We start from the raw sequence: 102,731 nt of genomic DNA on the forward strand, positions 1-102,731 counted from the left end.
AAAANCATTCTGTATATAGTGTACTTGTGTAACATTTTGTAAATTCATTGCGAAGGAGATTGGCTGCATTTTGAGCTGTTGCTCATTATGTGTATCATAACTTGAAGAATCTAATTAAAAAAAAGAAAGTGGGGGATATGATTCAGTATATTGCGGTTAAAATAAAATGAATATTTATTTGGGGGAAAAGTCCATTTTAAAGAATGTGAAGAGAAACACTTATAGAAAAAAAATGTTTGCATTATATTGCTGATGTGATTCTGTTAGCCTTTCTTCTATGAATAAATCGATTCAATAAATTGCATTCATTGCTTCGCATTTCTTTTGATGGTATAATAGTTTTGACCCCAATTGCCCACCTACCAAGTCACAAGCCGCAGTTTCCAATCTGCCATCAATGACCATGCATGCAAGGTAAATGAGTTTGTATCACTATATAATGCTGACATGAAAAAGGCCGCAAAAAAACCTCGTTGACCATATTAGTGTGGTGATTGTAAGGTGGGTTTCCACTATGCTTTGCAAGGGGGCATTCTCTTGAATTACTGTTAAGTAACATGCTCACAAAGTATCTTGCTCGTCTGGTCAAACCCTTCCTTCCTCTTTACCCTCCCCTTTTTGAAGAGGAATGCCCCTGTATCTATCTCCATAATCGGCCGGTTACAACTTGGAAAGCTTTGTCAGTGGGGGTTTGTGAGTGATTATCTTTACACCATGCGGTGGTCATATACCATGCTCGACCTCTGGTAAATCCCCCTCTCTCCCCAACTAAAATTTCTTTGGTTTCTTTAAACCAGAATTGGTTGTACAGCCAATGCATCCATCTTTATGATTAAATCTTTTGAGAAAAGATACTCGAGGTACGAATAGAGATTTTTAAATTTAGATGAGAGAATTTGTCGCTCTTGCCTCTGGTGTCAGAGTTGTGGGTACAAGCGAAATGTCTGGGCTAGCACTCTGATAAGGTACTGGGGGAGGTATTAGATGCTATAATGAGATCCTATTGACCTGTTCAAGTAGACGTCAATGTTTTCATGATAGTATTCAAAAGGAGAAGGAAGTTTCACCATTGCTCACTTCATGGCTTGAGTATGGGATCTTGCTCTGAACAAATTGGTTTCCACACTTGGTTACAAATGTACTGTCACCACATTTGAAAGCAATTGCGACAGTAATAACAACTTGCATTTATATAGAGCCCTTTATGCTGGGTAATGTTCTGCAGCGCTTGTAAATAGGTTTGGATATGTGGTATGCTAGGCTCTTGTCAAATGCAAGGATGGTTATTAACTGATCACTGTGGTACTCCCTGTACAAAATAAACAAAATGCACTTTTGGATGATTTCAGCAGCCTCCGACTGTTCCCAGCAGAGGGAGGTTTGATGATCCCTAATTAACGAGCAGAATTTTATGCTTTGAAAAGCACTGGGGTCTCATCCCAGTGTAAAGCAGATTTTCTTCCAGGATCATCTGCCACTGAGTATGCAGTTAATGCAAAATGACAACAAACTTGAAACATTCTTGCTTGGTCTGTTGATACTGCATTAATACTGCGTGCAAATGCAGTTACGAATGCTACGATTTAACAGTCAAGTTACAAAGCTCACACTTCAATAAGCAATACCTGGGGCATTCCAAGCGACCTGGTGTTTTATTAGAGTTTATTCCATCTGTACCTCGGTGATACTTAGAGGGCCTTTTTGTGCATCATATTTTCTTGTGCATAATTTAGATTTGCAATACATATTTTATGTCTTTCTAAGTTAATCATCAGAATAATTAGGAAATGAACAAGGGCTTGGAGGAGTTCCTATGGCCCTGATCTGTGAGTTGTGTTTAACCTTGACTTGTAATAAGCCAGGATGCTGCTGCCGTGATGCTCTTTCAGCTGAATAGCTTTGCATCCTCAGGCTGCCCATAACACTCAACATCCTGAGGATATTCTCTGTAAAATGATTTGACGAAAATAACTATGGAAAAATATTACAGCCTTTATTGTTTTTTTGAAAAACTTTTCTGAGAAATTATAGATATTCTGATGTTATAGATATTCTCCACAACAGGAGCTAACACTCAAAACACGATCAATCACTCAATCAATAAATTAGTACAATCACTCCATTTCGCAGTAAATAGTGTGAAGCACTTTGAGATGTTATTTTCCGGGAGTTTTCCGAGAGCTGGAATGGAATCAGATGGATCAAAAGTGGAGGGGAAGAAGGCCTGGAGTAACTGATACAGCAAAAGAGTGTATTTACTGTTAAACTCGCCTCAACAGTAAATCCACTCTGTCTGTCTGTGGTTGTTGTGTGTCTCTATCTGCAGCAGTAAGTCTGCACTCCCCCTCATCATAAGATTTACAAGATTTGGAGTCCTGTAGCTCAGTGGTTAGAGCACTCGCTTTGCAAGCGAGAGACCTGAGTTCAATTCCAGGCAGAGGGCGAAACCTCGGGCAAGTTTCCTTACTCCACACAGAGCCCTAATAATAATCCCTCCAAAACCAAAACCAATAATAAATTGGTCGTTTTCAATCTGCAACTGTTTGTGGGACATTGCTGTGCGCAATTGGCTGCCGCGTTCGCCCACAAATATACAGTCAATTCACCTTACAGTGTGTTCTGTGAAGCGCTTTGGGACGTCCTCACGATGTGAAAAGCGCTGTATCAAATGCGAGGATTATTATTATTATTACATGGGGCCAACGGTAATCTTCTCACTTCCAGTGCTTCCTTGTCAAAGGCTGACCTTATGCTCTCTCTGTTCCCGCAGCCTTTCCTGTGGGCGATGCACAGCAAAGGCTTCCAACAGTGTTGCCAGCCTGGTACTAGAGGCAGACAATGAGCGGAGGTCTTACTTTCCCTTGAGGTCAAGTCCTTCAGGCCTTCTCAGTCTTCCAGTGAGCTTCTATCACTGTCAGGTGTCAGGCCATGTATCTGCTTCTCTTCAGATGTTCCTCAGATTATCTCGGATTCAGGCGGAGAAATTCCTTCAAGTTACTTCCTAGGATTTTTTCTCTCTGTCCCTCAAGAGATTGAGGATTTAATGCAGTCTATATAATTAGGTACGTGTAGAAGATGTGTGGAAATGTACTGGACAGGAAAAGACAATTGCCACTGCCCCAATATTGTAAAAATAAAACCAACGCTGCTAACTAACTCTTCGTGCACGCTTGAATCATCCTTTGTCAAATAGCCATCTAAAGGAAAGGACATCTTTCTGCTCATTCTACCCTGACTATGTGTGTGTGTTTATATAATAACGATAATAATCCTCTTTTAGACGTCTCCAAGCGCTTCACAGAACACACTGTAAAGTGAATTGACTATATTTATATCACTCGCCTGCTTAATGTGATGCTGTGTAATTTGGAAGGGAGGTGTGTGTGTGGGGTGGGGGGAGATGACATGAAACATTCTTATTTTAAATTATGTTTTCCTCAAGTGGGGACCCCCGGCTCGGGTCTCATCCTCCTTTTTGAAGTCGGTTGTTGCTCTCCCATCCACTGAGCCGGCTCAGATGAATCAAGCCCAGGCTTTTCCTGCTCTGTTATGGGTGCATTTACCCCCTGAGCCATTGGGTGGAGCCATGTATCACTTTAATCGATCGGGAAACGCATTTCATCTGTGTGCGGTGTGTAAAAAGGCGGTCGATAATAACCTGCGTGGAAAACTTCAAAGAGCTTTCTCCGCGGAATGTGTCAAAATTCTTCAACTTGATTGATAGAGCAATCTTGCGGCCCGTGTATTTGTAGAGACTAAACGCTGGCTTGACGAGCACGCTTTATTTCTTCCTTTTTTTTAAAAAAAAACAACCTCTTTAAATATTAATTCAGTGCCTGACTGAGGGTACAAACCCACGCGAAGTGTAAACCAAGACTTGTTTCCTGATACGCCACAATTGCAATTGTTGACCCTGATGTAATGGGATCCATCATTCACCTTATACACAGAGAAGCCACACTCTCTGTTTACTGCCCAACTGGCGTATCTCCAATGTTTTAAGGTATGTTCCACCTCTTTTTTTTCTCTTCTTCCATGCCTTTCTTTTACTTTTTCTCTCTCACTCTGTCATACCCCCCCCCCTCCCCCACACCCCTCCACCACCACCCATCCTTCCCTGACAGCTTCTTTCACATTATTCATTTGTGAGCCTTGATGGTGAGTGTTGCTTGGGCTATTTGATCATAGAGAGGAGGAGGGAGGGACTGATAGACACACACATGCATATTTCAGTAGCATATCTCTGGATAAGAATCAGCACCGGAAACCTTGTTTGATTTCCCCTTTCTTATTTCAGGTCCACTGAGGTCAACTGTAGCCAGAACACCCGTCCATCCGACCCCTCCACCCAGCCACTAAGATCAGCTAATTCTTTTAAAATTGAATTAGATGGATAATAAGAATAATCCTTGCATTTGATGTAGCAGCTTATCATGTCGTTGAGACATCTTCACAGAACAAACTGTAAAGTGGTTTTTGTGGGTGAATGCAGAAGCCATTTGTGCACAGCAAGTGTCCCACAGACGGTTGTGGTTTGAATGATCAATTTTTTGGGGGGAGGAATTATCCCCAGAAAGCGATCTGCCAATCAACTAACAACCAGGTTCCTACTTCCTTCTAGTTAAACAGATATGTGGAGTAAGGAAACTTGCCCAACATTTCGCCCTTCCAGGAATCAAACCCAGGTCCTCTCACTTGCAAGGCAAGCGCCTCTAACCACTAAGCTACGGGACTCCAGGGGAAGAGTGGGTGTGGAAACTGACTAATCCGAATCATTCACATCATGTGCACATTTCCCCCAGGAATCGAAACCCGATGCTTGTGAATATTAAAAGGTGTGCGAAACGACAGGAGAGCTGAGAGAGGATTAGCAGAAGTAACTAATGTGGAGAAAAAGACCAGTGCAAGCTTGATGGCTTGAATCAGCTCTTTCAGTGAGTAATGTCATAATCCCTCAAGGAAAATAATAATAATTTGATCACTTCAATCCACAACTGTTTGTGGGACACTGCTGTGCTGTGCAATTGGCTGCCGCATTTCACCCACAAATATACAGTCTATTCACTTTACATATATTCTGTGAAGCACTCTGAGACGTCTAGAAGACATGAAAAGTTCTATATCAAATGGGAGGATTATTATTCTATTTATAATGTTGTGCGATTCAATGGACTCTCTATTGTCAGCTGTAATCGATGGATGCAAAGACTTCCCGAATGTGAACACATTCCCACAACCCACACTAGTCATCCTGTGACCTTGCTGAGCAAGATCACCAATGAAAACGAGATTGAGAGTGGTTTTATGCTCTGAGCCCACACTCACTGAACAGCCATGGGTTAGTTTCCCGATTTTTTTTTTTTTTTTAAAATAGCCTTGTTGTGGGGGAGGTTAGAAGAATTTTTTTCACAAAGGATTATTAGAACAATGAAGTAACTATTGAGGCTGAGGGCATAATAGCGTGTAAAAGTGAATTGGATAAATGTTTGAAATGAGACCGTATAATCAGGGTATTTGTATCGGAAGGGAGAGCACCAGTGGGGGAAACAACAACTTTTTTTTAATAATTGTCCTTGTAATCCTTGCATTTGATAGAGCGCCTTATCATGTCGTTGAGAAGTCTCAAAATGTTCCACATGATCTAACTATAAGTGTAGTGACTGTGCATTTTGTGCCACTGACAATGCACTCTCCAGTACTGCACCGGAGTGTCAGCCTAGATTAAAAATGTAGCCGGGGGGGCACCAATGTCCTGTACTGCTAAGATGCGCGGATAACCTTATGTTATATTTTGTACTGTTATTATTATAATGCACTGTAGTATTTGTCATAAATGAAGACTACAATTTCCATCTTGCATTGCAATAATTATGCTGGTGCAGCAATCCCAAGCGAACAGCTCGTCCTTTAGCCGTGATTGTAGAACTATACAGCACAGAAGGAGGCCAGTCGGCCCATCGTGTCTGTGCCAGCTGATTCAAACCTTTTCCTTCTATAATATATAATAAGAATCTTTGCACTCGATATAGCACCTTATCATGTCGCTGAGACGCCTCAAAGTGCTTCGCCTGATACACTGTAAAGCGTAGCGACTGTGCGTTTCGTGGGCCAAAGGCAGCAGCCCATTGCGCCCAGCGGCGTCCCCACGGCCGGTCCTGGATTGAGTGACCGTACGTGGGAAGGTGTCGCACTGGGGAAGACTTCGCCTCATCCACCCATTACGGCTGACAGTGGAGAGTCATCGAATCGTACGACGTTATACACAGAATAACGGCGACCCTCGCATTTGGCATAAGCGCTTTTCCCCGTCTTCCAGACATCTCAGAGGGGATAGCAATGGTGGTGCAGCGGATTGCTGGAGACTAGAAACCCACCGAAATGACGGGGCTGTGAAACTGACTGGTAATAAAGCCCTGTGTGTGTGGGGGTGTGTGTGTGGGTGTGGGTGGGTGTGTGTGTGAGGGTGGGGGTGTGTGTGTGGGTGGGGGTGTGTGTGTGGGTGGGTGGGTGTATATGTGTATGTGTGTGTATGTATGTAGAGGGGCGCGGTGACTTCTGGGAGTTGTAGTTCCCAGGGCGCCGCCCGCCGGGGGCCGAGACCGGGCGCGGGACTACAGCTCCCAGAGTGCTGCGCGAGAGCCGGGCATGCGCAGTCGGGTGGCCCCGCCCCTCCACTCCCTTTAAATCGCCCCAATGTGACAGCAACGGGATCTGAGTGTCAGAGAGAGAGAGGGGAGGAAGGAAGGAAGGAGGGAAGGAAGAAGGAAGGGAGAGAGAGAGAGACAGAGAGGGAAGGAAGGAGGGAGAGGGAGAGAGAGAGAGAGAGGAAAGCAGCAGCCAGAAGGCTCACTGCGGCTCCTTGGGCTTCACTTTTTTTTTCTCTCTATATATATATATAATACATAAATATATTATATATTATATATATATATATTTTAAAAAACACATTGTTTTAATTCTCCCCCCAAAAAAATGCAATGTGGACTTAAGAGAAAATCACACTTAACACCTGGATTTCTCTGTGTGTGAGTGAGTGAGTGTGTGAGTGAGTGTTTTTATTTGAAACCCTACATTTATATATATATATATATATATATATATATATTTGGAAGGGCGGGGGGTGGGGGAGGGGGGTGGTGTGTGTCGAAGGAGGAGGAGGTGCTGGTGGAGGTGGTGGTGGTGGTGGAGGTGGTGTTGGAAGAGGTTCGCTCTCTCGGGGGAGGTGGGGTTGGGGGTGTGTGGGGGGAGAGAGAGAGAGAGAGAGAGAGAGAGAAAAAAGGTGATTAAAGATGGGGAACCGTGGGATGGAGGAGCTGATCCCTCTGGTCAATCGGATGCAGGACGCTTTCGCTCAGATCGGACAGAATGCCGACCTGGACCTTCCTCAGATCGGGGTGGTCGGGGGGCAGAGCGCCGGCAAGAGCTCGGTCCTGGAGAATTTCGTGGGCAAGTAAGTCAGTGGATATATATCTGTGTATATATATGTGTGTGTGTGTGTGTGTGTATTTGTTTATTTTTATTTATATAGCAATATATATATATACACATATAAAAAACACAGACGATGGAGACCGTTTGCGGCTCAGTTTCAGCGCATGAAACGCGACGCGCTTTTCGGCGTTTGTTTTTCTCTGAAGGTTTCGGTGCAGTTGTCTCGTTGCAGCAGATACATAAGGTGAGGGGTTTATTTTTTTTTATTTTTTTACGGTCCGTGTCTGTGTCTCTCTCTCTCTCTCTCTCTGCTGTGTGTGTGTGTCTGTGTGTTGTGTATATATAGTAAAAATCAAATCTATTTTTTTATTGATTTTAAAAGAAAAGACAATAGACTGACGGCGGCACTGATGGGATCATTGGCAAACACAATGGGGAAGGGGAGTGTGTGTGTGGGGGGGGGGGGGGGGGGTGGGGGTGGGGGTGGAGGGGGTTGGGGGGGGTTGGGGGTGTGTGCAATGCCATATCCTTCGAAAGCATTAAAAAAAAGCTTTAAAGCGTTTCTGTCAATTTCCTGTTTTGCTCCATATTCGATGGGGTGACGTTCATTTGCTGATGTGACATATCATTCTGACCTTCTCTTTGCGCAACAGTCCCTCGGCGAGATCTGTGTGTGTGTGTGTGTGTGTGTGTGTATATATATATTTGTAATAACATTAATGCAGTTTCTATGCATTAAAAAAAAACAGCTGTTTTGGGCGTAAAGCGAATCCTAATTCCGCGCCTGAAACCGATGTCATTCATTCCTCCAAAACAAACCACAGAGTATTTGCAAATTCTTAGATTGCGTCCATGTACTTGTGTGTGACTGTGACCTTGGGGGCTTCACCCGGTGGTGCGGAAATAGCTGCAGGAAACTGCATTAGCATCGGACAGATCATCTCATTTTGTGTGTGTTTTTCTAATATATATATATATCTGTATATCTATATCTAAGCTGCGATGCCGTTAACGCATCAATAATATTGTATACACGTTTCAGCGCAGTCGACTGCCAATTGGAATGACAGCATCGTTACCTTTATATATATTTATATACGTGTGTGTGTGTGTATACACACACATATAAACAGGGGGGGGGTGGGGGGGGGGGGGGTTGGAAAAGCTTCGAGAAATCAGACAATGTTTGTAGATTTGAATTCCGGCGCATTGCATTGCATTGCATTTGAGTGCTTATGCATTCGGATCCACTCCCAGTCCTAACATCGTGTGCAATGAGATTACGAGGTACAGTAGTTCCGTTGCGTTATTATTTTTTTTCCCCCCTTCTCTCTCTCTCCAATTTGCATTCATTTTGAATTGCATCTGCCAGTAAAACTGATTCGATCGATGCACGTTTGCCAATCGTGGATGGGGAGTGTGTGTGTGTGTGTGTGGGGGAGGATTTGGGTGGAGAATACGAATGATTCCTCCCCCCACCTCTAGGGGGGGGGGGGGGGGGGGGAAATATTAATAATACATAAGCTACAACCAAATATCGTCACCTTGGTAACAGCACATGACACTGAACGCTCTTTACATGAGCTGACGTTGTCTTTCCATTGCAGATTTTGCCCGTGTGAGATGCGACGACCTATTTACGCAACGATTCAGTTATATACCATTAATTTACGATTTTTTTTTTAAAAAAAGCAAAAGAAAATGCACGCAACGCACACGCACACACACACACACGCACACACATACACACACCCAAAAAAAGAATATGCAATGGAAAGCTTGGTGGGAGATTAAAGTGCGTCGCCTCAACACTCATCCACATTGGTTGCTCCCTGTTGATCCTCTTTACGTACCTGGGCGGTGATGGCAGTGCCAGTGATGGTTGCCACCGTCATGTACCACCTGCGGAATGGACCCAACCCCTGGCGATTGAGGCACATTTCCTGAGCATGAAATCTCCCCCCACTGGTCAAGGGCAAAGCTCCCGGGGGGGGGATGGCGAGGAAGGGCAGGTTTGCTGGTGCTCTGGTCGCTCTGATCTGCGCCATCCATTTAAGAGGATTTTCCCTTTTATCTCTTCGCTTGCAACAGCGACGCCCACCCACCCTGGATGCTATAAATATGCCTTTCCAAGTCAGTTGTGCAGTCAGTTTGCAGAAGACATTTGTTTTGACGTGTGTGCATACCCTGGATCCGGCTTAGAAACCTGCCCGAGTGTCTGTGCGACAAGCCAACAGCAGCCAAAGTCTTTCCTCCTATGTTTACTGCCTATTTTTCCAAAGGATCTTTTTTTTTCTTCTCTCTCTCTCTCTCTCTCTCTCTCGTCCCCACATTTAAACTCCCATCTGTGAAATGTAAAGGGATGGCGTTGCTTTCCCAGAGTAACAGCAACGGGATGGCCTTTCCAGGTACACAGAGTGGGTTTGTTGCAAGGAGAGTGATGGACATAAGGACATCATAGTTTCTCAGGAATGGAGGCTGGTGCAGTAAATCAAACAGCTCACCTGGGTGGAGAATCGAGTGGGTCTGACTGCATTAAAGAGGGAGAGGAGGTTCAGCCTGACCCTGTTAGTGAAAATCATTTGAGTTGTCTATCTGTCAGGAGCAGCACCTACAGCTGTGATTGGCTTCTGCTTATGTTGACCACTGTTTACATATCTGTAATCCCAGACCCTGTCATCCCAGTGTCTTTGCGCCTCTGTTGGCTGAGTAAGATTCGCAGATCACTTACTGGCTGTAATGATCCCTTAAAATAAAATGCGGTCACTCAATCCACGACTGTTTGTGGGACGCTGCTCTGCAGTATTGGCTGTCACAAAATATGCAGTCAATCCACTTTACAGTATTTTCTGTCAAATTCTTTTGAGACGTCTCAATGATGTGATACGGCGCTATACCAAATACACGTATAATTATTATTATAAGATTACATCCTAGAGCAATCTTGTTACTGTTGGCAGATTATATGGCTATAAAATCAATTGAAACATTAGTGGAATACCCTTGAACCTAACAGTGGGCTGAGTGAATCCAGACAAATTGAATACCATAGGAATTAGTGTAAACAGTGAGAAATCAATAAAATAATAATCCTTGCATTTGATTTACCACGTTATTGAGACTGTCAATGCGCTTCACAGGATACACTGTAAAGTGGATTAACTGAATTTTGTGATCACTATGTTCCTTCCCTCATCTTTGAGCTCTCGTTTTGCAGATCAAAATACATTCGCTTGATATTCTGGTGTCTAACCTTCTGGAAGGATGAGGTTGGATGGGCCGAAGAGCCTTTTTCATCCAAACATCCTGTGATCTTGTAGGATGATAGAGAACGGGGAGAAAAGTAAGACAACGTTAAATGCTCAGAGAGATGTTTATTGAAGGCAGCGAGAGAAGGGGTTTGAGAAAGGGTTCCTAAGAGTGGGGGGGGGCGCACAGTGACTGAATGTTCAGCTGCTGATGGTGGGGTGGTTGGAGTGAACATTTCCTACATATATTTGCTTCCTCACAGAGATGAGATTGGGAAGAGTCCATGACATTGGAAGTGATGTGTGGGTTGCACTTCAGTGCTTGCGTTCAGTTGGCTGCTGAAGCCTGATGATTTGACAGCCTAAAAAAAATCCATCACCAAGTTGGCCCATCTTTAGACTGGGAGGCGGACCAGCATCAATCTATGAGCACTGCGGCAAGGAAACCCCACCAGCTAAGCACAAGATCATTAACTGACTGTCTCTGCTGTCTTGTGTATTGATGAGTCTGACCAGAACGATGTGAGGAACCCTAACGCATCAGTTAATCAGAAAAAAGGCACAGCTGACATACCCGCAGCCTGTAGGGTAAACCAAGTTCTTTTACTGCTAGCAAACCCACCGACAAGAAAAGGGGATTTGCCTTTCATGCTTCGCTAACACAAGCTGCCATTTCAGTTCATTGCCAAACCAGTGAAAAGGCTGTTGTTGATAATATCGAGAGGAAATGAGCAAACCACCATGATTCAATGCTTCCCCTGGAATGTGAAAATATTAAAAAAATTGTGGTCACTCAGTCCATGACTTTGTGGGACACTGCTGTGCAAAACTGGCTGCCACATTTCGCTCAACAAATACAGTCAATCCACTTAACAATATATTCTGTGAAGCACTTTGAGACGCCTCAATGACTCAAGTAATTGGAGTTGAGGTGCAGATCAGCCACGATCTTATAGAATGGCGGAATAGGCTCGAGGGCCTGAATGGCCTCCTCCTGTTCCTATGTTCCAAACCAATCTAATGAGAGTTCTACAAGAGGATGTTTTCGGTTTGTCTGGGTGGAGGGCACATTCTTTTCTGAAGGGAATAGAGTGTGCACTCCAAACCAAGCAAACCTGATCACAGAGAATTTCGGCACAGGTTGGTAAGAACCAACGCTCGGGGACACCAGAGGGTTCATTGGAGTAGCGCTGGACAAGTTGTTTTTGCTGTTGGTGTAGTTGCCAATTTGAAGACATCTAGCAGCTCTCGTCTTAACTCTCTCTGTTCAAGCAACAAAATCCAGTTTTATCTGTGTATAAATGCAAGGAATTGGGACACTCTCATTCTCATTATTTCCTTCCGTGACAGTGGGTACAATGCAGACAGTGCTGTATTATTCTGGAAGAATTACAATATGTTTTGATGATTGTCAGGCCGAATCCTGAGATATTACATTCCCTTATTAAACACATAATACATTTTGAATGAGTGCAGCATGTTTTTCCAAAGCTAAAAATATTTGTTCCATGTGTCGAATAACATCTTTTTCCACCCACTAAATTCAGTTTTGTGTAGAACTAACTCATGGTTAGTGCCATAACTACTATTTTTTTTGAACCTATGAGTGCTTGTCAGTAAAGATTAACCTGTTGTAATAAACAGATCCAAATGAAATTAATTCAGAATTATTCAGGCCATTTTGAGATTATTGCATTTTTTAAATCCTCATTAATATTCAATTTAAACCTGTTCTTAACTGGGATTGGAAATGGGAGGCTCTTTTGCAAACTGAGGAAGAAACAAAATAGAGTTCTTCCAATCTCATTGCAGCCTTTATCAGACAGATGTGTCTTCAAATGGTCATTAAGAGAGACAGTGCATTCACTGGAGTATTAAGGAAACACACTTGCAGTAATGACTGAAGAAATATTGGATGTTATGCTAGATGATTCACTGCTGAATATTTTGTTTGATCAGTGACTGAATAACATAATTTAGTTGGAGGTCTTGAAAAAAATTTCTTCACCAAGTTCTACGATTACCATTGCTGTATTTTAGGATTTCTTTTCAATTACCATCCTTTTGACTTTGAGGTAGAAAGCTTTATGCTGAATGAAATAAGGAGAAGTAGGGATATGAAAGGTAGTTCCGACTCTCTAGCTCACTGTTTATTTAAGGATCTAAACTCCTCACATTGCTTAGCGCTCGCTGTCTAAGTTCAGAAGGCTAACAGGATGCTGAACTTTTATTACAAGAGGTGAGGATTATAAAATCAAGATGCTGCTTCAGTTGTAGTGAGCATCTTTCAGAGGTCTAAACTTCCGTCTGATGTGGGGCCAGAGTAAGATGACTTCACCTGCTTTCTGTGCCATTCAAGAACCTTCTCCTGGCGTGCTATCTAACACAAACTTGGCTTACCTAACATGTCTGCCATTTCTGTGTGTATATGTGTGTGCGCGCGCATGTGTCTCCTGTATGCCCAGATACATTGCTGTAACACACAGGAAGCGTTCCACACTTTTGTATGATGTATTTGCTCCCCTTTTGAATCTCTTCGGTGTGTTGCGGGATATTCTCTTATGTGTATGTGTTTTGATGTGAATTGCATTGAATTGGAATCAGCCTTTGTTTCGGGCTGATTTCTGCCTGTATGATTCTTTTGAGAATTGCACTGATCTTAAGCTGGAGTTCAGTGGCTCAGCTGTCTGCTACAGTCGGATAAGGTTTGGCATGGTTGAGAACTGAACTCTGATGACCTGAAGCAGTTCAGTTCAGATTAGTTTACTGATTATCTAAACCTGGGCCAATTACGAGACTTGGGACTCTATGAAGGGCATATTTAGAACCGGCATCAGGAAGTATTTCTTTACACAGAGCTGGAATGGGTTACCAGAAAAGGTGGTTGAGGTCAGGACACTGAACTAATTTAAGAGGCAGCTTGGTGCTATAATAGGAAGAAATTGGGGCAGGCATTCTGGGAGGAAGAGATCAAATGGGCCAAAGAGTTGTATTCAACTGAGCCACCCTTGCACCATTCATTTTCTTCTCCCTCAACGAAAATCAAAGTATTTTCTTCCACAGGTTAGATATTGTTTTCCATGCTGGCTCTTGCTACATGCACTGTGTGTCTGTATGTGTGTGTGTGTGTGTGGTGTGTGTGTATGTTGGGGGTGGGAGAAAAGTAATGATAATGATCCTTGCATTTGATATCGCACCTTTCTTGTTGGGAGGGTGTCTCAAAGCACTTCACAGAATATGACAGACAACTTGCGTGCACCAGTGTCCCACAAACAGCCATGAAGTGAGTAACCAATTTTACAAAAAGAGAGGGCAAAATATTGCCATTTTCTGGAAAATATGCACTTTGCTTCCATATGGTGTCATTGAGTTCTGCTCTGCTCAGAATTGGGTCTGGCTATACAAGTGTCATTTTGTTGTTGTTGATGGTCATTAGGGAATACCTGTGTAAGCATTAGAGTAGGCCGCGATTCAAAGTGGAGTCTCCCATTTGAGGCTCCAGACCATTTGTGTCCAGCTACACAAACAGCGTTCCACCGCCTCTAAATATTTTGCCAATTTTCTCTCCTGCTCGTAAAGGCACCAACTCGTGCTGTGATTGCTATTTACCTTATACTGTATGAACCCGGCTTCTTAAACCCTATTTATTTATTTATGTTATATGAAAATCAGGTGAGAAGCGGCTGAGAAACCTTGAACGGTGTGGCTGAGGGAGGGTGCGCTTAAGCTTAAGATGACAAAAAAAGGAGGAAGTGAAATTGTTGTTCTGGCGAGGCCACTCGGGAGCCCTGTCACTCCGAGGCTCCAATGTCCTTCATTTGCTTGTACTGCAGTCATGTTGTGCATGTCGCAGCCTTACCACAATATACCTTGTCCTGATCCTTCCTCCCCTCCCCAACAAGCTGCACTGCGAGCTGATTAAGTAACAGGCTTAGGTAGAATCCAAACTGGGCCAGCTGTCCAAGCCACAGCCCGGCTGCTATCCTGGGGCAGGCCATCTGCTTCTCGACCAGCCTCTGAAATGGGGATGCTTTGCTTGCGCTTCAGAAATGTGCAAGACAGACGCAATAGGGCATGTCATGTCCACAGCTCAAATGTACTGCACTTGCAGAGTCGAGTGTCGATTCAAATCTATTGCGTGCAGGATTTGTAACATTCCTTCCTTTTGGTTTACCGCCTACAGCATCGGAACGTCAAGAAGCATTTCACAGGTACTTGCTGTCAAGTGGCTGTGTACCTATAGGCAAATGCGGCAGCCACTATACGTATCACAAGGTCCCACAAACACTGATCAATTTATCCGGAGGTTCATTGGCCAGAATGCCTGGAGGAAATCTCTTCTCTATCTGACTGCTGTCAGGAGATCTGTAACGTTTATCTGAAGAGGCAGACGGGCCTTTGTTTAACGCATCAACCAATTGGCAGGCAACTCTGACAATACAGCGCTCATTCAGCACAGTACCGGAGAGTCTGGCCTTGAAGCTGACCTGTGGGGCTTCAACCCACATCCTTCTAACCCAGAATCGAGAGCGCTACCGTTTGAGCCATTTATTTCATATACATTTAATCAGTTGTTGTTTAACTTTTAAAATCAAATAACACAGCTTCTTCGATAGTGACCGTGTGTGTTTTGAGGTGTATATGCGTATATACATTTATAATTGTGACTGCGCTACTGGTTATCTTTACCTTCCCCACCGTCTCTGGCTCTGAAACCCAGCCAGCAGTGTGAAATGCTTTGAGATGTCCTCCCGATGTAAAAAGCGCACTATAAATGTAAATTGTATTGCATATCGTATTGATTTGAAGAAGGTCATATTCAAACGCTGAAGTACAATAAAAGGGGATAATTGTACTTCAGAGTAAATGGACTGTATCCACACAACTTCATTCCCTGTTTTCTCCGGAATACTGCATGTGAATGTGGTGTCTTATCTGCTTCCCCAGCTGGTCTATTATAGACACTACAGATGGGGGATTGGAAGAGAAAGAGACCCTGGATTAACCTTAAATAACTTTGGATCATCTGAGGCTCAGTGGAGAGGATGTGTGAGGGAGGGAAGGAAGGAGTTCCAGTTTAAGGTTGTTCATTTTGCTCTCTCGGGTGTCTGATACATGTGGAAATTCATCACCACGTTTAAGGCTAACCAAACCAAGAGTTCCACATATGTATAATAATAAAAATAATAATCTTTGCATTTGATATAGCGCTTTTCACGTCTTCTAGATGTCTCAAAGCGCTTCACAGAATATACTGTAAAGTGAATTGACTGTATATTTGTGGGCAAACGCGGCAGCCAATTGCGCACAGCAGCGTCCCACAGACAGTCGTGGATTAAAAATGACCAATTTATTATTGTTTTGGTTTTGGAGGGATTATTATTAGGCTCTGTGTGGAGTAAGGAAACTTGCCCAAGGTTTCGCCCTCTGCCTGGAATTGAACTCAGGTCTCTCGCTTGCAAAGCGAGTGCTCTAACCACTGAGCTACAGGACTCCATATCACCTGCACATGAAAACATCCCTGTATCTGGAATGGAATGCACCCTCTCTCTCTTTCTGGAGGGATTCACCTTGCTTACCTCATCCCAAAGAGTATGAGGCACAGGTTGGCCAGAGATAAGACTCGGGGACCTCGGAGTCTGTATTGAGGTAACTGGTGGAGTTTAATCACCTAAAACTGGATTGCTTACCATTGAGTTCCTGGAGGTCCCATCTTTCCCTGTGGGTTGGAGGTTACAGTTGGTTTGCAGCCTGGTAGGGACTTGGGGAGTCAGTCTGGTGGAAGAAATTAGGTTTGAGAAAGAAGGAGTTATAGTGATGGAATGAGCGATGCCTAGGAACAGGCTCGCACAGGGCACATTGTAGAGTCAGACCAGGGTGGGGGGAGGAAAAGAAAGGAACAGGAGGCAGAAGTATATCCTTTAATCCCCCTGAACATCATCTAAATCCATGAAAACGTCAAATAAACACCCACACACACCTGGCTGGGCAGCACAGTCACAGGGATGTTGCCACGGTGACGATTGCCATTTAGCATAATTTCTCTTCTTGTAAACAAGGTGAGAAATGATACTTACTTATATTTTATGTGTTTTTGTGTGTGGTTCAATGTCTAATGACAGAGCCATGCACAGAGAGATCCGAGTAGGATGCAGCCAGTAAGACAGATTGGGATAGACATATTTTTGTGTCTCCCCTTCTTTCTCGCTCTCTCTCTCGGTTCCCCTCTCCCTCTTTCGCTCCCCACTCTTTCTCCTCTCTCTCTATAATAATAAGGATAATAGTGACCCAAAATGAAGTTAAAGAGATGGGTCTTAAAATGGGTATTAAAGGTGTCAAGGGAGGGGATGAGGCAGAGGGAATCCGGGATGGAGATCTGGAGAGTGCGGGCGGAACAACTGAAAGTTCGGGCGGAGATGTAAAGCAGTCTGGTGTTCGCTGAATGGATGGAGTGGCTAGTAACATTATAATAATATAATAATCCTTGCATTAGATATAGCGCCTTATCACATCTTCAAGCCGTCTCAAAGCGCTTCATAGAATATACTGTAAAGTGAATTGACTGTATATTTTCTGGACCAAATGCATTGTAAAAGGTCACAGGTGTGTGTGTTCGTGGAGAGATTTGAACGTGAGGACAAAGATCTCGAATTCAATCCACTGGGGAATGAGGAGGGGGCTGGGGGGAAGAGAGGCCCACTTGACCTCAGACCACGTCCTGTTGACTGTTGGGTTGTGTGGAAACCACTGATTCAGCTTCCTTGCTGTTAATTTCTTCTCTGGAGTGAATGAAAGTCACTTCCTTGAGCTCAGACTGAAGTGCTGATGTGTTGTTGTGAGTGAGATTTTACTGGAACACAATCAGGAATGTAGATGTTTTTCAGCGCACCAATTCTCCTGTTGTGCTCGCATTAACCAAAGTCTGTATTGCAAATATCCTGAACACTTCAGCATGTAAGGGCATTGCCTAGTTTGGTACTGAGCCTTCCTCATTCTACTCTTTGTTGAGTAAACTAGGTCCTTGTTTATTCAACAAAAAGGAGGAGGAGGGAGTGGTGTTATTAATGGACTCAGCTATTTGGATTAGGGAGGAGAAAATCCAGTTATAATTCGGTGACTTGGGTTCATAAACTTGAACCCATGTTATGATATAGAAATGGCCACTTATCATCATTGCCTGGTCACCAATTTGCCACTGATCTCATTTCCTGCTTGTTGTACACACGCAAACAGGAAGCTGGTCAAGCAGTCCACAGTCAAAGAGGAAAGTCTTGAGATGGACCTTGAGGGGGAGATCATTTGACATTGAAGTATCTGAACTTCGGAATCAAAAGTTAACCAAATCCAAATCTCAATTTATGTCACAAAGAAGATTTTCTCTGTCCTTGCATTGTTTTCTGGTCTGAATGTAATCGCTGGAATTCAAAACTCATGGAATGTTACTGATGCAAAATTAAATGTTTTTTTTTAAAAACACAAACAGTCACAAATCGCTTGGCTGAAATCCATGTTTATTGAGTCTTATCTTCGCTCAGACTTTCTGAAAAGATCAGCCAGGAATTGAAGATTGAGTGGCTTGGAATATAAAAAAGATCGAACCGTGAAATTTATTTAAATATCTGCCAGACGTGTGAATGAAATAATTGAGAATATTTTAATACGTGAGAAACTGCTGGCTCATGTTTCAAAGTGGATTCACTGTATATTTGGTGGGCAAAACTCGGCAGCCAATTGCGCCCACCACTGTCCCACAAACAGTTGTGGATTGAGTGACCAAATTATTTTTATTTATTTTGAAGGAATTATTATGCCCGGAAAAGGGATCCGCCAATCAACTAACAACCCGGGTTCCTACTTACTCCGAGGTAATCAGTGACATGTGGAGCAAGGAAACTTGCCCAAGGTTTCACCCCGCTGGGAATCGGACCCAGGTCCTCTTGCTTGCGAGGCGAGTGCTCTAACCACTGAGCTACAGGATTCCAGGGGAAGGGTTGGTGTGGAAACTGACTCACTTGAATCATTCACATCATATCTCCCCACTCTCCTTCCTAAGTAAAGCAAAGTGCTAGGTTTCTAATTGCTCTGCATTTAGCATAAATTATATCCGCTCTCTCTGAAGACTTTAACAGCAGCCGTAAATGAAGACCGAGGCTCTTCGAAGAATGAGATCAAATGGAGTCGAAGGGATTTCTATCATTTTCTGAATGTCTCTTGTGATTTCAGTCCACAGTGTAAAACGTAGATTTGTCACATTTTCAGGCTAGGGCTCCGACTGTGATGGGAAATATTTATGATTAATTGCGTCTCCTCCTTCCCTTCCCCAGTACATTTTCCTATGCCAGATACCCAGCTTATAACCAGCTGCTAGGAGCTGTAAGGGAACAAGCCGTGATATTGGCTGTGGAACTAGCTAGTCTTTTCTGGCCACTTTAGTCATGGCCAGAGTCACAATTGGCTGCCGCGTTTCGCCCACAAAATACACAGTCAATCCACTTTACGGTATGTTCTTTGAAGCGCTTTGAGACATGTCTAAGATGTGATAAGGCGCTATATCAAATGCAAAGATTATTCCTATCCTACTGCTCTGAGGTCACGCGTTGGAGTATCAACCTTTCAGAGCAAGTGTTTTTTGCCTTACATCCCAGGTTCCCACTAGGTGTGGGTGAAAGTGGATCAGGGGGCCTCTGGCATTGGTGTGAGCTGGCTAATTTGGGGATGCACAATGCTGACACTGGGTTCTCGTGCTATGTAAATATAACTAGTTGATTTTGTTGGATAAACTCATTGAGCCATCAGGGAAGCCCTTATTGCACGTTTATTCTTCCACCGTGCGTTTTCACATTGTCGCAGAGAAATTTGTCTGCACAGAGCAGCCAAGACTCTCTGCAAACAAAGGCTGACATTATAATTTCTCCTGAGCTCCAGGTCGGATTGTCATTTTAGCCCTGACAGTCTTTATATTTTCATAGTTAATCTGCATCTGAGAGGAGTGTTTCTCATCCATCATCCGATTCAGCTTTCTGTCAACATGTCTTTATATCCTCCTCCCCCACCTTCAATCCCTACAGGATATCAGGCCTCTTGATGCCTTGCCCAGCGTAATAATAATAATAATAATAATAAACTTTGCAGTTGATGTAGAGCCTTACCACATCATTAAAACGTCTCAAAGCGCTTCACACAATACATTGCAAAGTGAATTGACTGTATATTTTGTGGGCAAATTGCAATGTAGCACACCCGATGCCACTTACTTAAGTGTTTTGTACTGCAATGCACCACTTACCTTCTCCTGTTGCACCAGACGCCTCCTTCAGAAAGGGTACGGTCAAATCAGCCTGAGATGTCGTCATGCTGAGGGCAGAGCTGTATTGAGCAATGGTTATAATTAGACATAGGAATATCCATGCCGGCCAATTTCATTCTCTTTCCTCTATATCTTGCTGCCTCTCTCTCACCTTCTTTCTCATTTCAGACCAATTCTCAACAATTGTTTCTTCCTCACTGTTTCTCTGATTCATTTTCTTTTTTTTCCATTTGTTTTTTCCCTCCCTCTCTCCCTCCCTCCCTCTCGTGCTGGGGTACGGTTCCACAGTCACTAACTCTTTGCTGGTACCTTGTGTGAGCCGAGGCAGTCATGTCACACAACGAGTCAATCACAGGGAGAAATCACGGCCGAGCTCCATCCTGACATCCACAATAGGGCAACTTTCCAATAGGAGTCCCTTCCATTCAGGATCAATGGATGGAACAGGTCACCAGCTAAATAGTTCAGGGCATAACCCTGGATGCATTGAAAAAAGGTCAAAGGTGAATTGTAAAATGGTAGAATAGGTATTCTGTAGGGATAAGATCAAATGGAGCAAAAGGCCTTCTTCATCCCAACGTCTCCTGTGATCATTTACTGAGCTTTAATTGACATGTTCCACTTTGTCTGTTGAAAGGTCCATATCTCGTAGGCTAAAACTACTGTATTCACTTAGTCATCATGATATCGATCATCTCTTACTCAAAGAGCCATTTTGTAACCAGCTTCTGATAAGAGATAATCAGAGGGCCTTGTTTTTTTTCTCTGAACCACATTAATCCGGGAACTGTAAAATAATGCAACCTCCCTTACAGGGCCATGACCTTTCAAGCTTTCGTGACCAGTAACTCATGGGCCTTGGACCTTGCAGGTTTTCAGCGCTGCCAATCCCTTTAAGAGTATCCATTTCTTATTCATAGTGAGTTTGACGGAAACAAAATCACTACAATGCTTAAAGGAGTGGTGGGGGTGAGGGTGGGGGAATGGGGATCGCTCTCCTGTGTCAATTAATTTAAAAGATGGTAGTCTTCATGAAGCTGAGGTGGGGGAGTCACTGCCTAACACAAAGACTGTTACTTGGTCTGATGCTTCTAGATTAGATACTAGAGTGGCTGGTACTATAGATAAAAAAGCAGCAAGCGTGCATGTTTCCATCATAATGATCCTTGCATTTGATACAGCGTCCTTCACAACAACAACAACAAGATTCCATTTATTGAGCGCCTTTCACGTCGGGAGGACGTCCCAAGGCGCTGTACAGTTAGGTCAGGACCCGAGCAAGGGGGAGAATGGTCAGGGTGAGGGGAGGGAAGGGAGGGAGTGAGGAGGGGGTAGAGAGTCGAGAGGACAGACATCTCAAAGTGCTTTGCAGGTTTTACTGCCAAGTGTTCAGTGTACATAGTAGGTGAACGAGGCAATCAAATTACACACAGCAATGTTCCATAAACAACCATGATGTATAATGGCCAATTATATTTTTACGTCGATGCCAGCAGGTGGGAATGGGGTATAATTTACCGTGGTTCTCGCCAGATTTCCCAATGAGGCATGTGTAATTGTTGAGTCTCTAAAACATTGAATACAGTGAAGAACACGCTCAGTTTGGGTATTAATCCTTTTTGATTGAATTGTGAATGCCGAGGACTTCGTTGAACGAGCTGGATTGGAGCTCGACAGAGGGAAGAGGTGAGTCAATACAGAGTAGCCTGAGGGGGAATTAACAGCATCTTCGCTGAAGTAAACTAACCTCCCTCGCACTGTCAGCCTCAGTAACTCCTCCAAACCAACAAAATAAGCGGAGCTAGATTTTTAGAGTTGAGAAAGAAATGAAGTGAAGTAACCTTCCTGTGGAATTTTTTTTATTAGTCTCCTTCTTTAATAACAGAAAGTTTGAGAAAAGTGTCCTGGATCCTGGTGTGGAGTGCTCCTGGAACAGGTGATAAGCTGTGTGGCTGAGCTTGTGCTTATGAGATGAAGAGTTCCTTTGAACTTTGCCTTTAAAGATGAGTTTACGAGTAGATATTTAAACTTAATGGAGCAATGCATCATATGCTGATACTGTATGCATTGCTTTTTACATTGCAACTCCTGAAACTCAAAAGGGATCTGACACATTCTGATCCTCTGTGGCTTTTATTATTATAATAATCCTTGCATCTGATACAGTGCCTTAGTGCATCGTTGAGATGTCTCAAAGCATTTTACAGGATTTTTACTGTGAAGTGTAATGACTGTGTAATTTGTCGGCAAATTGCGGCAGCCAAATTGCGCACAGCAATATTCCACAAACAGCCATGAATGACTAATTGTATCTTGGGGACTGTTAGCCAGGATATTGAGTGAAACTCCCTTCTCTTTTTGCTCAGTGCTGTAGGCTTGTTTTGACACCCACCTGAACAGGCAGACAGGGCCCTGTATTAATATGTCACCTAAAGAACACGACCTCTGTCTGTCAAAGCAGTGCTCCCCAAACGCAACAACAAATTACATTTGTACAGCGCCTTTCACATCAGGAGGACGTTCCAAGGCGCTGGACAGTCAGGGATCTGCACTTGAGCTGGTGGTTGGGATCAGGAGGGGTGGAGGGCGGGGAGGGTAGGGGTAGGAGGATGACCGAAGGCACAGTTGAAGAGGAGGGTCTTGAGACGGGTCTTGAAGGAGGCCAGGGAGGGAGTTCCAGAGGGTGGTGAGACTTTGAGTTCTGAGCTCTGATAATGGGGGTTGAACCCACAACCTTCTGACTCTGCCTACCGACCAAGCAAGGTTGACGCTATTAATTGATTTTTACATTGTCTCCGCACTTCTGAAGAGTGCTCATGGCCTATGGCATTCCATACCTGTGCAACAGTCTTGGCGTAATTGTGTGAGTATCGCTGAGATGTCCTACTTTCACCCAAGCTCCCAAACGTCACGAGAAATTATCTTTGGGATCTGCGCTATTCATTCACATAATGTTCACATAAAAGTATTTGCTTATCCTGCTTCTGCTGCCATCATCATGGAAATAGCTTTGTAGCTATGTCTCACACATGCGTGGAAGTCTGATGTCATCACATCGGTTGCACTATTTACACAATAACGTCCCACATTCTTGCAGAACGGTAGAACATCCTTGAGGCCAGTCGTCCTGCTCTGTGACTTGTTTCATTAGAGTCCCGTCTTACCTGCCCGTACCCTCCGTTCCTCTGGCTCCGGTCTGATCCACACCCCCCGCCCCAACCGCCCTACCATCGGTGGCCGGGCTTTCAGCCCCTAGGCTCTGGAACTCTATCCCCCAGTGCCTTCGCCTTGCTTCCTCCCTTTCCTCCTTCAAGGCCGGTCTCAAGACCTTTCTCTTCAACCGTGCCTTCACCTCCCCTCTCGACTCTCTACTCCCTCCTTGCTCCCTCCCTTCCCTTCCCTCACCCTGAGCATTTCCCCCTTGCTCGGGTCCCGACCCAACCGTCCAGCGCCTTGGGACGACCTCCCGACATCATGTTGTTGTTGTTGTTGTGTGTTGTTCATTGGAGGCAATGAGAAATTTCAACCCTAAAGGAGTCCGGATACATTGGAAGGACATCCCAAGTACTTTAATGTACGGAATTTTCAGGAGTTAGGACCTTTATGGTAACTTTCACACTCCAGATTGCATCGCTTTTGGTGCGTTTTTTTTTTGTAAAAAATTTGTCAAATTTCCAAAAGTTTGAACATTTTTTTTTGTTCGATACCAAATGGGAGAATAAGTGGACTCAACGCGCAATACTAGGAAATTCCTACTGGTGGCGCTGCTGAGGACAGTGTCTTTTGTCAGCTCAGCAGCGCCATCAACAGCCTCCCTCATGGGACTGCAATTTCCTTGGGTCAACCGGGTGTCTGGGAGACGCAGAAACCCATCACCAGGGATAAGAGTCTCCAAACCCAACTCCTGAGAATTACACGTATATCTGTTTTCCATTTGTCCGTTATGAGCTTTCCAATTAAAGTTCCAAGTATTGCTAACTGCAAATTACGCGCAAATGTATTAATAAACTGTAAATTGAAGCGCTCTGAGATCCTGCCCCGCCTTGAAGGCCGTTATGTAAATGCAACTTGTTGTTGTTGTAAATGCAGATCCACGGTGTACAGAACTTTCTGCGTTTGTTGTGAATAGCTTTTGATGTGAGCAATGGCCGTTTGCCGAAGGTATTATGGGATCTCTGACGTCCGCCTGAGGAACAGGCAGACGGGTCTCATCCAACAATGCAGTGTCCCTCAATGCTGCACTGGGGTTTCCAGTCTAGACTGTGAACACAAATCCTCAAGTGGGGGCTTAAATCAATTGCCTTCTGTTGCTGAGGCTGTACTGACAAGTAATTTGATGTACGCAGAGAAGGGGGAACATTGGTTGGGCTGCCCTTTGTACAATAGAAACTGTCACAGTTTCACAGCTAACCTGCCCTGTAGTATGCAGCCTTTGCATCATGTGCTGAGGCACCAAGCTGGGACAGTGATTGGGTTTTACATAACTGGGTTTTGGGTTGGCCTAGGATCTCCTCAGGGAGGCAATTTGAATATGAAGTCACAAATCCCTAGTAACAGATTGGCATCCACAGAGGAAAATGATGCTTAATACACAACATAATTTATTTCCCTTCAGATTAAAGTGCATTTAAGGCAAAAGAGCCAACCAGCATCTGTCCCATCACTGAGCCAATGCCATTACATCAGCAACCTAACTCCAGCATTCCGAGCCAGTGATCAATCTTGGCATTTTGCTCGACAGTCAACTTTCCTGTAAGCCCTACATTAGGTTCTTAACCAAGATCGCATTCCTCCACTCACCTAATATCTAATGCTCAACTAGCTCCGGCCTCCTGCATGTCCCTCCGCGCCCTCTGTTCCACCAACAGTGGTCGTGCTTTTAGCCATTACACTCCAAACCTCTGGAACACTCTTCCTCTATCCCTCCACCTTGTCCCCTCCTTACCCATCTTCAAGTCCTGCCTGAAGACCTTCCTCTTCGACCGTGCCTACGGTCACCTCACCCTCCCCCTCAGCCAGAAGTTTGTTCCTTTCAGAAGTAGAGTTTTGCATCCCTTAACTGTTCAAAGATGCTTAAAGGGCTTAGTTTCAAGACCTGTCCTATCAACTCAGACCTGCAAAGGCATTTGGGAAATCCTCAGTGTGAGATTAGCTGTGTGTTATTAAGATTAAAATAAACAAAGCAAATCTGCGAATCGCTTGCAAAGTGAGCTGTGAGCAGACAGCTGGGGGATGAGATGTCCTCGGTTAATAGTGACAGAAATCAGTAACAAAAAAAAACCTTTAGGATTCTTCTTCTTGCAGCTGTGTAAAGCGCTGATCAGATCTGGCCAAGAGTATTATGTTCTTTGGTTTGTGTACCTCACCGTATGAAAAATATAAAGTCTCAGAGTAGGTCCAGTGAGCATTCATCAAAATGACACTTAGGATAAAAGGACTTGACTCTAATGCGAAACTTGGTAAATACATAAGAATTTAGTCCTGGGAGTTGAGGAAATCTTTAAAACAATAGATAATTGATAGGTAAATAGGGCACATCTCGTCCCTCCACTAGGAAATTTAGAACATGGGGTCATTAGTTTAAAATTAAAGTTCCGACAGAAAATATTAGCATGACGTACCGTTATTTAATTCATTTTAAACCTTGATAGTATCCTGCATTATGAGTTAACCCATTACATGGTTTCCTCAATGAGTGCACAATGTTTTCAGGTGAACCGTGACATTACTATAGATCAAATCTATGATAAGCTTGCATTTGATATCACACCTTGCACTGTGGGTGGATGTCTCAAAGAGCTTCATAGGATATACTGACATTACACGAATAAGGTGACTTTTTTCTATTTTTTAGTTGAACAAGGCACCCAATTTGCACACAGCGATATTCTACAAAGAGCTATGACCAATTTTATCAGGGCAATTGTTAGCCAGGACACCGGAGCAGACTTCCTTTTTCTTTTTAAATAGTGCCACGGAATCTTTAACTTTCACCTGAACAGGTTTAACATCTCATCGGAAGGACGGATTCCCCGTTAGACACCTGGTGCCTGGTCCCTCACGGAGATAAATGCGGTGTCCAACCTGTTTGGATCTTATAGAGCATAAATCTGATCTACACATACAATGTACAAATCTCTGCTTCGAAACTACCTCTAATTATCCCCACAGTACATTTCCATTTCGAATATCTATTTATGGTCGTTTTTGAGTAAGAAGCACAATTAGGGCTAAAATTATGGCCAATTTTAAGCTATTAGTTGGCATCTGCTGAGAACTAGATTGCTCCTAACAACACTGACCTTTCCTTTCTTGTTGCTAAGAATAATATTCCTTTCCTTTCTTTCAATTAAGCTATGTTTCGCCTGCAAATATGCAGTCAATTTACTTTACAGTATATTCTGTGAAGCACTTTTAAAACGTGAAAAGCGCTTTATCAAATGTGAGGATTATTACTATTATTATATTATATTATATATTGTATGTACATATACATGTCTCCTTTCACTATTCTCTTAAATACTTTATTTTTTGCCAGCATTCATTGACTGCCCAAAAGTGCCTCCTGATGTGCAAATGAGCTTACGAAATGTGAAGGACTTGGATATATAACTGAGTTGGCGAATTCCTTTTCACTGTGCAGGCAGTTAAGTGCACTGTATTGAGCCTTATTGTCCCTAAAATCAGCCAGGGATTCTGATCATTTCTGGACAGTGGACATGTGTGAACCTTCGGTGAGGACTGCATCAGGCTTGACTGTGATTGGCACCTGTGGTCTGCATTATCTCAATGACACGAGCTAGTATGACTGCCTGGCACAGTGGGTATCGCTCTCGCCTCTGAGTCAGAAGGTTGTGGGTTCAAACCCCACATTCAGACTTGGAATCACACAGTCTAAGCTGCTACTCCAAATGCAGTGCTGAGGGCAGTGCTGCATTGTTGGAGGTGCCGTCCTTCAGATGAGACGTTAAACCGAGGTCCCGCAGATCATTGGTGCATATAACTCACTTGGAGAGAATTCGTTTGTGGATTCTTGCGGGCAAAACATTTCCAAGAATCCGTCAATGGAATGGCATACAAATTAGAGAGCTCACCTACTGCAATGCAGAGAATGCGGAAGCCAGGAGAAGCTATGAGTTTTTAGATTAACAAAATGTAATTCTGGAGGTGACATTATCCTTTAATGGTATTGATTACAGTTAGATTCATGACAAATCAATAGGTAGTTAATTAAACTAAATGTGATGGATTTGGGAGTTGCAAAACACTGGTGCTGTTTGGGAATACTGTAATCAATTATGGATTCAGCTTGTGTGCGAAACGTGCTGTGTATTGAGACATGCTATGTCATCTCTCAGAGGCCCTCAAATCAGTGCAACTCAATGACTGGTCTACATAATTCACAGACATGTACATTAATGAGAACCACTGATGCCCTAAACTCAAAATGTCTTCTCTGGCATTGACTGCAATTGGCTGTGACAGTAAGAAAACCACCTGCCTATGCATACCTCAGATTATAATAAGGTTGTGATTTTGAGGAGCTGATGAGGATCAGGCCGTGAATTTGAAGAGTGGGAATGCAACCAGTTTGTGATTGTGGAGATCTGATTACAATCTGGTTGTGATTTTAAAGAGCTGATTACAGTCCAGCTGGAATTGTGTGGAACTGTTTCCAACAACATGACAGTTCACAAGAAGACAATTGTCTTGACCCCACCACACCGTGTAGTGGATTTATGAACACTCCCAGATTCTATTTGACTGATAAATTGTCCAGGCTTTCTGTTTGGGGTGGGGAGGGAGGAGTTGTTGGATGAGGAAGTACTCTAGATGGGAAGACCCCTTTGTATGAGGCAGAAGGAACAGGTCAATCCCAATGCTCTTGCCCACAACCAGAAACCAGTTTGCTTCTAGAGGGAGGTATTTGTTTTTCATAGGAGCTTGGTCAAACCCTGACGTCACAGCCTGGTTACCATTCCCTGAGCGCAGCAGAGCCAGCAGTTTTGCTGCTGTTGGCAAGTCAGAACCAGAGAGAGAGAGGATGATAGCAACTTGAATCAGATCCAAGTACCAAATCTAATCATTTCAAACAAGTCGTTTCAGAATCAAATCGGTTCAATTTAACAATACATTAAGGCAGACAGACAGATAGACTGATAGTGTTGAGTAACACACACTTGAGGTCAACCCTGTGACAGGAGGGAGCATGTTAGCATTGTGAAGGGGAGAAGCAAATGCCATTCCTGTCGTCTTTCATAGTCTGACTGAACACCCTGGGTGTTCTAATGCTAGAATAAAGAGAGCGTTGTCAAGGTAATAGAAAGTACTGAATGATATTAATATTCACGGATATGTCAGCAACGCATTTTACTGTTACCTCTAGGATTTAATTCTATTCATACGAGGAACTGCTTCTCAATGAAAGCAGTATTTTGTACATCAGGGCGGAATTGGAATTTATGGAGCTGTGCAGTATTTCCAGGGATTTCCTTCCCTGTGGATCTTTCTTGACTATGCCTACACTTCTTTTTCAGGGACTTCCTTCCCCGTGGATCTGGAATTGTCACCAGGCGACCACTTGTGCTTCAATTGATCAATTCCTCAACAGGTACGCTACAATCTCCCAGCATTAACAGTACAGAGTTTACACCACCACAGCGAGTTTGGAGAGTTCAATCCCATTTTCCACTTTCTTGCAATTCCTATGCATGTGCATGGCGGGGGGGAGAGACAACCCAAAGTGCTTCACATGATTTCACTGTAAAGTCTAGTGACTGTTCTTTTTCAGGCCCATGTGGCAGCCATTTTGCTCACAACAATCTCCTTAAAAACAGCTATGAAGTGAATGACCAATTTTATCTGTTGGCCAGGACACAGGGGAGAAATTCCCTCCCTCTCATGTGCTTTGGCCAGCACTCAACCTCCCACTAACTCTTTCCCAAGCAAACCAGCTAAAAAACCCTGCCCGTCCCACAGCTCTTTAAAAGCAACCCTGGACCGATTCCAGCAGCGACATAGCTTTACTGTTTTTATAAGCAGTCACTGCAGCAAATTGACAGGAGCTTTTGGTTGCAGAGAACGGTTTTAATCCTGGTTATAAAAATGAGACCTTTCTTTCTGTTTTGAATTTGTGTTTATTGATTTTGGCACTGACTGCTTTGTTACACTGAGCAACCTTTATACAGTGCTGCAGGAGCTAGGAAAGCCAGGCTGGAGAATACAGTGGCAAAGGTCTAAGGCAATTGGTACCGGAAGCTGGACAACTGTGGCAGTTTGTCTGTCGAGGAGAAATGAAGACCGAATTACAGACATCTACTTTGCGAACCCCTTTGTAACTGATGAAGCTCATTGATTGATGCAGAGAAGGGTTCAGAGATGGGAGTGTGACTGAGCAGCACATGGCTTAAGGAAACGGCACATTGACCAGCACTCGCTTTATATCAGCCCCGAAATGGAAATTTCCCCATCCTCTTCCCCACACTTAGACATGGTTACGTGGTTAGTTACCGAGTAGGTCTCCCTTTAATCTTCCCCCACCCCCACCCACTATGTTTGACCTCAGCTTTATCACCGGGACATTTCCACTTCCATGTCATCTTGTCTCTGATCAATACTATTAATCAGTGTTGACCTAGGACCGGGTTTTGCACATGCTCAGTGAGAGGAATGCTGCATGAACATGAACATAAAATGATTAATAACAAGCAGTGGAAATGTCTTCCCTTCTCTCTCAACCCAGATGCACCAAAAAAAAAAGTAGCAAGAGTATCAGTCACCTAAGACAACAGAGAGGCCTTTTCCTGTCCAGAGACACTAGCCTTTTGTACGTGGCACTGCTCAGAAGAAGTGAGAACTGTATAGCCATGAACAGCTGGGCTGTCGGGCTTTTAGACCAGGGCTTCATGAAGACAGGCTTCTCAACAGCCATTTTATTCTGTCAATGGAACGATTTGCCGGGATGCTCCAGTCAGATAGCAGGCCCCTCACTGTTTATTGATGAGAATGACTGGAGCTGTACTCTTCGCGAAAGACTGGAAAGATTTCTTATCCTCCTCAAGCGCAGACACCTGGGGAGGGTGGTACCAAGACCACAGCTATTTTGAGTCCCTGACTGCCTCTGTGTCTTCCACGGACTACTGTATCGCTATTGCTTGGTTGATTCTTTCCCGGAATGGGGAAGAGCTCAGCTGCACACTGCAACAGTCTCCTGTTGAAGGTACTTGGCCTCAATAACAGGCTGACCCTTCAGACACGCAAAATGCAGCAAAAGGCCGTCTTTAAAGTGAGAGTTTAATTTAGAGATGTGAGTCAGAACATATTCAGTTATTATAAACCTACTAAATAATTCCCTTAATCACCACCCCTCCCTCCCCCCAAAAAAATGTGGGTACTCTGCAGCATTTTGTTCGTTATTAACTGGTAATTTACTCCACACCTCTCCTCAAAGCAAATTGATGGATGCCTTTTTACATTCTCACTAGGGCTTGGTTCTACAGGTGTCCTCTGGTAGCTTGTCCAAGTGACTATTGTGGAAACTATGCAGGAGTTTTGAAGCATATTTGTTAGGGCACTTTTCTCGCAAGCGAGAGGAACTGGTTTTGATTCCTAAGTGGAACTGGAGGGGAGGGACTAGTTGCAGATCATTTCGAACTGACCAATCTTCTATTGTAAGACATTCCTTTTTTCCCGTACTATTTCATTGTTGAATGCACGTTTGACTTTTTTTGCCATCTCCAGAACATGCGGAGTTCCTGCACCTCAAAGGGAAGAAGTTCATGGACTTCGATGAAATCCGCCAGGAGATCGAGGCGGAAACAGACAGAGTCACGGGCGGCAACAAGGGAATATCGTCCATTCCGATTAATTTGCGAGTCTATTCCCCAAACGGTAAGCATACCTGGTATAGGTATCACAGAGTTACGACTGTTTAATGCCCCATTCCAGTGATTCACTGTAGCAGAAAAGTTCCCTTGAACTGCTGCATAATATTAAGTTTGACTCTTTTCTTCACTGATCGATGAGATCTCTTTCGCGCCATCTGTAAACCAGAGGGTATTAGAGGTGGTTTGTAATTAATTAGTGGAAAGGATTAGTTGATGGTCTTAGCATCTGTAATTCCTTTTACTGGCTCATTTATGCTTAACTGAAGAATTCTTTCATTCAATATGGTGTCTATATCATCAAAGTCTCAAAACGCTTCATAGGGTAACAAGTGTAGTGATTATGTATTTGTAGGGAAATACACAGCTAATGTTTACACATCGAGGACCCACAGCAATGAATTGAACGATCAATTTATTCAGAGGATTGTTGGCCAGGATATCGAGAGTAACACCTTTCTCTTTTCAAACCTTTAATGTCCACCAGAATTGATTGATATATTAACATCTCATTCGAGGGATGGCACCTCTGACAGTGCAGTGCTTCCCCAGTACTGCACTAATGTCACCCTTGACCATGAGCTCAAGAAAGGATATGGATTTTGAATGCATATCTTTCTGACCCAGAGGTTGCTAACAACTGAGCAAAGCTGACACTAACATATTACATGTAGTTATCTTGTGTAGGCCTCTCTTTAATAATGTAACATCACCATGTAACATTTCTCTGATTAATCAAGAGACCATTTGGATCTCTCTGGAGCAGAATTATGTGATATTGTGATAATAATCCTAGCTTTTGATATAGCGCCTTATCGTATCTTTGAAACGTCTCAAAGTGCTTCACAGAATATACTGTAAAGTATACATCAAAAAAATTGATGTGCGTTACCTGATGTTCTTTCCTCAGTCCTTAACCTGACGCTGATCGACCTCCCTGGGATGACCAAGGTCCCAGTTGGGGACCAGCCAGTTGACATCGAGTTCCAGATCCGAGAAATGCTCATGCAGTTCGTCACCAAGGACAACTGTCTGGTTCTGGCGGTCTCACCGGCCAACTCTGACCTGGCCAACTCCGATGCCCTGAAGATTGCCAAAGAAGTGGATCCTCAAGGTACCTGCCATCGTTTTCTTCCAATAGAAATGTTCACCTCAAGGGAGGGAGCTTGATTTATATTTAAAAAAAACGAGTTATTATGGCAGAAAGTTTGAAAACTTGGATTAAAGGTAAAGTAGAATGTGGCTCGGGTTCTGTTTTTTACACATTGTCCATACGCGCTTCTCTAGAGGAGATTGTTGGATAGACATCAGCAATGGGTTACCTGACTCAGGTGTAGCATGAGTTCAATGCAGGGCAAGCACCCCCCTACCCCCCCCCCCACCCTCCACTATACACTATCCCCAGCAACATAAGCGCTCTGGGTTGCCATACCCGTGTGAAGGGTGCTAGGTAAATGCAAGTTGTTGTAACTCAAACCTCAGAAGTTCTTTCCTCTACTGCACTGACTTTCTCTGTAAAGTGAGCGAGAATCAACGATGGCTGTCAATTGATGCCAACTCGTGGTTTGGGCTGTGAATAAGCAGTTTGTTTCCCTTGGATTGTGCAAAAAAAAATTGTGTGAACACACCCTGTTTGGATAACTTTTCACCTAAATAGCAGGCCTGGTGAATAATCCCATTGAAATGTCTCAAAGTGCTTCAGAATTTTCTGTTAAGGGCATTGACAGTGTATTTTTAGGCAAATGTGACAGGCAATTTGCACACATTGGCCATTTCTGTTTATTAAAACGACCATTGAACAGGACACAGGGAGAAACAACCTCTTTTTGAATAATACGATTGGGTTTAATATTGTATTAACCCAGGGAATCCACTCAAGTAACAATGGATCCAATGATCTCCTTACGGAATTTGTTACAGGACACACTGTAAGATACATATTGTGTATGAACCTTTTCTATACTTGTCAGATTACTCTGCTTCTCTCCATCTTCTCCCCCACCCATCCCCACATTAAAAAAAAATCCCTCTCCAGAGAACAGGCTGAAGGATGCTGTCTTTCCGTATAACGTCTTTTTCAATTTGGGAGTATCTGGCCTTTGCTTGACAGCTCTTTGTGATGGTGGAACTGAGATTCGAGAATTTATTGGGTTTATTGGAATCTTAGATGAAGGGATTGTGACTTGTAGCAATAGATGGGTGGGTTGGCTATTGTCCTAAATTATATTCCACCACTCTTCCATGGCGCTCTGTGTTGCTACTCTATCTTGCCACCATTGCCTCCGCTCTGCTCCCCTCGGCTCTTTGTTGTGATACCTCTCCGTTACCCTCCAGGTTTGCGTACAATTGGAGTCATCACCAAGCTGGACCTGATGGACGAGGGCACGGACGCTCGCGACATCCTGGAGAACAAGCTGCTGCCATTACGCCGCGGTAAGTGACACGAGAACATTATCCTAAACTGTGGAGCGGAGGAGTAGGCCATTCACCCATCAAATAGAAAAGCATTTAGTTTCCACTGAATTATTACTATTGATGGATAGGGCGATATCTTATCAGTATTAGCTCCAAGTTCAAAACTGGCTGTGAAGGTGCGTTCATCTCCCCTGAGGAACAACCAAATAAAAACAGTCAATTACTGAATATCATTGATCATGACATGGAAACAGGCCCTTTGTTTTAAATCACTTGGCCGGGAGCCTGAGAAAAGAAGTGAAGAGAAAAAATTACTGGAACAAGAAGAGAAAATGATCAGCGACCTTCATGCCACACGAGAACTATAAAGCTCTGTTGACTGACTCTTCCTGTCTTCTCCTGTTAGGTTACGTTGGAGTGGTAAACAGAAGCCAGAAGGATATTGAAGGCAGAAAGGATATCCAAGCAGCCCTGGCTGCTGAGAGAAAATTCTTCCTATCGCACCCAAGTTACAGACACATGGCAGATCGCATGGGGACACCTTACCTTCAGAAAGTCCTCAATCAGGTAAGACTGCTCTTAATTACATTGACTTAATGACTGATCTTGATTACATTAACTGACACACATCAGGTATGACCACTGTATATTGCAATAACCAACATATCGTGGAGTCCTGTAGCTCAGTGGTAAGAGCATGCACCTCGCAAGCAAGAGACCTGGTTTCGATTCCCGGCAAGGCGAAACCTTGCTCCTTACTCCACAAGCCTGATAATAATCCCTCAAGAAAAAAAAACAATAATAAATTGGTCATTTCATTCCACGACTGTTTGTGGGACATTACCTGCCGTGTTTCACCCACAAATATAGAGTCAATTCACTTTACATTATATATTTTGTGAAGCGCTTTGAGACATCTGGAAGATATGAAAAGCACTATATCAAATACAAGGATTATTATTATTACAGCAACTCTAGCAACACTGGAGCTAGTTGCTGGTTGAGACTTTGGCAAGATCCAATGTGTTAAGGGTTGTCAAATACCTCCTCATTTGACTCATCACAGAAACTTACATGGACCAGCTACAGAGTAGATTAGGATAATGTTAAGGTATCCCCGTAGCCCTCTCTCCCTCCGGTTTTCGTTAACAGCTCACCATATTGTCCGGTTAGTTAAATAGACAGCTTCTGGCTAAGCAACCATTCTCTTTGCCAGCTGACATATGTGCTGTGAGCAAAGGACAAGAGGACAGAGGTTCAGGAATCTAAAGGGCAATTTCATGACTGACCAGGAATTTTTTCTTTACATAGAAAGTATTTGATAATTGCAACAGGTTGCAAGGAAGGGCATGGATTAGGGTAAGGAACTGCTTGATGCTGAAGTGGGAGGACAGAAGACTGCGTATTTTGGAAGGATGCATTCAATGGGCCTTACAGACCTTCATCCGAACCTCTCATTCTTTAATGCATTTCCATTCCTAGACAGTGAACGATGGCAAGGGAGGATGACCTCAACACAGAAGCACTTGTCTGTAGGGGCATTGGATGATGACAAGGGGCAGATGTTTTTCCTCCCTTGCTCAGGAAAACAGAGGCCAATTATAGTGTTGCAACAATCATTGCCTCAGCCAGTGTTGGTCGGTAATTAATGCCTCTGCGTCTCCATCACCTTCACAGCAACTGACTAACCACATCCGAGAGACACTGCCAGCCCTTCGCAACAAACTTCAGAGCCAGATGCTCTCCATCGAGAAAGAGGTGGAGGAATACAAGAACTTCCGGCCCGATGACCCAGCCAGAAAAACCAAAGCCTTGCTTCAGTAAGTCCTGTTTAGAAACAAATATACAGTCAATTCACCCACAAAATACACAATCAATTCATTTTACAGTGTATTCTATGAAGTGCTTTGAGATGTCTTAATGATGTGATAAGGCGTTATATCAAATGCAAGGAATATTATTATTATTAAATTGGCAGCATTCATTTGGGCAAACTGAATTCCTTTAGAGTACAAAATTCCTCCTCCACTCCCTCCCCCACCCTCCCCAGATAAAGGGAGTTGTTTCTCTGGGAGAAGTGTCCAGTCTTAGTCGGTAGCAGTCTAGTCTTAGGGACAGAAAGATCTGTTTAAACCCTTGCATTGGGATTTGAGTTCATAATTTAGGCTGACGTTGTCGGAGATGCCACTCTTTGGATGAGATGTTAAACTGAGATCACGTCAGGCTGTTCAGGTGAAAGTTACAGATACTGTGACAATATTGAGGAGGGAGTTTTCTTTATCTCCTGGATTTCCATGGTAATAATTCACGGTAGAACTACAAGTCTTCCCTTTCTCTTACAATAATAAGAATAATTTGGTCAATCAATCCACGACAGTTTGTGGGACACTGCTGTGTGCAATTGGTTGCCACGTTTCGTTCACAATATATAGTCAATTCACTTTACAATATATTCTGTGAAGCACTTATTATTATTATTATTATCACATTTGCTGTGATATTGATGGAAACCTTCATGAATGGACAGGATGGTGCAGCAGTTTGCCGTTGATTTCGAGAAGCGTATTGAGGGCTCGGGAGATCAGATCGACACCTATGAGCTATCGGGTGGAGCAAGGATAAACCGCATCTTCCACGAGAGATTTCCCTTTGAACTTGTCAAGGTAATTCCAGACCAAGCCTATCAAATATGGCAAAATGTTGGCTAGTGCAGACTCGATGGGCCAAATGGCTTCCTTGTGCGCAGTAAACAGAGCTGTGGGCAGACTAGACGTTGATTTGTAACCCAGATGTTGTCCTCTCCAATAGATGGAATTCGATGAGAAGGAATTACGACGGGAAATCAGTTACGCCATCAAGAACATCCATGGAATCAGGCATGTATCTCCATCAATCAGGCTGCTCTGCTTTTCTTTTCAAGGGGTTTCACTCTTCGCATTCTTCCCAAAAAGACACAATATAATCCAAGTTACTTTATTTTCTCAGTCAAGTATTCCCAATTCCTGTTCTGCACCACAGAAGTAGGTCCAGAGATGCCAGAGATTGAATCCCTGTCCTTTGCCGAGCTAAACTGCTCATACCCAAGGCTCAGCATCCCTTGGGTTGATGACGGGAAAGACCACACAAGGTTCCTGCTCCTGGTCACTAGCTAGGGAACCATCCTGCAGAAAGGTGCATGTGTGTGAACTTCGGGTGAGCACAGGATGGAGGCTCAGCTCCGATGCTTCCCCATGAACAAAGGCTCATGCATTATAATGGCCACTAGTCGAGGTCCTGGTGAGTTTCTTGTACCTTTGGATCCGAACCCTAGCAGAAGGTTTAATAAAAAGAGTCCAGTACATTCAGGAGAGGAGGAGAAAGAAATATTGATTAACAGGGAGGTTTCTGTGTGTGTGTGTGTGTGTGTGTGGGATGGGGGGGTGGGTAAAAATATTGGAATAAAGAACATTATCTCTAATACCAGTGGATCTGGTCTGATATTCACATTTCTAAGATTCCACAAGATGTTGGCTGTACGGCTGGAAGCTGTGCACGGAGGCATTAGTAATGCTCTTGCAAATGAATGTCGCTTTCCAGCTCATCCCGTGGTGAGCTGAAGCGTAGGTTGCTTTATCTTGTCACCAAACGGCCGGCCGTTGGCACCCGCACTGGAGCCTGCCAGCACTGGCACACAGGTGCCCGTCAGTATATACTGCTTCTCCAAACAGCAGCATTTCAAAATGCCTCCAGCAAATGGCAACGGAAGGAAGTTGCTCGTGCCAAAGAGCAGCTGTTCTGTGGATGGCTGGAGTTTGTTTTCATACTCCAATGAAACATTCGCAAAAGTATTCTTCAGACGGGATATTAGGAGTGATCAGGTCAGTTGGTAAAATCCACTGACAAGATACCAAAAAGTCTGAACCAAGCTATTGGGCCCAAGTTTAATCCTTGACCTGTGCTGAGTTACATGATCTCAGATGGGTTTATAATTGACGTAAGTCCCCCTGCGTTGAAGAGACAAAATCAACCAGGACTCTGCACTTCTGATCGCAATGCAGTTCTCCCCCTGCTGGAAGGTGTTTGTGCTTGTGGGGAATGGGGGGAGTTGGGGGCGATGGGGGATGATATTTTACAGCTTACCTCACCACTGAATGGAGATGGAGTGAAGCCAAGAGAAGGTAATGGGGTGTGGGGTGGGGGGCGGGGGGGATAAGAAGAGGTGAAGTAAATGATTTAGTGTCGAGCTTTACATTTTGATATGTCCCGAAAGACTCAGTTGCCACTTTTTATCGCAGAAATTCCAAGCAATTTCAATCTAAGATGGGTGAAACTTCAACCCATTGAGTCCTCCGATTGAGACTGTCTTGAAAATATGGTATGAAGCATTCTAGCCATTGCTGTAACTAGTACCAAGAGAGGTAAAGGGATTGCAGCCAAACAGATAATGCTGTCAATTTGGTATTTTGCGTGTTCTTCCTGAAACACAAGACACTGTTTATTGCACATCTTTTCTGAATCAATTCCCAGCCTCTCTTTCTTGCTCTCTCTCTCACGCTCTCTCTCTCTATATCCCCACCGGAGCTCTGCTGTAGTTTGCAAGGAGCTTTAACCTTCAGCCAACAATCTGTCTCAGAGCTTTTTAGCTTATTTCTCAGCAATTGACTAAATGCTTGTGTTAGTTCTCCTACTTACTCTACCAAAATCAATGGCAATTTTTGTAAATCTGCTTTTAAATTTCTCCAATTCAGTGAAATCAGACCACCTTTTCAATTCTCTCCAGATATAATATTACTTTGAATATCTGGTAATGTTAAGGTGAATTTCTTCTGGGTGCTTTTGGTATCTTATCTGTCAAGTCTTTTCTATAATGAGGGTCCCAAAACTGGACACAATACTCCAACTACAGCCTAAGTAATGTCTTGTGCAAGTCCTCCTTCTCTGACTTTTCGTCCTACTTTTAATGGAAAAGGGTCTTTGTTTAAGTACCAGGAAAATCGAGGACTCAAGGGGTAGAATTGACATCCACTTTTCTCGGGATGGGAATATTCTGTTATTGAACATTCCTGGTTTCATTTTGTCTCTAATGTTCTAACCTTGTCCTTTTTTTTGTTAAGTATTTATGTTGAATGCTTTGCTTTGACATTTTTCCTCACTCGATAGAACGGGGCTTTTCACCCCTGACATGGCATTTGAAACGATTGTGAAAAAGCAGATTTTGAAGATCAAAGAGCCCTCCCTGAAATGTGTGGACATGGTTATAACTGAGTTAATCAATACAGTTAGGCAGTGTACCAAAAAGGTAATTTTCTTGAAGCACGAAGTCCTGAACAATAAAATCATACTGCCTGCAAATCGATCTTAAATAGCGGTCCTCAGGAAGGGCTTTGGGTGTTTGGACTTAAATATAGTAAGCAATTTGGCTGCAAGTTTTGTTACTATAGTATCTGTCATTCTGTGTCTGTCACTCCTGCCCTGGCAAACGATAGTTTCAGAGAAGGACTGCTCAGAAGATCCTGTGCCTAGCAGGGAGTTGTTCATCTGTACATTTCTCCGCTGTGCTGTACTAGTGTGACAGTGCAATCAAGCTTAACTCTCTTCAATTTGCTCCAAGGGGCTATCGTTTCCCAGGGAACTGTTCTATTTCAGGAACACTCAAGCCAGGGAATGACCTCGACAACCCTTGGTATTCTCTGTTTTCAAGTTAACAGCATAAGATATGGTATAAAAGAAGTTTTTTTTATTGTGAATGGGTATACATTTCCTTAAACATGCAATAGGAGTGAAGGAGTGTCACCAATTTGAGATATGCAAACACAATGGCAGGCATATTTTCATCACTGAACGATGTTGAATAAAGTTTATAGAGTCTGCCTGATTCTCTGAGCAGATTAGTTAGCCATGTTGATTACCATATCAAGTCCAGACATCTATGAATGGCTGTCCACATTCTCAAACTGCCAGCTGGAACATAAAAGGACATAGTGTTGGTCATCGCCACCATTAAAGTAGAAAATGGGGAAGGGGGAGTGAGAGGAAGGGTCTAAATTGGGAACTGGGATAGAAATGCTTACTTAACAGAGCATTACATCCAAACTGTTAGCAGATTATTTGATTTGTTTTAATCAAGTCCTTTGTTTTCAGCTGATGCAGACTTGGGGTTTAAGATGGCAAATCATTGCACCTATGACTATTCTGGTTTCCTGGAGTTTGTAGCTCATTGTGGGGTGGTAACAAGTACCTGACAACCAAGTGTTTAACTATTAAACGATTTGCTCTATCCCCTCTCCTGGCAGCTGAACAATTTGATGGCTTACTCTCAGTTGTGAAGAAATTTGGTGTTGAGAAAGTGACAGGTTCTGTTGGGTTTTCTGTGTCTGACAGTGTTCGCTTATGTTCACTCAGATAAACAGCTTAATGTGGTCAACCTGTGCTAAAACGCCCTGAAACTCAACCACTTGACTTCTGCCCACTCACCCATCATCAGCCAGAACAAATCCTTTCATGAAGTACTGACCGACATGTTTGGAGCTTTTGGACTGAGATCATAGAGGATTGATGGGTAATTAAATTCTCCACCAATTCTCCTGTTGGAGTGGGTGGAGAATATTTTGATCCCTGCCAAATGATTGAACAAATTCAAGTTTGAATTCATTAAAACTATATTTTATATGTTGGGTACTTGTTTGTCAGTTGAAACGTGTGCTGCCCTGGTTTAAAAGCCTTTCGAGGTAACTGAGGTCTTAATCTTCCTTTGCTCTATCCTTCCCATGTTTTCATTCCCATACCTGCTTCTCCCCATCATTTTTTCCTCCTTGCCCTCCTTGTTGTCATTTCCTCCACAATGCAATGCAGAACTGGGCTCTTCACGCCTGACCTTGCTTTTGAGGCTATAGTGAAAAAGCAGATCCAAAAGCTGAAGGAGCCGAGTTTGAAGTGCGTAGATATGGTGGTGAGCGAACTCATTGGCACCATCAAAAAGTGTAGCGAAAAGGTAAAAAAAAGGTCAAACCCTTTCTTTGAACCCCGCCTATGCTCCATTAATTTATTTGATTCTAAATTGAAAACCGGCGCCTTTTTCATTTCTAAGGCAATGCTGACTAAGATTTTGTTTCGTTCACACGTGAGCTTCAGATTTTAGTTTGCTACTCAAGGCGTGTCAGCTGTTGGATTTTACTTTGATATCTACTTTTGGGAGGTTGGAATATGGGGCCTAGGTGCTGAATAATGTCAGTGTAAACTGAGTGAACCATTGAGATATTCTGATATTCAGTTTATTTCCCCTTCCGCACATTTATTATTAATGGGAATTCTGAATTCCTATTTTTCCATTCCTCCTGTTCAGTTTGTGCCAAAACTAAACCATCAAACCTTGTCTTGGGGCTGGTGAAGGGATGGTGTTCAGTGACTAACATGGAAGGGCTACATTCCCTCTCTGGCCCTTCTCTTTTACAGCTGTTAGAATTTAGCCAGGTTCTAGAGGCAATCTCTTATTTTGTAAACGTCTTCTCTCCCACTGCCATAAAAATAAGCTCTGTCCATTCTTCATGTCCTCTTGCACCACTCATCATTCTCAGACCTAGAGGGAGGATGAGCAAACTGTTCCCGGTTCACTGCCTGAGAAACTTGTGTGGGACCACTAGTACCAACAACTTGCATTTCATGCACGGTAGATTCCCAGAGCGCTTGACACTGGTGAGCATGACATCAAGCCTGAGAGGGTAGATTCAGCTACCAGTGTCTCTTTGCTTCCTCAGGGAAATGTCAGGACTTCAAACTCTTGCTCCAGATGGTTTGGATGAGGTTTGTGAAGGCCACAGGCTGAGAGGCATAGCTGAAGGTAGAAAGGGAGCTCCAGTTGGGCAAAACTTATCATTTAATGAGCTGTCTGTAAAGTTAAGTAAGTCTACTGGAGTCCATGTGATGCCATAGTTGCTATCACAATGCAAGTGCAAAATCAGTGAGTGATTCTGCACTGTGGTGCTGATTGGACAGCTCCTGTTCCAGTTTCTTGGTATCTATCTTGACAGACGCAAATTATACAATACAATTATCTGCTTTGTCCCTGCCTTGAGACACAATTAGTGCGGAGTATCAGTTAATGATAGACAGTCATTCTGCAGTGCACAGAATGGATTTTGTATGATTAGTCGACTGTGGCATAACAGGAGGTTAAGACATAGTGGAAGCAGCAACTAATAATGCCCAGAGCATTGAAGGTTGAAAATACAGTATTTTCAACAAATAGCAACTTCTACTGATAACTGGGTTGGATGTGAGTCAGACCCTTTCCACGAAGCAGCGTGTCCCTGGCTTGCATTGTTCTGCATCTGGTTACTGATAGTCACAGTGTCCGAGTCCGTTTAACGAACGATGATGCTTTCAACCTCGCTGTGCCCCTGAAATGGGAAAATGTTTCATTTCCCAGCACGAGCACCTGTAATTTTTTTTTTACAAATGCCCATGAAACCTGAGGCCAGTCTTACATTACACAATATATCCAGTTCATTTGTACATGCTCTCAGTCTTTTGTATTTATGATGTAAACAAACACTGAGCTGGATTCTGCACCACATTCCTACAGGTAGGATATTAATTTTTCCTGGCACTTTCATTGAGGAGTTTGTGTCCTCATAACCACTTCTTCTTAAACTTCTGCTGTATAATGTGCAGCCAGCTCCTGTAATGTATCAATTGCTAGAGAATTAACATCGATAGTTGTAGATTATTTAAAAATAATAATTCATTGATTCACATAGATTTGCATAGACATATACAGCACAGAAACAGGCCATTTGGCCCAACCAGCCCAGTACATTGAAGATCCTCTAAATATATTGATACTACTATGCATTGAGAGTTGATGGAGTGAGTACCGTTCCTCGGTTGGGCAGGGTGAGTGGTCTAGTTGGCATTGGCAGGTTTGTGTTTTCAGGAGTTGCTCTTCTTGGGAGCTGAGACCCAGTTACCTAATTGCCTCTTCATCTAGAAGGCTGTGGAGCTATGAGAATGATACATCAACAGCAGCAAATAGTAACTACACTTTACACTAAGGCATCTTATTCAACGTTCTAAAAAATGCCCCAACCTTATCACTTGGCCTATTTTATCAACAGATTAAAGTCTATGATAAGCACCTAGGTAGATTGGGAAGGACAGAGTTTCACCAGTGTAACCTTCCAGCTGGTATTTCATGAGAAAGCACCTAAATCAGCTCGCTTCTTTTTCTTTCCCATTTTTCTCGGTTTGCAGTCTCTCTGTTTCAAGGCGTCCAGACACGCTCATGTTTTGTTGGCTCGTTCTGCTTGGATTCAGTGATGCACTGATGAGACTCTTGAGTCATTTCATGCTGATATCATTTTCTTCATTACTGTACCGCCTCTTTGCTAAATCTAAAATCCAGAGTGTTTTGAAAGGAAATATTGGCCTTCATAAGATTTTCAGTTGCATTCGCCATTTTGGCAAATGCAGCATCCAAATTTCCAGAGGCACAGTCATTACATTTGTGCTGTGGTTCACTCGGCAGTGTTGCCATAGTAAAGAGGACAAATAAGGCAGTGCCCTTCTTCCGTTAGTCCCAGCTTCTGTTTACGTTAAATTTCTAAGCTTCCCTGCAATGTGCATTTTCCTTACCCAGACCTTCCCCTTAAACCTCAGTGAAGACATCAAAGCCACGAATTATAACCATGAGTTAGCCACCATTTAAGGAACTGTGCATATGCTAATATAAAGCAGGATAGATTCCACTGGGGATTGGTAGTGTTTGCAGAGTTGCACCAGTTAGAAGCATCTGTTGCACTATTGATGCTAAATTAGTGTTTTCACAATGACTGGCAGCCAGCCCATCTCTGTTACAGGTTTAATGCTGAAACTGAGAGTTTGATGAGACCCCCATGACGTGGAGTGTTGCTAAACACTGGAGCATTCGGTGGCATAGCATATACCTGAAGTAGGTTAGTTGATGCTCTGTTCATTTAGAGGGATTTTAGAGAGAGGTTCCTTCTAAATATCCTCAGGCCAAAGCTTTCTAGATCTTATGAAATATTTTTTCTGTAGGGCTTGTAAATGGGGACAAAAATAGAGTGCAGCTGTCTTGTGATGGACCTGGAAGCAGGGCGAAGGAAAGGCGTATGTGAGAACGCAAGACAAATTGACATTGAGCAATAACTTGACCAATGTAAACCAAAGCCAGCAATTGCCAGTATAGGGCAGTGTATAGGAGCCCAGGTTTTCTGCTTGCCTGCCTTGTTCCTTGCCTCTGAGTGCTTAGACCTGTCTCTGGATGCAAAGATGGAAAACTAACTTCATTCTGCAACACTGCCACCATTTACCTCATTGAATGCCAAACAAAAATGCAGAATACAAGAATAATTTTGGTTTTAAACTTAAGCTGAAATCCCATGTGAGGCCAACATTGCCTTTGTACATAAATGTGCTTATGTCTATTATCTGTTGTCATTTTCCTACACTGTATTACTAACTTCTTTGTCTGCCTGTGCAGTTCTGAGTGCTGCTCTTTATAATATGCCTGCTGCCTGCTTGCATTGTGATTTTTCTTTGAAAGAAAAAATGCTTTAGTACAGTATTGAAATGAGTGGGAACACGTATTGCTGTACAGTACTGCATTAGTTCAGAACACTCAATTTCTACATGTGGTCATTAAGGCCTAGATATAGTTTTGGGATGTTCCATGAGTATATCATTTCAGTAATGTGTTAAGACATTATGAACTATCTTAACAAATGATAGTTTATAATCTGCTATTTTTCCAGTATTCTCACTCCCTCTATCAAAGGTCATTGGCAGCCCATTGTATTTCTCCAAGTGACTGTTCATCATAGTGAGTGCTGGAAGGTTGGTGGTCTGTATGGAATCCTATGTTCTGTACGTATGTATTCCAATGACTTTTGTGCTTATTTGTTGTTTTCCTTCGGGAACCATTAAAATGTGTCTGTATCCTACCAACCTCAATGTTGTTTGAGCGAGGCACTGGTGGTTTGAATTAAAAACCATTGAGTTAACAATAATTATTCCATTTCAATGCTAACTTTTGGCAATTCCTATTTCTTGTGCAAATTATGTCAATGAGCTCTTTTCACTGTGGTTTCCAAGAAAAATATTCCACATTCTGTTACCGTAGATTCTAAAATAAATGGATCTCAATGATTTGGTTATATGAAAACTTTATGAATATGTTAATCCCTCATCTTAAAAAAAGTGTTAATGATGGGACCCACACTATCTATGGTTCTATGTACTTATGTTCCTGTGACCCAATTTTCCCTGTATCCTAAGAAGATATTGCATCACAAGACTCGGGTTCACACTGGACCTAACCTGATTGACTTTGACTCAATGCAGTAATGTACTTCAATCTGCTCCTGTGTTGTGCGTTGTGTGTTCTGCGTTTGTGGGGAAGTGCATTGGGATGTTTTCCACCTGTTTGCCTGGTTCTTTGTTACAGTTGGGACAATACCCGCACTTGCGGGAAGAGATGGACCGGATCGTGACCACTCACATCCGGGATCGGGAGGGAAGAACAAAACAACAGGTATGGAATCTGCGGTGAATTTCCTGTAGGTTTTCATAGATCGGCCCGGTATTATGGGAACAATTTTGTAAGCCTTGGATGATTGGGTGGTTTATTTATAAGTACCTAATCAAAGAAAAAATAATTCTGTTTATTATTGATCGAAAACTTCAGATCTGATTGAGATGTAGAGGGTGCAAAGAAATAGGCATCGTTGCGTTGTCAGAGAACTAACTTCTGTACAATGAGGCCATGAAATAGAAGTATTTAATGGCATCCCAGGTAAGAAGTTGGGTAGTGCTGTGATGAAAACGCAAACTCTGTCTGATTGACACAATATAAGGAAACCCTAGAGGCAGTGCAGAGGAGAGCAACGGGATGAGCAATGGGGATGGCGAGTTAATGTAAGGCAATGTTGATAACCTCTAGAAAGTCTCCAAAAGAGATTGATTAGAAGAGACTTTCTAGAGATAATCAACATCTGGAATGGGTGACCAGCAATGCGGATATAGGGCAAAACATTGGAATCAGTTACCAATAATTAAATCAATGACCATCCAACTCTGGTTTTGACGCCTGTCAGCATCGATGAGAATGTTCAGATATCACATTGTGAATTTGCTCCCCATTAATAATTGCGTGTAGTGACTGTCTGCTTTAGCTTTCCACGTGCCTGTTAAGTAGTTGGCACAGTCTCTGCTTCTTTTTCTCCTGTAGGTTATGTTGCTGATAGACATTGAGTTGTCCTACATGAACACAAACCACGAGGACTTCATTGGGTTTGCCAAGTAAGTAAATATTGTGTGTATAAGTAGCGTCAAGGTAAAACACTCACTCCTTTACTCTGGATATTTTGTGTAAATGTTGATATTGAATCTGTATAGATATAGCTGTTACATATTTAAAAGTAAATTTGTGTGATGATTAGACAAACTAGGGCACTTCAGTTTTGAGAGAAGTCGTCTCAGAAAGGAGGGACATCATAAAAGTTTATAACATTTTAAATGGGATTGAAAATGTAAATCCAGAACATTGCTTCAGGGTGCACCAAGTCAGGAGAAGAAAAGAACACAAGTTTCGATTTGCAAAGGACCGTTTCAGGTCAGAGATCAAGCAGGACGTTAGCCGGAGGCTGATTAAAGATTGGAACAGGTTGCCGTAAAGGATGATTGAGGCTAGAACTCATTTAAAAAGCAGCTTGATGCTTTGATGGGAGGACAGAAAGGTGAGTATTCTGGAAGAATGAAACCAGATGAACTGAAGAGCCTTCTTCATCCAAACTAATCTTGTGATTTGAAATATGAAGGGAATTTGGCTTCTGCAGAACTTTACAGTAAGTGGTGTTTTTCCCTCCCACTATGGTACCCGGAAGATCCCATTCGGTATCATTATTGCAATGGTGCTGAGTATGTGTGGACTTGGTATTGTAGAATATTACTTATGGATCTGACTCTAACATACACATATACATAGAAACAGGAGGAAGCCATTCAGCCCCTCGAGCCTGTTCCGCCATTCTATAAGATCATGGCTGATCTGTACCTCAAGTCCAATTACCTGCCCTTGCCCTGTATCCTTAATACCCTGACCGAACAAATAGCTATCCACCTCAGTCTTGAAGATATGAATGGATCCAGCATCCAAGAAGAGGTGTAAGTGTGTTTCCTCTGTTCAAATTTGCCTGTTGTGCAAATCTCACACAAGTTTCCCGTGGGTTATAGGAAGGCGATTTTGTGAAAGACGCATGCACTAAATTAAAAACCTTTCAACATTGGACATTGAGGGAGCCCCTGATGGAGCCCACACCTCTCGCTGTCCAGGCTCACACGGGAAGCAATTGCCCTAAGGTTCAATGAGAGTTGTGGCCGCTGGAACTATATCCCAGTAAAAGTTTCCATCCTTTTTAGAGAGATGAATAAGGGGGAAAACTGAGGTATAAAAAAAATTGCAAGAGGCTTTTCTTAATTGTACTGGGAATGTTTTGTGTGTGTTACAGTGCCCAGCAGCGCAGCAGTCAAATGAACAAGAAGAAGACATCAGGGAACCAGGTATGAGACTGGGAACCAATGCTGACTCCTTATCTTGACTGTAAACAGTCTCTTCTCTGCAACTCGATAGATGGACAAAGTACTTCCTTCATTGGCCTGTAGAGTCCAATTATTTTTTAAAACCAAGATACTCCAGGGAAGTGGAGTTGAAGTTATTAGACATTGGCCTTTTGTTTCTAGGACCTGGTTGTGAATCTAGCTCAGGCATTTGCATCCAAGTCCTCTCTGTATGTGCCTGGAATGGATCTGTGTGGAAATCTCAACCCAGTTGTCAACGACCGTGGGGGCTCGCAGTGCAAAACTACCATTAACTCAGCATCAACTTGTCAATCTTGCTCAAAGAGGCTGCAGTCCAGTTAGTGCGGGTAATGGAAATGCCACATTGGTGGAGTGCAGGGCCAGGATGCTCTTCTGAGGATGAGGCACAAGTATTCTGACTCTAGTATTCGTTTGAGTGCCTCAAAACATGGCAACGTGTTCCATTTCCTGGCACTAATATCCCTTACCTTGATGAGCCCCAAATTCATCAAATGAAATAGAAGGATTGCTGCTGGATTGTCAAGGATTTTGTTGAAATTACCAGGCCCTGGTACACTGTGAGCTATACCAGGCACTGTGAGCAGAGCTTAGCAAAATATCACACCCATTTGTCCAAAGGCACACTTTAGACTTTAAACTCTGTGCGGAATAATATGCTAATAAAGGTATGGCCTCAACAAGGGATGGAAGGGGAAAGGAATATGGTGTGTATGTCACCACAAGCTTTCCTTCTCCTTCAGTAAGCTTTGTTTTTGGTACCCTTTCTCATTATAATAAAGCCTATGAAAGAACGAAATATGATAAACCTCAGCAATGAGTGACCTCAAACCAAGTCCGTAAATGACTTATTATCATGTTTAAAACACTCAGATTTAGAAAATAAATTTCTTCACAGCACCATTTATTGAGGAAATGATTTTTGAGTGATAAATCACGATAACCCTGTTACCGTATAAACCAAATCAATAGTCGTGAATCATTCTAGCTTGACTGGGCTGAGAAGTCTAATGTTTACCGTGAATGGATTTTACTGCATGCGTCTGTCACCTGTTATGATAGAGTAATAATCATGCTCATTTATTTCCTTCCTCCCTCTATTGAACCCTACTCCTCTTGCTGCTTCTCTGCTTGGCTTCTTTGCATCCGCTATGGTTATTCTTTGAAGGATGAGATTATGGTGAGTACATTGTAGCTGGGTGGACACAGGTTTAAGCACTGGACCTGCATCTGGGTTGGTGATGAGGTGTCCAAATTGGAAGCACAAGTATTACTCTTCTGACTCCAGTATTCGTTTGAGTGCCTCAAAACATGGCAACGTGTTCCATTTCCTGGTACTGATTATTTCCTGGAACTTGGTTCTTGGTTTGCATATGCTGAGTCAATCTTTGAAGGCAACAGGGAGTCTCAATCCAGCCACAGAGAAGGTGGTTTGAAAATTCTTTTCTTCACCGCGTCTCAAAGGCAAACTTGATCCAAAAAACATTTAGCCATTTTTCCCCACCATCAAAGGCCAGCAGAGTCAGTACTCCTGCACATAACGAATCAACATGGTGAACATGCCGGGAAACAAAATACCTGCCACTTGTTTTTGTTGCATATACCCTTTGCGCTCTAAATTTACATAATCCAACACAAATTTAAATGGATTTATGTATTTATTGTAAAGATGTATATATCAACTGTATGCTGCCCTCGTGGGCAAACGGGCTGCCCAAAGCAGCATTAGGCCATATGGGCTGGAGGTCACAGATTTGAATCCGATTTGATCTGAGTAGAATTAGCCCTCTCCTCATCTCCCCTCAAATTTTCTGACAACATTCGCTGTCAAAGCTCACACATGAATAATAGACACGTGAGCAAAGTAACGGAGAGTGTCCATCATCAGCGCAGCAACACGACTTGCATTTATATAGCACCAAGAACACCTCGGAACATTTCACACGGACAGTGTCAAATCAATGGTCAGATAATATGATAGAAAATTTTGATCCCTTTTGTAACAAGTTGTCTGTCGTTGGAAGCAAAGTCTATTGGGATATTGATGCTATTTTTCTTTCTGGTAACCACTGACCTGACCCAGATGAATGTCTTCTTGACTGTGTTCTATGCGGACGTGTTATGTAGCTCAAGTTGAATGTCTTTGGCTCTCTCGTTCCTCTATGCTGTTGCATGTTAGTGTTGTCTTCACCCTCCCGTTCTAGCTTTAGCTTCCCATAATCTTCCCTGACCTCTTCAGTTTGGACCCGTCCCTCTGCCCCACTTCCTCCAACCTGGTGTGTTTTCCATAGAGGTGTTTTTAAAGGTTCGGTGTCAATCTGAGTTTTGTCATTAGGAGTTTGTAAATCCAAGTTGATCTAATTTGGATCAAGTGGGTGAAGTTTCCTGAAATGTAATTCGGATTGGTTTATCATATTGTAAAAAAAACGATGCCTATTGGGGTGATTTGTAGCAGTCATACTTTTGCCTAAAAATATTGAAAAGTTCCTCCAAACTTGGCTTAAAGTCGCACCTTCTCTACCTCAGCAGATCATGCCCTCCATCTTGTGGACCTTATGTCCACTTTCTTTTCCTCATCTCCAGGAAAGGGCACACCTTTAGATGGTTTCTCTGCTCCTTCAAACAAATTCTAAAAAAAAACTTTGTTTGCTTCTGTTCATTTTCCAATCCACAAGGAAGTTTCTCCCCCAATACAAACATGAGTCTTGTGGACAGATTGAGTTTGAGAATGTTATTCCATCCTGGGAGAGGAGCAAGGACTCTTCACTATTCGATCTTCACTCTCACTCCTATGATAAATGATGGCTCTTGAGCCTTATTAGATTCTACCAATCTGTGTGTGTGCGTGTTTGTGTGTAAATATATATTTATGTTATAGACACACACAGACGCACACACAGATATAGAATTATTTTACTTTGAAATATGAGGAACAGGGTTAGATTTAATGAAATGTTTTTACCAAATAAAAGCTTGACGCTAATTTCACAGTGCAAAGTCCACAAAAACCCAGGTCTCTGCCGGCAAAAAGTACAGTGAGTTTTGCAGTTGCTTCCTGTCTAATAACATTCCTTCTTCCATTCCTGCTAGGTGATCAGGAAGGGCTGGCTCACCATCAATAACATTGGCATCATGAAAGGAGGCGCCAAGGAATATTGGTTTGTGATGACAGCGGAGAATCTCTCCTGGTACAAGGATGATGAGGTTAGTACTGTACAAACATTTGCCTTTATCCTGGTGGGTGGAGAGCAGGTCCTGTTTACACTGGCAGTGTAATGAGATCATTTTACTTTCCTGACTTAGTATCCCCTGAGTTGCTCTTAAAGCAGTTCTCCTGCTAAGCCAAAAGTTGACCTGGCATCCAGACGGCAGGCCCAAGTAAAACCTCAGGCTCGATTTCAGATATGGAGGATATCTGAGGAGGAGAGGGGGAGAAATGAAGAGCAACCAGTGAAGGAGGGGAGGTGAGGTAGCAGTGAAGGAGGGTTACGCAATTGATATTATTCTGTGCTCCCCTTTTGCCAAGGAATGCCCATAGTCAGGTCCAAAAGATGCTTGAGTTTACATCCACAGCTGGTGTTTGTGTTTCACATTGGGATTAAAGAAAAGGATGACTTGGAGAAACAGGGAATAGCAGTACAGGCATAATATGGATTTATATATTTATATTCCGGGGGAAGCCAGATTGGATTAATGATACCAATAAATTGGATTTAGACAGCAACATTCATAAAGGGTGATGTCTCAGAGCGGTTTTACAAAGATGGGATAAAATGCTGAGTGGGAAAAAAGGAGGAAGGGGGAGGTGGCCATAGGTGCATTCGAAGAGGTAGATTTTAAGGCAGGCTTTAAAGACGGATAGAGAGGGGGAGCAATGGAAGGGTAGAGTTCCAGAGATTCGGGGCGTAGTGACTAAAGGCTTGGCCTCTGATGGTGGCACGGAACAGGGAGGTGACATGTAGCAAGCACAAGCTTCCCAAGCAAAGGGGGTGAGCAGAGAAGTGGGATAGGAGCAGATCAGAGAGATAAGAAGGTGCCAGGATGTGGTAGGATTTATAAACCTTGGAATAAGAAAACAAAGATTGCTATTTTCCTCCCCGGATTTCTAAATTGGGAGCAACTTGATCTTTTGGTAACTTCAGGCCTCTGTTTCAGCATCTGTTTCACAAACAGATGTGAGCCACACTGGGCTTGGGTTTGGTCAGTGGTTTGCCTTGTGACTTGTGGAGGCTCTTGGAGGCTCTTTGCAGAAAAAGGAAGTCATTCGATGCTTCTGGCTCCATCTAGTGGTTTCCGAAGTAGAGGTTGACTCTTTACAGATCAGAGAGGATGGGATGGAAAAAGGCCATTTGGCCCATCAAGCCCGCTCCCTCCATATTCCTGGCAAAACATGTAACCCATCATGGGTTTCATCCAATCCATTTGTAGATCTTGATTGAAAGTTGCACCTCTGCAAGGATCTTATCGAGAAATGTAAGATACTAAATGAGATTGAGAACTATGCTTTCAGTTGTGCCAAGCAGAAGAACACAAGGGCACAGGTTCAGGGGTGTAATGAGTAATTTTAAGACTTAAGACCAGGAAGTGTTTCTTTCCACAGAGGGGAGCGAACACCTGGAATGGGATATCAGGAATGTTGGTTGAGACCAAGATAATGGGCTAATTTAAGAAAAACCTCAATGCTATAATGGGAAGGTGATACAGCTGCTGATAATAATAATATAATAATCCTTGCATTTGGTATAGTGCCTTATCAGGTCATCGAGACGTCTCAAAAGCAGCTATAGGATATTGTATAAAGAGGGGTAACTGTATTTTATGGACAAAACGTATTCTGGAAAGAAGAGATCAAATGGGTGATTTTAATCTTGTGAACAATAACTCTCTACGAATGTTTACAAACTTCTAAGTTCCCTCACACATATGGCAGCGATGCCCTCTTCAACTCAAGCCTCTCTGAGACCTCTTAAAGTAACTGGTCCTGGAATGACAACTGGTAGCTTTTTCTTGCCACAGAGTTCGTTCCCACCTCAACTGTGTACTTGTGAAAGTTTTCAAACTAGCACATACGTGAACTTGCTTACACACATGCTAAACCCCAGATTTTTGTACATGCATACACACTTACAGATGCACACACTTACTCATGTGCACACACACACTTACACATCCGCACAGTTATTCACACTTACGTGTAGACTGTTTAACACCTATGCAAACACCTATACATATATATACAAACGTGGATGCATGTTTATGCACAAGTCCAGACACGTATAGATATGTGTACAATTGTGTGTGTGTGTGTGTGTGGATATGTGTATATATATATTTATATACGTGTGTGTACACTTAGCACTTGGGAGTCTGCTACAATGAGGAATACTGTTTTCTTTAAATGGTAACAGATGTTGGCAATTGGAGGGTTAATGGAAAAGTATGCACTTTTTTGTCTATAATTGTACTCTTCAGCATGCCAGTCATTTGCCTAGTTCTGTTGATCTATCGAATACTTCTACATCTGCAGGAAGTCACTACTGAGCAGTTTAATGAATCCAGATGTTATGGGCCCACACGGCTTGTGTGCTAATGCAAGTCGACAGGCTCAGAGCGAAGGGAGAAAGAAAGTGAGAACTGAGGATGGAGGTACAGAGATAAAGAGTTTTAGAAAGGGAGCAATTAAGAGTGTGTTAAATGCTCAAACATAGAGAGGGAGAGAGAGAGAGAGAGAGAGAGAGAGATAGAAATAAAGTGCAAGCAGGCTGGATTGAGGATAGGGATGTCAGGTCAGGAACGCTCCCATTTCCTCTCCAGCCATATGAGCTTTAGCCATCCCTCCCCTTCCCCCCGCCATTCCAAACCACATGTTTCTGGGGAAAACATGGGGGAAAGACTCAGGCGATCAGAGACTGGCAGCAGTCACGTCACTTAACAGTTCCTCCTTTCTCCTCCCCTCCTGATCCGTGTTCCCCCTGTCAATGTACGGAACAGGCGTGCACTCACAACATGGAACTGGCACGTGTGCGCAACACGGAACTGGCATGCACACCAATGAGGAACAGGCACTCCCGCACAACACATATGTTCAACGGGTACATACGTGCCACACGGAAACAGGCACACATACAGTTCATTTCGGCATCTCAAAAGCACTTGGAGGATTAATATAGCACACCTGATTTTCTCCCCTCTTGTCTCTAGCCCAGGGGAGCTGAATCCAAGTCCCTTATTACCATCCTGGCTGACATCCACTAACCTAGCAGAAACAACAGGCGGGTGGGGTGGGGGTGGGGGCTTGGGGTTGAATCTGAGACTTTCCTGTTCTGTGGCAGGAAGGGGGTAGGGGGAGGCTAATTCTCTCTTTATTAAAAGAGAGTTCTCCACTTCGATATTATCTGTAACCTGGGTTTCACTGTATGTTTGAGAAGCTTTATTATTCCATTTGTGATAAGGTTGAAGGGGTTAAGCAGAATGCTTCACATCTGTGGCCCATAAGGAGTGGGGGGTTGGGGTGGGGGGTCGGGTGGGGGGGATTAGGTTTTTGACATTCATCTTCATCATTGGGATAGTTTTATAGACTGTAAGGAAACAGCAGGCAGCAAATGAACTCCAGCTGAGGAGGGCCCCTTTCATCTCCACTACAAAGAACTCGGTGACTGCGAAGCTGAACATACTAAGGGGTTTGGGTGATATTCCACCCGACTTTTCCTCCCCTCCCTCCTCTCGACTGCCCCCCTGCACAATCCTAATTGAGATTGCTCGCGCTGTAGGCCTTTGGCGGACTAGAGGTGTTAAATAATTGGCCGCAATGAAACTGAGACCCACTTCGTCCCCAGCACCAATGCTCTGCTCAGCATGAAATCTCTCTCTCTAGTTGTGGTCAAAGCAAGTCAACTGTTCTGTCCTGTATGTGAAATACTTGTGCGTCACCCTGGCTCAGCTTGTAGCACACTCGCCTCTGGGTCACAAGTTTGTGGGTTCAAGTCTGACTTGAAACTCGTACTTGGAGTCTAAGCTGACACTCCAGGCCAGTGCTGTTGGGAGCACTGCATTGTCGGAGGTGTCATCCTTCAAGATGAGACTATTAAACCAAGGTCCCTTCTGCCCCTTCAGGTGCGTGTTGAAGGTCCCACTGCACTAATCTCTCAGCGTCCTAGCCAATAATCCCCCAAATAAAATTCGGCATTCAATTCATGGCTGTTTGTAGAGCATTGCTGTGGTACAGATTGGCTGCCACGTTTGCCCACAGACTACACACAGTCATTACAATTTACAGTAAACCCCGTGAAGTGCTTTGAGATGTCCTCCTGACGTATGAAGCATGAAACCAAATGTAAGGATTATTGTTATTTAACGACAAACTGTTGGGAGGAAAGTGTTTGGGATTTGGCGAGTTCTCCTTGTTCACTATGGGTGTTCCTCCAACTTAGAAGTGAATTATACAGACTCCTAAGCGTTTAAGGTTCAGCCCATTGTCTGAGCCGCGGAGGATGAAACAAGCCGCATTCCAACCCCCACCACCCCTCCATCCCCGTCGAGGCTCGTCTGAGTTTTCAACCCAGCCTCAGCCTGTGGAAACCATTTTGTCTTCAGATTTATGATAGGGTTGGATTTTGCAAAGGGAAAGTTCTTTCAAAGGACCATGTGCAGGAGAACAGTTATCCAAATTATAGAGTCTTACAGCACAGAAGGAGGGTATTTGACCCATTATGCCTGTGCTGGCTCTTTGAAAGAGCTACCCAACTAGTCCCACGCCTACAAATCTTACCCCATAGGCTTGCAAATGATTCCCTTTTAAATACCGATCCAAATTAAGACTGAATTTAAGAACTTGCTGCGATTTGTACAATTTAAGACCAAAAGACCTCATGTGCAAAGACCAGGTAGAATTTCAGGCTGTTGATCAATGAGTGGTGAATGCTGCTGAGAGTTTTGATGAGCACAAGATCAGTTTGACAGGTACTATATGACTGTGTAGTGTAGTGGGAGAGACTGAGCTGATTTAACCCGGCAAGTTATCACTTCCATTGTTGATCAGGATACTGGCGTCAGGGACAAGATGATGTGTCTGAGCAAAGCTCTCCTACACACGACATGCGAACACTGCTTCAGTAGTTGACCTGTTCGCAGCTATAACACCAAGCACCATTCTTTGATTCTACCTGGTAAAAATAAATAGACCTTTTTTTTAAAAAAAAGAAATATTTTGGGCTTTAGGATTCAGGGAAACTCCAAGCTCCATGAGCCACCCGGTTTATATATATTCTGTTTACGCGCTGTCGAACCAGAAAATAAGTCACGTGGGTGCCAGGATTAACTTTATTGCTTAATGCACAGAGAATGGGCCATGTTTGTAGCTGTTGGTGTTTTGTGATTGAGTTTTTGGATCTAAGATTTGCCCACAATGCTGAGCTCTTGATCCCTGAGAAGGTGACCGGCCAGGAGTTGGGGAGGGGAAACAAGATGCTCTCTTTCTCACAGACAAGACAGAAGCACCCCTCCTATCCTCCCCAGAGCCTAATTTTGGTCAGACTCATGGGTGTGTCATGCCATTGAGTGTGTAGGTTGGAGGAATGGGGGGAAGGAGAAACTATTTAAAAAGTTAGAATGTATAAATTGTGCCTCGTTCCCCACTCCTCTCCCACTGCCCACCCCCCCCCCCCCCCCCCCCCCCCCACCAGCCCATTTAAAGGACGCATTGAAAAGTGTAGATACCAGAAATTGACCTCGGAGAGACTTGAAAGGGTTAACCACGACCTTACTTATTGCCGCTCTCAACCTGGTGCTCAGCCGCGCAAACGGACCGAGAGATGAAAGATAAAAGTTTTGCGGATTTTTCTTCGTTCACGAGGTGGGAGATCTCAGGGTCAGGATTGAAATGTGCAGCTGAGCACAATTGAAGTGTTCGTTGGGAAATAAATTGAGCTTGAAATAAATAATAATAAATAATAATCCTTGCATTTGATCTAACGGCTTATCGCATCTTTGAGACGTCTCAAAGCGCTTCACGGGATAGACTGCAAAGCGAATTGACTGTATATTTTTTGGGTGAAACGCGGCAGCCAATTGCGCACAGCAGCGTCCCCACAAACAGTCATGGATTGAGTGACCAAATTAGAATTATTTGTTTTTATTGAGAGAGTCAGATGTTGGTGGGAAGTCAAAGCTAACTGATTCTTCTCTCGCTCTCTCCTTCGTTCGCCTCCCCTGAATCCCCTCCACTCTAAAGCGCTGGCAGTGAAGGAGTTTTAAGTGAACAGACGTTTTTTTTCTTCCTTCCCCACCCCCCCACTCTTGCCCTGTAAACTGGTTTTAATAGTAATCTGTTTTACATTAACGTCATCTGTTTTGCAGTCGAAGGATGCAGGCTTCAAAGAGAGTAGAAATTAAACATGGTGGGTTAGCGTTAGCGGGGCAGTGATTTCTGGGGGGGAGAAATGGGTTTCCTTCACGTTCCATCTCTTGAACCTGAGCTGTTTTCACTTTTTCTTCCAGATTCTGTATTTCTGACAGATTAGACAGTTAGATGCGGTTCCTGAATGCAAAGGAATCCTGTAGCTCAGTGGTTAGGGCACTCGCTTTGCAAGTGAGAGACCTGAGTTCAATTCCAGGCAGAGGGTGAAACCTTGGGCAAGTTTCCTTACTCCACACAGAGCCTAATAATAATCCCTCCAAAACCAAAACAATAATAAATTGGTCATTTTCAATCCACGACTGTTTGTGGGACATTGCTGTGCGCAATTGGCTGCCGCGTTCGCCCACAAATATAGTCAATTCACTTCACAGTGTGTTCTGTGAAGCGCTTTGGGACGTCCTCCCGACGTGAAAAGCGCTATATCAAATGCAAGGATTATTATTATTATTAAAGGTTATCTGGCAGACTGGAGTCTGAAAGAGTGAGGTGTGGGAAGCTGGTGTGGGGGTAGGCGGGTAGGGTTTGGAAAGGGGGAGGGGTGGTCTTGCAAGCCCCCCCCCCATGTGATTCATTAGTCGTTGAAAGAGTCCAGCTATTTTTCAAGCTGTGTTTTCTTGAGAAAAGAAAAATCCCATATTAAAATGGCCACGTTCTCCTACCATGGGGCCCGCAGTATCCAAGCACTGACCCTTTTAAGCCTCCGAATTTCTCTTACTGCTCTTGGAAATGGGATGCTGGTGGTGGGAGGGGGGAGGTTGTGTGTGTGTGTGTGTGGTGGGGGTGGGGGGGGAAAAGGGAGAGATTGTTGGGGGGTGAGCGAGAGTATAAAATTAAATTTGTGTAGAATATTGCAGTTAGACCCACGCTGACAACCTCAGTATTGTTCAGCGAATGCGTCCCTTTGTATTAAAAAAAAGTATTGGGAGTATTAAAAAAAAACGAAATTGAAGACCTGTTGCTCTGTAAAGTCCTCTGCACAATCAATTTGAATCGATGTGAATAAAATTCTACCCACTAAGTCCAGTGCCTACACACTGCACAGTCCAGAACAAGACATCCTTCTAAAGTCCTACCCACTGCAGTTAAACCCCCACAGCCGCTCACCCGCCTCCGAGTCACCTTCCTTTATTTAATCCTTGCATTCGATATCCCCCTTTTCACGTCGGGAGGACGTCCCAAAGCGCTTCACAGAACACACTGTAAAGTGAATTGACTGTATATTTGTGGGCGAACGCGGCAGCCAATGGCGCACAGCAATGTCCCACAAACAGTCGTGGATTGAAAATGACCAATTTATTATTGTTTTGGGTTTGGAGGATTATTATTAGGCTCTGTGTGGAGTAAGGAAACTTGCCCAAGGTTTCACCCTCTGCCTGGAACTGAACTCAGGTCTCTCACTATGCAAAGCGAGTGCTCTCACCTCTTTAACAGGACTTTAACGTCAAGGAAAATAGAGACTGTTGCGGAGATGCTGTTACTCTCAGATTTATTTGTTTATTTGGTATATATATATATATATACACATATATACACACACACACACACACACAGAACTCGCGTTAATAAACCCCAGTGCCCGACAATGCACAGTAGCAAAGGAAAGAAAGAAAGAAAGAAAGAAAGAAAGAAAGAAAGAAAGAAAGAAAGAAAGAAAGAAAGAAAGAAAGTAAACGTGTTCCTGGGGACGTGGTGATGGCGTTTGGCTGATTGTTTGCACATTGACCGGAGCGCTGCAGATACTGTTTAAAACTTTAACGAGAGAGGGAGAGAGGAGAGAGAGGAGAGAGAGAGCAAAGCACAGAGTAAAGCACTGGGGGATGCGTCTGACATCCCAAAGCCTCCACCTGGGCTGAACCGTACCGTTAGTTGGGAGTAGCGAAAGGGGCTCTGAAGGCGCAAACTCTGCACTCCCGGACCCCGAGTCCTCGGACCCCTTTTTACGCAAATCGCGCAGATAAAAAAAAAAACAGTTTAAAAATCCACTGCATTTACCTGTCTCCGGGCTAACCAGAGCGAGAGAGGGGTTAGAGGTAACCCACCCGGTCAGTCCCCGACGCGATCGTCCCGCAGTGGCTCCCGACGAGAGAGCCGCAGAGAGAGCCGCAGAGAGAGCCGCAGGTCCTGGTGTGCGGCTCTGGTGTACTCTCCGCTCTCGAAGACGTTTCCACACACAGTCTAACCAATGTGCAGACTACTGTACAATAGCATCAACCTGAACAGGTAGTCTGAACACTGGGCAGACAGAGCGGGAGTGCGGAGCGCCTTCGCCGGGCGAGACGGCTCGGGCTCGGGCTCAGGCTCAGGCGAGACGGCTCAGAGCCGAGACGGCTCAGGCTCGGGCTCAGGCTCAGGCTCGGGCTCAGGCTCGGGCTCAGGCTCAGGCGAGACGGCTCAGGCTCAGGCGAGACGGCTCAGGCTCGGGATGGACCGCTCGGCTGCCTCCAGAACCGCAGGACGACTGCAGCACCAAAGCACTTCCTTAGCCTCCTTCACTTGTGCAGGGACTGACGTGGCAGCCTGGAGTGATCTATGGTGGGAGGAGGGGAGGTGGGGGGGGGGGGGGGTGGGGAGGGGGTGGGGGTGGTGGGAGGGTGGGGGGGGGGAGAGAGGAAGAGAGGGATGGAGGAGGTGCCGACTGGTGGTAAAGGGGTTAAAGGGTGAAGGTACATATAAGGGATAAGGTCATCCCATTGGGGATTGGAGTTCCATATCTTTGGATATAGAGGCTGAGGAATGCAGAGTTTTGTTGGCTGTGGACTGTGTGCTGTAAAACTTCCATATGTCCTACTTGTGGTCCATATGCTGATTGCTTTTCCTGTCCTGAAACTCTCAATAAAGACTGCATTATTCCTGGTGTGCAATTCCCCACTGACGGGACTCGGATTTAGTGGCAACGCTAAAAGAAAGTCCACTAAAGAAAATATATATATATATATATACACACATATATATAAAGAAACTCCTCTCCGTTTAAAACAGAGGTCAAAAGAATTCTCTCAGTTTAACCGCTCAAATACTGGAAGTCATCGTAGAGTTCAAACCTATTATTTTCAGTCATTCAAAAAAAAAAGACATAGTTTCTCATCTCTTTCCCACTCCCTCCCACTCCCACCGCCTTTCCACACACAATCAACTCCAGGTTCAAATGATCCCTTAACAAAGATTATTAGGGCTGAAATACTAAAGGTGCGGAAGATTAACCTTAAAGTTGTAATGTTAATATTTAGAAACGTCACATAAATTGTGCTTTTTTTTAAAACGAGATCGAGTGATGTGCAAAAATCTCTTAATGTAGAGGTTGCAATATTTGTGAAGTTGTGTGATTTTGGGCGTGTGGCTTGTGTTTGTGTGGGAGCGAGCGCGGGAGCGTGAGCGAGCGCGGGAGCGTGTGAGCGAGCGTGTGAGTGAGCGAGCACGTGTGTATGTGAGTGCGCGTGTGAGCGAGCGTGTGAGTGTGCGTGTGAGCGAGCGTGTGCGTGTGAACTAGTGTGTGTGTGTGTGAGCGTGTGAGCGAGTGAGTTTGTGTGTGTGAGCGTGCGTGTGTGAGAATACGTGTGGGAGTGGGTAATGTAATGGGGGTGGGTGGGTGGGGTGGTGGGTGTGGGTAATGTAATGGGGTGGGTGGGTGGGTGGGGGTGGTGGGTGTGGGTAATGTAATGGGGGTGGGTGGGGGGGTGGGTAATGTAATGGGGGTGGGTGGGGGTGGTGGGTGTGGGTAATGTAATGGGGGTGGGTGGGTGGGGGGGAATGGGTAATGTAATGGGGGTGGGTGGGGGTGGTGGGTGTGGGTAATGTAATGGGGGTGGGTGGGTGGGTGGGGGTGTGTGTTCATGCTTCTCTGGTTCCTGGCTGCAACACCTCGTGCCTGAGCCTCTCCGCTTGGTGCCTTTGACTCATTATAGCCTCTCTGGTCTGCTGTAAATGAGCTGTTGGATTCAGACCACTTCTTGCTTGGAATCTGATCCCAGCATATGTTACACAGGCTCCAGCACAGGCTCCAGCACAGGCTCCAGCTCCTTGATTCAAAAATAATAAACACACGTTGGGGGGGAGGGAAAAATGGGAAATTCCTTTCTAAGCTATTTCACCATTGCACTCTTTTTCTCTCTCCCTCTCTCTCTTTCTCTCTCATTCTTTCTCCGTCTCTTCTCTCGCAAAGCGCATCCCTCTTTGATATACTCTTTCTCTCTTCGCACCCGATTGATGTTCTTTTCTCTCTCATACGACGTCTCTGCTTCTCTCTTCGTATACTGTAATCTTTTTCATTTACGTTTTGGGGGGATGGGGGGGGGGTTTGGGTCTGACTCGGTTTCTGTGTATCCCTCTCACAAACTCACTCACTCACTCGCGCACACTCTTATTCCCATTTCTTTTTTCTCTCCTCTCTCGTTCTCTCTCTTTCTCACAGACACACACACAAACACACGGTAATCTCTCTCGTTCTATAGCTTACTCACAATAGTTTGGCTCTCGATTATTGGGATGGGGGGAAGCCAAGTGAAGTGGATTATTTCTGAAGCACATTGTGCATGTGATGAGAGCAACACATTGACTCATCACTGGGAGTGTGGAGCTTGCTGTTCTCTCTGGAGATGAATCGATGGCGTTGGCACGTGATGGAGGTATCAAATTATCAAAGGTTTCAATATGGTGATTGTTAATAAGCCGTTTACATTCATTGTTGAGTCCAGAACAAGGGGCATATATGGAAGATAGCCAGTAGCAGATTTCGATGGGATTTTTCCATGCTGTAATAATCTATCTAGTTCCGCATGTAATTTTTCACGCTGAGGATGGTGACAATGCTGACCTCACTTCTGGAAGTTGTGGTTGAAGGAGAAAGCAAGAAAGCATTTAAGTGTATTTAAGGCGAAACGTGATGCACACACGCGGGAGAAAGGAATAGAGGGGTATAGGTGAGGGGAACAGGAAAGATGGGGGCTCATAATAATAATGATGATCCTTGCATTTGATGTAACATCTTATCACGTTGTTGAGACATCTCAAAGTGCTTCACAGAATGTATTGTAAAGTGGATTGGCCATGTATCTTGTTGATGAAACGCGGAGGCCAATCGAGCGCAGCAAGCTCATGTGGAGTATAAACCCCGGCACAAACTAGTTGGGCCAAATGGCCTGTTTCTTTGCAGAGGAGAAGAGCTAATCTGCTTCCTTTGTACTGGCATCAGTTTCCCACAGTGCCCAAAGCCATGCAGAGTAGATTAGCTGTTCAGACGTTGCCTCGAACTTCAATGTGTGTGTGTGGGTGGGTGGGGGGGGAATGCAGTTACAATGTTATGCCTGTTGTATGTAACTGAAGATAAATAAATGGTGACAGAGCTTTCAAACAGGGACTTGGTTCTCAACATCCTTCGAGACCAGGGCAGCTTGTTAGCCTTACAGTGCTCTGCGGCGAAAGAGCTTTGATCATCCAGAGTGCTCTGCTTTGTTTGTTTGGACGTAATGTTTTTACACGTGTGGAATTTCTCCATAAACTGTTGCTAAAGTTGGGGCCACCAGGATAGACGTTACCCCAGGCTTCGAGTGAGGTGGGAGTTGGGGAGGTGGGGGAGTTGGGTGGAGTAGCAGTGGGGGAATAAGGTGCATTGGTTAATGCCCTCCCCCCTACATGTGTTAGGTCAAGGAAAAGTGGGATGTGGGTGCACACAGCGAGGCACTTGGGCTGATGTTGTCGCCTCAGACCCTAGTGTGTTTGGAGACTTGCCATTTTGGTGCGATCTGTGACGGTGGTCACGGAACACTGATTTCCTCTCTTATCTTGTGGAGTCCTGTAGCTCAGTGGTTAGAGCACTCGCTTTGCAAACGAGAGACCAATTCCAGGCAGAGGGCGAAATCTTGGGCAAGTTTCCTTACTCCACACAGAGCCTAATAATAATCCCTCCAAAACCAAAAACAATAATAAATTGGTCATTTTCAATCTACGACTGTTTGTGGGACATTGCTGTGCGCAATTGGCTGCCGCGTTCGCCCACAAATATACAGTCAATTCACTTTACACTGTGTTCTGTGAAGCGCTTTGGGATGTCCTCCCGACTTGAAAAGCGCTATATCAAATGCAAGGATTATTAGTATTATTATTATATTATTTTATCAGCTGCCAAAAGTCATACCCCTCGCTGCAGCAATTCACACATTTTTCAGACCTCCAAATAAGAGCCAGACAACTATTCACTCTAAGAGCAGTAACGAAGAATAATCGCACATTGAAATGAATGAATGTAGTGCAGTGACTGTGTGTAGTTTGTAGGTAAACGCAATTTGTGTGCAGCAGTGTCCCACAAACAGACATGAAGTGAGTGACCAATTTTATCTGGAGGATTGTTGGCCAGGACTGGGTAAAACTCCTTCCTCTTTTCGATGAGTGCCATGGATTATTTAACGTCTATCTGAACAGGAAGACCTAGTCTGAGCCTATAAGACTATTTTATCCTGACATTTAAGGTGGTGCAGAACTGTGAAAAATGCTTCAATTCAGCATTTGTTTGCAAGTTGGTTTTCCACAGTTTCTTAACGAGCTTCTGAATTATGTCTGAATTTGGGAATTTTCCATAATTATGTGTACAATCTTACATTTTAAGACAAATGGTCTTATAGGCTACGATCCAGTGAAAATTTCCATTTTGTGTCAAAACGTGCACCTTCAAATGCAATGACAATTGTTTTATTATTGTTGAAACACCACAGATGCAGTTTCCGTAAAAAAAAACATTATTCCTCTCCAGTTCTTTAAGGGAATAATACCTGGGAACAATCAAAGAATTGAGTTACGGGCGTTATAATGATAATAATAATTAATAATTCTTGCGATTGATATAACACCTTATCACATCTTTGAGATGTCTCAAAGTGATTCACAGAAATAATGTAAAGTGAATTTACTGTATATTTTGTGGGCGAAACGTTATGTGTTGTTAAGTTTCCTTCTGTAACATTACAGAGGAGAGAGTTACACGATAATCCTTTTGAATATAACTTCCTCTTTAAAAGCTTCTTCCCAGCAGCCTTGTCCTGCAATGCCCTCGCATTTGGTTTAGCATCTTATAATATCAAAACGTCTCAAAGTGCTTCACAGAGGTTTATGTAAAGTGCAGGGACTTTGTAGGCAAACAAAGTGAAAGACGTGTGCTTGAGACAGGCACCGCAGTCATAAACCCCAGTTCCTTTGTTTCCTAAGTGAAGGGGGAAAAAAAAGCAACAGCTCTTTCATAAATCTCCCGGGGCCCAGAGTAACATTTCAACATCAACTATGACAAGTTCATGGTCTTCTGGGTTAGTAAGAAGAAGAAATGCAGTTGACAGAGAAACAGGCCATTCACAGATCTCTGTAAAATAAACTAACTGTGTTTTCCTCTGATTTAAACACAAAATCTCCAACAGTCACTCCAATAATCTCTCCCCTCCCACCCTCCACCAATGCATCAACCCAAGCTTGCATTGCCAGGTTCTAATCCAGATAAAGATTTTTCACAGCAGTAAGCAGGAAAAAAATGGATCTTCAAGTAAAACAGAATTATGGCAAAATGACAGCAGTCAAAAAAATGTCTCTCTTGATAGTTGTGCGGGAGTTCTGTTGTTACAGCTGTTATAATTGAGAGGTTGCATCAATCGCCCCTCTCTTTAAAGCAGAGGTGGTTTACTGGAAGGTTTTCGGCGCCACTAATGGGATGACTTGGAGTACTGGTGTCTAGTACATTGGGAGTTGGGTTTCCATCAGTTAAATTGTGGATTATCTCCGAGTGAGTTCAGGGTGGGGAAAGAGATCACCCACGCCATTATCTGGGGAAATGATGGTTAGATTTTATAAAGCTCAACACTGAGAGGGAGGTCAAATGACTAACCTGCACGCTTGTCTGTTTCAAGTCAAAGGAAGTCACAATCTGACAGTTTATTAAGAATCGTTGATAGGAATTATAGAGTGTTTAAACTATGCACTGACGGATTCTTTGCATTATGCTTCGTAAAGGCATTCATTCCAGTTTAGCTACTGGAAGTAGGTGGACTACAAGACGAGAACTACGAGACTGCAGGTCTATAGCAGAATATGCAGAATAGGTGTTAGAACGAAGCATCCTCTTAGGACTAGAGAGTCTTCGAATTTATCACAATTTAAATTTAAATTCAACAATTTTGGCAAGGCAGCCTAGCAGCCAGATGCTTTGTTACTACCTCACACGGTTGGTGATTCAACTGGGATCTCAAGGTCACAAGAGAAGTTTGGAATGAAGAAGGTCCTTCAACCTCATTTAATCTTTCAGAATACACAGAAACCATCTTCCCAGTACAACATGTTTTCATTGCGGGTTTCTTTAACCTTCCTCTCAGCAAATTCTGCCTCATGCGTGAAGTATTGTCGGTCTGACTCTATCTTGCTTTGGTGTTACTTGATCTTTTTTCTCGTGAGGAACTGTGGTTTGAGAATTCTTCAGTGAAGTATTTGTTTGAGCGGATTAATCTTAAGAATTAAACTAAACCTATCGGAATCAATCAGTGGAATTGATAGATTTTTCACAATTAAGGAATGCGAGTGGGGCTCTTTCTTGTAACTTGAAGTACGTCAGGCTAATTCTCAGGAAAGCTTTTCCAAAAGGAAGATCACATTGGAGCGCCGTTCTTGTAACTTGGCAAACCTACCTTCCAGATTTGCTGTCCAACAAAATACGCAGATGTGTATGTCCTGGTTTTGAGGAGAACCTTTGCTGGGAAAGAAGACTGGTGGGTGTCAAAATTATTCTTATAATGTAGGTTGTTTAGATAAATAGCTTCAAACATTAAGCATATACTTAGCGGAGATACAGGGTATCAGCAATCTCAATAGCCTCTGATTCCTCACGACACCCACTCTATGAATGAGTTGCGTAGTTGTCGTTGAAGAGAATATCAGATTCAGACTCTGTGAGGTCATGCCCTGGGAAGCAAGGGGCATAATCACCAATCGCACAGCCCACATTTACAAAGAGTCTTAAATGGGTAGGTTTTTTGTTTTTCAGATGGATAATTGCATCATCAAAAAGCGCAGCACAGAAGGAGGCCACTCAGCCAGCAGAATCCATTCTAGTGCCAACTCACTCACTGGAGGCGACCCACTCTAATCCCAATCCCTTTCCTCGTTCCCCATTCCCTTTTTTTATAATACCGCTTTTCAGTTGTCTGACCAGTTCCATTTTAAACATGGAATGTGCTGTGATGTGAGCCTCACCTGCCATTTGTGGTAACACATTCCATGTTATAATTACCCTCTTCGGACTTTGTTTTTTCCCCGACGCCTTCTTAACTCTTCCAGTGGCAACTCTGAGCTTGTGACCCTCGTCCAAATATTTGAGAATGTTGAAGATTTCCATTGGATTCCCCCTCCCCCTTAACCTTCTCCAGTTACCAGTCCTCCTTATAGTTGGTCATTCATCCCATCGCTCTTTGATGGACATCGCAGTATGCAAATGGCTCCTGTGTTCGCTAAGAAAATACAAATAGTCACTACATAATTACCTGTGAATTGCTTTGAGATGTTATGATACGATGAAGCATTATAAAACTAAATTCCATTTCCTTCCCACCCCCAGCCTGACCAATTTTATTTAAGTATTTGTTTAATTGCGTTGCTTTAAATGCTACAGCTGGGTTTGCATTTTTTTTACGCAGATTCGGCAAGGAAAAAGCAGACAGTTCAGTAAATTATCTTATTAAAGCAACAGATGTTACCAATATCAGACAGTCCCTTACTGGGAGGAAATTGGAATTTTCAACACAGTTTTAAGTGCTGCTTACCCCCAGACTAAACTTTTGACAGATAATTTTTTTAAAAAAAAAACAGGATAGCGCTTCTTATGTTAGATTAGGAAAGAGAGAAGCCTCGGAGAGAGGAGCTGTGTAAGTTATGATCCTGCTGTCTGAATTTTATTTTCGTTTCTTCCAGGATCTGTGGAGGGTGTGCCTCTTGGCTAGACTAAAGGAAATTTTAAACTTTTGCACCCCTGCCGTTACAGTGTGCTGAGTTGGCAGGATGACATCGCTCTGTGGTCTGCAGAGCTTCCTTGAAAAGTATAGAGCTCGCTCTTGATTTTGACTGACTAGATTCCCCCTCCTCCGCAATTGACCCATTCGGTTCTTTGGCTCATGTCGGTTTCGAACAGCGTTTGATTTTCGTGAACGGAATGTATTCTGTATTGCTCCGCATCACCCAAACACTGGAGCCCTTCGCACTTGCTGTTCGCCGTGGTTAATGAAGTTAATGTTCACCACTGGACAACTGCAAGAGCAAATTGTGCTCGCATAACAACAATAATGATAATAATAATAATAATTCTTGCATTTGATACCGCGCCTTTCTCGTGTCATTCAGACGTCTCAAAGGGCTTCACAGATTGTACTGTAAAGTGAATTTACTGTGGATTTTGTGGACGAAACGTGGCAACCAATTGTGCACAACAGTGTCCCCCAAACAATCGTGGATTGATTGACCAAATTATTAAATTTGTTTATTTGTTTATTTATTTGTTTTAGTTATTTATTTTATTTATTGTTTTGAAGGAATTATTACCCCCGGAAAATGATGCACCAATCGACTAACAACTAACTACTGTAGGATAAAATCTCAAGGTGCTTCACAGTGGCGGAGTCTGACAACGAGCCAAGGGTAGAGAGAGGTGGGAGGTGACCATAAGCACAAACAGAAAAGAAGGTCTTTAGGCAAGATTTGAAGGTGGGGAGGGAGGGGGCAAGCCGGAGGGTTTTGAGGGAGAGAGTTCCAGAGTTTCGGGGTGTAGTGGCTGAAGGCATGGCCACCGATGGTGGAGCAGAGGGCACGAGGGATAATTAGGAGGCCTGAGCCAGCTGAGCGGAAGCAACGGGTGGTGGAGTGGAGTGGGGGGGATAAGCAGGTCGGATGGATAAGGAAATGTGAGGGAATGAAGTGATTTGAAAACAGGTGAGAGGATCTTGAAGTTGATCTGTTCAGCGATTGTTACTAGGCTGTTGACACGTGGACAAGTCAATCGTCTCAACCTCAGTACATCAGAAGTGTCTCCTTGTTTGTTGGCTTGTTCTGACTGCATGGAAGTCGTCTCTGACACCAACCAGCTTACAGTGTGCGTGTCTTGCTATTGGAAATGCAGTGAGTGGAAAGCAGCTAGTTTATAAGCTGTTTTCTGGACAATATTTTCCATTTGGATTTTAAGCATCTCCAACACAACTGAGAGATCATCCTGACCCTAAGCAGATGTGGTGATGAAAGTCTATCTCATGTTGAGTCACTTGGGAGAACATCCAGGCTGGAGGAGAGTACGCATTATAGAGGCTCACATGCCTATTTCCTGGAGAAGAATTACCCTCCTTTTGCCTCCGGCAGTACAGCCTAAAGGGATACACTGTGGTACAGGCTAACTGAGAACTTTGATGTCTTGCAGGAAAAAGAGAAGAAATACATGTTGCCCCTTGATAACCTGAAGCTACGTGACATAGAGAAAGGATTCATGTCCAGCAAACACATCTTTGCTCTCTTCAACACGGAACAGAGGTAAGTTGTACCTAGCTTTCTGTTGCTCTACGGTCAGTTTGAGATTGAAGAAAAGGGCAGGGAGTTCAGATGTGAGTTGGTAACTGTAGTAGAACATTGGACCGCCTTTCAATGTATCTACATTTGAATGGCTTTGTTGATTGCCATTGAGGTTTGTTGGTCAGGATACCAGGAGAAACTCCCTTCTTGGTTTGAATAGTGTGCCGGGATCTTTAAAAGGCAGACGGGACCTCAGTTTAATGTAAAGTCTCATGACGAAGCACTTCTCTTGTGCTGCAATGGAGTGTCAGCCTTTACTTTGAGCTCAGGTCGGAAGGTGTGGCTTGAATCCACAACCTTCTGATCCAGAGGCAAAAGTTCTACTGGCTGATCCAAGCTGACACCCTACTGTACTTGAGGCAAATGCAATGAGACAGAGGCAGAGAGTCGAGTTTGCCAGCTTCCTTTCGTAACTCTAACCACTAGTAGTATTCTGTTTGATGTTTCTTATTTCCCAATGCACCCAGAAGCGGCATTAGGTAGGTGATCGTGGGAGCAGCGGTAGGATACGCCTGTAGTTTAGGATAAATTTACTTCAAATCAGGTCATGGGTTCAGTCCTCATCTGCTCACACACTTTGCTTATTACATGAGGGATTACAGGAGTATAGCAATCTGACCGCACAACAAACATCTGGCATTGATCTTTGAAGTTGCCCGTTAGCCCAGGCAGTGAGAGGTTGGTGCCACAGCTTTGTGAATGGGAAATCCTGAGCTAAGTCCATGTGTGTTTTTTCACAGGCAAGAATGCCACGTCACCATCTGACATCGGTGTTTACCTCTTTTCTGTGGCCTATTCTTTTGCACAAATGTCTCTAAAATTTATTAGTAATTACTAAATATATAGCCGCGCAGAATTGCACGCAAACCCTTAAATTTGATTTTAATTGGGAGATTTAATTGGGAAGAAAAAAAATTGCTCCCAAATTAAAACTGGGTTTGGAGAATTTTTCCCAAAATTCTGCAACGGGCTTTTAACACCTTGAGACAAAAATGGCTTGCGAGACTAAGTCTTCTCCTGTTTGGTTTTAAACGTGTTCATCAATGATGTGCATTCCATCTCGCCCGCTCGCTTGCTCAATCGTTCGCTCACTCGATTGCTCACTCACTCACTCACTCGCTCGCTCACTCGCTCACTCGCTCACTCACTCACTCACCGCCACAATCAAAACTGCCTTGGTAGCTGGCTCCCTGCTATAGTCTCGCTGGTTTACTATTTCTCTGTCTCCCGATCTGTAGTTGTTCCTCTTCTCCTGCAGGAATGTTTACAAGGATTACCGCCAGCTGGAGCTGGCTTCCGAGACCCAGGAGGAGGTGGATAGCTGGAAGGCCTCATTCCTTCGGGCTGGAGTCTATCCAGAGCGGGTCGGGGTATGTGTGCATTTCTTTTTTGGTCAGCTGGTTGTCCGACACATACAGAAACCCATTACCATGCTTACGAGCATCCAAACCAAGCTGAGAATTCCATGCATCCTACCTACACTTGGAAATTCCAGAAATAGATAGGTTATTGGAATGGAATGCATACTCTCTCCCTGGAAGGACACATCCGGCTTTCCTAGTTCCGGAAAGTATTAGGCGCAGGTTGGCAAGAGCCAAGGCTTGGGGACCCCAGAGTGTGCATTGTCTGGAGGTGCACCAGTCTAATTCAGTGCACCACTGGTATCGTTGTGTAAAAGGAGGTGATGGAGGGGTGGGTGGGCGGGCGGGGCAGAGGGGCGAGCTAGAAACTGGTGTTTTTCAACCTGACTGTAAAATTTACATTTTTTGCGAGGGTCAAAGATAATTCTCATTTCACGTCAGATGCTCTGATGCTTCCCCTTAAAATATATCTCTTGTGTTTTTTTTAAAAAAGTCTTCCCTCCCCCTCCCCTCCTCCCCAAAAAAATCTTGGTTGAGTTCCCAATCTCAGCCACAACGCAGTGTACAATGCAGTGTCTTGAAGCGACCAGGGTGTGGCGCCACAGGGCTTGGTTGAGGATGAAAAAGAATTCATGAATCATTTCATGAGTAGTTCGGCATTGAACCCTATACCTGCTTTGTTTCCAAAGTCATTTGCTTTTCAACCAAACATTGACTGCCTGAGTGGATACTTGTACCTTGGCTTGCCTCTCTCCGCCAGAGTGTTAGCGTTTGGATCCAGGAGTAGACAAGGGACAATATGTAGCTTCAGTCAAAAGTACTGCACCCTTGCTCACTGACTTGACATGGAAATGCTTCCCGTTCTCTGTTTCTGCTGTCGAGTTATGTTGCTGATTGATTTCTGGCACTGTCTCTGCTGGGACTTGGAGCCTGCGGCTCTAAGCAATGGCAAATGCTGTCATTCTTTCCATGCAATGCAGTTGCTTCCATCTGGTCAAGCCACAGAACTGCCCCCAAATGCACCCAGTAAACAGCAGAGAAAGATATTGATGGGAGGGAAATGGGAAGAAGGAATTGACTCGAGTTCTTCAGTAGCATTTACATGAATTCTTTCATGGTTCCTAGAAAATCTGGATGTACAATGGAACTTTCATTTATATAGCACCTTTCCTGTCGGGAGGAAGTCTCAAAGCGCTTAACACAGCTGACTGGGCGCCTGAGTTGAGGGTGAATGATTCACAGTGGGGTAAATTGCATCCAGTTTGTGGTGTTTCTTATTGGGATTTCTTAATGAGGAACCTTTTTAGAATTCCTGCCTTCCTCGGCTCCCGTACTGGATAATGTGGGAGCGGAGAGAACATGGACTTCAAGTGTTCGATGAGAGGTGGAATGGAGGAGTTGGTGCAGGAATGGACTCGATGGGGCTTTGGGACTTTTCCGTGCTTTCCTTCCTATGTTTGTCTGATATTCCAGGTGTCCTCAGTTCAAGGGTTGGCTGAGCCACACTAGCTGCTGGCAACTCGCTCTGAGAGTCAGAATCCAAACGGGTGTAAACGGGTTGGGTTCACTTGAGGAGAGAGAGAAATGCCATCAGTCTCCCTGGCTCAGACCCAGTTATTCCTTCAGGCTGGCTTCAGACACTAAGGCACATTGCCACACAAGGATTTTTGTTTTGCCCCAGTGGATCAAACTGAGTGACTAATTCAATCAATTCATTTTCTTCCTCCCCTTTTTTGACTTCATTTGCATGACCTTCGCGACAGGATACGGAAAAAGTAAGTTGCATCGCATTGAAAAGCAACCCTTCCATCAGGAAGCGAACTGCACATTGCCTCCTTTCTCTCCATTGGGTTTGCGAGTCTCTGCCTTTCTCCTCAATCTTTCTCCAGAGTTTTTCACTCACTCACTCACAGTATTTTTTGGCGTTTATTAGATTTGCATGAGTTTCCCCCCCCCCCCCATACCAATTCTTTTCTTGCCCTGTCCCAGAGCCTTGTAGTATTTTCCAGTTCAATTCCAGGGCAGTCTCTGAATTGCATGCACTCAACCTAATGCGTCATTTTGCAACTTCCTCTCAAACGTGTCGTACAATGTGTGAAGTAAAGGTACAGACGAGGTATTTCCGGACGAGGATTCCTCTGCGGTTTAAACCTTCAAATGCTTTCCCCCCCACCCCCCGTAAGTCGTTCTCCTATTCCCCACTCAGCTCGAGATGGGCTATGAGGTGAGCGAGGGTGACTGCCCATACCTCATCCCAGTGATTGTACTTTGTGTGTGAGCTGGACTGGACAGTGAGTGTCGGCAGAGTGTTTGACCATCAGTGCTTCACAGCCAAGCTCAAATCCTTCCCCGTCCAAACCCATGCTGCTGGGAAGACCCGAGGTCACAACAACAACAACAACAACAAGATTCCATTTACAGAGCGCCTTTCACGTCGGGAGGACGTCCCAAGGCGCTGTACAGTTGGGTCAGGACCCGAGCATTGGGGGGAAATGGCCAGGGTGAGGGGAGGGAAGGGAGGGAGCGAGGAGGGGGTAGAGAGTAGTCGAGAGGGGAGCTGAAGGCTCGGTCAAAGAGAAAGTTCTTGAGACCGGCCTTGAAGGAGGAAAGAGAGGAGGCGACGAAGGCACTGGGGGATAGAGTTCCAGAGCCTGGGGGATAGAGTTCCAGTCACCTCCCAAAGACGAGAACATCCAGCCATCGATGACATCTCTTGTTGAACTCCCAAGTCCAAGTCACTCACATCACTAAGGCGAGTCAGTCTAAGCCACACGCACTGTTAGATGATTCTATTCAATTTCCTTCCGCATTTCGAGATGCCGACAGGAGGAGTCATTGTCTGAAGCTGAAATATGCGTGTACCTTAAACTTCTGTTTTACTTACTGAGACCATGACCTTTCCCTGAGCCACACCAGAGGTTTGTGTGCTTTTCCTGCACTGATTCAAACTCCGGAATCAAAATTCTAAGATGGGTCTCACCAAACAATCTCTGCCTCGAGTTTAGGACATCTTAGATTTGACTCATGTTTATTATAATAATGATAATACTCACCTCTGATATTGACAGGTCACACCTGAAAACATAGCCTCATTCTGCGATCAGCCAGCTAGCCTTGCCTTTACCTTGTTTTTGCTGAAGATTAGTTTTTTTTACAGGTAGAAGCAGAGCCCATTTCAAGAAGCTGGTAAGATGGGAAAGATAAAAAGGCTTGAAGGGGTATGGGGGGGGCAGGGCAGTGGATTGAATAGACAGACTAGATGGGCGAATGGCCTCCCATTGCATTGTAAATCTCTACGATTCTAGGCAGAGATCGTTTGAGTTGAAGTGTCCGCACAGGAGTTCGAGCCAACTGGCCAGCCAGAGAAGGGATGTGGTCTCTTTGAAGTCCATGTGTGCCGAGGGCCTGTTCATTCCCCCTTCCCTCTCCCCCCACCCCCACCTCACTTCCTTGCTCTTCTCGGCCCCTCTCGCTGTTTGGCTGTTGTGTGACTCTTCCCCCTTGTCTCGCTCCGTCCTAGCAAAGTGAGGGCGAGGAGAATGGCTCCGGGGACAACTTCATGCACTCGATGGACCCTCAGCTAGAGCGGCAGGTGGAGACAATCCGCAACCTGGTTGACTCCTACATGGGCATCGTCAACAAGACAATCCGTGACCTCATGCCCAAGACAATCATGCACCTAATGATAATTAATGTGAGTACCATACAAACCGGCTACAGTCTGGCCTGTTGTGTGTGTGGCCTTTCACTCCATGTCTGTGTGCTTCCATATCCCCGTGATCTGGAGCTCAGCCTGGGAGTTCGCACGGAGGGAGCTACAACCTCTTTGTAACTTTCTTTGTACTTCGATTACCCTTCCAGCTCAGGAATGACCGAGATTTTCTCTCCTCTCCGACAGACAAAGGACTTTATACACTCCGAGCTCCTGGCGCAGCTGTACTCCTGCGCCGACCAGAACATACTGATGGAGGAGTCCCCGGAGCAGGCCCAACGCCGGGACGAGATGCTGCGCATGTACCACGCCCTGAAAGAAGCCTTACACATCATCGGGGACATCAACACCACCACCATGAGCACTCCTCACCCCCCACCCGTGGACGACTCCTGGCTCGGCGTCAAGGATATACCCTCTGGACGCAGGTACGCACATAAAAGCCTGCGTCCACAGGCAGGTATCATCCGTAGCCTGCTGTAAAGTCAGTCTGGATTGGCTTCCCACTGACGCCTTTTACATTGCTTTTCCCCCTTTCCTTGAAAGCCCAGACTCGTGTGCTATGGTAAGGCTCCACCTTCTCTCCCAAGCGGCTGTTCTCTACGTGTGAAGCCGGGTGGGGGAGGGGGAGATGAGGATGGGTGGGGTGGGTGGGGATGTGGGTGTTAGAAGTTGATGGGTTAACAGAGCTTCGACCCATAACCTACTGACTCAGAGTGAGAATGCGCTCGCAATTGAGTCAGGGTGAAAGGTGACTTAACCCCAGGTTTAGATTCTCGCTCGTTAGACGCTTATGTTATCGCCCGTGTCAAGCTGCCAGAGTCTGTCTCTGCTTATAGGGCAGCTAACTTGCCTTTGGCTTTTTTTTGTTTTCATTCTCTAGGTCTCCCACATCCAGCCCCACACCCCAGAGGAGAGCACCCGCTGTCCCTCCAGCCAGACCTCTGTCAAGGGGTCCTGCTCCGGGGCCTCCTCCCCCCTCAGGCCCCCCTCCCCAAGGTCCCCCCGTCAGCGCCCCACCTATCCCCTCCAGGCCTGGAGCCTCACCAGACCCCTTCGGAGCTCCTCCCCAGGTCCCGTCCAGGCCCAATCGAGCTCCACCTGGTGTGCCAAGGTAAGTCCTTCCTTCCGAGTGGAATCGGTGTGTTTGGGGGCGAGGTGTGGGCTGGGGCTGGGGTGGGTTGGAAGTGGTTGGGGTGAGGCATGGGTGAAATTTATTGCTCAATCGAGGGAGCTTTTGTTGGTGAAGCTCTGAATGCCTTCTCCATCCCCTCTTCTAGAACCGGACGAACCAACCTCACTCAATGATACCTCTCTCGGGCAGTTCTTCCAGGTGTGACACTGTCTCTTACCCCCCAACTCTTACAATGGATGTGGGATTACTTAATTGTTGGGGGGGATGGGGGGAGGGGGGGGAAGAGGGGAAGAAAGGGCAATAAGGGCAACAATTAGATATTTTTCGGGTGCAATCCTACATTTCACCACAGGGTGTCAAAGTGTATTGGTACATGGAGAATCGTGTCACTCTGCTTCACTTACATGACTTGACTCAAGTGCAAGGGACTTGGGAATAGGACAGAGTGGGACAGTTGTCCAGTTTCTGGTTAACCTCCTGTAGACACCAGCACAACTTTGGTGATGCCAGAAATCTTCCTTTTACATGGAACTGACATGGGGCTATACCTATCAGAGTACTCTCTCTCTCTCTCTCTCTCTTACTCACTGCTCTTCTGTCCCCATGACCTTAAAAACAAATCAAACACTTGACAGCCAGAAAAAACACAGAGTTGCAGATGGACGCTGCCTATGATGGAGCGAGTGTGCACAGATGACTCTGGTGATGAACTTTCCAATCGAAATCTTGGCCTTTGAGTGATTGTGCAACAGCAAGCAATGGCAGAATAATCTGTTCCTCTGGCAGTACCAGTATTCCCAAAGACGTCAAGGAAATTATTTCCGGCACAGAAGGAGTACTTGTAGCTCATAGTGACTGTGTTCTTAACTCCTCCACTAGTGCTATGTACTCTAATCCCTTGTTCTTTTCACCAAAACAACTCCATCTCACCCCCGGTCCTACTTACTTTAGTCCCATTTCCCGAGGGCCCACTGGTAATGTCCATGATGTTAAACTAAACCTTAATGACTGAAAGGACCCCGGTTAAGATCCAGTCTTTGCTGAGCTAGCTGACCTCGGCTGGTGCTACAATTGGACTCAAACCCGTGCATTAAGGAGGAGCGATATCAGGCGAAGTTCCCACTCTGATCGCTGTTCACTGGCAGCCTGTGGTAAGTTGGTGTATCGTTGGTGGGTGAGGTAGAGGAATCACCGTCACAACACATGAGATGAACACTTACAGGGTTAGGTAGAATGGCCACTTGAGTGAACAGCACTCATTCATGGAACCATGCTCCAGCACATCAGCTGTGAAAGGATAGAACACCTTAGGAGGGTTAGAAAGGGGAAATCTTTTTTTACAAGACATGTGAAAGTGAGGGTTATATTCCTGACTTCATGACACAGCAATAATAATAATAATGAAAGTAATTACTGACCTGTTCACCAGGGTGCCTAAGAAGTCCAGCGAGCCTGCTCCAAAGCATGTGACACAATGTCCTGATTAATTTGTTCGGCAATTTGCTGTTGAATGTTTCGTGGGAGAGTTTCCTTAACAGCAGTGTGTTTTTTTTGTACTGTCTTTTCTGAGGATGCCTCGTGACAAAATGTCACAGATCACACATGCGTTCTGTTATATAACATTATTTGTGTCTTCGCAGGGACTAACATGCATGTGCTTCGACTGAGCTGAACTGGTCTAAGATCAGTCCAGGTTCCTGCGGAGGGCAAACACTGCAAGTCAATAGACTGTGTTGGTGGTTGTTGGGACTCTGGACTGCGGAAGTTTGTCCTCTGCAGGCAACTGTACTGCTTTTTTGGCTCAGAAACATGTTGGGGAATGAACATGAAAATGAAGGGGGGGGGTCAGTGACGGGAGGAGGAGGAGGAGGAGGAGGAGGGGGAATTCATTTGGTGACCTTTTGTCACGGTGTTTTGTAACCTTTAACCTTGCCCGTTTTCCATGTCTTATTTAATATTATCTTTCAGAATAATGATAAGTGATCCCTGAGGATATTAACCCTAGACTGGTACGTGCTGTTGTTCAGTCTCTTCCATTGGCATGATTGCTCCCTCACCCTTCATTCCTCACACCTCCATGCCAGCCTGATCAGTTAAAGGGACACTGCCTTTATCCAAACGTCTCTGGCAAGCAAAACTTTATAAAGCAGCTTGCCAGAGACAGCTACCTGCCGAATGACACAATTTGTACCAAATTGCCGTACACATATCACTGTGCGTGTAAAAAAATGCTTGTCTATTCCAGCCTCCCCTATCCCGCCCCAAGATAAAGGTGGTACCTTTAAACTCGCGTGCCATGAACTGAATAGCCTTTAACGCAATCACTAACCATGCCATTACTATGTGCAGCAGATGCTCATATCTTGTGAGATCAAGAAAATGCAGTAGCTTGCCATTACCAATAGAGTTTGCTAGCCAACATCTGCCACGCTCGAAGCCAAAATGCCTTTGCTGCTCTCTGCCAATGTTCCCTGTTTCTTCTTAATTGCCGTACGACAACATTGTGCAACTTTGCACATCTTTTGTTCCTTGCTGTTTGCAGCCCAAGGGAAGGGAATTAATCAGCCATTCTGAACATAGCTGCTCGCATTAAGAGTGATGTGCGTTAGATTTCAGCTCCACTTTCTAGGTCAAGGGTGTCAGATGAAGGCATCTGGTGCCCGAATTTCTTATGTTCTTCAACGTGAGAGCATTGTCTTAAAATCTCGGATTGTGCAGAATTTTGGAAAACAGTCTTAAACTCAGTTTTTACTTGGAAGCCGATTCAATTTTAGCATCCAGTGCTAGAAACGGCTGCCAAATTAAGACAGCAGTTTCGATGGTTTTCCAAAGTTCAGCACAATCCTACATTTTAAGGCAATAATAGTAGTAACAGCTCTTGCATTTGATGTAGTGTATAAAGTCACCATCTCAAAGCTTCACAGTCAATGCAAACTTTACAGCAGTTTTACATAGGTCAACAAATATACTTAGGTTGACTGTAAACCAAACTGCGTTTGGAGGCGAACTTGGCAGATAATTTGTACACAGCAATTTCGACCATCGGCCAACAAGTGAATGATTTGGGTCTTTGGGAGCACTCTACTGCAGTCAAGCTCAAGGTACATTGAGGCTGATGTTCAAAGTGTAGCGATTCTGATCATGCGCACTTATTACAATGAGGACAATACCATTTATAAAGCACATTGTTGAGGGTCCCGGTTTATGTGGCAAGTGAAATATCTGACCTATTATTGTAGTGGATGTTACCAGCTTGTCTATCTCTCCTGAGAACACTTGAGCTGTCACTGGAACACAAAGCGAGAATATATTCCCCTCTCTCAGCGCTTCTATTAATAACTTTGATGAGCACAAAAGATGAACTAGGTGGTGTATGTAGCTGGTTAGACACTAGTCTTTGTTACCTCTGGGGCCTGTGTCTGTCTCAACAATAACTCTCATGTTGTAAGCATCTTCCCCACTGTAAAGTCTCCAGCAACCCTTTCTGTTGATAGACTTCAACCGGGATCCTATGTATTTCTCCCGCATTGTCCTGAATGATGCATGCTTTCACATGGCTCGCATCTAAACGACTGCTCTGGGGAATTGATGCCTCGGACAGGCTGTCTGTAGTAGGTTCATCTCTCACGCAGCCCTGGATTGAGTTTAGTCTGAAACTGCCAACAGTGAAGAATTGCAAAAATGTCAGTCAGGTTTGTTTGCTGAGTGAGAAATTGCTCACACAGCCACAATGCAACTTACCAAAGTGAAAGCTTTCTACCTTCTACTGAAGCTGGATTGTGCTACATAGATTAGACCAGAGTCCCTTTAGATCACATAGAAAAGAGGGACCTTTCTGCGCTTTGCAATGTTAACCATTTTGATGTCCTTTCAGCAAAACAAGAGATAAATTGGAAGCAGAGATTCTGAAATCAGCTCCAATCTCTTTGTGAGCCTTTAGCTTTGTGTTGCATTTTATTTATTTAATGAGGTGTTGGTAAAAAAAAGACAAAGGACAATTGAAGATCATTCCTGACTGAATCGGAAGTGGTTTGGTCCATTAGAATTCAATGTAGTGTGTGTAAAATGAGTTCTTTAAAATGTATACAGTGGAAGCAGAAAATTTTGTTTGATTCAAGAAAAAATTAGATTGATTTCTGCTAGAAAATACTATCCGTCTATACAGTGTATAGTTTGGGACACGACATGTCAAGTGACTGCCAGGATGATGGAAGGCGAACTCGATGGACCTTGGTCTTTTTTTGCCCAGAACATTCTTATGTCTTTATCCTCTTAAGTGTAAGGATGTAAGAATTTAAGGACTTAAGCCCTTTAGAATTCTATATGTTATGCGTGAGTGAGAAGGAGTTGAGTCCATTTGGGATTCTGCAGTGCGAGTGAGTGAGACGAATAGATCCTCTGCTTTGTGTGAGTGGATCTGTTTTACAGGTTGATGTAGGGTTGATTGATATTTACCTTTGACCAACTTATTTTTGCTGTAGAAAGAAAAGGTACAGCGACGTGAGAGAGAGTGCACCCTATGAATTGGGAAAGCCGGCGATAGCCTGTGAATGTTATGGCACTAAAAGGGATTAGCCCTGAGTATACACCGCAGCTTTGCTCAATAATAACTGCACAGTAGCCAGTTTTACATTGATGCTTTCAGATTGCAGGAGTCAGGGCTCTAAGCTCTGAGGAAAGGCTTGCGGAATTTTCCTTGTCTTCATTACAAAACAGTTCAGAGAGGAGACATAATTCAGGATTTTAAAAAGCCACGAGGCACAAAGTGAGGTAACTACAAGCAGACAATTCAAGTCAGACTTTGAGCGCAGAATTAGGGAGAGCCTTAGTGTAAATATACCAACTAAGCCCAGTCAGACTAGGGGTTAGATGAAAATGTTGGATGCGTGGCTTGTGGTATTTCTTAATAGGAAGCCTTAATACATTGCCAGCTTGGGGCTTCCCAATGAAGAACTCCAATGGATAGGTTTGTGTGACTGGGGGGAGTGAAGCTTGAGTTGTAACCGTTGACTGATATCCTGTATTTCTTTTATTTTCTGCCTGTGTTTTTTTTCTTGTTTGTTTCTTGTGCCGTTTGCAGCAGGAGACCTCTCGCCTCACCCACCCGACCCACAATTATCCGACCGACAGAACCAAGCCTGCTAGATATCTGACCCCTGGTTCCTGGGGAGGCTGCTGTGCTCTTCAGTCCTGCCTGCCTGTTGTATCAGTGTAGAATAGACATAGACACTTGTGTGATCAAGTCTCTCTCTGGACTAGTGCTTTGCAATCTCCATTTGTACCCATGGCGTAGTGTTAATAATAACAGAAGTGTTTCATGGTATGCACCTTGTGACAGTTTCTGTTCTTTAATCAGAATTCCAGGTTACATTAAAACCTAAATTGGGTTTGTTCACACAGCGGGCTGTGCATTGGTAATGCCGACACTTATCCTTTTCTCTCTCTCTTGCAGTCCAAAAAAGGCAGCAAAATCTCTGAGCCTCAAGAGCCTTTTGAGGCAAATACGCTCTCGGTCTTTGTATTCCTTTCACTCATTTCTTTCGCGAGAAACCCTAGTCCCTTTGATTTCAAAAAAAAATAAACTTGCTATCAAAAAGCAAATTGAAGTAAAACATTGCGATTCAATTTGCTTAGTTCCCAAGATGGTTAAACTGGAATTCGCTGCACATAATAATAATAATCCTTGCATTTGATATAACGCCTTATCACGTCTTCGAGACACATGCCTGCCTGCACCTGCCTTTCCCTCTATGCTAGTGGAGATTGAAACCAAGCCATTACTGCCGCAGTGGCTGTCCCTTCTTCCTCTGCCATCCAATGCTAATGACTGCGATCAGCAATCGATTGCAGAGTTGAGGTGTTCCCAGTGTAACTCCAACATTGTGGAGCTGTTAATCTTTATTGATGGGAATGACAGATGTGTTAAGTGCATCCATATTTTCCCTGTGGTTTAAAGCTAGTGATATTCATAAGTCTTGGGCACCTGCTCATTCATGTACCTCGCCCCTTCACCATTGTTTTTTTTCTCGCTGACTTTGATAACTTTGGGCAAAGGCTCCAGTAGCCTCCCATTTCCCCCCCTCCCCCCAAACACAAACACACATGATTTCTGAGGGGCAAGTATGTGACCTTCAGTGGGCCTGAGGTGAGAGAAACCTGGAGTCAGTTCACATCCAAGGCCACCCCTGGAACGTTGCTGAGAAAGAAAGCCCCTGCTTGGGAATGCAGACCCTGACACAGAGCTATTGAGTAACACTGCTCTGTATGTATGTGCCTTTGTACCGTACTTACTCGCATCTCGACTGACCTCAAAATCCTGCGTTAAATCTAGAAGAATCTGCGACTGATTTTTAAAAAAATCACTTCTCTTGCTGTGTTTTATTTTCGAAAGGTTTTCAAGTTGTCAGAGGCCCTTAGACTGTACTCTCAGCTCCAGTAAAAGAAGACATAACCATTCATAAGAACATAAGAAATAGTTTTCTTATGGAGTAGGCCATTCGGCCCCTCGAGCTTCCCCTGCCATTTAATAAGATCATAGCTGATCTTCTAACCTACTTCCATTTAACCACTCTATCCCCATATCCCTTAATCCCTTTAGTTTTTAAGGAAATGTAGGAAACTTACCAGCTTCCTTCCCCCCATTGACTGAATGCAGGATTCAGAGAATTGGAAAGAGGGGGTGTGTGTGTATGTGTGGGAAAGGGAGGTATCCTGATCCATTGCAGTATAATCTATGCCATTTTCATGGCTTTTTTTAATTTGAGGCTTAACTCATATTTTGCGTTGCACAAAATAGTTCAGTGAATTTTCGCAAAATGTCTTTGCTTTAAAATGTGCGTTTTGTTTTTATTTAAACCTCTTCAGTTCTACTGTGGGAGGATGTGGTCGATGTTGCACATCTTCCTTATTAATAATAACAATAATAATAATTCCTTACGACGTAATGAGCCTGCTTGCAATCCCTGTATCTAATCCCTGCCCTTTTCCCCCTTGTAGTGTTGTCATTCTTACTGTCTGTGGTGGTGGGGGTGGGGCGGGGAGGAGGGAAGGGGGCTATTTTGTGAGGTTTCTTATTTAAGAAATCCTAACGGGAACTCCTTCCGGTAGACTGTCAAGTGCGTCCGAGGGATAATGATAACAATAATCCTTACATTTGATATATCACTTTATCACGTCATTGAGACGTCTCAAAGCACTTCACAGAATACACTGTAGAGTGTAGGGACTGTGTATTTTGTGGGTGAAACAGGATATGTTCTGGTGATAGATGGAGGCGGAAATGGAGCTCTCAGGTCTGCACAATGCACTTCCGGATTTCTTACTTAAGAAACCCAATTTAAGAAATACCGCAAAATTGTTCCGATTTAAAGCATCGCTGGCTTGATTGTTTTTTTCTCTCTCTCTCTCCCTCCCTCCCCCCTTTACTCTCTCTCCTCTTTCCTCTGGATTTATTTACAGAAGACCAAGCAACACCCTCTCACAGGCTGAAAGCCCAATGCCCTCTTTCGAACATTAGTCTGTTTTAGCTGTCGTTTTGTCTCCTTGGTGTCCTGTCTTGAACCAATTATATATAATATACATATATATTATGCGTTGGAACCTCTGCAAAAATAGCAGTCAAACATATCCGACAAACCGATTTCCAATGTACTCTCATTGGCTTTTCTGTCTGTATAATGAAACCAACCTTTCGTGTTTGTGATACGGGTGCATATCTTCAGTGTGTATCATCTGTGCTTTTTCAGGACTAAGAAATACCGTTCATGCTTCCCATGTAGACTCCGAACGAGTAACAGTGTATATTAATACAATACAATAAATATATGCTATCCACAAATCTGTGTATATGACATTTATGGTGAAATAAATTTAAAAGGTGTATTTATGCTTTGAATTGTGAACTGTGGCAAATATCAAATGACATATCTGTGTAACTGGAATCTCCTGTATTTAAATAAAGCAGTGTCTTTGTGGAGGCTAACTCTTTGTACATTTGTAATTCATTCTGGGACACCAATGCTTGTCAAGTTTAATACATGGCATATATTGGAATTTAGACAAAGGAGAAGGCCATTCAGCCAATAGAGCTCGTTCCATCACAAAGGCTTTTCCTTCATATCGAAACATAATTGCCGCCAAGTGTAGTGACTGTGCATTTGCAGTCCAAACGTGGCAGCCAACTTGGACACAGCAGGATGCGACAAACGTCCACAAAGCGAGTGACTTTGTTTTAAATATATATATTTATTTATGAATATACTATTTGTTACAACAGAAAACCGAAACAAACACAACATCTTCTGTTACAATTGTTCCCTATTCTGCCGATACAAAAAAATTTTCGGAAGGCGCCCCGATGTGCACCGTACACGCACACGTTTACCGTACATACATTTTCGGGGCGCTCTTTAGTTACATCTTGAGCGTCCTCCTGTACCCTAACTTTAATCAGTTTTGCGTGCGCTCGTGAGCTACCCGGTGGGTGCGCCCTGAGCGGTTTGTGCCGGAGCAGTTCCTGCTGGAGGTCAGGCCCCAATTGGCCTTTGCCATTGTTGAGCCGAACTTCAGCTTGTCCCTCAGTATACAGTCCCTGATCCTAGCCCTCGCGAGGCTGAGCGTCCCTCGTTCTGCCAGAAGAACACCTGGTTTCGGGAGCCAAAGGGCCTCCTTTACATAGGTTATGATCCTCCAGGCACTCTCTGGGAGAGCCCGAGAACAGGACGTACAGCACCGAGCGCCGTGACAGCCGGTCCCCAGGGACGAACCGCGAGAGAATCCATTCCATCTTTTTCCAAACCGCCTTTGGGTACCAACACACCAGGAAGAGCTGGTCCACGGTCTCCTGGGCCCCTGCAGCCGGCCCAAGGGCAACGTGCTGACCGGCCCAGACCTTGACCCTGCATGAAAGCCCTGAGTCGGGGGTTGGTCCCCTGGGTTTTGTGCATTGTGTCTCTGCGGACACGATCCATCTTGGACCCCCAGATCAGGTGGAGGACCTCTCTGGTGACTGCAGTGGCAATGTTCCTGGTCAAAGGCCAGACCAGGGCCACGTACAGTAACGCCCAGAGCGCCTCACACTTTATCACCAGATTTTTCCCAGTGATGGGACAGCGAGCGCTGGCGCCACATTACCAGTTTCTTTCTCACGATGCCTGGACGCTCTTCCTAGCATTTTCGGCACGCCCCGGCAGCCCTGAACCAGATGCCGAGGACTTTGATGGGGGCATCTGGCTTCTCCGCAAAAGGTAAGGGAGTGCGTACTTTCCAGTCTCCAAAATACATCACCTGGCCTTTCTGGCGGTTGACATTGGCTCCCGAGTCATGAAGCGAGTGACCAGAATAGCGGTACCATCCTAATCCGGAAATGTGACCCCATTCGGTTGATCCAACATTGTCGGAATTTGGAACTGCAGAACCACTCGCTGTTTAAGGATGAAGCGGGAGAATTCGGCATTGATAATTCTATGTTTAAAAGGACAACTCTTGAGCACGTGCGGTGGGATCGTCACCTGAAAGATTTTGAACCATTCCATTTGGCAAGAGTTTGTTATTAAAGCTTCCTTCCCCACCCTCCCCCCCCCCACCCTCCCCCTCCACCCAATGCCACGTTGTCACTGAACGAACGACCCGCCTCAAAACCACAGAAGCTTCACGCGCAGCCAATCCCCGCTCTGGCCTGGACACCAGACCTCGGGCTTGGCATTTGGTGCAGTGAGCGAGGCGGACGTCGGGCACCACCCTGTGGTCAGAAAATGTATTGGTCTTCAAAAAAAGATGGCCCTCCAAGCCGGTCCTGCTGGGGAAGAAACGACGCATACAGTATTTTCTTTGGCAGGAGCTTGAGTCGGAGGAGGAGACAAAGACCTCGGCCGCGCTGAATAAAGCTGACAAATAAAAAAAAAATCCGACAGAATAAACAACTTCGCCATAAAAAGAAACCATTGAGCCCCGGTTCTGGGATATTGACACAGCTTCTCAAAGCACCTTGGACTGGCTGTGCAGTAATAAAAATAATCGTTTAATTTGATATTGTGCCTTTATTACTGTGTCCCAACACACCTTGACTTTACTTTTCTGCGAAGCGTATTTCGAACTCTGTATTTCTCAGCGAACGTGGCAGTTAAGTTGTGCACAGCAGCGTCCCACAAACAAGCATATGATGAATGACCAATTTTATCTGGAGGGATTAGTGGCCAAGATTCCGGGAGAAACTTCCTTCTCTTTTTGAGTAGTGCTGTGGGATTGTTACCGTCCACCTGAACGCACAGACTTGGTTTAATCTCTCATCCAAAGGACGGCACCTCCCACCAATGCGGGAAAATCACAAGATTCCCTATTAAAATCCCTTTGTACGTCGTCGAAATGATGCAACTGCCGTCGAGTCAGACTTGGTGGCAACATAAGTCTCAAAAACAACTTTAAATACATTGAAAGAAATTTATTTAAAGGGTTACTCAATATATTTATAACACTCGGGTTCCAGTTCTATCGAACTTTGGCACTTTCAGAATTTCCCCGAGCGTAATCGGTAGTGTCTAACTGCACTCAGACTGGTTAATGCTTTTAGTGACACAAATAAACTTTACAGAAAATATATTAAACAGACTGGTCACAGAAAACAAAGGGGTGACTATGACAACCGTGAAACAGGATGCAGAATTGGCTTCACAGCAGCCATGTTTACTTGTTGAGGCCCTAATCTCGAAGACCTGGATTAAAGACTTTTGCTAGTAGAACTGGTATGTGGCATTGGACTTCGATCTTGAGACGCGTAGGGTGGCTAACATGTCACAAACTCTTCTGCGTAGATCCTCCCACCGGGTTGATAGCTGATGTGGAAACTCTGAGGCTTGGGACGACAGCTGCTGGAAGACATTACGTGGAGTCCGAGGTCGTGAACGCTCATTGAGATATCCAGAGCTTGGAATCCACATTGATGGTCTTGCAGAGAGGTAAGAACCTGCTGCTCAATCAGTGAGTCCCATAGCGAGGGGACCAGGGTTTGATTCGAACGGTGCGAAACCTTTGGCAAGTTTCCTTACTCCACACACCTCTGTTTATCAAGCAGTTAGTAGAAACCCGGTTGTTTGTTGATTGGTTGATCGTTTTTGGGGGATAATAATACCTCCCCAAAAATATATATACACACATATATATATTCTATGAAGGGCTTTGAGACATCTCAACAACGTGATAATACACAAAACAATATAAAATTACATTTGTATAGTGCCTTTCACGTCGGGAGGGCATCCCAACACGTTGGACAGTCAGGGATTTGGACATCCGAGTGTGTGGGGGTAGGGGGAGGGTTGGGATCAGGGAGGGTGGACTGTAGGAGGATAAGACACTATATCAAATGTAAGGATTATTATTATTAATGGCTGAACAGTGTGAGGCAGCAATTAACAAGGCAAACAGGATTGCAAAATCAGTTGAGTTTGGATCCTAGATATAATCAGGCTGTGCCGTGCTCTGTTTGGACCACACTTTAAGGAATACCTCAAATTGGTTCTTTAATTAGTGTCAAATGGAACAGTTTTGTTCGCTTACTGTGAAGTGCTTTGAGACGTCTTGAAGACGTGATGATAGCAATAGCCCTTGTGTTTGATACAGCGCCTTATCACGTCTTCAAGACGTCTCAAAGCGCTTCACAGAATCTACTGTAAAGTGAATCGACTGTATGTTTTTTGGCCAAATGCAGCAGCCAATTGCGCCCACAAACAGTCGTGGATTCAAGTAACCGATTTATTCATTTTTTTAAGGAATTATTAACCCCAAACAAGCGATCCAAAGAGCTGGATACCTGCTTACTGCTGAGTATAATAATAATATTATTATTATTATTATTATTATTACTGCTGAGTACACAGAGGTGTGTGGAGTGTGGAAACTTGCCCAACATAATAATAATGCAAATTAGGGTATCCGGTGTAGCCTTCGGGTATGTTAAATGTTCGAACTGCGCACAGCAGAGCCTTACAGACAGTCCTGGATTGAGCGACCAAATTAATATATATTTTTTAATGGATTATTATCCCTATAGCAAAGCAGGGATCCGCCAATCGACAAACAACCGATCCTACTCGCTGTCAGGTAAACAGGGGCGTGTGGAGTAAGGAAACTTGGCTGAAGTTTCGCCCCCCCGCCCGGGAACCAAACCCGGGTCCTCTCGCCTGTGAAGCGAGCGCTCTAACCAACACGCTCCGGGGCTCCGCTAATAATAATCGCTTTGCGAGACGCCTCGAAAGCGCTCGGCGGAACATAGCGCCGAGCGAATCGACTGCCTGCTCCGTGGCCGAAAGGCGGCAGCCAACTGACTGGCAAACAGCGGAGGGCTGGGTCTACATTTCCTGATCGGATTCCCACTGACTGGCAGACTTGACAGAGAGACAGACAGAGAGAGAGAGAGAGAGACAGACAGACAGAGAGAGAGAGACAGAGAGAGAGACAGACAGACAGACAGACAGACAGACAGAGAGAGGATGTGGAGAGGATGTGGAGAGGATGTCCCTCTGAGGGCTGAACATTGCGGAAGCACAAATAGCAGAGGGAGCTGTGAGGCTGCGCGGATGCCTTTCTGCTCGGGCTGGAGGGTGGGAGGAGAGTGAAAAGGGGGAAAGGAAGAGGAGGAGAAAAGAAAGAGGCAATTTGCGACCTGCAGTTGCGATGCAGTGAGTTCATCATCTCTCCCCCTCCCTCCCTCCCTCCCTCCCAGGCAGCAGGGAGGAGGAGAGGAGGAGGAGGAGACTGACAGCGACTGAGCCAGGGGGCCGGGGGCTGGTACCACAGAGCCATGGGGTGAGTGATGGAGGGGCTGAGGGAGTGATGGAGGGGGTGAGGGAGTGATGGAGGGGGTGAGGGAGTGATGGAGGGGGTGAGGGAGTGATGGAGGGGGTGAGGGAGTGATGGAGGGGTGAGGGAGTGATGGAGGGGGTGAGGGAGTGATGGAGGGGGTGAGGGAGTGATGGAGGGGTGAGGGAGTGATGGAGGGGTGAGGGAGTGATGGAGGGGTGAGGGAGTGATGGAGGGGTGAGGAGTGATGGAGGGGTGAGGAGTGATGGAGGGGGTGAGGGAGTGATGGAGGGGGTGAGGGAGTGATGGAGGGGGTGAGGGAGTGATGGAGTGATGGAGGGAGGGGATGAGTGGGTGTATGTTGCGCATCTTGTCTTCCCATCTCAGTTGCCTTCACAGTGACCCTCTGCGTCTGCAGGAGAGGGAGAGACAGAGAGAGAGAGAGAGAGAGAGGAAAATATCTCCCAGGAGATGATGATGGGGGGCTGGGGGCTGGGGGGGAAGGGGATAGAAAAAATATCAGGGTCAACAATATTTGCAGCCTTCACCATCTCTTCATTTTATACATTTTTCTCTCTCTCTCTCTCTATATATATATGAATATGCCCGGAATAAGCCTCCAATGCTGTGTGAATGTCAAGGAGGACTATTTATTTTGCTACAGTATTTTGTTTTGTAACCACTGGTTTCGCTGTGTACAGTGTATAGTTGTTTTTTTGTTGTTGTTTGTCTATTTATTTATTTTATTGATACATAATAAATCAGCCAGGCTGACTGACATCTGTGTATTGATTGATTGATTCAGTCATTGATTCATTGATTCATTGATTGATTCATTCATTCATTCATTCATTCATTGATTCATTGATTCATTGATTGATTATTGGATGGATGGATGGATGGATGGATAGGAAACATATGGCTCAGTCGGTAGCATTCACCCACCTCTTGAGTCAGAAGGACGAGGGTTCAAGCCCCCATGTTAGGACTTTGAACTCGCCAGCTTGGTTGACGCACCAACGCAGAAGGTCGGAGCGATGCATTGGCGGAGATGCTTGCCGTTCAGAAGAGATGTTAAACCGAGGTCCTGTCTGGCCTGTTCGAGTGGCTGTTGAAGACCCATGGCACAATTTGTAAGGAGAGGGAGCCTCTCCTGGTAACCCTTGCCAACAATCCCGAATTAGACATTCACCTCATGGCTGTTCGTGGGACATCGCTGTGTGCAGGTTGGCTGCCTCGTTCGTCTACAAAACGCACAACAAATTGGAATTGTGCAGCACCTTTCGTGCGAATCAGAGCGTCACGCTTCGCGATAAGCACTCTGTGAAGCTTTATTATTTTATATTTGTGTCCTTCAAGGCGGGCGATTTCAATCAGGGAGAAGCGCAAGTCGAGTTTTTGAATATCGGACCAGCATTTTTTTTGTTCGTTGGCTGTTAGATGGGAAATTACATTTTCTACACATGTTATCGCTTGTGTTCCAAATTCCCTTCCTTTCTTTGGGGGGATTTACGATTTTTTTTGGGGGGGGGCTCAGCCGGGTGTCTGACAAATGAGGAAACCCATCACTGTTGCTTAAGAGCATCCAAACCAAGCTGAGATTTCCACGCAGCCTATCCACACATGGAAATCCAGAGATAGGTTGTTGGAATGGAATGCGCTCTCTCTCCCTGGAGGGACGCACGTTGCTTACCTAATTCCGGAAAGTATTAGGCGCAGGTTGGCAAGAGCCAAGGCTTGAGGACCCCCAGAGTGTGCGTTGGGGTAACTGCTGGAGTCTTAACAACTTCATTTGCTGTCTATCTTCGCTTGCCTCTTTATGTAATCCTGCATTCTTTGGCAAACCCCTTCACTATTTGCCATGGTCCCCCTCACCAAGTTTTATGTCATTTGCAAGTTTATACACCACACTTCCTCTACAAATCCTTTACGTACATGGTGAATAATTGCGGTACAGACCTCTTGTCCTACCTCTTGTCAGCTTGAGAAGATACTCCTACCCTTTGCTTTTAGTTCCCTAACCATTCTTTTAATCCATTCTGCTACCTCTTCCACGATTCCACATGCCTCCATTATAGTCATGTACAATACAAATGTAATTTTGTATTGTAATTTTGTATGATTTGCATTTACCAAACCTCACCCTCTGAGCAGAGCAACAATACTGATTCCCGAATGAACTTCAGGGAAAGATTAGTGAAGCTTAATTTCTGCAGTCGGAAAGTAAAGAGACCAGAAGGGAATCTCTTTACCTCAAATAGTAAACGGCAAGTGCAGAGAAATCTGGAATGTTCCGTTTACATTTTTTTTAAAAAGAAAGTACAGGACCTCGTTAAAGAAAAACTTGCATTTGAATAGTCTTGACAATTTGAAATGTATCCAAGAGCTTCACAGTACTTGCGGTCAGCAAGGACCCATAAACATGAGGTGAATGACTAATGAGTTAACAAAATAAACCCAGTAACCTACAACCTCTTTATGGGACACTCCTTGGAATTCACAACTCTTTGTTTCATTCAAACAGGTATATTTAGGGCGAGGGTGCAATATTCAGAAGACTAGTACCACTGCCAGCTTCGTAAGACATGAACAATAAGGTGAGTTTTTGACTGACTGCTTTTTATATCAACGGCTCTCTTCAATTGTCATATCACGTTTCCGGCTGGCTGCCATTTCATCAACAATTAGTCCAAAGTACAGGTGCTTGAGACTATTATCAGTGGAGAACCCCCCCCCCCCCACCGCCACACCCGCCAATTGTCTGCCGCGTTCCGCCCACAAAATATATACAGTCGATTCACTTTTTAGTATATTCTGCGAAGCGCTTTGAGGCATCTGGAAGACGTGACAAGGCGCTGCATCAAATGGGAGGAATATGATTATAATTATTAACAATGTGCGGCAAGTTGAGCTTGACAAAATCTCAGCTCAGAGGATAAAGTTGGCCATGTTTTTTTTCTCTCCCCACCCCCCCCCCCCCCCCACTACCTGAATTTTCTTCCAGGCTCAGAGGTTTATGATTGCAACTGTGATCTTTGTATTGACGACTCTGCTGATCGTCTACAGCTCTACCAGTGGCAACAGTTCTTTTTACCTCAAGGAGGACGTTGGCTACAAGTTCATAGCCCGACAGTCATCAAACCTGAAGGAGTGGAACGTACAGGATGGATACATTCCAGTCATTGGGAACAAGGTGAATTTTTCTCTCTGTCCCATTCCTTCCACCCATGACGATATAATAAATAATAATAATAACCCTTGCATTTGATATAGCCCCTCATCACATCTTTGAGACGTCTCAAAGCCCGTCACAGAATACACTGTAAAGTGAATTGATTGTATATATTCTATGGATGAAACGTGGCAGCCAACTGTGCACAGCAGTGTCCCACACACAGTTGTGGATTGAAGTGACCGACTGTGTATGTGTGGGTGAAACACGGCAGCCAATTGCGCACAGCATAAGGCGCTATATCAAATGTCAAAGATTATCCTTATTATAACCTATTATAACTCCTGCTGGAAAGTGTGATGACATCCGCTAAGGACAGGATCAGGCTCAAATTAGGCAATGAGACGCTTCAAAAATCTCTGGGGAAGCATTAAGTTTACTGTTTGTCTCAATGCTGTGCGCATTGGCTGCCGCGTTTCACCCACAAAATACACATTGACTTTACATTATATAATCTGTGAAGTGCTTTGGGACATCTCAGTGACATGATAGGGCACCATATTAAATGCAAGGATAATTATTAATATTATTATTATTGCTATTGCATTGCTTCCCCTCTCTCCCACCCCCCCACCCACTGTTGGTTCCAGACACTGAAACTTCACTGCAGTCAATGTGCACTGATCTCAAGTTCCAGTCAGACATTGGGCACTTCCCTAGGGTCCGAGATTGACCAGACTGAGTGCATCATCCGGATGAACGATGCTCCTATAACGGGGTATGAGGAGGACATTGGGAACAGGACCACCTTGAGGGTCGTGGCCCATTCCAGTATCTCCCAGTTCCTGAAGAGACGCAAGGAGTTTCTCCAAAGAGGACAGGAGACCATCTTCATTTTCTGGGGGCCGTACAGCAGAATGCGACGAGACGGAAAAAGCAACGTCTTTAGAATTATCAAACAAGAGATTGCCATCGGCGCCAACATGTCCGTGTTTACCGTCTCTCCCAAGAGGATGAAGCAATTCGACGACTTGTTTCAGATGGAGACTGGACAGGACAGGTACTGATAGCCCAACCTCAGTGCCTTTTATTTGTTATTGATTTTAGTGCAAAGCACTGGGGTTCCAAAATGTGGCGCAGATAGCACTGGGTTTAAAGAAACTGTTATCATTGAGCAAATTGAGCAAAATCCCATCACCTCAGTGTTATGACTCTATTTATGCAAGTTCAGTCAGGAGTGCCAGCTCATACTGTTAGTATTTCAGAAAGTATTTCCTCCTCACCCTCCCCAAATTAGACATGCATCCCGTGTTGGTTCCTTATCCTGTTTTGAGCGTTACTGCACAGTTGCTGTAATAGAATAAAAACCGCCTGACTTTTCTCAGGGTCACAAGGCTTGATAACTTCCTTTATCCTCTTGTGACCGCCTGATTCTTATATGGTCTTATTATTGTCATATTTGCCTTGGCTTCCTGCCTGAGACTTTGTGGTTTATTCTCTGTCTGGCCACTAGTCCAACTATTTTGCACAATAACTAACCACTACTACTAATCACCATCTTTCAAACATTGCAGCCACATATCTGTCTGACCAGCCTGCCTGAATAACAACTTAACATATTACAGCTATTTTTAAGCAAACCTTTGACCCACACCCAATATGCATGACCAATTAACGGAAATGAATAGCATATAGCAATCTTTAATACTGCTCTGATATATTCTAACAGTACCAGATCTACCACTGATACATTTCATGGGACTGATTTGACCTGTTGGGCAATTGGTTTGACCAGGTGTACCTGTAAGGAGCAAGGTCAAGTCTCCAGGTTCACAAGAGATGATTCTGTTGTCATTGCTAGTGACAAATATAAATGGAACGATTGATATTACTCTGCATAGGATCATAGAATTATGTAGCACAGAAGGGGGCCATTTGGCCCATCATGTCCGTGCTGGCTCTTTAAAAGAGCTGCCCAAATTAGTCCCATTCCCCCATTCACTCCCCATAGCCCTGCAAATTTGTCTTCCCAAATATCTATCTATCTCTCTCTTGCAAGTTGTTATCGAATTGGCTTCTGCCACCCTTTCAGGCTATGCACTTCCAGATCCGAACAAGCGCTGTGTGAAAACTATTAAGATTTTTTTTCTTTCTTTCTTGCTTGCTTGGCTGTGAAGAAAGCAGTCCCATTCCTGGCTGAGCACAGGCTGGTTCACTATGGTGATCGCTGTGGGCATCTGTGACTCTCTCCACGTGTATGGAATGATTCCTTACAATCACTGTAGGTGAGTGATCTACTTCAGTGGCATAAATACCTTCTTATGTGAACCTTGTTTGGAGCTGGATTCAGGTGGGGCGAGCAGGAGAAATGAATGTAGCTCAAGGGGAAGCCTGCGCTTAAGAACTGCTTGGGGTCAGTGGATTGGTATTCTGAAAGGGTGGAGTGTGATGGTATGGCAAGAAGGTGGAATCTTTTATTCCACCATCAGTGGCCCCGAAATGCTGGAACACTCTCCCTCAAGATTAGAGCTCATGGAATTAAGGGTAATATATTAGCATGGATCGAAGAGTGGTTAACGGGCAGAAAACAGAGAGTAGGGATAAACGGGTCCTTCTCAGATTGGCAGGTTGTGACTAGTGGAGTGCCGTAAGGATTAGTGCTTGGGCCTCAACTGTTTACAGTCTACATCAATGACTTAGATGAAGAAATATATCTAAATTCACGGACGATACAAAGCTAGGTGGGAAAGTAAGCTGTGAGGAGGATGCAAAGGGATATAGACAGGTTAAGTGAGTGGGCAAGAAGGTGGCAGATGGTGTAGAATGTGGGGAAGTGTGAAGTTATTCACCTAGGTCAAAAAAAAAATAGAAAGCAGATTATTTTCTAGAGGGGGAGAGACTAGATAGGGCTAGTCTTTAGAGGGATTTAGGCGTCCTTGTACACCAATCGCAGAAAGTTAGTATGCAGGTACAGCAAGCATTTAGGAAGGCTAATAGCATGTTAGCGTTTTGTTGCAAAGGGTTTAGAGGGAAGTCTTGCAGCAATTGTATAGGGCCTCGGAATATTGTGTGCAATTTTGGTCTCCTTATCTAAGAAAGGATATACTCGCCTTAGAGGGCGTGCAGCATAGGTTCACTAGGTTGGTTCCTGGGATGAGGGAGTTGACCGACAAGGAGAGGTTCAGTAGACTAGGTCTATATTCTCTAGAATATAAAAGAATTGGAGGTGATCCTATAGAAACCTTTAAGATTCTTGAGGGTCTTGACAGGGTAGATAGTGTGAAACTGTTTCTCCTGGTTGGAGAATCTAAAACTAGGGGTCATAGTCTCAGGATTAAGGTCAGCTCTTTAGAACTGAGTTGAGAGAACATTTCTTCACTTAGAGGGCAGTGAACTTATGGAATGCTCTATCCCAGAAGACTGTGGATGCTCAATCATTGAACATATTTAAGACTGAGATCGATAGATTTTTAAAAACTGAATGAATTAAGGGGCATAGGGCGGGTAAATGGAATTAGGTTAGAAGATCAGCCATGATCTTATTAAATGGTGGGGAAGGCTCGAGGGGCCGAATGGCTTACTCCTGCTTCTATTTCTTATGTTCTTATGTTCAATCCCCTGCCTTGCCCCCTCATTCCCCATCTTCAGGTCGCACCTGAAGACCTTCCTCTTCGACCGTGCTTACGATCACCTCCCCCCTCTCCCTGCTCCGCCATTGTCAAGCGCTCTGGGACGCCACCCTGCGTGAGAGGCGCCGTGTAAATCCAAGTTGTTGTTGTTGAGGCGGAAGAAGGTTTTGGGGTGGAAGAAACCCTAACTTTGCGTGTGTTTTTTTTTCAAAAACCATTACCTTCAAACAGAAAGCCTCACCACAAGAACTTGCCTTATCACTACTACAACACAAAATCTAATGACGAGTGCGCGACGTACCTGACACACGAACACGCCAGAATGGGGAACCACCACCGCTTCATCACAGAGAAGCACGTGTTCGCTCGATGGGCCGAGCACTACAACATCACCTTTTCTCACCCGAGCTGGTGAGCCCCGGGTGATCGAGGCGGGGGGGTGGGGGTTGGTGGGGGGGGGACGGGGGGAGAGAAGAGGGGGCCGTACGCATGTGTCATGCGAATGGTATTGTCCTGGAACTCTGCTCCCTTTGCCTGCAAGAGAGAGAACTGTATTACTTGTAAAATACTACGAGATTTCCTGGACGAGAGACAACTTTCTTCAGCTCAACGTGCGTAAAACTGAGGCCCTCCTGATTGGCTCGCGTCAGCGCCTCCGCACCTCAGGCGCTGACAGCATCAGCATCCAAGGCTGCACTCTCCACCTCTCAAATCATCAGGAACCTCGGTGTTCTGTTCGACCCTGAGCTGTCCTTTCTCCCCCATATCCGTGCCACAACTGGCACCGCCATCACCTCCGGAATGTCGCCAGACTATGGCACTACCTCACCCCTCACGCGGCTGAAACTCTGGTCCACGCCTTTGTCACCTCAAGGCTGGACTATGGGAACTCTCTCCTCACCGGCCTTCCCGGCACCTCCCTCCACACTGCAGGTCATTCAGAACTCTGCAGCTTGTGTACTGTCCCGCACCAGGCTTCGTGACCACATCACTCTCACCCTCGCCCTCACTCGCCTCCACTGCTCCCCATCCCCCAGAGGATCGAATTCAAGATCCTCATCCTCACCTACAAGGCCATTCACGGCCTCGCCCCCTCCTACCTCTCCGACCTACTATCCCCCTACCTACCTGCCCGTAACCTCCGTTCCTCTGGCTCCGGTCTGCTCCACATCCCCCGCCCCAACCGCCCTACCATCGGTGGCCGGGCCTTCAGCCTCTCAGCCCCGAGGCTCTGGAACTCTATCCCCCAGTGCCTTCGCCGCCTCCTCCCTTTCCTCCTTCAAGGGCCGGTCTCAAGACCTTTCTCTTTGACCGTGCCTTCAGCTCCCCTCTCGACTCTCTACCCCCTCCTCGCTCCCTCCCTTCCCTCCCCTCACCCTGACCATCTCCCCCTCCTCGCTCCCTCCCTTCCCTCCTCTCACCCTGACCATTTCCCCCCAATGCTCGGGTCCTGACCCAACTGTACAGCGCCTTGGGACGTCCTCCCGACGTGAAAGGCGCTCTATAAATGGAATGTTGTTGTTGTTGAGACTTTCCAATGGGGGCTGAACACAATACAACAAGCACACAGGTTGAAAACGCAGCAATGCTCAGTTAGTTCAATGTCCCCAGCTCAACTGCTGTTAGCTGAATTGTACAGCAGACACAAGTGTGAGTAACGGGGACAGAGACTGAGTGAATGTTGGTTGAATCCCAGGGACTTGTTGGCTGCAACACCGCAGAAAGCCTCACCAGGAGACCTTGTAGTTTCAGCTGTTATTCTCTCTCTCTCCCTTTTTTAGCCTGAAATTGACTTTCCTCTTGTAGTTTTAACAATTCACGTTTCCCAGCAAAGGTGGAAGGAGTTACTCAAAGCTATTTCCAGAGGGGTTGAGTCCCCGGCAGTGGTACCTGGGGTAAGATCTTTCGTTGGTCCCTCTTTGAAAATAAACTCTCCATTGTACAGTTATATGCAAGATTAATAATGATTCATAATTTTCAAAAACGTTCATTTACGCCCCATTATGTATGCTTGTCGAGGTGATGGGTATTGTATTAGAGAGTGGAATCAGGCCAGTTGCAAAGGTAAAATGCTCTCAATTTCCCTAAACTATGTGCCTTACCCCCTCCCTCCCCCACTCTCAACCTCAGAAGAGCACTTTTTGCCACTGTGACTTGTCCTACTTTTCCAATCTGAGCCCCAGTGCTGAAACTAGAACAGGTCAGGGCTGTGGACTCTTTCCTGCTATTAACTGAGTTACTGCAGTTGGGTTTCTTTAACTTGGCCGAAAGCAGCGTGCGGAGGACTTGAACCCAACTCCGATAGTTAAAGGACCGTGTGTTAAAACTACAGCATCAGCTTGGCTGTTGTTTGTGAGCCTCTGTGTCCTACTGCAACTCTACCCACTTCTCTAACTACACGAGCTTCCAACGTGTAGCACAGTTGAATCCTGTCTCCTTACAAGCTCCCATTTCCTCAGGTTTAAGTGAAGTTAATTTATGCACTTTTGATTTGTCCGAAGCATATTTTCAATCATTGTTTGCCTCGCAAGTTGATTCAGTTCAATACCTTTAATGTAACCATTTAAAACGGCTTTAAGTGCATCCTTTTCCAGACTTTCACCCACTGGTAACGCACTCTTTGTAACGCAGACTGTCATGTAGAAAGTGTCCTTTTTATTAAGAAAAGAATCCAGCAGCAACCTTTTTTTGTATTTTTTCTGCTGTAATGTGGGAAAATCATCAGTGATATGAACACTTAAGACACTCTCCAACTCCAGTTCTAACTCAACTTCATTTCATTGAGGTACATGAACCCCAATCATGACAATGTGTTCCTATCGTGCCGGTTCCTATGAGTTTAGGTATCTTGAGTTGGACAACTCACTAAGTTGGAAAATGGTTACCCAGACTTCAAATAGCTTCTGTGGTATGAAATACTTCGCATTGTGTTTTTAAGGTTTTTATACAACTGACAATGGGGGAACTGGGCTGCAATTCAGTTCGAAGAGTCTGTTGGACCAGTTAAAACGGCACGCATGCATTTATTTTTAAAATAAAAAGTAAAAAGCATCTGTCTGCCCAATATACCTGCTGAAGTGCAATAGAATACCAGCATCGCTGAGCGGAGCAGTCCACCCAATTCAGCCACTTGCTCAGTTGGCACACTCCGTCTGTCCTCCTTTCGCAACCAAGTTCTCTGCCCATTTGATGGCACAACAGGAGTTCACGGAATGCCCTTTAAAATGCTCGCCCACTGTGCCCACACTATTTGACTTCAATTCATGTCTCGTTTTTTTTGTTGCACGCCATTCTCGTTGAAGAATCTTTCAATGACCAATTTTGTGTTAAGCAACAGCTTTGATCCCACGAGCAGACGAACCCTGATCCACCCTCTTACAACATGGCTACGTGTGAGATGCGACTGGGGCAGGGCGGGAGCTGATTGACTCTAGATTTCCCCGCCCCCACCGCTTTTTAAGAATTCTGGAACAAAACGACTTTCAAATTAAGGCGGGATTCAAGAATTTTCTACAATTCTGCGACAGTTTAAGCGTTAAGATAAAATGGTCCTGTACACTCACTAAGTGGCATTTCGGGCGAAACATTTTCCTGACACAAATTGAATAGAAACCGTTGTATTCTCTCCCTCTGAGAGCGTATGTTCATTTGTTGCTATCGCTTTAATGCTGCTCTCAGGCACGACACAAATCCGTGTTAATTGGTCTTTTTTAAACTGGGGACTCCTTTTTCTCATTTCAACGTTTCATTCTTAAAGACATGCACAGATCTGGTAGGGATAAAGTGCTTAATGTCTTATTAAGTGTATATTTTTAGTAAAAAAAAATGATCTATTAAAAAAAACAAATCTCATGGTTGTCCTGTCGTTTTATTGTGTGTGTTTTGCTATTCCCTCCCCATACTCAGTCCAAAAAAAGATATAAAAACTTTTTATGTATATCTATTTATTTGCATTTTGTCATATGTATAACAAACAGAGCGCCTCGATATTTGTCTTGTTATTGTACAAATTGTGCAGGGTATTGTAAGCAGATTTTCCACAACATAAGCAATCTCTTAAGCACTGAAAACGCAGCAACAATCATACCCATCACAGTGGGTTCCTTGACTGGAGAGAGTGAAGGGAGAGCACGTTGACTTGATGACATGATAAGGTGCTGTATCAAATGGAAGGATTACTGTTATCAAGTCAGGTACCTGGCTGACCAAAATAAAATGGAGGAGTGCTCCGTAATGTACCACAGACTCTAGCTATTCCCTCAATTCAGATCAACTTCCCCAACTTAAATCTAAATATAGTAATCCATATATCATGTCAAGAGGACGTCTCAAAGCACTTCACAGGATATACTATAAGATGTAGTGACTGTTATCAGTGGAGGCGAATGTGGCAGCCAATTTGGAAGCAGCAATGTGCCACAAACAGCCATCAATTAATAGAGCGACCTATTTGAGTGAATGACAGCGTTGCAGGAAAATGTGGAACGACTGAGAATTTGAGATTTCAGAACACCACGTTAGTCAAGCACTGAATCTACCAAATCAAATGTGTCTGTGTGTCTCTCGATGCAGAGCTACCCGCCTCCCACTCAGAACACAGAAAGCACTGGGAGTTATTACAAACCTCAATATGTCTTTGGCACTCCATCTACTTTTAATGAACTCTTGACTCATGGATTAATGGGAAAATGGTTTGAATCAATCCATTAGTAGTCTGAACATTGGAAGCTGCTCTTAATTGTCTCAGGATCGTACATTTGTGTCGAGAACTTGACAGAAGGTTTCCCTCCTGAAAACCGACTCTTTGAAAAGAATGAGAGGAATTGTTTTGAGCAGCTGGCTTTTGAGTTACAGAAATTTCTGTCTGCACATTGCTCCGGCTGTACCACATAATGAATTCTGTCTCTGGTGATGAATAGACTGTGAAGAGCCAATAATCTTGTAGAAGTGGCTGTTGTGTCTTTGTGAATGTCTCGGCAGCACTTGGTTTCCAACCACGTTGAAAAAAAACAGATGGATCGGGTTTCTGGAACACGATATATTGCATTCAACCGAATTGGTCATTCACTTCATGGCTGTTCGTGGAACATTTGACTGCTGTGCGCAAATAGGCGGATGCCATTGAGTGTATCAGGGCCATTCAGTAAAATTGTTCAATATTGGTGACATTCATTCAGAATGGGAAATGCCCATTCAACGTACTCGCCTCCAAAGGTCGGTAACTTACTCCATGTAGGGACAATTCCCCCTTCCCCCCACTTCCCCCTAAGCATGTGAGGTTACTGAGGGGGGAGGAAAGTATCAGTGTAAAAAAAAGAAGGAATGTTCCGTCAATTCCCTCGCTAACAGCCTGGCTCAGTTGGTAACACTTTCTCCTCTGAATCAGAAGGGTATGGGTTCAAGTCATATGTCGGGACTCTGAACTCATAGGGTTTAGGCTGGCACTCCAATACACTGCTGGGGGAGTGCTGCATTGTTAGAGGTGTCATCGTTTGGATGAGGTGTTAAACCGATGTCCTGTCTGCTTGTTCAGGGTAAATGTCTCATGGCACTATTGGAAAAGAGAAGGATGTTTCTCCTGGTGTTCTGGCCAACAATCCTCCAAATAAAATTGGTCGTTCCTTCATTGCTGTGTGCAATTTACTGCCACATTCACCTACAAAATACATAGTCACTACACTTTACAGTATATCCAGCGAAGTGCGGCGCTGTGTCGAATGTAACGGGTTAATTGGTCATTCACCTCTTGACTGTTTGCGGAGATTGCAATCTCAAATGGATGACGTGTTTGCCTACGAAAACAGTCATTAAATTTTTTACGAATTGCTTTTGTTTGCTCAGCTGGGTGTCTTGACACCTACACAAATGCATCACCGTGTTTGAGAGTATCCAAACCAAACTTTGCAAGTTCCTTGCATGAAAATCCCTGTGTCAGGTGTTTCAGAATTCCACGCGATTGTGACAAAGTCCTTTTGAAATGCAACTTTTAGTTTCACCCAATACATTTGCTCTCCATGACTGCTGAGGCCCAAAAAATACTGCTGTTGCATTTGAGCCAATGTCATTACAGTGGAAATGCCCCAGCTGCTGGGGGAATGTGAGAATTGCAAGTATAAAACAGGATAAAACGTATAAAATCTGCTCGTATAAAGGTGTGCCTTTTCGAGCCAATTGAATGAGGTCCATTTCCAGATAACACATACTTGAGCCGCGATCATTTTCTGCAAAGGATTGTAGGAGTTGAATTTCGCCCATAAGATGCGGTTGATTCACTTTACAGTATATTCTGTGAAGGGCTTCGAGGACATGATAAGGCGCTATATCAATTGCAAGGATTGTTATTATTGTAGTTTTGCAAAGGCAATGGCATAAATATTTGAAAACAACAATTATTAAAAGGGTGCGGGGTAAAGAGGCAAAGGGCAGGGATTAAACACAGATCTTTCAGAGAGCTGGACAGGCACAACGGGTCGAATGACCTCCTGTGCTGTAAAAATAGTCTGATTCTATGAGTGAGGCAGGTTTGCTAAATTCATACCGGCATTTATCGTCTGAAATGGGATCTGCCTGGACTTTAATATCCGGTTATTCTACGATGGCATGATCACATCCAGTTGCTGATTATTGGCTGGCCGGGGTTTAACACTCATTCCAGTGGAATTTGCTTGTCTGTTTGTAATTACTGAGTGACTCATTGAAATCTTTGTGCAGCTCCAGACCTGGTCTCCATGGAGAGTTAGCACCAACTGGAGGAACCACTTAATATGAGCTCAATCTGAGTAGTTTTATTATACATGGGTCAAAACTCAAGGCTGGGATTTCTTCTCCCCTTCCCAATCTGTAGTTAACGAGCCCGGTGAGAAGTGGGAGGAAGGGAGGAATTCTACTCCAAGATATAAAGATTACCAGTGTGAATTATTACACACGAGAGGCACATGGATGAACGCGTGGTGGACATGTAAAACAAAAGGAGTCAATCGCAATCACTGCACATTTTGAAATCGGTCCCAGTTCAGGCACTGTGCTTTCAAGAGGACATTGATCGAGGGTGTCATCCAGGGCCACTTGGTAGAACCCTTGCTTTTGAGTTAGATGGTATGGGGATTCCCCTTAATATCATGGGGACGTACTCTTAGTGCAGCCTCATCAAAGCATTCTGTAGCTTGAGGGTAACAAACTCAACAACAACAACAACACGATTACATTTGTATAGCGCCTTTCACGTCGGGATCAACTGATACGGAAATGTAGCCCAGCACAGTTTGCCTTGTTAAGTGCAGGGTCTCCAACTTACTGAAACGCAATGCCATTAGGATTGTTTTGCACATTAACCATGACTTGTGTCAGGTAATGTTGGGGTTGATGACCTGGCCAGAGGAGTACTGAAATCCCAGTGTTTCAGGCAGGCAGTGCCCAGAACAACAACAACAAATTACATTTGTATAGCGCCTTTCACATCAGGAGGACATCCCAAGGCACTGACCACCCCGGGCTTGAAGCAGACTGTGGGGCTTTCCATTTCCTTGACCTGTATCAATTTGAAAATATTGCAAAATGAAAATCTCTGCCATGAAGCCATGAATAGGTTTGTGTAACCTTGTAATGTAACAGTTAATCAATCCTGGCTGTTCACCCACAAAGTATACAGTCAATTCACTTTACAGCATATCCTGCGAAGTGTTTTGAGACACCTCGACAACGTGATATGGTGCTATATTAAATGCAAGGATTATTATTAATATTATTATATCTAGCTAATTTTTCCTGTGCCTTTGCTTCGTCATTTTTATAAATACTTTCTGATATTCTGAAGGCAACTTGTAGAATCCGTGGCGAAGTTTACCTCACAAGATTCGATTTGAGCGTTTTAATTCCTTCCATTATGAAACGTGACCTTGTACGCCTTCTCTGTCATTATAATTTGAGAAAAGGTTCTTTATAGTTCCTTTGTCTCCAGGCTGTGTGATTGCAACTTGCAGTAGAAGCTCTGGGATCTCTCGAAGCACCAAGATGCGTTTCTTTGTTAAATGATTCATTTCTCAAGGTTGTTCTGAAGGATGCTTGCTTTTTGAAACCTTGTGATGAATTTAACATGACGTCTGTCTGGCTCTGTTGGCCTTTCTCTACCTCTGAATCAGGAGGTTGTGGGATTAAGACACACATTGGCTTCCAATTAGCGGACCCTATGATACTATCCAAGATGGGAGTTTTTCCCGGTGTCCTGGCCAACAACCCTCCATGGAAAGGGGAGACAATTGGAAAAAAAACGTCGCCAAAGAGGAACACGATGGAATGTATATTCTGCGAAGCGCTTTGAGACGTCTCGAAGGCGTGATTAGGCGCTATATCAAATGCAAAGACTACAATGTGTTATTAAGTGGAAATTTCACCATTTAATTGTGAGATCGATTCATTTTCAGAGATGCAGCTAGCGAACTGTTCCACCGAGGGGCGCTCGCACATCGCATCATTTGACTGTCAACAGCTGAAGCTGCAACTAAATGCCTTGTGCTTTGATATCTGAAACTGATGGTATCTGAACTCCTTTGTGTTACTGCTCGCACATGTCAACAGATCTGTTATCTGAGATACCATATCTGTAAGTAGCAGTTTTACTTTGAGGGTCATCGGGAGTCAGATGGAAGCGCTCGAGCTCATAGTCTATTCTGACATTAATAATAATCCTTCCATTTGATACAGAACTTTAGCACGTCACTGAGACATCTTAAAGTGCTTCACTGGATTTACTGCCTATTTATTGGAGAACATGGCAGCCAATTTCTACACCTCAGTGTCCCACAATCAGCCACAAAGGGAGTTATCGGTTTATCCTGTCTTAACAATCCTCCAGATAAATTGGTCACCCAGCAATTTGTGTGCGTAAAATGTTTGCCTAGAAAAGCAGTCACGACACTGGACAATAATTATTGTTGAAATTGTGTTAAGGTGCTATAAAGCACAAGTTCTTTCTGTCTTGCTAAAACCTTCTATGTTCAATATTAACCCCTTTCCAAACTGTCAAACAGTTTTCACTAAATTCTATTGTCTGTTAACTTTGCCACACAAGAAA

General features: G+C 44.3%; 2 protein-coding genes across 18 annotated transcripts; both read left to right on the forward strand.

Annotated features, from left to right (window-relative positions):
- The first annotated feature begins 7,186 nt into the window (after positions 1-7,186).
- Positions 7,187-82,046, forward strand: LOC103183065 (dynamin-1). Of its 15 annotated transcripts, XR_006085250.1 has the most exons (25): positions 7,187-7,450; positions 28,524-28,597; positions 30,727-30,876; positions 31,780-31,983; positions 33,204-33,302; positions 33,691-33,851; positions 34,962-35,104; positions 35,812-35,947; positions 36,093-36,160; positions 38,424-38,562; positions 44,725-44,811; positions 45,508-45,578; positions 46,787-46,838; positions 48,043-48,054; positions 49,965-50,078; positions 67,709-67,818; positions 68,325-68,336; positions 69,116-69,227; positions 70,982-70,993; positions 72,739-72,912; positions 73,117-73,358; positions 73,814-74,044; positions 74,211-74,263; positions 76,034-76,074; positions 81,527-82,046. XR_006085250.1 is itself a non-coding variant. In XM_042337216.1 (24 exons), the coding sequence occupies exons 1-23, from the start codon at positions 7,290-7,292 to the stop codon at positions 76,053-76,055; spliced, it is 2,586 nt and encodes an 861-aa protein (XP_042193150.1). In that variant the 5' UTR covers positions 7,187-7,289; the 3' UTR covers positions 76,056-76,074; positions 81,524-82,046. The 15 variants fall into 15 exon arrangements, 14 of the variants coding, with proteins under 14 accessions (XP_042193150.1, XP_007898504.1, XP_007898505.1 ...); XM_042337216.1 differs by lacking the exon at positions 74,211-74,263 and having other exon boundaries at positions 81,524-82,046; XM_007900313.2 differs by lacking the exon at positions 74,211-74,263.
- Positions 82,047-84,834: 2,788 nt separating this feature from the next.
- LOC103183066 (ST6 (alpha-N-acetyl-neuraminyl-2,3-beta-galactosyl-1,3)-N-acetylgalactosaminide alpha-2,6-sialyltransferase 6) lies at positions 84,835-94,076 on the forward strand. Of its 3 annotated transcripts, none has more exons than XM_007900318.1 (6): positions 84,835-85,017; positions 89,385-89,457; positions 89,865-90,053; positions 90,683-91,092; positions 92,210-92,317; positions 93,893-94,076. In XM_007900318.1, exons 2-6 carry the CDS (start codon positions 89,446-89,448, stop codon positions 94,074-94,076), a joined length of 903 nt encoding a protein of 300 aa, XP_007898509.1. In that variant the 5' UTR covers positions 84,835-85,017; positions 89,385-89,445. The 3 variants fall into 3 exon arrangements, with proteins under 3 accessions (XP_007898509.1, XP_007898510.1, XP_042193456.1); XM_007900319.2 differs by lacking the exon at positions 84,835-85,017 and adding an exon at positions 86,603-86,739; XM_042337522.1 differs by lacking the exon at positions 84,835-85,017 and adding an exon at positions 86,788-86,866.
- Positions 94,077-102,731: the final 8,655 nt, after the last annotated feature.

Source organism: Callorhinchus milii, unplaced genomic scaffold, assembly GCF_018977255.1.
Source record: "Callorhinchus milii isolate IMCB2004 unplaced genomic scaffold, IMCB_Cmil_1.0 Scaffold8, whole genome shotgun sequence".
Classification (NCBI taxonomy): domain Eukaryota; kingdom Metazoa; phylum Chordata; class Chondrichthyes; order Chimaeriformes; family Callorhinchidae; genus Callorhinchus; species Callorhinchus milii.

What these genes read in the sequence shown, in the direction of transcription:
- LOC103183065 (XM_042337224.1), top strand. Translation starts at nt 7,290, where the DNA reads ATGGGGAACCGTGGGATGGAGGAGCTGATCCCTCTGGTCAATCGGATG. An exon ending in ATTGATCAATTCCTCAACAG is followed by an intron (nt 28,598 to 30,726) that starts GTACGCTACAAT and finishes TGCCATCTCCAG; the next exon opens with AACATGCGGAGTTCCTGCAC. An exon ending in GCTCCACCTGGTGTGCCAAG is followed by an intron (nt 74,045 to 79,145) that starts GTAAGTCCTTCC and finishes TGCCGTTTGCAG; the next exon opens with CAGGAGACCTCTCGCCTCAC.
- LOC103183066 (XM_007900318.1), top strand. An exon ending in ATGGAGACTGGACAGGACAG is followed by an intron (nt 91,093 to 92,209) that starts GTACTGATAGCC and finishes TTGGCTGTGAAG; the next exon opens with AAAGCAGTCCCATTCCTGGC. An exon ending in ATTCCTTACAATCACTGTAG is followed by an intron (nt 92,318 to 93,892) that starts GTGAGTGATCTA and finishes ACCTTCAAACAG; the next exon opens with AAAGCCTCACCACAAGAACT.